At 33.0% G+C, this 144,179-nt stretch overlaps 5 protein-coding genes across 11 annotated transcripts; 1 reads left to right on the forward strand and 4 right to left on the reverse strand.

Moving 5' to 3' along the window:
• Nucleotides 1-7,999: 7,999 nt before the first annotated feature.
• LOC134690076 (uncharacterized) lies at nt 8,000-17,181 on the reverse strand. Its single transcript, XM_063550051.1, has 2 exons — nt 16,330-17,181; nt 8,000-8,068 (listed from the first exon to the last, which is right to left on the reverse strand). The coding sequence occupies exons 1-2, from the start codon at nt 17,179-17,181 to the stop codon at nt 8,000-8,002; spliced, it is 921 nt and encodes a 306-aa protein (XP_063406121.1).
• Nucleotides 17,182-45,159: 27,978 nt separating this feature from the next.
• On the forward strand, nt 45,160-60,111 carry LOC134691160 (oxygen-dependent choline dehydrogenase-like). The gene is made up of 12 exons (XM_063551454.1): nt 45,160-45,268; nt 47,140-47,281; nt 47,733-47,941; nt 48,479-48,668; nt 50,566-50,697; nt 51,374-51,495; nt 53,578-53,754; nt 56,503-56,653; nt 57,064-57,215; nt 57,944-58,118; nt 58,548-58,773; nt 59,816-60,111. The coding sequence occupies exons 2-12, from the start codon at nt 47,149-47,151 to the stop codon at nt 60,021-60,023; spliced, it is 1,875 nt and encodes a 624-aa protein (XP_063407524.1). The 5' UTR covers nt 45,160-45,268; nt 47,140-47,148; the 3' UTR covers nt 60,024-60,111.
• Nucleotides 60,112-63,253: 3,142 nt separating this feature from the next.
• On the reverse strand, nt 63,254-115,904 carry LOC134691161 (pumilio homolog 1-like). 7 transcript variants are annotated; one of them, XM_063551456.1, is made up of 21 exons: nt 115,802-115,904; nt 115,304-115,553; nt 111,627-111,686; nt 109,562-109,700; nt 109,044-109,153; nt 108,577-108,591; nt 106,953-107,176; nt 105,872-106,100; nt 91,840-91,918; nt 89,955-90,035; nt 89,216-89,428; nt 88,715-88,855; nt 86,834-86,950; nt 84,528-84,650; nt 83,662-83,838; nt 77,580-77,712; nt 76,831-76,965; nt 75,874-76,270; nt 74,751-74,998; nt 73,763-73,846; nt 63,254-72,095 (listed from the first exon to the last, which is right to left on the reverse strand). In XM_063551456.1, exons 2-21 carry the CDS (start codon nt 115,508-115,510, stop codon nt 71,852-71,854), a joined length of 3,156 nt encoding a protein of 1,051 aa, XP_063407526.1. In that variant the 5' UTR covers nt 115,511-115,553; nt 115,802-115,904; the 3' UTR covers nt 63,254-71,851. The 7 variants fall into 7 exon arrangements, with proteins under 7 accessions (XP_063407526.1, XP_063407525.1, XP_063407527.1 ...); XM_063551455.1 differs by having other exon boundaries at nt 89,192-89,428; XM_063551457.1 differs by lacking the exon at nt 89,955-90,035 and having other exon boundaries at nt 89,192-89,428.
• A 6,843-nt stretch (nt 115,905-122,747) lies between these two features.
• Nucleotides 122,748-128,208, reverse strand: LOC134690077 (serine-rich adhesin for platelets-like). The gene is made up of 4 exons (XM_063550052.1): nt 128,105-128,208; nt 127,353-127,504; nt 122,843-124,553; nt 122,748-122,796 (listed from the first exon to the last, which is right to left on the reverse strand). The coding sequence occupies exons 2-4, from the start codon at nt 127,495-127,497 to the stop codon at nt 122,748-122,750; spliced, it is 1,905 nt and encodes a 634-aa protein (XP_063406122.1). The 5' UTR covers nt 127,498-127,504; nt 128,105-128,208.
• A 5,288-nt stretch (nt 128,209-133,496) lies between these two features.
• Nucleotides 133,497-140,195, reverse strand: LOC134690398 (uncharacterized). Its single transcript, XM_063550370.1, has 5 exons — nt 140,111-140,195; nt 138,297-138,431; nt 137,097-137,183; nt 136,416-136,505; nt 133,497-133,664 (listed from the first exon to the last, which is right to left on the reverse strand). Exons 2-5 carry the CDS (start codon nt 138,418-138,420, stop codon nt 133,516-133,518), a joined length of 450 nt encoding a protein of 149 aa, XP_063406440.1. The 5' UTR covers nt 138,421-138,431; nt 140,111-140,195; the 3' UTR covers nt 133,497-133,515.
• Between the last annotated feature and the right edge of the window lie 3,984 nt (nt 140,196-144,179).

The raw sequence follows: 144,179 nt of genomic DNA on the forward strand, positions 1-144,179 counted from the left end.
CAGGTTTTATTTGACCATGACCTCAATTTCACGGTTCATTGTACAGTGTTAAGTTTTTGTGTTTTTGGTCTATTTTTCTTAAACTTTGAGTAAAAGGTCAACTATATTTGTTGTATGGAAGTATTGTTAGCTGTACATGTCTGCCTGTCATGGTTCATCTGACCTTGATCTCATTATCATGGTCCCTTGGTCTTTGTTTAGCTATCTTGGTTAATGTTAAGTTTATGTGACAGTTGTAATAAAACTTTATACTTAAAAGACTATCACCATAATATCAATGATAAGTAAAGAAGGTGAGACATTTCAGTGTGTGCACTCTTGTTGTCAAAAATGAAAGTGGCTGCATCCTTGTCCATCCTCAACCTTTATATATGTTTTGTATTATCAAATACAAATTACATTTCAATATTATGAATGAACACAAATGAGGCCACTTTCATTTTAGACGGAAACGGTCTGAAAATGAACTAAACTGCTAACATTTTGAATATTTCAGTAATTTAGCAGGACTTGATGATGCTAGAATGCAATATTTGTGCATTGTATTGTCAAAAACAGCTCATATTTATGTAGCAGAAGCATTTTACTTTCCAAAATATAGCTTCAAGATTATATTTTCACAATTTTCTAAAACTGATATATTTTGGGGCCAAAAAGGGGTCTTACTGACCCTATTCCTTTCCTCTTATGTGTGCTTACAGGAGAAAATACAATCTCATCATTGTTTTACTAGGTAACCGTTGCTGACCCCTTAATCCATACAGAACATCAGAAGGCTCAAAGAAAAAGTTCTAGGCCAAGAGATCATATTTCAGAAGAGAATGCCAACCATGCAGACACCATCAGAAAAATGGCTGAAAAAATATATAAACTAAGAGAAAGAATAATTCAGTTGGAGGCAGCAGCTTCTAGAAATGAGGTAATTTAAAGTGCAGTCAGAAAATAATGCAAACAAAATTGTTAATATAAAAAAGAAGATATAATTGCCAATGAGACAACTATCCACAAAAGACCAACAAAAATACAGTATAAGAAATAGATCATTAATCGTGATAATAGAATAAGTAGACAGCTCTCTCTCAGGCAAAAAACCCCTAACAACAAATATAAGGGCATAGATTAATTTTGCAACAACACATTCAGAGTTTGCTAGTACAGGTAATATATGGTCTTGAGGGGACATTGACATAATGGGGTTCTTTCATTCCTGCATCTTTCCTTCCTGTCTTATAAGCACTCTCTCACATGTATCTTTCTTGCCAGATTTTGACTTAACTCATATTATAGAAATAACAAAAACGATGAGTTTGAAAATCAATGTTAGTGAATTATTTTTTAATGGTCCCCTTTGGAAGCATAAGTTATATGGAAAATTTCATCGTTAGAGCTCTCATTTTTGCCTGACTTATATCAAAGGTTTATATTAACAATGTCTTGGACAAGTTTAAAATAAGTGACAATCAATTACTTATAAAAGAGGTCTGTTCCTTGAATACATATAAGAAAATTATATGGAAAATTGCATCAATAGATCTCTCAGGTGTACAATTTTTAACAGATTTTTATGTAACTTATATGATATATTGATATATAGACAATAATAGTGCATTGACTTGACATATCAACGATATAAGGATGAGGATTAGAAACAATGAAATGTGAGGCTATGCACTATTATTGTCTTTATACTGATATCTAGAAAAAAATATTTTCATTTGTTGTTTAATTTGTAAATGTTATTTATTTGATTTAAATATTGGAAAAAAAATCCCATTTAAAAAGGCCTCATTCTGGTATAAGGTGGAGAAATATAAAAAGCAATGAAATATACAATACCTGTTGAAACCCGCAATCGATGGTGAACGAATTGGTTTGAGTATGGACTAAAATATCAACAATAAGCATTAAAACATAATGATTTATATAGCTAGGTTTCAAACAAAAGATATTAACAGGAGAAATATGGTTTTTTTTCTCCAAAAATTGTAAAAGAAATAAGTTTGAGTCCTTCCATGCTTAGTTGAGTACAATGGGCAGCTTAAAGGGGTTGTATGCATAATTAAATATAGTTTCGCCAACTGCTATTTAAATATTGATCAGGAAAAGTGATATCGAGTCAGTGACTGTATATGACATAGAAATATTGATTCAAAGAATTTTGACTGCTCAAATAGAATGTATAAAAGTAATTTGAAGGAGAATTTTGAAAATCAGTGCCAAGTTATGCTCCTTGGAATTAATGATTGTATGAAAAATTGAATTTATATATTAACGTTACAGTAATTTTTGTTAATCCTCAAATTGTAGATTATCTTGACCTTTTTCATATTTTATATTACAATTCTTTACTCTTGTCTTTGTTTCAGTTAACAAAAGAGCAAATCAATTTTATAAAGATGGGAATGATATTACTTGATATTCTTACTGAGGTTTCATATACCTTATTGAAACAAGACAAACCAGGTACACGTCAGAAGAGTTTAAGCGACTTGTACAGCATGCACAGGGAACTTGACATTCATAAGCCAAGTAATTCGAGCCACCAAACATGTCCCCCTGGACCATGGGGAAAATCATTGAAAGATATTCTGGATACAGATATAACTGTGGGAGATGATATTGAGCGGATACGACATATTCGGAATAAACTAAGTCACTCTGTGGCATATCATCTAAACAATAATGAATTTGACTATTTATGCAAACTCATACGTCCACTTTTAAGTCGATTTGATCAACTCATCGGACCAACAAAGTCATACACAGTAAGGCTAGATGAAATTTTGAAAAAAAAATTCTGGTGGAGTGATTGAAAAGCAATTATAATATCATAAGATCTGGTGAGTATGTCATAGAGTGTTGTTTCTATTTAATCAAGGTGATCCATGAAAATTATGAGTGTTACAATGAAGGGCAAGTGTGTGCATTCTAATCACTTGTTGATCGTCTTATGTTGACCAATAATTTTTAAACTCCTCTGAAACAACTGTAGTCCATTTGGATTTGTTCTGGAGTTTTAGTTGTAATCTTGGAAATGTTTCCATAATGATGACCAAAACTACATGAAGTAAAAAGGGACTTTAGTTTTGCACTCTGTCCGTCTGTCTGACAATCTGTCAGTCCTGCAAATCAGTTTTCCAGACTTTTTTTTTCTTCATGATGGAAGATGTTGATTTGTTTGATATTTGATTTATTATTGTTTAATCGTGACAAGATACAGGTCAAGTTCGATTTTCAAGATTTTAGCTTTTCTCCTCGCTCAGTTAAAACCCTTTCCATAGAATTAATTTTCTTATGCAATGCTCATCAATTACTTAATTTTGATCAAAGGGAAATAACTCAATTTTTGTCGAGCCCGAGACTTTAATTGCAGAAAGCTTGACATAGGATAGCTTTATATTTTATATTGTTGGGTTGCTGCCCCTGAATTAGAAATTTAAGGAAATTTTGCTGGTTATTATTAGGGCCCCGCCTCAGGCTGGTCACCTTATAGTGATTAGTCTGTCCGTCTGTAACACTTTAACTTTGTGTCCGCTCTATATCTTGAGAACCATTATGATTTCAAAGTTTATACTTGACATCCATTTTAACCAACACCAGAGGGTGTGTCATGATGTATGTACAACTTCCTAGGTCAAAGGTCAAGGTCAAAAACTTTGGTTTCAGTTGACAACCCTGTGTCCTTTGGTGAAGACTGTGTCCGCTCTATATCTTGAGAACCGTTATGATTTCAAAGTTTATACTTGACATCCATTTTAACCACCACCAGAGGGCGTGTCATGATGTATGTACAACTTCCTAGGTCAAAGGTCAAGGTCAAAAAAACTTTGGTTTCGGTTGTCCCGTGCCTTGTGGTGAAGATCGTGTCCCCTCTATATCTTGAGAACCGTTATGATTTCAAAGTTTATACTTGACATCCATTTTAACCACCACCAGAGGGTGTGTCATGATGTATGTACAACTTCTTAGGTCAAAGGTCAAGGTAAAAAAAACTTTGGTTTCAGTTGACAACCCTGTGTCCTGTGGTGAAGATGGTGTCCGCTCTATATCTTGAGAACCGTTATGATTTCAAATATTATACTTGACACCCATTTTAACCAACACCAGAGGATGTGTCATGATGTATGTACAACTTCCTAGGTCAAAGGTCTGTCTGTCTGTTGGTCTGTCCATTGCTAACAAATTTGTTCCACACTATATTTTGAAAGGACAGCTGTTATTATTTCATACTTTATACCTGACAAACATTTTCAACTTAACATATATATTAACCAACACCAGAGAATGTGTCATAATGTATGCATCCTAGGTCAAAGGTCAGTCCGTCGGTCTGTCCATCTGTTCGTTGTTCTTGACAAATTGTGTCCGCTCTACCTCTCAAGAACCGTTAATATTTCATGCTTCATATCAGATTATCCATACAACTTATTTACCCCACGTTATTGACAGCGGGGCCCACAGAGATGGCTCCCATCTCAATAGTATCTAGTTTTGAATATTATTATAGATAGAGATAAACTGTAAACAGCAATAATGTTCAGCAAAGTAAGATTTACAAATAAGTCAACATGACTGAAATGGTCAGTTAACCCCTTTAGGAGTTTATTGCCCTTTATAGTCAATTTTCTAACTGTTTTTCGTAAATCTTAGTAATCTTTTACAAAAGTCTTCTCCTCTGAAACTACTAGCCAAATTCATTATAGATAAAGATAATTGTAAGCAGCAAGAATGTTCAGTAAAGTAAGATGTTCAAACACATCACCATCACTAAAACACAATTTTGTCATGAATCCATCTGTGTCCTTTGTTTAATATTCACATAGACCAAGGTGAGCGACACAGGCTCTTTAGAGCCTCTAGTTTAAAGTTTTTGCCCTTGGGAAATGGAATTTCCATTTTAAACTTTCTTTGGAGATTGATATTTTTGTTATTTACTATTTTTTTGTACAGTTGTTGGCTCCAGTTTACAATTTTAATTTTTTTGTTTAAAAAATTTATGGCAAAGCAATTACCGAATAACAAATATGACAGACATGAATAAAAAACAACTACTAAACTACAGGCTCCTCACTTGGAAGAGGTTCATTCCACCATGTTCTACATAAAAAGCCTGTTTGAAGTCAGGAATATGACAGTTGTTTTTATTTCCCCCCATCAACGCGCTTCATGTTATGTTTCATATTTATAATTTGATTCTGTTATACATAAATATAGTTCATATTTAATATGATGATTAAAATTGTTGTATGTTTCCAGGATTGAAGGCTTGGTAAATGTTTAAACGGATACAAAAGAAGTCAATAATTTTACAGTCAGCTATATAAGGAGGTGACATTTGTAGGTCTCATGAATAATACACCAAAGGGTAGCAATGACTTAGAATGGACCAGCTTATCTGGTGGGGAAAAAATTAAATTGTAAAAATATTTGCCAGAAAAATTGTCAAATTTAAATGTTCTGAGAAAAGATTGTAAAGGTATGGCAGGGTTTGTATGCCATTTATTTATTTGTATGTAGCAAAGAATGTGAAAATACCACTAGATTTGATATCTTTTGTAAAATTAAAAGTTGGATGGAACTGTTTTTGTCCATCGAGAGACAAGGTTATTTAAAATGAAATGTAACACGATATATGCACTGTCTTATCTATCATGTACCTTATTTTATATCAAAATTTGGTTCTTTGAAAAGTTTTTTCAACCAAGGTGTAGAGAAAAATAATTATGTAATTAAGACAATTCATCAGCGTTAATATTCAAAATGGGACAGACCCTTTGAGGCTTCGTAAGTCAGAAAAAGGTTAGAGTTTAATCATGCAGAAAATGTAGCTAGGCCTCAACAGCAATATGTGAAAAAATCAGAATGGTGGGAAAATAATATTTTCACTAGTAGACATGATAGAAGAAAGCAAATTGATGATGAATTTTTGGCTGCAGGTCATTTTGAAAATTGTAACACTGTATATGAGTTAGATATTGAGAATCTCAGTGATAATGATATTAAAGAATTGATTTTTAAGAAAAAGGGGGAAAAACAAGAGTTAGAAATAGAAAGAAACTTGTAGATATCTTGAAAAGTCTTAATTGATCAGTTGACTTATCATGTATTATTGATGATTGTGCCAACAGTTATGTCAGCATGTGTATTTTTATAAAGTTTTTGTAAATCTTTACCAGTTTGAAGAATTATACATCAATTTTTATAAATATTTGACCAAAAAAAATATTTTTGTTTAGATATATTTGTGTAAATATTATCTGTTTTAAATTTATTAAATGCACATTGGATGAAAACATATGTAATTCTCACAATTAAATATTGTAAAACAAGAATTGTTTTAATTGAAGATCTTTTTTTTAGAAATTTATACATACAATAAATGTATGGGATGTCATATACACATGTGAACATTAATATTGGCCCTTGCTTACTGAAAGACAGTTTTTTATATTATCATATGCTTTTTATATGTTTAATTCATTTTGAAATAGAGATTTATGTTTATGAAAGTTCAAAATGAACCCATTCTTAAGTTATGAAATGTATCTTATGTTGCTTTTTTATGTAAAAAAAAAGAGTATCTTATGTGATATTCATTTATAAAATCCAAAATAAATTTATATTGAACTTATTTAATTGTTGGTTTTTCAATTAGATTCAGAGATATTTGAAATAGAATCTTTTCATACGTATTGAAATAGGACAACAAAAAATTAGGATTTAACCACATAAAACTGACAATAAACATTTGTGAAGATGATCTTTATTGCCAGATTGGTTTATAAAAAGCAGAGGCAATGTTATGGCCGTTAACACATTACATATCCACTGGATATTAATGGTGATTTACAACAACTGTAAGTCATCCTTAACTTCCTTCATCAATGAGCAAAAACTTAACCACACAGCATACATTATTAGCTGTACATGAGGTCTTCCATTGACAAAATTAAAGCAATTCATTACTTTTGTGAAATGTGACGCCATGTTCCTTCAAGTCTTTAGAATCTATAACGTTTTAAAGAAAATTAATAAAAAATACAGTAAGGCAAACACATATGGGAGAATAACTAGTGTGAGAAAAAAAACTATCATTATCATGGATAAATATTCATTTGTTTATACTTGTGAGGTGGAAGACCTGGATGTTTCATACTTTGTATATGAATGCCTCATGTTACGAAGTTTCTGTCAGTCACATGTCCAAGGTCCTTAACCTCATTTTCATGGTTCAGTGACTACTTGAAAAAAAAAGTTCAGATTTTTGTTATGTTAAAATCTCTCTTATTATAAGTAATAGGATAACTATATTTGGTATGTAGGTACCTTCCCGATTGTCCCACTTTTTGAAATTACAGGTAAAAAGGTAATGAAATTTTGTGGGACAATCGGGAATATGTTTGTGGGACAATTGGGAAGTTTAAATGTGGGACAATTGGGAAGTTTAAATGTGGGACAATTGGGAACTGTTTTTATAATGATTAATTTGTGTTTATAGCGTGTTGCAGTTAATCAAAGATTACTAATCAATGTAACTTATAAAATATGAACAAAATAAGAACAAATAATAATATTTACATATTTTATTTTGCTCATAGTAATTGAAGTATCATATAATATAATATGAAGTCTTTTAAAAAAAAAAAATTTTTTTAGTCTAAGATGCATATTTTTTAAAATTATTTTTTATTGGCTTTGAACTCGCAGACAGTACTGTGAGTACTCTCAGATCTGTACTTAGTATCTTTGTTGTGGTGATGTCCCAGGCCAGGAGCCTGTAAGTTGGTGGTTGTCGTTTGTTGCCGTGTAACATATTTGTTTTTCGTTCATTATTTGTGCATGCCTTATGCCATTAGTTTTCTCGTTTTACATTAGTCATTTTGGGTCCTTTTGTAGCTTTGTGGTTTGGGATTTGCTCATTGTTGAAGGCCGTATGGTGACCTATAGTTGTTAATTTCTGCGTCATTTGGTCTCTTTGGGAGAGTTGTCTCATTGACAATCATACCACATCTTCTTGTTTGTTATGAAAGTCTGGCTCTTCTTTATAATTGGTGAAGAGTCCTGTTGACTGCAAAAACAATGGGAAAATTGGAAAAACAACCTTTAATAGTGATTCTTGGAAAGGCTGATCTGGAAAAATTCTAGACGGCAGCAAACTTTAGAGAAAATAGATGGGGGTACAAGAAATGATTTAACCAGAAGCATGTGCATCCATATAAAAAAAATCTTTCAAATTTCTCAAATATGTATTTTTTCTATCAATTATAACAAAGAAGTTGAAATAATATGATTTGTGTTCTAAAAAAAGAGTAAATTCCAAAATTGACAAATTGACAGAATGGTCAATTTGACACAAAAAAAGCAATAAGTTTTATAAAACTTTCTTATATTAACACCTACTTCTAGTTTTTTTTTTTTTTTAAGTTAGATCTATTCAGATTGGTCCACTCTATCTTTATTGAAAGTATGAAGAAGAAAAAAAGTTTAATCGTAAAACTGTGATTTTTTTTCATGATAATAGCCCAAAAATGTGGTTTTTAAAAAGTGGGACAATCGGGAATAAACCCCTTGGAAGGACATCCTGCCCATCAGACAGTTTACACTTGACCTCAACCTTATTTCATGGATCAGTGAACAATAAGGTTAAGTTTTGGTGGTTAAGTCCATATCTAAGATACTATGAGCAATAGGTCTAGTTTATTCCGTGTATGGAACCACTAAGGTGTACATGTCCAACTGGCAGGTGTCATCTGACCTTGACCTCATTTTCATGGTTAAGTGGTTATATATATAGTGAAGTTTTTGTGTTTTCAGTTTGTTTTTCTTCTACTGTATGCAATAGGTCTACTATATTTGGTGTATGGAATGATTGTAAGGTGTAAATGTCTGAGGTTAATTTGTGTACCATATCATATAGTTACTAAATTAAATTGTAATGAAAAAAAAATGTTTAAATTTTTGGTGTTTGTGTACCCTCTAGCCTTATCACTTTAGCTCGTAGTTTTTTTATTTTTAGTTTTACGAAGCCTCCTACCCTAATTTTTGCCAAAATAGGAAAAAAAATAAAATTAAAAATGTTGATTTTTATTTTTTTTTCTCCTCCAACCCAGTGTTTTTCATGCAAAAAAAAAAAAATTTAGTTCATACCTGCATGAAAGAATCTAAATTTATGCTCTTGGTGATTAAGTAAGTTGTTGCACATTGATTTTCAATTCAAACCTTGTCAAGAAAAAAAAAATAGTTGTTACACTAGTAGAAAATCTCCTGGTGAAATAAATAAAAAAAAAAATGATATTGACGGTTGGTATTAAAATAAAAATCAGCAGCAGCATTTTTTATTTTTTTTTTATCCATCCTCCTACCCATTGGTTTTTTCAAAAATTTTCGTAAAACTAAAAATATAATAACTATGGCCTTAGCAAGAAGTATTTCATTCCACAGGAATAAGTCTCCAAATTTACACAAACAAAAATTAACATCTTAAACTCCGGCATTGTTGCAATTTTATTTGTGGCGTTAATCACATGCAGCCCATGTTTTATTAGAATTAGAACATGGTGTTTGATAAAAAAAAAAAAAAAAAAGGACGTCATATTCGAAAGCCTGTTCTGATAAATAGACCAGTAGGCTTGTATAAAAATGCGCATCAATTAAAACTGGTACAACCACTCTTTTAAGCAACGCTTTTCAGTTTTTAACAGTCCGTTTGGCTGTTTCAAATCTGCTAACTGTTCAACATGTCAAAGAAATAAAAGAGCAAAGAGACCGAATTTAAGTAAATACGATTATTGTCAAAATATCTGCTCGCGTTTCTAACATGCAATTTTTCCTTAATTTCATGTATCTACAATAGTAATAAAAAGATTGAAATGTTCATAAACAAAGAAGAAAAAACAAAAACCGGTGTTAAAACTTGTTTCTGTTGTACAATTCATTTCTTTTAGAATTAGTATACAGAAATCTAAAAATAATCAAAATGAAGAGGTCGCATGGTGGTCTACCAAATTGAATATGCCACAGCATAAAATATGAATTTGTTATTTATATTTGATTTCACCTTGTTGAAATGCGTTTCTCTTTTCAATATACCATAATATTTCAATCAAATCTAATTTGAGTACATTTCAATGAGACAGCAACTCAACAATAAACATTTAACATATTTACACAAATTTTCCGGAGACCAAAGAGGAAATATAAATATTACTTGAATAATATTCGTATCAATTAGAATATTGATCGTTTTAGGAATTAACGCAAACTTCAACACTTCATCAACGAATCCGTGAAATTCGGAGATTTTTATGCCCCACCTACGATAGTAGAGGGGCATTATGTTTTCTGGTCTGTTCGTCCGTCTGTCTGTCTGTCCGTTCGTCCGTCTGTCCCGCTTCAGGTTAAAGTTTTTGGTCAAGGTAGTTTTTGATGAAGTTGAAGTCCAATCAACTTGAAACTTAGTACACATGTTCCTTATGATATGATCTTTCTAATTTTTAAACCAAATTAAACTTTTGACCCCAATTTCACGGTCCACTGAACATAGAAAATGAAAGTGCATGTTTCAGGTTAAAGTTTTTGGTCAAGGTAGTTTTTGATGAAGTTGAAATCCAATCAACTTGAAACTTAGTACCCATGTTCCTTATGATATTATCTTTCTAATTTTAATGCCTAATTATATTTTTTATCCAATTTCATGGTCCATTGAACATGGAAAATGATAGTGCGAGTGGGGCATTCGTGTACTTTGGACACATTCTTGGTTTTTTTTTTATATATCTGCAACAAGTGGCATTTAAATTACAAAAAAAATATCATTATAAATGATACATTCATTCCATACATTGCCATATATTTTATTTTTACGTTGCACATATCTGTATCGTCTTTATTCGGGTACATACCCAGTAAACATCGGTAAAGTCTTGTTGCTCATCAATTTTTTTTTAAATCAAACAGCAATATTTTACGAGTTGAATGAATGAACAAATTATGTGTGACAACACCAAACTCTGTCCCAATTTGCTTGATAATTGTCTCATAATCGATCTAAGTAACTGCAAAGGAGACTTACATTAAAGTCGACTAAATATATGTGATAAGAAAACATCTGACTTGAGACACATTGAATTAAATTGAAGAAGATATGATACTAGGTTTGAATGTGCGAGTGTATATGTTGTACTGTTGCATTTTCATGTTAGAGGAGGATTTGGCGCTAGCAAACATGTTCAACTTCGCCACATTTTATATGTGCCTGTCCCAGGTAAGGGACCTGTAAATTCAGGGGCTGTCGTTTGTTGCTGTATATCAATTTTTCCCCGTTTATTGCTAAGTTTTTGGAAAGATTAGAACTTTTTCTAAATCTTTACTTAGGCACTGGCCTCCCTAACAACAGGACAGGTTAGCTACTGTTACTAAATGTATTCACACTGAAATATAGTTCCCTATGGTTCTCATGTATGTGCACATAATACACATATAAACTGAAAAAAACTTGGTATAATATTGGAACAGTTCATTCAAGAATGTATGTCAATAAAGTGTGTTGATGTGCAGGCTTTTTAAAAAAAAAACATTAGGTAACTGGGTATTGATTCAACTAGTATGATTGACATTTGTAATTATCACTAAACAATCAGAGACAAGGTGGACCTTTAATTACAATGCCCAACCTCCTAAACTGCCAATCAAATTGACCACATTACCTATCAACCTCAGTCTTATATAATTTTACAGACCACTCAATATACATATAATTGTTAATACACAAGTATTTGACCTCAATTTAATTGAATTCTCAAATGTGTACATTAAATGTGTGATATTTATAAGGATGATAGATTTATTTATTGCCAATTACTTTTGATCTACATTACATATAGTGATTCTGTAAATTGTATCTGAAAGATAAATGATTAATGGATTAACAAGATCTTAAAAAAATGAAATATGAATATAAATATGAATACATTAAAGGTAAACAAGTAAGGCCTATAATTTACTTGATAAATTTCCAATAATCATCTGTAATTAATCAACAATTGAATTAGTACAATCTTTTTTTATCAGGAATTGGCTTGAAACAGTTGAAAAAAAAAAAATCTTTTAATTATAACAAACCATTGTTTATTAGTTTATTTCCCATCAATCATTATGTCGATTTTTGTCATTTGAATTTTTATTCAAAGTGAATATATATTTTTGCAATTAAGAAAGAATCCACATTTCAATAAGATAAGTTTTTTAATTTGTTTATGTTGAAAAAGTACATTTTCAATGCCCTGCGTTGAAAAATACTTTAAAAATTGATCAACAGGCACTCTAAAACTTGTAATCTTCAATGCCATATAACCTCTGTTTCAACTTACAAAATGCCCCAAAACTACATGTTTCAATTGTTTTGGTTGACACTTTAAAGTTTTAAGCTGATTTATGTCCTACAAGGATGGTTGGTAACATTTACTTAAAGAATTTTTGCATTTATTTTGTTTTTTTAAAACATGTTCAGAACCTGCAACATAATTTTGATAAGAAATGAATTACAGTTTAAATAGAATTGTGCAAATTAAGTGACCCATATTATTTAATTTGAGCTCATTTATCCTCATACTGGAAAAGCAAGACCTGCTGTAAATGCAAATAATTCAAACTACTCTTCTAATTTTTCCATGAGTGATTTCCATCACTTTGATTAAATCAGGCCGTTACTTTTCTCGTTTGAATTGTTTTACTTTATTTTATTTCGGGGCCTTTTATAGCTTACTGTGCGGTATCAATTTTGCTCATTGTTGAGAGCCGTACTGTGATCTATAATAGTTAAATTCTTTGGTAGAGAATTGTCTTGTCGGCAATCATACCCATATTTTTCCACTATCTAAAGAATTTCCGAAGCCTTGTTTTCCGAACGATCTAAGAACTATATATATACTGATCACAAGATTGTCAACACTGGGGTTGTAAATTCGATTAACCTTATTTACTTGGAAGTGTCGGTTTCCGGGCGAAGATCGCGGTTGCTTTCTCTATGCACTGCGGCTTCCGCTGCAAATAAAACAAATTTTGGACGCAATTATTTTGATTTTTTTCTGTTCAAGTGGTGTCTTAAATAATGTCTTTTATTGTGCATGTTAAATGCTCTTTGTGGGCCCATTGGATAAAAATAACATGCTTCTTCTTTAGTAGAGTGATAAAATTGCGTAAATCATCATCGCTCAATCAATTAATTTTCGGTTAAAGCGTGGGTCAAGTTAAACTTTCTCGTTCTTTCTTATATAGATAAGATCGTTTAAATGGTTTTACACTAGTAATTTTAGGGCCCTTTATAGCTTGTTAATTGGTGTGAGCCAAGGCTCCGTGTTGAAGACCTTACATTGACCTATAATGGTTTACTTTTTTAAATTGTTATTTGAGTGTAGATGTGTCTCATTGGCACTCACACCACATCTTCCTATATCTATTATCTATAAAAAGTGAAATCACAAAAATACTGAACTCCGGGAAAAATTCAAAACGAAAAATCAAATGGCAAAATCAAAAGTTAAGACACATCAAACGAACGGATAACAACCGTCATATTCCTGACTCGGTACAGACATTTTCTTATGTAGACAATTTTGAAAGAAATCTGATTTTATAGCTAGCTAAACCTGTAATTGTTCATATAATTAATGTTTATTAGTTTTGAAAACAAGAGATGTTTTTGTAATTTTCACATTCATTTACTATTTAAGGACAAAAACAAATAATGTTGCGTTTTGATCTATCACATGTTTTGTAAAGCTTATAATTTCAAGCAAATCGAGAAAAAAACACGATAAAATCACATTACGCTAAATTTGTTCTTTAATAACCAATAAAATAACAGGAACAATCCTTAAAAGTATATTATTCGTAAAAGTTTCAGTTCAAAACTTCATACTAGTCTTCCATTTAAGCTTTTCAAAACTTTACAAAACTATATAACAAATGAACTCTGAAAGTGATAAGTAAACTTTGGTGTGACGTACATTTTATCCATCATTATAGCTTCATGATAGTTCCACAATGCAAGAAAAACGTTCCTACTGCCTATAATTAACCATCCTCTCCAATGCTCTTATACATATATTTATAGGTTTTATAGTCCTGGCTTTCTCAATATACGAATAAATCGGTCAGCCATTGAAAAAATCATTAGGATTTTATGCAAAACTACATTTCGACGGCATTTACCAACCATGTGTTGAAAGACGCATAATATATATTTTTGTTTATTTGGTCATAATTTTACTTTTGTTATTTTTCAATATAACTTAGTTGGAATATAAAGCTAATTTTAGGATGAAAATCAATTTTGTGTGTATCATCAGAAATTGATAATTAACGGTTCACAACAAATACGATATATTACCCCCCCCCCCCCCCCCAAAAAAAAAAGAAAAAAAACTATGAGAGTTCTACTTCTATTGGTACCAATCTTGATTAAATCCCCTAACTTGAAATAGTCTCTGAATAATTTTTACATGAAATATATAACAACAAATCGTAGGCGACAAATCCTTATGTATGCATTTACTGAATATCCAGCATATTGTTTCGTTAATAGAACTAACTACGTATACCTAAAAATTTTGTTTGTCCTATACAGAGAACATGGTGTAAAACGGTCCGTGTAACACTTATCAATTCTAAGTTTTAAAAAGTTTTGAAATTTTAAATTTTTGGAATTTTGATCAAAGTTTTAAAATATCAAAATTCCAAATTGTGTAAAAGTTTTGAAATTTTGATATTTTAACCAAATAATTAAAATACCAAAACTCTAAATTTTGTTTAGAAATTTGATAGTTTAGAAATTTGATCAAACTTTTAAAATACTAAACTGAACGTTAAATTTTGATTATTTCACTTTTTGAAAGTTTGATAAATAGAAAAGGGGCGAAAAAAGGGGAACATGTTAACACGGCTCTGATTATAATCATTCTTAGTTAGGAATAAATAGCACAAAATATATCAAATCATTTTTAATTACAAAAATAAAAATTTAAAAGAATAAGTCGTTGTATTTCAATTAAACATATTTAAACATCACATGGGATAACAGTAATGAAGTTTAAAGATTGTGCATCCATTAAAAATTTTAAAACTTTGAATTGATAAGTGTTACACGGACGTAAAACCCTTTATCTCCTTTTATACACAAAAACATGTAAACCATTATCTCCTTTTATAGACAAAAACAATGTGTTTAAAGACTTTACTGTCCGTGAAGGCAATAACATATCACTTCAATAAAGTACACGATTTATACGACGTTACCAAAATTGACACTAATATCACGTATAACGTCAGGGCATTTGATTAACAAAAGTGTAAAATATGAGATTTAATAAATATATTCTAAGTATCTGCATTTGGAAATTTGAATACGGAAAATCTAAAATCCTTATTCCAGAACTAGACTATTTTGTGATGTTATGCTATTGTTTCAGAAAAAGGGAGAAGGTTTGGATCCATTAAAACGTTTAATCCCGCTGCAAATGTTTGCACCTGTCCTATTTCAGGAATCTGATGTACAGTAGTTGTCGTTTGTTTATGTAATATATACGTGTTTCTCGTTTCTCGTTTCTCGTTTTGTTTATATAGATTAGACCGTTGGTTTTCCCGTTTGAATGGTTTTACACTAGTAATTTTGGGGCCCTTTATAGCTTGTTGTTCGGTGTGAGCCAAGGCTCCGTGTTGAAGGCCGTACTTTAACCTATAATGGTTTACTTTTTAAATTGTTATTTGGATGGAGAGTTGTCTCATTGGCACTCACACCACATCTTCCTATATCTATTTGAACAAAACAGTTAAAAGTTTGAACCCCATTAGAGTTGTCAACAATGTTTTTACTTCTTTGTGATCTGATTGGTTTTCTGTGGTGAATCAAAGCCCACTGTTACGCACGCGCACGTATTAACAATTCAATAACATTTCTATCAAATCTTGCATGAAACTGGATCATGTGGAGTTACATTTAGAAAGATATAATCGTTTATTTTAGTTAGTGGTAGTTTGTTTTAATACGATGTTCTTATTAATGTTGTCAATTTAACCAGAAGTCCATTACTAGACATCGCGTAATGGACTTCTGATTGAACTCGTAGAGAAATGGCTATTGTCTACATTTTGATCAATTATGACATTTCTCCTGCAGAATATAATCACGATTTTCAACAAGAAACACTTGTTTTGCATAGTCTACGATATTCAATACACTAAATCATTATTGTTTATTTTCCTTAAATTTAAGTCTTTTAGTTGTTTGTGAAGTTTAGTTAAAATTTTATTTTGTTTCTGTTGTTTCTTTACATGTTTATTTGTAATGCGGCATCTTTTAAACATGGCTTCGGATCCTCTCTTTTTTATCCTTATTTTCATGTTACTGCTTATAGTTGTAAAATATGGAGCACATACAGTCAATCCACTAAATTGATTCCATGTCTCATTCTCAAGTAATTTGAAATTATAGAGATTATCCAATTTAGACATCCCTTCTCTAATGCCTGCCGAACCAGGGAGTGTCACCTGGTGGACAGTTGGCGACGTTTTCGTAATGTCAACCACATGACTACGTGGACGGTTCACAGCCTCTGATACGAGGTATGTGTCGACAAGTGGTCTTCCAATAACCAGATCAGGATAATCCTGAAGTGGATAAGATTTTCTCATTATAAAATAATCGATCCCCCAAGCATTATGTAGCTGTCCCCTGTCTATCACTGTTTCTTTCAGTCTGTCTAAATTGATTGCTTCGTCTGCACTGACATGCCGCACATCATAACGTTTTCCTATAAAAAGTAAGTCTTCGGCATCTCCGATATTTGATCGAATTACAGCTTTTATAGTATCGATTAAATCATTTGTAAAAAGAATGTCACCGTTTGCATATGCATAGAACTCAGAATCTTGCGCAGCAAAGCTGGCATAGAACAAATCCTTTAAAACGGGCACTCCTGTTGCGCCGACCTTTGTCACGGGAAGAACTTTCCAATTCATTGAAGAAACTCGGCGAGACAAATCAGAGTCGTTTGTAAATAAAATACTTGTGATATTTTCATGTAACCGATTCCAGTTGTTTATTGTATTGTTTCGACACAGATATTTTTCTTTGTCCGAATCCCAAGAAGTAAATAAAGTCAAAAAGGACTTTTCTTTTGACATTGCGGTTGTTTTTGCTTGTACCTTAAGCTGTATCTTATTAACGTTTGTCAGAATTTTTCCTACACTAAACAAATGAATGATTCTGTCGTTAGTTTGAAACGTCCGGAAGATAAAAATGATATGTAAAATCCCAACCACTACACAAATTGTCTTTATACTCCAGTCATTTTTTACCATTATGCCTTGTGTCTTTTTGAATTTTTCTAAAAGTGAAAAAAGGAAAGTAAATATAAAAACTTATTAATACATAGCACAACAAATTCTTGGGTAAAACTAAATTATTAATTAACTGATCGTTGTTTTTCCTAACGTCCATGTACAAATATGTCATTCATATTCAGGACGGGAGCAAATTGTTATTAAATTCAATATGTAATGTAAAATAGATCGCCCGGGAAGAATGAAGGCGGTAATGTCCACGACCACTGGCAAACGGGGTAAGTTCAATATAGCAGAAATGTGTACTAAAAAAACACATATGGACCCATCCAAACGTTGATACATGTACGTAGGTTTTCTCATGTATACAGAGCCAGCGTGACACTATTACAGCTAGAAGCGATTGCGTATTTGTACATCCCGTATATACACGAACGATGTCACTCTTTTACCACAGGTTTGACAACTAGATGAAACAAGTCCAGTGCTGACCAATATTTCTTATTTATAATCAAACAATGTGTTGTAAACCTAAATTTTGAAACAAACCAACAACACAACTTCCAAAATTCGTCATCTTTTGTAAATGGAAGTCATATACTATTTGACTGATCATCTAGTTCTATGATCCTGTGAATCGATTATCGTCGTTTGGCTTCCAAAATGTTGTATATGACTTTTTTGGCTAAAATAGTTTTTGACACAAATGGTCCGGGCGGGCGGAAATCTTTGGTATTACAAGAAAGCACACAGTTAGACCAATCAAAACATTTGAAATAAGACATATTACAAAATTGCTCATGTCAGTTGTTTGTAAAGTTTGCTTCCAAAATGTTGCATTTTAACTTAGAAATCGTTGTATAAAGGCTTTTGGAATAAAATATTTATACATTTCTTTATTTCTATGTAAATAGTTGAAGTTCTCGGATAATCAGAAATGCCAAACTTTTTATTTCACTGATATTTACAAAAATGTTCGAGTTCACATACGAGCATGCATTTTGTCAAAATTTTCAAATCCTGTTTGTGAGATATTTTTTTCTTGAAAAAAATGCCATTTACAACCTTTTGAAAGCCCAGCGACGTTTTGCTTTTCAAAAAGTTAATTATACATTGTACATCTCCAATTTAAGAAGTCGCGTGACAAACAACGGTTCAGCAAACAATGCAGAGATTGAGAAAATCCAAGCTTCACTAAAACTAGATATCGAACTCAGGGAGACATTACTTGTCCTGACTCTACATTGCACTGACATTTTACATGAAGCTTCCAATTATCAATCACAGTATTTTTATACTCCCGTTTTATATATATATATATAGTAATTTAGGGGATGCGTACGTCCGTCTGTTTCAAATTATACAAAACGATACATTACATATATATCCTTAACAGCAAGACTCACGTTTCAAATTTCAAACTCTCTTCAATTCAGAAATATCGTATTCTAATTATCGATGCAGTGCCGTTGTACGTTCTCGGAAGAGTTAAGTATAAAATAATGGATAAAAAAAGTGTTCGAATGAAGACATATGTTACAGATTTAAAATCAAGTTGATGCAGGACCAAACCAGTAATATTTAGTCAAATAAGTTATACCTGCTTGCTTATTAAAAAAACACGTATAAAACACGTAAAAACACAAATATAGTAAATATATTTACCCATTTGTAAATTATTTTTTTGGATTAAAAATTGCATTTAGCTCCATTGATAGTTATGTAAATAGTAAATAAAGTTATTACATGTTATACAACGTGCATTACCAAGGTCTTGATCTGCTAAACAGTTACATATGCATAATCTGTGTTTTCAAGAAAATAAACGACATAAAAGTACATTTTACCATAAAGAGATTGTATTTGTAAATTGGCGTTACAATAACAAAAAGTAAAATCACAAAATTATTGAACTCCGAGGAAAATTCAAAACAGAAAGTCACTTATCAAATGTAAAAAATCAAATGATAAAACTGATCAAACGAACGGACAACAACTGTCATATTCCCGACTCGGTGCAGGCATTTTCAAATGTAGAAAAGAACATAGTTTTAAAGCGCTAAACCTCTCACTTGTATAACAATTACATATATTTGAATAAAAGCTTCAGCTCATTTGAAATCAGGGAACGGGGACAAATTGCAATCAGGGTTATATCGTCAAAATTCTCTCCAGATTACACCACCGAATTTATCAGTTTTATCGTAAAAAATGGAAGCCATTGTAGTAATGACGCGCTGTCAATTTAGCCCTTGAAAACCAATAAATTTATCCACATAGCATGTATCATTACGATCCGTGTTTGGCAGTTGTATTTTAAAAGACAATTGTATCTACCAGCTATTTCGCCTCTACCATTCTAGTATTTTTTTCTTCAAATTGGCCAACAGGACAAGTGTATACCAATATGACCCGACAATTGTTCGTTCAAAATGCACATTTAGGATTTTTTTTATTTTTTTATAATATTTGCTATTTATTAATTATTCCGAGTCTTCATATGCGTTTTAGTAATTCATCAGTTTATTGTATTTTACGCTATTCAAAAGTTACTTGTATTTTACACTTAACTATAATAATCCTTTCATTCAGATTAATTATCAAACTTGAAAGATGTATATCCGTCTTCATGATAAAACGTGCTGTAACAAAGAATATAGATAAATTGACATAAGTGGTAACTACCGAAAGCCATTCTTGACAAACTTATAAGAAGCATGTTTTTAATCCTTTGACAAACGCGAATTAATATTATTTAATAAAAAGATATTTGATGGGTTCGTTTTCCCCATTTCAATCAGTCTTTTGAATTTGTACTTTATATATGTCTTTATGTTGTTAGGCAGTCATGTTTGAATGTTTGAAATATATGGATGTGAAATAAATATGAAATCTTTCCAGCGACTGGGACTTTATAAAAACTACCACTAGTATTCCCCCCGAAACTTATGAATATGACAGAGGCGACTGAACAACAACCCGGTCATGCCATAACGACCCGTTTACCGTCAATGACAAACAAGATCGATCTTTACTAAGATCGATCTTTTTAAGATAAAAGATAAAAGATCGATCATTGGTCCAGAGTAAACGGGTAAGATTGATCTTCAATCGGACTTAAAAAGTCTACCTCCAGTGGTGGTTTTAAAAAGATCGATCTTATGTGAATCGATCTTTTTTTTGTTGGAGTAAACGCTTACATCGATCGCGATCGATCTTTTTTCAGGTTTTTGTTATATTTAGATAGGAAATAAAGGTCAGATCGGTTCTTTTTATGTTGTAATGTAAACGCACTGTGCAAATGTAAACGCAAACTGGTCTTTTTAAGATCGATTCAAATAAAGATTGATTCAATTTCGTTGCCAGTGTAAACGGAGTCTTACTTGTCTGAATGGAATTTTTCACTCGTAACAAAAAAAATCTTTACTTAATTCGCATTTTATGTTGATTCAATGAACCAAATAAACAGAATTTGAATATATCTTTTACTATCCTTTTGGAAAATATGAATCATGAACAACTGCATCTTGACCCGAGGAGCTGCCGGATATTGTTGTCCTCTTACTTGTACGTGTTCTCAAGTCGAATCATAGTAAGAATAGTTTCAAATTTGGAATATGTGAGTTTTTTTCATATCCGATTACCGAATGGATATGCTCAACCCCCTGATGTGGATGATTTATTGATTTATACGGATACGTTCGAATTGTTGTTGATGCTGCTCTCTCTCTCTGAGGTTCAACTGTTTATGTCCTTCTGGATTTTCAGAAATTTCTATAGGTCGCTACGACGGAATCGAAATGACTTTCTCTCAGTTGTACATTTTGTTTTTTTGTTTTTTTTTGTATGGGTGGGAGGAGGTAATAACTATTTTTCTAGATGCTCCGATGTGCTCTGCGTCGTATTATGTTAGCTACTCAAGTGCCCAATATAGTGCCCGACTTATTTGTTACAATCAACAATAACAAATATCGTAGAAAATTTTCTAAAAAAAACATGTCTTTTTTATCATTACATATAAAATCAGCTAATCTGTTCATTGGAAAAATTATAATTGCTTCCAAAAAAATATTAAGGTAAAAGAGAGCTCGGAGAAGAAGGGGGAGTTAATTATATAAAACACTTACGTTCTACATACGAGTTACCACTGAAAGGAAAATTTTCCACTGGAACACAACATCACACACGAGTCGGATCGAAAAAACAGGTAATGCATTCAAATCCAAAATTGAGCACATTGCACTTTAAAACCCAAGATGTGAACACCCTCCAACCTTTTTCTTGTACAGATTTAACATCTTATTCACGAATATTTAACTTCATTACTCATGCATTTCTAATTAAATAATAACGGCTGGAATGACATACATATCATATCAACATATTTCTTGTAAGATTATTGCACGGGAGCAACGATTCGAAAATAATTCAGTATAAATGATAATCTGTAAAGTGTTCTATTTAACGGTTACGATCGATACAACATTAGATGTATAAATGATATGTTACACATATAAACACAAACGAGACAGGAAACATCCTATAAAAATAGGACAAGAACCCACAAACATAAACGGGACATGAACCATTCTACAAAAGTAGGACAGGAACCCACAAACATAAACGGGACATGAACCATTCTACAAAAGTAGGACAGGAACCCACAAACATAAACGGGACAGGAACCATCCAACAAAAATAGGACAGGAACCCATAAACATAAACGGGACAGGAACCCACAAACATAAACGGGACAGAAACCATCCTACAAAAATAGGACAGGAACCCACACACATAAACGGGACAGGAACCATTCTACAAAAGTAGGACAGGAACCCATAAACATAAACGGGACAAGAACCATCCTACAAAAATAGGACAGTGACCCACAAACATAAACGGAACAGGAACCCACAGGCATAAACAAGACAGTAACCCACAAACATAAAGGGGACATGAATCATCATACACAAACGAAACAATAACATACCTTCCCATACGAGACAAGATCCTACCTGCACAAACAAGACACCAACCATCATACACAAACGAAACGAGACAGACACCCACCAATGATCGAGACATCTACACAAACGAGACCCTATCCACCTTCATAAACGAAGGCAGGAACTTACCTACACAAACGAAATTTAAGTATTTAATATTTTTTTCAATTGATAACATGCTTAAACGTGTATATATCCAAATTATAAAAAAAGTTGGAAATTAAAAACTTCCAAGGCATGGGCTCGATAATATGTATCATAGTTTCGTGTGAATCATGCTGAAGCCCTCATTAGTTAAAGGGGAATAATTGAAGGTCATTTAATGACTAAGCAAATACAAATCCAACATCTCAAATAATTCTTGCCCGATTTACTTTTAGAACTTTTATAACTAATATATGGTTTTATTACACGAATAATATATAATATATCAGTCACCGTAATAGGCTGAAGTATAGTTTGTTGGTACTACAGTTCGATCGTGCATACAATCATTTATCATGATTGAAATAAATGTGCATAATTTTCCAAATCAACACACGTAATATTTCAAAGAAACATACCTTAAAATCCTAATGGAAAAACTGTTAACTATCATTTCTTTTTTTCTTCAAGAGAAATGAGAGGCTTTATATATAAGCCTTAACTGTATGTTTATGAACTTAACCCAATATAACAATAAATATTGTTCATGGTGCATGAGATCACAATTTTAACGCCATCTGTCTCCAATTAATTTGGGCTTACATTGTATTGTGATCGGAACAAACAACGTTATTAAACAGGAAGAACGATTGATGTAAATATGTTTATTTTGAACTATTTAGAAAGAGATTATCATAATTCTATGTTATTTTTTTTCAGTGGTGACGTCACATAAAATGTAATGGTTTTTTTTTCATTGACGTATGCATCGTCCCATGGATGTACACGCACCTAACATTATGTAGGACGTTCAAGATTATTTAATCTGATCATTGTAAATGTCGTAATACAAAAGTGCAGTTTTTTAAGCCTCTGCTTATTGTAGTATGATTTTTACAATGTTTTGTCTCTCTTGTAAAAAAAGTTGCATTTCAAGAGACACATTCCTGCTGCGGAGTAAACTATCTGTAAGAATGCCTCCCACTTTTAGAGATAGAAAACCTGAATGTTTCAAACCTTGTCAATAAAGATGGTTAGTTATGTAGTTTTTGTCTGTCACATGAACATTGTCCGTGACCTCATTTTCGTGGTTCTAAAAATCCTAATAATATTTGGAATTCTTGCAATGCAATGTTTGCGAGTATAGCCGACGGACGTTCATCGTTTCCACAAGGCCATACTCGCAAATGATGTCAAGGGAGAGCCGAAACTTCAGTCCCTAAAGTTTTCTCCCAGGAACCCTTGTGTTAGTAGTCTGATGCACTAACCACTACACCACGGCTCTCAAATTAGCTACTCTCTAATTTATTTTAAAAAACATAGTATGGTATTACGTTAATTCCAGCGGAGAAAACTTCTAGCACACAATATAAAACGTTTATAATTTCTAAAATTGATACATTTTGGTGAGAGGTACGCGCATTAACAATCCAATAACTTTACATTTCTCTCATATTTTGTTTTTAATCTTGCATGAAACTAGAATATGTGGAGTTACTTTCAGAAAGATATAATCGTTTATTTTAGTTGGCGTAGTTTGTAAATACGATGTTCTTATTAATGTTGTCAATTTACCCAGAAGTCCTTTACTATACATCTACTAATGGACTTCTGATTATACTCATAGAAAAATGGCTATGTCTTCATTTTGATCAAATATGATATTTCCCCTGCAGAATATGATCACGATTTTTCAACAAGGAACACTTGTTTTACATAGTCTACAATATTCAATACCATTAATCATAGTTGTTTCTTTTCCTTGAATTTAAGTCTTTCAGTTGTTTGCGAAGTTTAGTTAATACTTTATTGTGTTTCTGCTGTTTCTTGTCGTATTTATTTGTTATGCGGCATCTTTTAAACAGGCCTTCGGATCCTCTCTTTATAATCATAATTTTCATGTTACTGCTTAAAGTTGTAATATACGGAGCACATACAGTCAACCCACTAAATTGATTCCATGTCTCATTCTCAAGCACTTTGAAATTATAGAGATTATCCAATTTAGACATCCCTTCTCTAATGCCTACTGAACCAAGAAGCGTCACCTGGTGGACAGTTGGTGACGTTTTCGTAATGTCAACTACGTGACTACGTGGACGGTTCACAGCCTCTGATACGAGATATGTGTCGACAAGTGGTCTTCCGATCACCAGATCAGGATAATCCTGAAGTGGATAAGATTTTCTCATAATAAAATAATCCATCGCCCAAGCATTATGTAGCTGTCCCCTGTCTATCACTGTATCTTTCAGTCTGTCAAAATCTGTTGCCTCATCAGCACTGACATGCCGCACATCATAACGTTTTCCAATAAAAAGTAAGTCTTCGGCATCTCCGATATTTGACCGAATTACAGCTTTTATAGTGTCGATTAAATCATTTGTAAAAAGAATGTCACCGTTTGCATATGCATAGAACTCAGAATCTTGCGCAGCAAAGCTGGCATAGAATAAATCCTTTAAAACGGGCACTCCTGTTGCGCCGACCTTTGTCACGGGAAGAACTTTCCATTTCATTGAAGAAACTCGGCGAGACAAATCAGAGTCGTTTGTAAATAAAATACTTGTGATATTTTCATGTAACCGATTCCAGTTGTTTATTGTATTGTTTCGACACAGATATTTTTCTTTGTCCGAATCCCAAGAAGTAAATAAAGTCAAAAAGGACTTTTCTTTTGACATTGCGGTTGTTTTTGCTTGTACCTTAAGCTGTATCTTATTAACGTTTGTCAGAATTTTTCCTACACTAAACAAATGAATGATTCTGTCGTTAATTTGAAACGTCCGGAAGATAAAAATGATATGTAAAATCCCAACCACTACACAAATTGTCTTTACACTCCAGTCATTTTTTACCATTATACCTTGTGTCTTTTTGAATTTTTCTAAAAGTGAAAAATAGAAAGTAAATATAAAAACTTATTAATACATTGCACAAAAATTTCTTGGGTTAAACATAATTACTAATTAATTGATCGTTGTTTTTCCTAACGTCCAGGGACAAATATGTCATTCATAATCAGGACGGGAGCAAATTGTTATTAAATTGAATAGGTTCTGCAAAAAAGATCGCCCGGGAAGACTGAAGGCGGAAATGTCCACTACCACTGGTAAATGAAGGCAAGTTCAATATAGCAGTCCTGAGTTCTAGATATACTATATACAGACCCTCTAAATGTTGATACATGTACGTGGGTTATTTCATATACAGCGCGAGCGAGACACTACTACAACTAGAAGCGATTACGTATCTGTACATCCCGCAAATCTTAAATACCGATGTCAGTCTTTTACCACAGGACTGATGATTTATAGCTAGATGTAACAAACCAAGTGCTGTCCATATTTCTTTATATCATAATCAACCATTAGGTTGTAAATCAAATATTTACAACAAAACAACAACACAACTTCCAAATTCGTCGTCTTTTTTTTAAATTGAAGTCAAAATCATATGATATACTCTTTGCCTGGTCATCTAATTCTATGATCCTGTGAATCGATTATGCTTTTAAAAAGTTGATATATTGTACATCTTTAATGAAATATTAAAAGATGTAGCGTGACAAATAACGGTTCAGTATAAAACAATGCAGATATTCAGAAAATCAAAGCCCCACTAAAACTGACTCTACAATGCACTGACTTCTTCTATTTTACATGAAGCTACCAGTAACCAATCACAGTATGGTTATACTCCCGCTTTATATGGTAATTTATGGGATGCGTCCGTCCGTCTGTTTCAAAGTATACAAATAGTTACCAAAAGTACCAGGATTATAATTGTATACGCCAGACGCGCGTTTCGTCTACATAAGACTCATCAGTGACGCTCAGATCAAAATAGTTAAAAAGCCAAACAAATACAAAGTTGAAGAGCATTGAGGACCCAAAATTCCAAAAAGTTGTGCCAAATACGAATTTGACAAAACGATACATTACATAAAGATCATTAACAGCAAAACTCACGTTTTAAAATTCAACTCTCTTCAATTCAGAAATATCGTATTATAACTGTCGATGCAGTGCAGTGGTACTATCTTTAGTTTTTGAAAGAGTTAAGTATAAAGTAAAGGATAAAAAAGCGTTAGAATGAAGACATATGTTACAAATCAAGTTGATGCAGGACCAAACCAGTACTATTTAGTCAAATTAGTTATACCTGCTTGCTTATAAACTACACGTATATAGTATATATATATTTACCCATTTGTAAATTATTTTTTTGGATTAAAAATGTCATTAAGCTCAATTGATAGTTATGTAAATAGTAAATAATGTTATTACATGTTATACAACGTGCATTACCAAGGGGTTGATCTGCTAAACAGTTATATATGCATAATCTGTGTTTTCAAGAAAATAAACGACATAAAAGTACATTTTACCATATAGAGATTGTATTTGTAAATTGGTGTTACAATAACAAAAAGCAAAATCACAAAATTATTGAACTCCGAGGAAAATTTAGATCGGAAAGTCCCTTATCAAATGGCAAAAATCAAATGATAAAACAGATCAAACGAACGGACAACAACTGTCATATTCCCGACTTGGTGCAGGCATTTTCAAATGTAGAAAAGAACATAGTTTTAAAGCGCTTAACCTCTCATTTGTATGACAATTGCATGCAATTCTTGAATAAAAGCTCCAGCTCATTTGAAATCAGGGAGCAAGGACAAATTGCAGTCAGGGTTATACCGTCAAAATCATTGCAGTAACGCAACGGATACGTTCGAACTGTTGTTGTTGATGCTCTCTCTATGAGGTTCGTATTTCAACTGTTTATGTCCTTCAGGTTTTTCAGCAATTTCTATAGGTAGCCAAGACAGAATCGAAATGACTTACCCCTCGGTTTATCTATTTGTTATGTTGGTTTTTTGTTAGGTAATTACTTTTTTTTCTAGATGCTCCGATGTGTTCTACGCATTATGTTAGCTTTAAGTGCCCATTACGCGCGATTTATTTGTTACAATCAACAATAACAAATAACGTAGTAAGTTTTGTTCTAAAAATAAACTCTTTTTTATTATTGCATATAAAATCAGCTCATCTGTTCATTGGAACAATTGTTTCCCAAAAAAATTAAGGTAAGAGAGAGAGAGAAAAGTGGGGGAGTAAATTTTATAAACACTTACTTTCTACATACGAGTTACCACTGATAGGAATATTTTCCATTACAACACAACATCACTCACGAGTCGGATCGAAAAAAACAGTTAATGCATTCAAATCCAAAATTGAACACTTTGCACTTTAAAACCCAAGATGTGAACACCCTCCAACATTTTTCCTATACAGATTTAACATCTTATTCGCGAATATTTAACTTCACTACTCATGCATTTCTAATTAAATAATAACGGCTGGAAAGACATACATATCATATCAACATATTTCTTGTAAGATTATTGCACGAGAGCAACGATTCGAAAATAATTCAGTATAAATGATAATCTATACTAGTTTAACGGTTAGGGTCAATACAACATAAGATATCTAAATGATATGTTACATATATAATTACAAACGAGACAGGAACCATCCTATAAAAGTAGGACAGCAACCCACAAACACAAACGAGACAGGAACCATCCTATAAAAGTAGGACAGCAACCCACAAACACAAACGAGACAGGAACCATCCTGTAAAAGTAGGACAGCAACCCACAAACACAAACGAGACAGGAACCATCCTATAAAAGTCGGGCAGCAACCCAGAAACACAAACGAGACATGAACCGTCTTACACAAACGAAACAATAGCATACCTTCACAAACGAGAGAAAATCCCACCTGCACAAACGAGACAAGAACCATCCTACAAAAATAGGACCGGAACCCACAAACATAAACGGGACTGGAACCATCGTACACAAACGAAACAATAACATACCTTCAAAAAAAAAAAAAATCCGACCTGCACAAACGAGACACCAACCATCCTATACAACAGCAACTGAGACAACAACCCCAAATGGAAACGAGATAGAAACCCCAAACGGAATAATATCCCATCTTCATAAACGAGACAGGAACATACCTACACAAACGAAACGGGGGGCCACCAACTCAAGAACCTGTTTGCGCAAAGACACAAGACACGAGACAAGAACCCACCTTCACATCATGTTTACCGATTTCACTCAAATTCTCTTATTTGATTTATTACATACTAAAACGTGTATATATCCAAATTATAAAAAAAGTTTGAAATAAATTATTTACAAGGCAATAGTACTGGCTCGATAATGTGTATCATTGTTTCGTACGAATCATGCGGAATCCTTTATTAGTTAAAGGGGGAGAATTGAAGGCCACCAGAATACGAATTCAATGAGGCCAAATTATTCACTTGCAAATAAATAATCCATTATCGATGTTTCTAAGATTAATATTTTGACAAAATTGGTCCATAGTAACTTCTAAAGGCGAACGATTGTTTCACTATTTCACATTCAATAATGATTGAACAAGAACACATTTTGATAATCTATTTGTTTAATATATTTTGTAGCATTTGCCAAGATGCGAAAACAACGTTAATTTTATGATCGTAATGACCATTTATTGAATAAGCAAATACATATCAAACATCACGAATGATTCCTCTTGTCCGATTTACTTTCAGAACTTTTAAAACTATATCAGGTTTAATACATGAAAATTATAATAATATTCCAGTCACCGTAATAAGTTGAAGTACAGTTCGATGGTGCATACAATCATGTATTATGATAATTAAATACTTGTGCATAATTTTCCAAACGAACACACGTAATATTTCAAAGAAACATACCTTAAAATCCTAATGGAAAAACTGTTCACAGTCGTTTCTTTTTTACTTCAAGAGAAATGAGTGGTTTAAGTCTTAACTGTCTGTCTTTATGAACTAAACCCATTATAACAATAAATATTGTTCATGGTGCATGAGATTACAATTTTAACGCCATCTGTCTCCAATTAATTTGGGCTTACATTGTATTGTGATCGGAACAAACATCGTTATTAAACAGGAAGAACGATTGATGTAAATATGTTTATTTTGAACTATTTAGAAAGAGATTATCATCGGTCTATGTTATTTTTTTCAGAGGTGACGTAACACACAATATTATGTTTTTTTCATTGACGTATGTATTGTCCCATGGATGTACACGCACCTAACATTATGTATGACGTTCAATTAAGGAATGACTGTAATATTTTTTTGGTCTATGAAGAAATAACATAAAAATGTGGTGCATACTGAATAACGCGCGTAGCGGGTTATTTAACAGTGTGCACCACATTTTTTGTTTTGTTATTTCGAATAGACAGAAAAAATATTACGGTCATTTCTTATAATTTAATTCAAAATTCCATTTTAAACCGTAGAATACCATGAAAAACTTAATGACGTCACGGTCACATGACTTAATTATGTCTATGGGATCATAGCAAAATAACGTCAGCCAATCAGAAGACGCGTTACATCCAAAATTAAATTATGACTATTTAATCTGATCATTGTAAATGTCGTACTACAAAAGTGCATTTTTTTAAGCCTCTGCTTATTGTAGTATGATTTTTACAATTTTTTGTCTCTCTTGTAAAAAAAGATGCATTTTAAGAGAAACATTCCTGCTGCGGCGTAAACTATCTGTAATATTGCCTCACACTTTTAGAGATAGAAAAGCTGAATGTTTCAAACCTTGTTAATAAAGATGGTTTGTTATGTAGTTTTTGTCTGTCACATGAACATTGTCCGTGACCTCATTTTAGTGGTTCTAAAAATCATAATAATATTTGGGATTCTTGCAATGCAATGTTTGCGAGTATGGCCGACGGACTTTCATCGTTCCACAAGGCCATACTCGCAAATGGTGTCAAAGGAGAGCCGAAACTTCAGTCCCTAAAGTTTTCTCCCAGGAACCCTTGTGTTAGTAGTCTGATGCACTAACCACTACACCACTGCTCTCAAATTAGCTACTCTATAATCTATTTTAAAAAACAAAGTATGGCATCACGTTAATTCCAGCGGAGAAAACTTCTAGCACACAATATGAAACGTTTATAATTTCTAAAATTGATACATTTTGGTGAGAGGTACCATGGGTACGCGCATTAAAATTCCAATAACTTTACATTTCTCTCATATTTTTTTTTAATCTTGAAACTAGAACATGTGGAGTTACTTTCAGAAATATATAATCGTTTATTTTAGTTGACACTAGTTTGTAAATACGATGTTCTTATTTATGTTGTCAATTTAACCAGAAGTCCATTACTAGCCATCTACTAATGGACTTCTGATTATACTCATAGAAAAATGGCTATGTCTTCATTTTGATCAAATATGATATTTCCCCTGCAGAATATTATCACGATTTTTCAACAAGGAACACTTGTTTTACATAGTCTACAATATTCAACACCATTAATCATAGTTGTTTCTTTTCCTTGAATTTAAGTCTTTCAGTTGTTTGCGAAGTTTAGTTAATACTTTATTATGTTTCTGCTGTTTCTTGTCATGTTTATTTGTTATGCGGCATCTTTTAAAAATGCCTTCGGATCCTCTGTTTTTAATCATGATTTTCATGTTACTGCTTAAAGTTGTAATAAATGGAGCACATACAGTCAACCCACTAAATTGATTCCATGTCTCATTCTCAAGCACTTTGAAATTATAGAGATTATCCAATTTAGACATCCCTTCTCTAATGCCTGCTGAACCAGAAAGCGTCACCTGGTGGACAGTTGGTGACGTTTTCGTAATGTCAACCACGTGACTACGTGGACGGTTCACAGCCTCTGATACGAGATATGTGTCGACAAGCGGTCTTCCGATCACCAGATCAGGATAATCCTGAAGTGGATAAGATTTTCTCATAATAAAATAATCCATCGCCCAAGCATTATGTAGCTGTCCCCTGTCTATTACTGTATCTTTCAGTCTGTCAAAATCTGTTGCCTCATCAGCACTGACATGCCGCACATCATAACGTTTTCCTATAAAAAGTAAGTCTTCGGCATCTCCGATATTTGACCGATTTACAGCTTTTATAGTGTCGATTAAATCGTTTGTAAAAAGAATGTCACCGTTTGCATATGCATAGAACTCCGAATCATGGGCAGCAAAGCTGGCATAGAACATATCCTTTAAAACAGGCACTCCTTTTGCACCAACCTTTGTCACCGGTAGAACTTTCCAACCCATTGACGAAACTCGGCGAGACAAATCGAAGTCGTTTGTAAATAAAATACATGTAATATTTTCATGTAACCCATTCCAGTTATGTATTGTATTGTTTCGACAGAGGTATTTGTCTTTGTCTGGATCCCACGAAGTAAACAAAGTCAAAAAGGATTTTTCTTTTGACATTGCGGATGTTTTTTCTTGTTCTTGAAGCTGTAACTTATTAACGTTTGTTAAAATCTTTCCTTCACTAAACAAATGAATGAATCTGTCGTTAGTTTGAAATGTCCTGAAGATGAAAATGACATGTAAAATCCCAACCACTACACAAATTGTCTTTATACTCCAATATTTTCTTACCATTATGCCTTGTATCTTTTTGAATTGTTCTACAAATGAAAAATAAAAGTAGATTTAAAATCTTATAATACATTTTACGAAAAACAGGAAATCTGGGGTAAAACTTAATTATAACTGAATTGATCGCTGTTTTTTCTAACGTCCATTGGCAAATGTTTCATGTTTCTTTATTCTTCATTGGCTAGAGGTAAAGGGGAGGGTTGAGGCCGGTCTCATAAAACGAGTTAAACCCGCCACATTTTTGCGCCAACCACAAGCCAGGAGTATCTGGCCTTTTTTAGTCTTTTATGGTTTTTTTAAGTCATATACTATTTGACTGATCGTTTAATTCTATGATCCTGTGAATCGATTATGCTTTTTAAAAAGTAAATACATTGTACATCTTCATTAGAAAACAATGGTTCAGTAAACAATGCAGTGATTGAGAAAATCAAAGCCCCACTAAAACTAGATATCGAACTCAGGGATACATTACTTGTCCTGACTCTACATTGCACTGACTTCTCCTATTTTAAATGAAGCTTCCAGTTATCAATCACAGTATGTTTATACTCCCGTTTTATATAAAGTAATTTAGGGGATGCGTACGTCCGTCTGTTTCAAAAGTATACAAAACGATACATAAATACATAAATATCCTTCACAGCAAGACTCACGTTTCAAATTTCAATTTCTCTTCAATTCAGGAATATCGTATTCTAATTATCGGTGCAGTGCAGTGGTACAATCTATAGTTCTCGAAAGAGTTAAGTATAAAATAATGGATAAAACAAGTTGTTTTCTTTAAAAAAAGAAAAGCAATACATGAACCTAAGACCGCTGACTGCCGGGTCACCATAAATATTGTTGCTGAATTTTTGTTTGCTTTTGAATTGTAATAATTGACTGTGAATATAAGAAGCCAGTTGAAAGTATATTTTTACAGCTTCTATTTGAATCGTAATTTTAAAACTCGACTATTTTATTTTTCACTTAGTAATGTACATAATTTTTCCGATTATAACCCTTTGGCAAATCCTAATTTCTACTAACCGGATGACTTATGCAAATTGCACAAACCTACTCAGTTTGCTTTATAATGCGGAATTCTGGATGCATTTATTTTATCTATCATATCTTTATATTTTGTTTCCTACATGAATGCCTTTGTATTCTCAACTCGTATTTGAAGCTGTCTTTACACATGGTAGATGTTGTATGCGGTGAAACCTGTGACATGCAATTTATTGGAACCTCTTATGAAGAGACTTATTTTGGTCTCATAAAACATCTCAAATTTCAAAATAACCAATTTATATAAAAAGGTATGTAGATATAAAAAGATACCAAAATAAAAGTGATGTACGCCAGACAAGAGTTCAGTAGATACAAAAAAAGCAGCAGTGACGCTCGAATGAAAAAAGTTAAAAGGCTAAATACATTACAAATTTAAGGAATATATTCCTTGGGTAGATAATCCTTAGCTTTTCGAAAAGGTCAAAGTTAATAATAGGACAGTGACTCAAAAAGAAACAAAAGAGAAACAACTCGAGGTCAGAATACCGTTAGAAATGATGACCGTGCTTGAAAGTCACAGGTGAAGCTCTTTCTGCCGTGTCCTGAATTTGGATGACAAAAACGAAAATAATCTTTCACGAGTGCATTTAATAGTATTGCATGCAAGTAGTATCTTAGCACACGAAATAGTAAATAGAAATCATCTCACTGATACTCAGGAAAAGAATACGCATTTGCATCATCACATATCTTAATCTAATTGAATTCGAATGTCAAACGGCCTACATTAAATGTTGTGACTCCTGATTCATTGACATTTATCCGGAATTTTTTAGAACGCAAATCGATAGAGTGCTTTGGAAATGTGATCTAAAATGTAAGTAAATCAAGAGTTGTAGGATATATAGTTGGTCAACACCATGAATACAATTTTCATAACCGTACCATATAGTACAACTAGGTAGATGCTATACGGTTAAACTATTAAAACAAACAAACAAAAATTGAATTTAAATTTTATAAAAATCTAACGTACCTGTTAGTATATATTTTTTTTCAAATTCTTTTGAACATTAAAACATCAATAAACACGAACGTCAAGTATTTACGGATGGACAGTTTATTTATCGAATGCATCTACTATTACATTCTAACATTCCACTATTATATGTGAATATATTACTATACAAAATATAAGCAAAGACTTCTAAATCCATACTAAAACGCTATAAAATAATCAACATTATGTTTTTTATTTAATTTTGTTGAGATTGTTGTAAAGTTGTGAAATGCAAGGATTTAAAATCATGCTTTATGAATTGAAAACACACACACACGTGTTTTTATTCACGACTGTTTAAAATGTAAATATTTACTAAATCTATCTTACTTTCCGTTTTATGGATATATTACAATACACAAAAAAATAGTAATTACTTATAAAACCTAAATACTAAAATGGTATGAAATAGATTTCCAATTAATTCATAAACATTTTTTTTTGTAGGATGCAAGAATTTATTTAGATTTTAATTTTTATGTTTCCTTTACAAATGAATGTTTAAAAATACCAAAGCAGAGTATCTTGTAATATAAAATACTTATTTCTTAATTGCAATTCTGAAAATATTCTGATTTTAATCATTGTTAGTTTCTTCAGAAAAATAAATACAGTATATATTTTGTATATATTTCTTCAATTCCGATTGAATGAAATACTTTTGATAAGAATATTATCTCTCTGTTTCCCGATCTAATATCAATTTTTTTACCAGATTCTTCTCTCCCGTAAGTCTATAATGAAATACACACTCAGTATCCCGTGGTTAAATCTTCAAACATAATTAGTTCACATGTTATTGAAACAACATAAAATACCACGTTATAATTGACCCAGATACACACAGTGTACAGTGGTCGTTTTAAAACAAATATAATTGCGTCGTCAAGGGCCATCAAGGGATCAAGACGTAGCCAACAACCTGTTAAGACCTGTATGAATGACCGAAACTTTCGAGACGTTCCGAGAATTTTATTCTGACTTCTGGCCGAGAGATATCGGGGGTCCATAGACACATCCAAAAACTCGCCAATATATAAGCAAAGCATGAACCCCTCAGGGGTTCATGCAAAAAGTGTTAGAATGAAGACATGTGTTAACGATTTAAGATCAAGTCGATGCAAGACCAAACCAGTAATATTTAGTCAAATGTTATACCTACTTGCTTATTAAAAAAAAACGTATGTAGTATATATATTTACCCATTTGTAAATTATTTTTTGGATTAGAAATGGCAGTTAGCTCCATTGATAGTTATGTAAATAGTAAATAATGTTATTACGTGTTATACAACGTGCATTATCAACATGATCAAGGTCGTGATCTGCAGTTACATATGCATAATCTGTGTTTTCAAGAAAATAACGACATAAAAGTACATTTTACCATAAAGAGATTGTATTTGTAAATTGTTGATACAATAACAATGTATTCAATTGTTGAATACATGCTTCAGCTAGTATGAAATAAGTGTGCGGGGGGCAAATTGCAATCTGTGTCTCTATTCTGCCAATATAGGCACACCTCCGTTTTTGGAGGATTCTACTCGAAATTATTTCCCGATTCACTACCGAGTTTTTCCAGTTTAATCGTAAAAGATGGTAGCCATTGTAGTGATCAAGCGTTGTCAATTTAGCTCTTGAAAACAAATAAATTTATCCACATAGCATGCCTTTTAAAAGACAATTGTATCTACTAGCTATTTCGCATCATCTATAGGCTTTTACCATTCTAGTAATTTGGTTTCGTCCAATTGTCCAAAAGGACAAGTGCATACCATAACTTACTTGTCCGTATACAATTTTGAATATATTGACTTGATTCAATGAACCAAATAAACAGAATTTGATTATATCTTTTACTATCCTCTTTTAAAAATATAAATCAAGAACAACTATACATCTTGACCCGGGAAACTTCCGGATATGGATGTCCTCTTACTTGTAGGCGTTCTCAAGTCGAATCATATAGTAAGGATATAGTTTCAAATTTGGGATATGTGAAGTTTTTTTTTTATATCCGATAACCGAATCGATATGCTCAACCCCCTGATGTGGATGCTTCATATTTTCAGAAATTTATGCATAGGTCGCTACGACAAAATCGAAATGGCTTTCCCCTCAGTTTTTCATTTTGTAATGTTAGTTACTCAAATGTCTTTTACGCACAATTTATTTGTTACAATCAATGTCATCAATGTATTATATTGATCCATTGGCTTTTGACATTTTTAAGTGTCATTATATATAGTTCATGTATATTCCAGCCGTTTACACATATCGTCGTAAGTTCTTTCTAATCCTTATATATAAACACAGCTTATTTGAACATTAAAGAAATCTCAATTGGTTCCGAAAAATTTAAGATTAGAGAGAAGGAGAGAGAAAAGGGGGGAGTTAATTTTAAAAACACTTTCTTTCTACAAACGAATTACCTCTGAAAGGAAAATTTCCCACTAGAACACAACATAACAAACGAGTCGGTTCGAAAAAAACACTTTGCACTTTAACACCCTAGATGTGAACACCCTCCAACCTTTTTCATGTACAGATTTTACATCTTATTCACAAATATTTATATCACTACTCATGCATTTCTAATTAAATAATAACGGCAGGAATGACATACATATCATATCAACATATTTCTTGTAAGATTATTGCACGAGAGCAACGATTTGAAAATAATTCCGTATAAATGATAGTTTGCTAAGTGTTCTATTTAACGTTCAGGGTCTATACAACATAAAATATATAAATGATAGGTTACACAAATAAACACAAACGAGACAGGAACCCACAAACATAAACGGAACAGAAACCATCCTACAAAAGTAGAACAGGTACCCACAAACATAAACGGGACAGGAACCATCCTACAAAAAAAGACAGGAACCCACAAACATAAACGGGACAACAACCATCCTACAAAACGAGGACAGGAACTATCATACAAAAATAGGACAAGAACCTATAAACATAAACGGGACAGGAACCAGCCTACAAAAATAGGACAGGAACCCACCAACATAAACTGGTCAGGAACCATCTTACACAAACAAATCAATACCATTCCTTCACAAACGAGAGAAGATCCCACCTATGCAAACGAGACACCAACCATCCTACATAAACGAGACAACAACCCCAAACGGAAACGATACAGAAACCCATCAATGATCGAGACAACAACCCCAAACGAGACACTTTCCCATCTTCATAAACGAGACAGGAACATACCTACACAAACGAAACGAGAAGCCACCTACACAAGAACCTGTTTGCGCAAAAGACAAACGAGACAAGAACTCACCTTCACATCATGTTAACCCGTTTGACTCAAATTCTCTTATTTATTTTATAACTTACTAAAACGTGTTTATATCCAAATTATAAGAAAAGTTTGAAATAAATAATTTACACGTCATGGGCTCGATAATGTGTATCATCGTTTCGTGTGAATCATGCGGAATCCTTTATTAGTTAGAGGGGAAGAATTGAAGGACACCTGAATACGAATCCAATGAGGCCAATTATTCACTTGCAAGTGAATAATTCATTATCAACGTTTCTAACCTTTATATTTTGATAAAATTGGTCCATAGTAACTGCTAAAAGCGAACGATTATTTCACTATTTCACATTCAATACTGATTGAACAAAAACACATTCTGATAATCTATTTTTTAATATATCTGGTAGCATTTACCCGTTCAAAATGCGAAAACAACATAAATTTTATGATCGTAATGACCATTTAATGAATATTTAATAAGCAAATACAAATCCAACATCTATAATGATTCCTCTTGTCCGATTTACTTTCAGAACTTTTAGAACTATATCAGGTTTAATACATGAATAATATTATATAAATAACACATAGCTGAGAGGGTGATAGAGCAGATTCTAACATGACGTCCTTCAAACGCTTTGAGTACACACCCGTGGTAAAATATGAATATATTTCATGAGCTGTTCCAATTGTACCCAAACGTCATATGTTTTTTAATATCTTTATTGCAAAATTACACCCATGAGGGTCAAGCAATACAATGAAACAATAATTTTATACTATACAATGCAATACAATGAAATACAAAATAATACAATACAATATATGGAAAAATAGAACATTAGAGTTCAATTATAAATGTATGTAAAAAAACACCATCATACCCTTGCCTGACACGGGTCTGACTCCCTCAGTTCTAAAGACTGTTTAATGAAGACTCCAATATGACAAACAAGTTCAGGGATGGGGTTTAGAATGTGTTTAAGTTTATTGAATGCATCAAGATGCTGAAATAATGGTATATAGTCTTTTAGATAAACAAAAAGATTAGAACGCAAAGATATGTTAATGTCACAATACAAAAAGAAATGATATTCGTCATCTAAGACTTCACATTTTTTACATAATCTGTGTGCTCTTGGAATGTTTCTGTACCTTCCTAATTCAATGCCTAGGGAATGATCACTTAGTCTAAATTTTGAGAGTAATTGCCTATGTATAAAATCATTGCAATTTAAATTTTCCTCAGACTGACAATGAATGAGGAACCCGACGTCATAGAACAATGACGTAAGAATATAAGCATTTTACGGGAAAATTCACGCTTGTGAATAAAAAAATCATCACAACAAGGAAACGTAAACAAACGATGCTAAAATGTGTTATAAGCCAATTTTTTAATACATGTTAGACATATAAGTACATTATCATTTAAATTCATCCAAAACTATCTAAATACGTTATTTTAAATAGTTAAAACATTTTACTAATTCAGTTTGCTCCGAGCTTTTACGTCAATTTAATAGTACGTTAATTTATGAGAACGGCAAATATTTGCCTCCACCTTGAGCGCTTTGACCCAAAAGAACTGCCGTATTTGTCCTATTAGAATCGAAATAATTTATGGGGGCTTGAATATATCTAGATTTTACCACGGGTTGTCCCTTTATGCCGATATTATACCTCTCGCTAACGCTCAGGGTAAAATATTTGTCATAAAGGGCCAACCCGTGGTAAAATCTAGATATATTCAAGCCCCCATGAATTATTTCTTAATTGGTACCCCGATAAAACATTGTCAACCGCGGCGAAGCCAAGGTTGACAATGCCTTTTCGAGGGGTATCAATCTGCTCTATCACCCTCTCAGCTATGTGATATTTAATTTATTATACTGAATGTCCTATCATTATTGTTTTTTTACAGATTATTTTATTTTAAAAGTATTTTCAATGACGTCACGTTCATAACAACGTTACGGACATTAGAAAAAACAACAAAAGTCAAGCAAGATGTTTTATTTTATTTATTTTAAAAGTCGATAATAAAATCTGAGCCAAAACGTAGAACTTAAGCATTGTATTTAATTCCTTGATGTAAATTCAATTCATTGTTCCTTGAATTATCGATTTCTGATTGGTCTAGACGAGAGGGTAACATTATAAAAAATTGTCATCCGCTCAGCCATATGATAGAGTAAATTGACACCCTCGTCTTAGCCAATCAAAATATGGCATTTTAACGTGAAGTAGAATAAAATGATATACCAGTCACCGTAATACGTTGAAGTATAGTTTTTGGTACTACAGTTCGATCGTGTGTACCATCATTTATAATTGTGCATAATTTTCCAAATGGACACACGTAATATTTCAAAGAAACATACCTTCAAATCCTAAAGGAAAACTTCTTTTTTTTTCTTCAAGAAAAACGGGTGGGTCTATATATAAGTCTTAACTGTTTGTCTCTATGAACTAAACCCAATATAACAATAAATATGGTTCATGGTGCATGACATTACAATTTAAACGCCATCTGTCTCAAATTAATTAGGGCTTACATTTATATTGTGATCAGAACAAACAACGTTATTAAACAGGAAGAACGATTGATGTAAATATGATTATTTTACATTATTTAGAAAGGGATTATCATAGCTCTATGTTATTTATTTTTCAAAGTTTATTCCTGTCAATCATCCCGGAATCCTTGAGGTGAAAGACCTTAAATGACTCAAGATCCATGTGCATTTGAACTCTATAATTAGACGGAGAACAGCTTAATGTCCGGAATATCTGGCATACTGTAAAACATGGTATGGTACGATGGTATGGTATGTGTTATGGTATGATGGTATGGTACGAATACCATCATACCATGGTATGCATGAATGGTACCATGGTATGGTATGATGGTATGGTACAAATTACTATACCATGGTACGAATTACTATACCATGGTACAAATTATTATATCATGGTATAACTTGATGGTATGAAGCATGGTATGGTTTTTTGAAGTAGGAAATTGAGAAAAATCTAAAATATGATATTTTTTTTTGACATTATGTACATATAATCAGGTAACTATTAAGTTAAGGTAAGATAGATACTTATAACATCCCGTTCTGATAGGTTGAAATGGCTGTCAATTATTCTTAGATTTTTGAGAAGTACTGCATATCTTATGATTATAATCTAGATATTATGCAGTTAAAGTTTGATGGCATAACCTTCTGTCAATGGTCAACTTTTATATTATTTGAAATATGACACTTGCATATTCTGTCTAAATCTATGGCCAATAAATCCAACTAAAAATGTGAATTAAAGGTGAATGCATCTCCTTTGTGGATTAGAAAACACCATACTTTCAAATTAAACTGTCACTAATATAATTCCATGCTATGTTAGTTGATACATGGATAGATAGCACATGTTGTAGAGTGTATTTTGTTTTCTTCATTTATATATAAAAACAATGTGCATGAAGGAAGTGAATACACAATATCAACCAAGGAATGTGTCTTTTATATTATATGAAATTTTAATAAACAACTTTATTTCTTTTTTTTAAAAATAATTGCAAAATTTGAATATTTTGTATACTATATGTAATAATAATAATATAATCATATCCAGTTATGTCTTGAAAGTCAGGATAAACAACAACAAAGAAAATTGTGTTATTATAAATCACCCATGCAACAACCATCCATAGGATCCAACACTAATTAAGCTTGAGATGGTCATTTTAAGATGCATTATTCTAATATAATCAAATATGAAAATGATTTATGTGTATATTGATATATTGATATTTCAATTCTCCATCAACAGTTCTAGTTATTATTTTTATTAATTTGTTATGGTCACTTGTGTTGCTAATTTGCTGTATTGCTCCAGATTGCTTCACCTTTAATAATACTCGAAATGCATGCTGTGAGTGACAGCTTTTTCTGTGCAGATATAGATAATAGGTTTCTTTAAAATGTATTTCAAGGTCAATAATGCCATGTATTGTAAATCTTTTTAATTACATCAACATCTCAGAACAACATTTTTTCGTTTGAGATTTCTTTGTTGAGACTTTAATAAAGGGTTATAATCATATGCTAATATGCTAGACGAAAAAAATGTATAATTTCATCTGATGTTCCATCAAATATTATGAATACAGAATGTCCCTATATCTGCCATGATAGAATATTTTTTTATTCAGACTTGCTCAATTAGTTTATGCATAGATGTAATAACATCTATGGTTCATGGAAATTAGGGTTAAAATTTTATTTTTTTATTTTTTTCATAGTTTTCATTTAGTACGACCGGCGAATATTTTTGTTTGTTATATGGACCCCCCCCCCCCCCCCCCCCCTATGTGTTTAAAATGTCTCAAACAAAACCCTTAGAATGATTTTATTGACATTTTCAGAAGTGACACAATTTGCTGGCAATGCCATGGTGGTCGAGTAACATAAAACTTTCAGGTCAGGTCTGGTACATTGAAATAACGGACATTTATTAACGACCAATAATCCAATGCTGTCTAGTCATGTTGTTCCAAAAAAATATCCAAGTAAATTGACTAATCTAGTATGGATTAATAACATACTATACAGGTTATAAAATGTACATTCAAAGATTCATCGGTACATCACTTTCACACATCACAAATGGATTTCTTTACATTCCGAATCAAAATAAGCAACAGTGTCCAATACTGTGCAAACACAAAAACCATGCATAGAGTCCAATAATATGTGTGGACAAAACCATGCAACAGTCTGAGCGGACAAAAATACCAAAACTAAATACAGTTGAATGGTAATGTAACACAACTTCTATGAATCTACAAGTTCTCCCAAGATATGCTAAAATCTGTCCAGAACAACAAAATCCTTTTTAAAGTTTCATATTGTTACGTATGGGTCTTTTTTCGCCTTCAATTCTCCTTAACACTTAAATAGAGGGCTCTTATATACCTTTATCTCCAAATATTCTCCAACTGACCTTAATAATCTCCAAATATTCTCCAACTCTTTGTTTACAAAAATAAAACATATAAATCATATAAAATTGTTTACAACATGACCTACAGAACATGCTATGTTAATCTTATAGCAGAACAGCCATTTGACTTAATGACTTTAACAGACGATAACCAAAATGTTAAATATGACAAAATTAATTACAGTGGACAAAATAACACTAGTACAGCAATAAAAATATAGCAATAAAAAAGTCCTTTAATTGAACAAAAGTTTTAGTCACGGCAGATTATATTCTTCCTTACTACAACTAATCACCTGCAACCACACTGTTTTTCTTCAACATGATAGCTTTTCTATGTGGCAAGGAGAAGACAAGAATAAATCAAGATTTCCACAATTTTAACTTTTGCTTACAACTTTATGAAGTTCATAACTTGCTTAACGTATGTCAATATCCTAACTTAAAAGAACTAACCCCGCTTTTGAATGTGTGTGGGCAATTCTTTTCTAAATTAATTGTTTTGATTCTAATTGTCCTGAAAAAATTGAACCAATGGATATTTTGTTTACATTTTATTTTTTCAACAAATACTCTTGTTCCTGTTTCTTATTGAATAAAAAAAAGGTTTGTTTTGCATAGGTCAAAAAAGAAAGATAAGAAAACAGATAATTAATAAAATCCTGTTTAAGAATAGGTTTATAGACTTTTTTAAATTTCCTACTTCGAAAAACCAAACCATGCTTCATACCATTAAGTTATACCATGGTATAAAAATTTGTACCATGGTATAGTAATTTGTACCATACCATCATACCATACCATGGTACCATTCATGCATACCATGGTATGATGATATTCGTACCATGCCACCATACCATACCACATACCATACCATCGTACCATACCATGTTTTACAGTATGCCGGAATATCTCTTTCATACTATGCACGTGCCTATCGAAATACTAATTAAATAGTGATATATCAAAGTTTTGACTGACCGCAAAAGTAAAGACATCTGTAGAGAACATAATATGTGTGTGAGTTGAACTGTAAAACAAGTAAATATTTAGATCATTGATAAAAACCGTGAAAGTAATAAATATGTCTCATTGGCGATTTGTGGTCAATGTCACCCAGTGGAAAATCAAGTACTTCTAAACATAAAATTGAGAATACAGACTACCAAATTTTATTCAATAGATTTACATAAGTTTATGATTATACAATTATTTTTTGGCCCTTGGGAATCATCTCAGCTGTGTATAAATTTTGACCGGTCCCTGCCTAAAAAGTTTATTAGCATTCATGAGAAGCAAACTTCCAAGGCAGTGACACACCCGTCAGTTCGAAGGAACACAGCATGGCTCCCTAATGCTTTGACAGCGCATCATGGCTGCCGAACGAGTTGAACTGACGGTGGTGATGAGACAACTGAATTCTTGGGGGAATAAATGAAATTTGGTTTATAGATCCAGACAATAAAATTTCATTAATATCCAGTAGCTAAAATAATTCCCTGATCATTGATATATTGAAAGCGTGTGAGGTGGAGAAGGCGGCGGTTAACGAAAAATTTTGCTTCACAATATAAAATAACGTCCTTCTATCCAAACAGAATAACAAAGATGAGTTCTACCACGTGTATCCCTTCTAAATAAGGAACAACCAATAAGAGTAGCACATGCAGACACGAGCTTCTTATCACGAATAAACCACGCCTAAATAATATGTAAGCTAACATTGACGTCACACAAAATGTAATGTTTTTTTTCATTGACGTGTATCGTCCCTTGGACGTTCACGCACCAAACATGATGTATGACGTTCAAGATTAACTAATCAAACTTAAATCATTGTAAATGTTGTAATAGAAAAATGCAGTTTTTTTACTCATAGAATTAATAAGTTAATTTAACCAACTATGTTATATATAATACTATTATTAAACTGTTTTATTCTTTTGTCAATGGACGTTTTCTCACACCGCTCAAGACATGTAAATCATGGAAAAACATTGATGACGTCACGGTCACATGACAAAATTATTTCAGTGATCTGATAGACAAATCACTGTCAGCCAAGCAGAAGACGCGTAACATTAAAAAATAAATTATCAAATGATCAACTTGAAATGACCTAATATTCTTATTTTCTAAAAAAAATTGCATCCGCGTAATTTATTAAAGGGGAGGGGGGGTATATTTCTAAATCCAGATTCCAAGTCTTAAAAAAAATATGTATAATACTAGACATATAAAAGCGAGAAAACATTTATTATGAAAAGTTTGTTAAAAGTAACTTGTTGAAAAAATAATCTGCTTTTCCGGGATAAAATCCGGAAAAAAACCCAAAGTATTTCCTTTTCATTAACTTAGTTGGTGCAATAAATTACTTACTTAGTGACTTGATATTTTTAATATAGTCACCTTTCATAGTTCAGATCTATAACTTTCAAAACGTATGATATACAATTATTATCTCCATCTATGCCTGACACATTTATCAATTAGCGTGGGGACATTTTTGAGACAACATTTTTAAACATGCTTAAGAAAAATAAACATTTGCATTGATATTTTTTTTTAATTGTTCTATAAACAAACTTAAAAAAGATTTAACTTAAATAACGTCCATTTCTTGATAAACTTATTTTATAGTTTATTTATTTCAGTGTATTTTTCCATTATCCAACATAACTTTAATGAAGATTTATGTGTAAGTATTATCTGTAAGTATCATGCATTGTTGCATCATTATATATAAATTTTATCCTTGACCTCAGGAGGGAACAGTATGTCAAAATATATATATGTTCCTGACCTCAGTTGGTAATCGATTCTTAACCATTGGTTTCAAAACTTGTAGCAGGACTGAAGGAGATTGCGATAGAATCATGTAAGTATATATTTCATAGTATGCATAGACCATAGTAATTGCTTAAAATCAAAATAAATCCTTTTATTTCAAATGCACATTACTTGAAAAAAAAATGCAATGTATACGTCTCTCCTCAGAACTGTGTTATTTATAGGGTAAACAATAAATAGGTCAACCGTCCTCGAAATGAATTACGTCTGTTGTTTTCATTTATGTAGAATAAAAAATTCATTATTGGGTGTAAATACATTTATATAAAAATTATGTCAAATGTAGATATTATTTTTGTTTCATCATATTCATTCTTGTTAATGTGTTTTATTGTAAATTAAGTGTCTATTTAGGCTGGGTACTGATCTTTGTTTTAACTGTTTTGTGTATTGAACTTGTATATTTATTTACAACCAATTTAGACCAATAAGTGACACTTTAACATGTTTACGAAATAACCATTATCTTCATCTACATGATCTATAATTATATAAAACGAAATATTTTGTAAGAAAATTATAACATCGCGGTGGTGAGGTACTAACGATGCACCTGACAATTGTATTTTTAGAATGGGTGTTGTTATAAATACAAAAGCTGCTTGCTGTTATGACAACGAAGTTTCTTATAATGATATACGAATGCATGTGGGTTAATTACGAACGACGCACACAAAGGATGAAGGTTAACATGGTTAACATGGTTAATGTATGTTATGTATAATAATGAAATAACTCTTTCTGAGACAAATGCCTGTGGATCAAACTCAAAGTTTAAATCTGAACTCAATTCTGCTTGAAATCGAAGTTTAGCTCGAACAGTAAACCGAATTCATTTTTTGAACTATAACTTGATGGATGGGCACTCACCCGAGACAAATAAAACATGGAAATTGGTTTTAAAAATACCCGAGACAAATAAAACATGGAAATTGGTTTTAAAAATATAACAAGGTTTGTTTCCCCAAATGGTCACGCTTTTTACCTCATCAGGTAATATGATAAGCGCATCAACAAATGACAGAACCACATCAATTACTGGAACGCACACATTATGTAGTGTAAAATTGTCAAATAATAAAAAAAATCATTATGTAACATTAGAGCCCTTTCAAGATTAGAAAATCATCATTACGAAATAACAAAATCACATTAGGTAACGAAACATTCATGTGCAGTATGGGTGTGTTCCATTCAGCTGACAGTCCCTAGATTCTCGGCTCTGACATGCTGATCCTGATCAGCTCTATTAATATTTTCAACCTCATATAATTTCAAAATTTTTAAAAGTTCGATAACCGGGAATAAACTAATAAGACAGCAACCAAACGACAGTCTAAGATATCCTGTTACAATTTAAATCTTTTTGAAGCACTGTCGATTGTAACACAGGACTACTGTGCTCATCATTTCTTATAGGATATTAAATCGAAGGTCATGTACAAATTATGATGGCCGGTTAATGTTATTTCGCGTTTTCGCCTTTCATATTCTATAGGGCGAAAACGCGAAATCGCGAAAAGGCGAAAAGGCGAAATCGCGAAATAGCCTTTACCGGCCACCATAACAAATGATAAATAACGTCTGATTCTGAGAGAGGGAATGGAGTGACTAAGTAACAGAAATTATGTCCAGATAACCACACACATTGGTGAATATTACAAGGAAACTTCGTTTTATATTACACTTCTTTTACTGTGAACAGTTATTGAAAAAAAAAATGTTTCCCTACCTTTAATTGCCATGTTAGTTTCCATGAAAGAAGAACAAATATCAATAAACAGACAAACAAACAAATAAAACAGGAATTTTCTTCGAAATATATAGAAATCATGTTTTGATTAATCGCAAATACTGTTCTTTAGCATCGTATATCTGCTGTACTCTTTTTTATTTCAGAAAAAAAACATGTTTCTCGGCCATTCTTTATTAAGTTATGCATCCATCATAAATTTCTTAAACACTGTTGCGCCACCTGGACCACGTGACCCGCCAGGAGTATTCGACAAACCACTGGAACAATATTATGATTACATAGTAGGTAAGTGCATTTGTACAAGAGTAAAAAAAAAACGACAATCCTGCGATATGTCATTTCGAGACAGTTTTATTGTGATAACATTTACGGACAAACATTATTATAGACGAATGAGGTTGTTCTAACAAGGCTTTTTTTTTTTTTTTTTTTTTTTGTATCTTATTATATTTTCATCTTTCTTAAACTTTCGGCCCCTAAACTACCTAAAGCATGAAGATAATTCACGAAAGACGTGCGAGCTGAATTATATTATAGCTATGTGGCTTGATCGATTAAAACGACCTTATCTTCTTTACCGTTTTGGCCAGCTTTCAGAATACTCTAGGACGACGCCTGGTGACTTTATCTTCCCTAGAGTTTTGATCAGCTTTCAGAATACACCAGGACGACCGAACAGATAATAGTACACATAGACCATTAGAAAATGATGTTAGTATTTAATTTTCCATTTTAGTTGGTTCTGGTTCTGCAGGTGGAATTATTGCCACCCGTCTGACAGAGGATCCTGCGGTATCTGTACTTCTCCTAGAGGCAGGAGGATCGGATTTAGAGAATGAACAAACTCAAATTCCGTTGACAGCTGGCAATCTTCTTCGAAGTAAATATGATTGGAATTTTAAGACCGTACCACAGAAGCACTCCCACAAGGCTCTCAATAATAGAGTAAGTAAATTACTTGTGCGACATTGTTTAGATGTGATCAAGGTTTTTAAAAAGAAAGGGGGGGGGGCTAGCAAATCAACGTTTAAATTGAAACTTTAAAAACGTTTTGTATCTATTACACATGACGCTCAATAAGAGGAGGGAGGGGAGTCTAAGTCTACCTTTGCTGTTTGGTTAATTTAATTTGGCTTATTGACAGGAGTGATCCGCCAAAGACGCAAATTGGCCATGAAAAGTTGTTGACGAACGCTTTTGCATTCGAATCAAACTGCAAAAAGACGCTAAAAATTATTTCTTACGTCAAGCATCTAATGCGCAAGGTTGTACAGTCTATACCCATTCGGTATTATACTTGTATTTATATGCATGTATATATATGTATTTTATTTTAACTAGGGGGCAAGCGCCGGCAGGGTAGTGATACATGCGTCACTTTATAAACAACATTATATGAATTTGTAATAAAAAATTGTACAAGATACTCGCAAATATTCAAAAGTTTCAAGTTACATGGTTGCTCCTTTGTACATCTTATAGGAGAACTATTATCCCCGTGGTAAAATGTTAGGAGGGTCAAGCAGTATCAACGGAATGTTATACATGAGAGGGAGTCGACATGACTATGATGAGTGGGAAAGACAGGGATGCAAGGGGTGGGGATACAGTGGGGTGTTGCCCTACTTCAAAAAGATGGAAAATGTTACTGTACCGGAACTGAAAGACTCACGTAAGATAAGACATCATGTAAATCGTTTTTAATTTCAAAAATGATAAAACTTCTATAAGTATCTTGCACACAATACTATATAGGATTTCAAATGCACGTGTTCTATTGATTAAGGGTCATTTCATTTGTCTGATGGCTCAACTATCAAAAGGTGATTTAAACACGACTTTATCTTTAAAGAACATCGTAATTCTTCAACTTTAAGCACATGAATGATTCAGTACATTTTGTGAAAAAAATATAAGGAGATATAAGTGTGTCAACAAGACAGCAACCCAAATGAAACAAATAATATAAACATAAGAAAGTATAAATATTGACACCTTCAATTATTTTCATTTTTGCAACCTTGGGTTATAACATGCAGCATAGCACAATTTGTTATATGAGGGATCAACTTTAATGTATACACATTTTTATGTGTTTTCTTCTTTTACTTTTGTAGCAGTATAAAAATGGTTCATGTAATAATTTCGAAAAGCAAGTGTCCAAAATAATCTTAAAAGCGGAAACGCTTTATTCAAAAAATGTACGCATTGTCAACACTTTTACAACCATACCGGGTACTTCTTTTTGCTAGGAACATGACGACACGGTTTCTATCAAGTTTTTCTTTTATTTACCCGACTTTTTTGTGCGCTTCGTTGTGGAAACTCGTTATAAATGTTACAATTAATTTTAAAATGACGCGAGATTGCTGTTAGCCCAATCAAAATAACGTATTATAATGAAACATACAAGTAGATTGTAAATATGTAAGGATTATGTACCCTTGTGTTGATTCAATGCTAAACATACGGAAATTTTATAGAAAATCCACAGCCTTTATCCTTGTACTCTTATAATTGGCAATTTGATGACTGATAGGTATAGGATTACTGCATGCAGTGCTAGCACTGATTTCCTTAAAACAAGTTTATTAATGTAGTTATTGGTTAAAACAAATAAATATATGGACCAAATCAAGTACACCTTTAAGGGTGCAATCGACTTTACTTACGCAGCACTCATTTGATGAAATCATAATCTTTCAGTCAGTTTAATTGAAGTCTGGAGCTGGCATGTCAGTTAACTGCTAGTAGTCTGTTGTTATTTGTGTATTATTGTCATTTTGTTTATTTTATTTGGTTACATCTTCTGACATCAGACTATGACTTCTCTTCAACTGAATTTTAATGTGCATATCGTTATGCGTTTACCTTTACATTGGCTAGAGGTAAAGGGGGAGGGTTGAGAGCTCACAAACATGTTTAACCCCGCCGCATATTTGCGCCTTTCCCAAGTCAGGAGCCTCTGACCCTTGTTAGTCTTGTATTATTTTAATTTTGGTTTCTTGTGTACAATTTGGAAATTAGTGTGGCGTTCATTGTCACTGAACTACTGTATATTTGTTTGGGGGCCAGCTGAGGGACGACTCCGGTTGCGGGAGTTTCTCGCTGCATTGAAGACCTGTTGGTGACCTACTGCTGTTGTTGGTTTTTTTCTATGGTCGTGTTGTTGTCTCTTTGACACATTCCTCGTTTCCATTCTCAATTTTATCCAAATTTTGTACCAAAAATCTCTGTTTTAAAGTCTGTGGATTTTCTATAAATCTTATTTTTTTTTCAACAAAGTACTCTTTTTCTATTAAACGTCATTGAAACAGTAAATAATAATGCTTTGAATCAAGTTTCCCCTTGGTATATGTTCAAAATGGCATATTTTCAGTATTCATTTATATCTTTAGTTTTTATACAATTGAAGTTTGAAAAATTCGTACAAAAATGGCTACAGAAGGGGTCATAAACCTTAATCATGATAGTTAGTTATTTATTAACTTAAAGGCCTAATGAAGTGGTCTTTTTAATTTTTTTTAACTTTAAATACTCAATAAACGTAATTTAACAATTTATGATAGCTTACAGGAGTTCAGGCGGTCCTATAACAATAGCACATGAAAAGTTATGTGATTTAGAATTATTTCATCAGCAAGCAGCAGCTGAAATTGGCTATCAAACATACGATTGCAACGGTGGAGATAATCAAACAGGTACAAATGTATGCATATTCATATTGAAATAATTCATATGAATATTCATTTTCATTTTATTGCAATTTAATCGGGAATGTAAACAGCAATACTCAAAACAATTTTCTGTGAACGAAATTTCGAAAAATAACAATTTTAAGCGAAAAAATCGATTCTTTTTAGTTATTGCATTTATTGATAATATTTACTAATTTTTATTGATTATCTCATTCACCAAAATTTTAAAAATAAGTGAAGGAATTCAAAATTTCATAAATCTGAAAAACTGCAAAATAACAAAATTCCTCGGTGTCTCCCCTTATCTTTAAAAAAGAGGAAGATGTGGTATAATTGCCAATGAGACATTATCCACGAGAGTTCAAATGAAGTGGATGTTAGCAATTATAGGCAATCGTTCGGTTTGAAATTTAAATTCTATTATTTTAAATTGTGTTTAAAATATGTTAGGCATGCAGGACCTTGGCAAATTACCGAAGGCAACACCATTATTGGATATGGTATCGGTCGAACCGGAGTTTGCCTAAATCATTTTGCTTGATTTCCCTGAATATATTTCTTGGTCGTGTAGCGCATTATGTAATGCTTTAAAATATACCTGTATCGTTTGTCCATATACGACATGCAATCAAAATGTTCCCGAATAATAGCTGTAACTCTATTACATTTCATATTCAAGGATTTTGCCAAACACAAGCAAATATTAAGGATGGACAACGTTGTAGCACAGCATCCTGCTATCTCAGACCAAACATGCATCGAAAAAATTTACAGATAAGTCTTAACAGTCACGTGACAAGGGTAAGTAATAATTGAAATTCTGTCTTTTTTTATGTCGGCTCTTCTTTTCATGCAAACCCATTCGTCGATCGGTCCTGTACCTCTTTACTGAACATCGTAAAGAAACTGGCCAATGATTGAATTACTCAATCGTATTATCTGAAATTACAATTTTGGACCAACTTTCGACATTTAAATCGGGATAAGAGAAGTTAGACCCAGTTCTCATGACCCAGTGGTTCGCGCTCACCTCCACCTTTCGAGAAGAAAGTCTGCGATTGTGCTGATTATGTTAAATACGCAATCTGTTTATAAGAAGCGTGTCACGTCCCATACTGTCGTGTCGAATATAATAGAATTTTATGCGACTGTCGTACAAGTGAGAGGTTTAGCTAGCTATGGAACCATTTCTTCATAAGATAATACCTGTACCATGTCAGAAATATGACAGTTGTTATCCATTCGTTTGAGTTTTTGATTTTGCCTTTTGACTGCGGACTTTCCGTTTTGAATTTTCCTCGGATTTCAGTATTTTTGTTATTTTACTTTCAGATGTCGCTTTGTTTATGGGATCAGTTTCTTATTTCCCATTTTTTTCTAAGTGTTGCATCTTTACTTTAATCACTTTTCTTGTGTTTGATGTAGGTCAAGAATCTTGTTGTTGGTGAAAAAAATGTCTTCTATATATTTCACAAAGGCTTGTCTTGATTTTCTTTTAGCTGTTTAATTATTTGATCTCAGTAGCATGATTTGATATCTTTCTTTTTGTTGGCCTGTTCCTTTCGCTTCAGAAGTATATTGATTTTCTATTGATTAGATTTTGCCCTTTTTATTGCAAACTAGTATTTGGAAGGTATATATGCTGATTTGTACTGATTTTCATGCCTTCCTTGTAACTATTACAGATTATTTTTTTATAAATGTTCAGTCTTTCTTGTGAAATTTAATATATAGCAAATTGATAACTTCTTTCAAATTGTCCCAGTTATTTCTCTTATATATTTGGATTTTTCTTGGCTTTTAGTTGTTTGTCATTGGATTGATGTTCATTTCTGAAGAATTTATTTGTACTAATTGAGTTAATCCATTGTCATTAAGAATATCGGAAAGCTGGTAGTGGTTCTCTGTATGTTTTGTTCCTTGAAATTAGATTTGTCCAATTCCATCCTGTTATATTGAAGTGTCCCCCGATCAGTAAGCACTCAATAGTGTGTGATATCTTTACATTTCATGTTCATTTTTATACTCTCTATGTCATCTTCCTCGACTCGATTTTGCCAATTAACGATTCCGTGGCGAAAAACCTTCAATATAAAAAAAGAAGATGGTGTATGATTGTAAATGAAACAAATCCCCACAAGAGACCAAAAAAATCTGATAATCTGTAGTCCTGTTTTTATTTCTAATATGATCAATCTATTGTCGTTTAAGTTATTTTCAGGTCAAGTAAAAATGTATTTGTGTATATTCAGATTATAACTTAACCTTCCTGTCAATTATTACGACAAGGCATTCCAACAAAATTTAAAAGATATTCCAAATACATTATTTTGTTCCTTTACACAGATTTTGAATACCATAAAAGCATCCAATTTTTTTCATTTCTGCTGCATTTTATATTTAGATACCAGAATTGAAATTTTGTATTTCACGTCAGACGCGCGTTTCGTCTACAAAAAGACTCATCATTGACTCTCGAATAAAATAAAAGCTTAAAATGACTAAATAAAGTACGGTGTAACATAGTGAACAACAACAATATTAGTTAAACATGTAATATTTACCAATTATGATCTAAATTATCACACTTTGTCCACTTTAAACAACTAAAACTGACTGGTCGCCTCAACCCGTCTAAACCTACGTTGACAACACTTATTAGACTGTTTTAATATCATTCAACATTAACCTGAACGTTGCTTCTCTTAGCAGGCTTCATACAATACAATGTAGGAAAACTCTCAAAATGTTAAACAAATGCATTCGCATAGATAAAAAGATTGGATACAATTTTCTATTGTAATGTACAAATTGCCGAAATTGTGTCCAAATGAACAACACATAGTAAGACTTATCTTAATTCAATTTCATTGTATTCAATAGGTTCTGATAAAAGATAAGCGAGCAGAAGGGGTTGAACTTATTAAAGGAACAGACAACCCAACAAAACACAAAGTCTTTGCTCGCCATGAAGTTATTTTGTCTGCTGGGAGTTTATCGTCACCACAAATTCTGCTTTTATCAGGGATTGGTCCAAAGAAACAGTTAGAAAAATTAAATGTAAGTACACACCAGTATTGACGCAAAATAAAAAAAACAAAATATAAGAAATATGAGAAACAAAGTATTCTATATTTTTCGCTTCATGTTAAACAGTTCATCAATCAGTCTTACAAAGGGTCAACTGAAAAATGTTTTCTGTAAGTCGAAACCTACAATTTCCATAGGCCACTTGGTTAAATCAACATAGATATTTCTTATAAAATTGAGAATTGAAATGAGGAATATGTCAAAGCGACAACAACTCGACCATATAGCAGACAACAGCCGAAGGCCACCAATAGGTCTCCAATGTAGCGAGAAACTCCCGCATCCGGATGCGTCCTTCATCTGGCCCCTTAACAAATATGTATACTTGTGATAATGAACGTCATACTGAACTCCGAATTATATACTGCATATTTTTGGAGATATTATTTTGTGATAGAATGATACTCCGTCCTTTAAATACAAGTTATTGTAACATTATACTTCGATTTGTCGATATCAGTTATTTTGACATTTTTTTTTGTTCTTTAGATACCAGTTATTGTCACATGATAATCTTTTCTTAAGATACCAGTTATTGCCATACGATATCCTGATATGCGCATAGACCAGTCACTTGCAGATGAAACTATGCTTTGTTGATACCAGTTATGCTCAAATAAGATTCTGTGTTGTAGCTACGTACCATAATTGGCACATGATAATCTGTTCTGTAGCTATCAGTTATTGGCACATGATAATTTGTTCTGTAGATACAAGTTATTGGCACATGATAATCTGTTCTGTAGACATGGTAGATACCAGTTATTGGCACATGATAATCTGGTCTGTAGATACAAGTTATTGGCACATGATAATCTGGTCTGTAGATACCAGTTATTGGCACATGATAATCTGTTCTGTAGATACAAGTTATTGGCACATGATAATCTGTTCTGTAGACATGGTAGATACCAGTTATTGGCACATGATAATCTGTTCTGTAGATACAAGTTATTGGCACATGATAATCTGTTCTGTAGACATGGTAGATACCAGTTATTGGCACATGATAATCTGTTCTGTAGATACAAGTTATTGGCACATGATAATCTGTTCTGTAGCTACCAGTTATTGGCACATGATAATCTGTTCTGTAGATACAAGTTATTGGCACATGATAATCTGGTCTGTAGATACCAGTTATTGGCACATGATAATCTGTTCTGTAGATACAAGTTATTGGCACATGATAATCTGTTCTGTAGACATGGTAGATACCAGTTATTGGCACATGATAATCTGGTCTGTAGATACAAGTTATTGGCACATGATAATCTGTTCTGTTTATATACCTATATGGAGTTATTTTCTTTCAGAACGACAGGTCATTCTTTTTCAGAATCAACCCGGACAATACCATGTTTCAATGATATATGCTCCAAGGCATAAAATAATGACCTATGTGAGGTCATTATTTTCCTTCATAAACATGCAATCTATAATGTACTTCAAAACTTTATGCGTCTAATAGTTTTTTGTTGCCGATTTGGAAATTAATTTTTTAAAGTTCAATCGATGATAGGTGTAAAAGAAACCGTCATTTAAGTCCCGCATTTTGATTTTAGAAACAAATAACGTGAAGGACGTAAAGTTTTGTTAATGTATCGCTACAATAAAGAAACATTTTCATATATGTCAGATGAATTTTAATGTAGACTTTCATAAAATAAATCCAGATTTAACATATTCGTGTGTAAGATTTTGAAAATCTTATTGAGTCAAATGAATAGGTTGATTGCTTGCGTAACATCCAGTGGCAAATATTTCATGCATGTTCAGAACGATACACACTGAATAGGAAATCATACTGTGACCTACGTGTATTTATATTCGTCTTCGTGTCAGTTTTAAATTTAACTTTTTAAAATTTATGTATACATTTTACTCTATCAAACGATCAACTAATAAGATAATCTTATATTCTATTGAATAACATTAACGCAACTCACGAAAGGGTCGGGTACGGATGGTATATAATTATATCCTGATTATCTTTAATAAAATGTATTGCTTGTCAAAAGACAATATTTTAGAATTTTTCTTTCGATTCAAGTAAAACTGTTAAAAAATAACCACTTTTCCGCGATAGAAATAACATAAAAAAATAGAGAAAAAACTTAACCCTCCCCCTTTTCCATTAGCTAAGTGGGAAGACACAAATGTATTGTTACCATCCGATAACGGTGTATGACATATATAAGACACATTGTAAATAATTTATTGTACCACTTAGCTTATATTTTTATTGTGTATGGATTAATTTTTAAAAAGTTTATATCTAAATTATTTAGTGAGTTTTATTCCACATTCTAAATGAGCCGAAAGGCGTATTAAAACCTGAGCGCATTAGAAAGGAATATCCAACTTAAGTTTCGTCGGTAAAAAAGGATACTAAATTTTACAAATCTTTATAAAATTAATACTTTTTTGACGGTATATAAGTCAGATAATGCTATTTTAAGGTTTTTCTTGTCGTAGAACACACCTCGGAATGTTAGGATTTTTCAAAGAAAGACCTTTCTCCGGTCGGTCTTTCATTTGATCAATCCTGTCACCCCTCGGTGTGTTCTACGACCAGAAAAACCTTAAAATACGCATTATCTATAACAGATACAAGTTATTGGCACATGATATTCTGATTTGTAGATAATAGCTATTGTCACATGATATTCTGTTTTGTCAATACTAGTTTTTGCCATATGATATTCTGATTTGTAGATACCTGTTCATGCCGATCTTCCTGTTGGAGAATACTTAGACGAACACGCGATGCTTTTTCTTTCATTTTCTATTAATTCAACTTTAAACCTGAACAGTGATAAATTTTCTGATCCAGGGACCATTGTCGATTATGTGTTAAACAAGAAAGGTTCGTTTCATGTTTTACCTAACCTAGAAAAAAGTAAAATCACAAAAGTACTGATTTTCGAGGAAAATTAAAAAAGGAAAGTCCATAATCAAAAGGCAATATCAAAAGCTCAAACACACCAAACGAATGGATAGCAGTTGTCATATTCCACACTTGCTAGAATAGATTTATATGTTTAATTTTGTCCGTCATTCAAACACTGTCCATATCTGATTCATTTTAAAATTCACATGACAGAAATTCAGGTAATATGCGATTTCTGCAAATATTATAGTATCATTAGTTTGGTCTGATATGAATGTCTGTTTGGATCAAATCGTTCTTATCTATTCATTACTAACCCATGTATTGATGATCTTAGTCAGTTTATGCACAACGTTTTGGAATATACAGTAAGATTATAATTTTAGGTTACTTAAAACGGTCCAGTGTAGATGGTAATCTTTTTGCCAGAATTGAGCCTCATTCTGAACTGGAACATCCCAATGTACAAGCTATATTTGTAGACGTAGCCTTTGAGAAGCCGGGTATTGAAAATGGTTATGTACCCTATAACGACGAGGTAAAGGAAGTTTTTTGGTTTTGGGGGATAGACTTCCATGTAATTATGTAATCAAGGCAATGCTAAACGCACTGACTGTCAAATCTTATCTCATCAGAAAAAAGTTAACCTTAAACGTTCTTCCTTCAATTTCTTATTTGGGCCTTTTGATTGTATGCTCGTTAAAAGTAAAATAACAGAATATTGTTCTCCAAGGCAAAATCAAAACGGAAAGTCCCTTATTAAATCAGTGGAATGAAGACACTACTTACCAATATAACTTTGTTATACAGTAATCATCACACACAATGTATATGTGGGGACATAGTTGTCATAATAGTTAGAGTAGCTAAAATGTTGCTCAAGGGAAGGAAGCATCAGATGCACTTAATCAAACAAATATTTTATATATAAAAAAGAAGATGTGGTATGATTGCCAATGAGACATCTGTCCACAGAAACCAGAATGACACAGAAATTAACAACTATAGGTCACCGTATGGCCTTCAATCATGAGCAAAAATGAAAGATTTTCCATATGGTGGTTACAGAAAAGAGAATTATTGGAAAACAAAATTAAGAAAAGTGAAAATGGAAAAAAATAAAGAATAGAGAATAATGTGCAATAAATATAATTGATGGAAAAAATGGTCTGATAACAATTTATTTATAACATACAAAAAAAAAATCAGTCAAATGTCATTTATATACACTTATCGTGCGTTTGATTTATCTTTTTCATTTGAAAGGTAAAGGAAGAATTATTGAAAAGAACAACAACATCTTCGTTTGATGTGTATGTGCACATATTACATACAAGAAGTAAGGGGACCATACAACTGGCAACTAATAAACCTTCAGATAGACCTATTATTGATCCAAAATGTTTTTCCAATGATCATGACGTGGAAAAAATGCTACAAGGTATGTTTTCTAATTATTTATAGATACTGCGAGTGCTACAAAGAGGATACAGAACACATAAAGAATTTAACTCTTTTAAAATCAGCTGCACGTCTTAACCACATAATATTAGTAAAGAGAAATCAAACTTCTCGATGATCACAGTAAGTGTTTGTCAAATTTGTCAAACAGATATATATCCAATGAAATTATTCCTGAAATTTTATGCGATTCAAATCCATGTGCACCAACAAACAGAAAAGGATGGTGTTCACCAAATCACTTGTTTAACATGTTAAAAAAGGATGGGGACCGGATTGGTTGATATAGTTGATCATTTAATTTGTTTCAGGAATAATGGATTTTCCCCTTTTTATATCAACCTTGTAGTTAGAAACACTTTTTGATACTTCATTTCTTTTTTTCATTACATGAATCATCTTGTTTTAGCTATTCGTTTGACGCAAAAAATGATAAATACAACAGCATGGAGAAGTATTGGTGCCAAATATATTAGATTAGACTTCACTGGCTATTGTGGAGACGTTACGTACGACACCGATGACTACTGGAAATGCATGATTCGTAACTTCGCCGTTGCAGCCAATCACCAGACGAGCACATGCAGGATGGGTTCACCTACAGATCCAACTGCTGTTGTTGACCCAACGTTGAAGTGAGTTGATAACATCATATTGGATATATTTTGAGTCAATAATAATAAACGGAGCCTATTTTTACAACGTTTGAGGCCATACAATTTATGGTACATATTTTAATGATCTGAGAGATAAACATACATTCAAAAAAAAAACAATTGTCCCCTCGGTTATATAATTACCAACTTATAAGGGAACGTCAAAATGTAGACACTAAAAAAAAATGACAAAAGTGGAGTTACAAATTTGCCATAAGCAGAAACAAATTTGTATTTTGTATGATCATTTTTTCCACCTAAACTGATAGAGGGATCTTCACTGCCTCTGTAAATACCTTAAATCTGACACTGGCAAGTCATAAAAAATCATTATCTTATTATTTCAATACATATTTTTACCAACGTTAATGATATTGAGAAGAAGAAAATGCATCAACTAAGTTTAAGACAATGCGGGTCTTTTCTCATCTTGGTTTGTTCCTCACAATATGGTGTTTTTTTTGTGGTAAAAAAGTCGAAAATAAAAACAAAAGTTAACTCTATTTCTGTCCCATAGTCATCCCTTGTAGTTATCTTGGTTGGTTTTTTTAAGGCAAACCTCCGCTAAAAAGTCGTTCTCGGTGATGTCATACAAAGGCTGACAAAAATTATATGGTGACTGCGTTAAGTGGAATATTTATGTCATAACGGTCAAAACAAACAATTATTGCGTCCATATTGCGAATGTTATACGTGAAGCAGAATCTGTGTACACTTCCTAAGCATCTGCGATCACCCCCAGTTTTTGGTGGGGTTCGTATTGCTTAGTCTATTTTTTCTTTGTGTGTCTTGCTTTCAATTTTATTTCTTTGTTAGCCATGGTATTGTCAGTTTGTTTTCGATCAATGACATTGATTATCCCTCTTGTATCGTTCGCCCCTCTTTTATTCGAAAACTATAAGACAAAAATATAATGAGTACAAGTTAATACGTATAAGTTGAAAAAAATAGGTTGGTTCGGAAGAATATTATCCCTATATAATGAATCATCCTCATATAATTATTATACATATAATTTCAGGGTAATCGGAATAAGCAACTTAAGAGTAGCTGATGCTTCCGTCATGAGAAATGTGCCATCTGGTAATACAAATGGTCCAAGTATGATGATTGGCGAAAAGGCCGCTGATATCATTAAAAAGTACCGTCAAAGTGCAAACAATGGAGGCGTTACGAAAATATCTTATTATATGATGATTTTAGTATGCATCCATATTTTAATGCGTTAGCCAAAGACGACTTTAAAATAATATTCCATAACACTTTAATAGACATTTTATAATGTCAAGTATTCGGACTGACATATGTAGTTTATGTTTTGTATGTATTGCAAGTTTATGCACCAATAAAAGTATATATTAATAATATTGATATCTATATTTATATGATTTGGGTGCTCGACAATAGGGTCCAATCAAAGTATAGCAAAATTTGTATAAGGAATTAAAGCTTTACCATGTTTACAGAGGGATATTCGCTATTTAAAATCCCTTAAATTCATTTTTTTAAACAACAAATACCATTGAAACAGTAATTGTATTTACCTGTCATTATCGATGTTTTGGTTTTGGCTTGACATAGGGACGTAAATAACTAACTTGCATTGAGTAAGTACTGCTCTGATATTTCATAAATATGTTATATCATAAAGTCTTGTGAGCTTCTTCTGTAAAAAAAACCCAAGAGAGATGGAAGACACCAAAGGGTAAAAAAACCCATCACAAGTCGAAATTTAGGAGTGAATAACAAAAGCATAGCAAAAACGAAAAAAAAACCGGCGAAAAGACAAAAGACTTTAAATCACAATTTAAGAGACTTAAACAGGGACTTAGCTGTACCGATTTGACTCAAATCATCAAGTTTAATTTATAACAGTTAGGTATTTGTGTACTCAATACTATATATCAGAAGTTGGTGCGTATTTTAGTCTAGACGTCATCTTAGTTACTATCGAGATGACCTCCAAATACTGCCGATGCACACATAACCCAATATAAGCCCGCAAAATATATAACGAAATTGCGACCTCGTGCTTTTGGATATGTATAGACTGATTGCTTTCATTTAATAGGTTAAAAATAGGTCATTTACTTTTTAACCTGTATAAGAATGATTTGTTTGTAGAAACAAACAGTCCACGAAATGGTTTACCTTGTTTACGTTCAACATTGACATTATTTTCTTTTTAATGATTGATCACCACTAATACATGCGTTACCAATCTGTACCTAATGTGTCAAATTGAAAATGAAGTTCACATGAATACGGATTTAATGAGGTCGAATTATAATTCTTCGGTAAGTTTTCTTTGCTTTTATCAATGATGGATCAAAACTAAATTATATTCTACTTTTTCATAACTCGTAAATAATGCCCCTTTGAGACTGGCGAATATGAACTCCACCAAATAAACCAGCTGTAGATTATATGTAGATTTTTTTTTCTTGAGATACTTAATTGACTCTTATAAATGAAACGTTTCTCTTTTCTCATAATGTTGATGTTGAGTATTTCAATTTCGTCAACAGAACATAGAATCTGATCTTCACTGTGTCCCCTATCGTTAAGTTTGTAGCTAATTGTCTCTGTGTATGCATAAAGATTCGCGTTACGGTTGATATGTAAAAATCTACAACATCGTCTCAAAGAAAAAATCCACAATGCATTCAACATAAATATGGGATACCATTCGGCTTATTTTGTTAATAGTGAACAAAAAGGTAAAACATGCTTAAAAGATGAACAACTGAACAATATGGGGGAATATTGAAAACATATTTGTTAAATTTTGACGTAGACTTTTTGTCAGCATTCCTATGGGAATAAACTGTGCGCATCCCTTGTAGATTTATTTTTATTTTCATATGAATAGGAGTTCCTGCAGACGCTGACGTGTCAAAAACAAGATCAAAGAAGCCAGCTCATCTAATTTAACAATAATATATATTATGTAGAGAGTCTTATAACAACAACACTTTAGGGACTGCTGCAGAAATTTATTGATCGACATGTTTCGGTGCCTAGGGCACCGTCATCAGGATCAGACAATGAACTTTCACTTTCAGTACGTTGCTATTAATAACGTTACTTACCATTGTAACATTGTGAAGTTTAAATTTCAACAACCCGATTTTGTACTTCAACATGATTTTATGTATTGTTTTTATCCCGATGACGGTGCCCTAGGCACCGAAACATGTCGATCAATAAATTTCTGCAGCAGTCCCTAAAGTGTTGTTGTTTTAAGACTCTCTACATTTTATGTTTTTTTTTATCATAACGACCCTGCATACCCTCGGGTATCCACTTTATGGACTCTACCTTACTACAGACTCACCAGGCGTTGGTTCACTTTCGTTTGTAATTGGAATAATATATATTGATGTTTTTCTTTCCATTAAAATCACAAGAAATTAAAGAAAACAACAAACACTGCTTTGTCAGCCTCGTTTAAGACTTACAACGGTCAGAACCAGTATCTATAAAGAGACGATTTTAATTTTGAAAATATCAATTTCCCCAAACATATTCGCTATTCAAGAGTTTGCAGCTGCTATTCAAGACTTTTTAAGGTCACCAGTGTCTTGAGTAAAAATTTGATGCTTCAGGGGTATGACAAAACATCGCTTTCAAAATAAGTTCATCAGAAGGCACCAAGACTGTGTTGATAAATATTCCGTATCAAATTCACAAATACAAGATTGTCTTGCTGTATAAGATTCTGGGTACTGACCTTGCTTATTATCTTAATAACGTGTTGTAATAGTCTTTTATGTCTTTATGATAAGTTTATAGTACTTTTACTTTTTGGTCTGCTTTGATTATATCAATTTGACGTGGCTCTGTACTTTTAACATTCCGTCAGTGTGTTATGGTGGTAAATATTCTTGTTTTTCAGTTGTGCTAATGTGCCTGTGTGTATACGAGTTTTGTGTCTCTTTGTTATATTTGACATGGCTTTGTACGAAGATATCTGGTCATGTTGTTAGTATGCTATGGTAAATTCTAGTATTCTTGTCTTTCATTTTTACTAATGAGCTTTTAAAAAAAAATGATATGCCCCTACGTTTTATATTTGTTACTTATTTCTTTGTTTTTAAATTTTACAAGTTACAATGTAGATTGCTGTTCCCCAATTTTTGACATTTTTACCTATTATGTTGTTACTTTTTTCACCCAGCATTGATAATATAATAGAATTTAAGTGACTGTCAAACAAGTGAGAGGTTTAGCTAGCTATAAAACTAGGTTTAATCAACCATTTTCTACATGAGAAAATGTTTGTACCAAGTCAGAAATATGACAGTTGTTTATGTGTATGATATAAAAAGTTATCATGATTTCGATTTCTAATTGACTGCAATGCATTGATGTCTGGATGCCATTAAATCAACATAAAATGTTCCAACTTCTGTGTTAATCATGCCATCTGAACTGTCAATAAAGCTCAACTACCCAATTTATTTAGACTTTTTTATTCATTTAATTGCAAAACACAAGGTTTTAGTAGATGATGAAAATTCATGAGTTTTTTTAGCAATGATTTCTGTACATGATTTACAGACAAAAGCATGAACCTCAACTACATGACTACAAAACAAGCGTACAAAGTAGCATACTGTACAATGTATACAAAATAACCCGAATACAACTTAATGGGAGAACTAGTAAGTATATAATACATCAAATCTTATGTATCTTGTTGAATATGACCAAAACAGAAATTATCACAAATATCAACTGTATTCTATTTACTGGTAATGTGCATTTTGAATTAGTACTGTTTATATCATTATTAACAATGTGATATTTTGTAATTGAATTGAAAGAATATCTTTAATCGAAAAGTCCCCAAGAAATAGGCGATTAGTCTCAAGTATCTTCCCTTAAATTAATGGTCTATTTTCGATCAAATTGAAAACAATAGTTAAGTTTAGATAGCTTAATACAAGGAGACCCGAGCGATGTTCCAAATAAAACTGATATGTAGGAAAATATTCACATATTTACAAACTTATGAATGGAGAATCAACAAAGATTTTATCAAAAGGAAGAAAATATACACAATGAAAACTATTTTGTAACCTTGTTTTGCCAGTCAGTATAAAAGATCTTTACACAAATCTACAAAAATTCTGTACAATGTACAAAATGGGTAAACGCCCGGTTTTCCCCACTGGGTTCATATACAATATTGACAAAAATGAAAGCACTGACATAGTTGTTCCACTTCACTGAATGTACATAATAATGATGGCTTATAGACATATATATAATTCTCTGACTACTATTTTTACAATATAAAATATACTGAGCTATACATTGCAAATGTTTGTACACTGATGGCTAAATATACAAGATATATATATATATGTGTGTACTATGCTACCCTGATAAGCAAAGAATGAGAGAAAAGGTTTCCTTTGAATGTATGTACCCCAATAAGCATAAGTATTACCTCAACAAAAATTTCATATTTCTGAAATACCAAAATTTATACCCTGATGTAAAATTGCCTATTATAAGCATTTTCAAATGTTCTGATATTAACATTTGTTGTTCTTTATTTAAATGAAAATTTCTCCAGATACAAAATCAATCCCTATATAAACAGCTCGGATACTTAAAACTAAGGAGACCACATTCCATATTTGTCCCTCTATTATCCAAAACTAATTACATTTCAATGGACTCAAAATCCCATAAGTGTAATTTGTATTTGTAGACAATATCTAAAAATATCAATATTCCTCTAGACCAGAAAATAAAGAGGAATATATATGAATAAAGAAAAAAAAAGCAAATGGCAAAATATACAACATCCTAAAATACTACACATCTACTGTACAATATAAAGTTAACATTCCATGTACTAAATTACTTATTGGACCCATTAATTTGTTGACAACTAAAGTGATGATAACAATGATATCTGGCAAAAAACATGAAAATATATACAAAAACTTGCAATGTGAAACAAACTTTGAAATACCATCTAGAAAACTTGGGAGTAGACTTTTAACCTACAATGAGTTTTTAATTTGTATAGACACTCCCAAGAAAATCATACAAGTCAATAAAACAAAAGGTGAATAGACCAAAAAGATATATTTGGAAACTACTCGATACCTATCATTCACCACTCCAATAACTGAAAATAGATGTGGGACTGCTTAACTTTAAGATATCATTACTTACAATGATTATCAAAGACCTGATTCTAATGAAATGTCACCCAATTTCATTATTTGAAAACTGATCTTCTCTCTTTAACCCTTCTGATGGTGAGACAACTTTGTGTCGGGGCTACAACAGAGTCTATTTCACATTGCAAGTAATGTGTACCAAACATGAGATAAAATATAACAACAAAATCCCTAACTTGGTGAACATGCAACCAATTATTTTTAAGAGATAAAAAAAAAATTCTGATATAAAATATATTATATTTTATATCTAATATATCTATGGGTACCGAATCTTCAGCCTTTTTTTAATTGACCATTTTAAAGTCTAAAGAATAGTTGGTTACGTCATTCTGCATACTTATATAATAATACGCTTCTATTAGTTATGTTCTGAAAATCACTCATCTGTTTATTAAATCAACTGCTCAAGATCAAACAAGAATATTAATTATAACCTGTTTGAAATGATTCTATCCACCCCGTCCCCTGGTATAAACTAGAAATTAATATAAGGCTAAAACAAGCAATGAATCATATCAATTAATATTTATATCTTATTCCACAATGAATAAGAATGGTCTGTTTAAATAAGCACGACTTGTACAACTAAGCAGTATTAGTGTATATACTTGCAAGCCCTTGAATTGTTTATATAAAAAATTTGGAAGATAACTCTTCTCCTTCTCTTCATAAAAAAGATTGTCAATTGTTACAATCAGTCGATAATATTGTCAACAGGCAGTTTTAAATTCAATTTTTTTTCAACTTCTCAAGCCCATCATTTATCTCTTTGATGATTTGCGTTAGAATATTACTGAGCGAAGATTGTTTTTAATCAAATTTGCAAAGTCTTATGTAATCGCCTCTAATGAGGTCAGGTTCATATAAAAGTAATGTAATCGCCTCTAATGAGGTCAGGTTCATATAAAAGTAGTCTACCTTTCTATCGTCCTCCCTCTGTTAGTCAAAAAGACAGTCCCCCCTTTTAAGTCGCAATTAACAAAATTCATACATTTTGTTGAAACTATTTTTCTGTTCATATTGTAAAACTTCTATGGTCCTTATAGGAATGAAGGCACATTAGAACTGTAGTAATAGGGGTTTGAAATTGGATTATCTAAGATCTGTTGCCAAATCAAAGAATATGACAATTTTCAAATACTACAAAAATAATTAAACAAGACTTTCTCAAAACCTTGGACCTCTAGTTGCATTCTATCTTAATTGTTCCATGAAGATAAATTCCAAAGAAAAAAAATGTTTCTTAATATTTTCAAAGTTAATTCCCTTGCACAAGTATATGTAATTGTAAATTAAGATAAAATATGAAAAACGAAATATTTCCAGTGCAAGTAAAATTTATTAGAATAAAATATAAGATCAGATAATCCAACAATGAATCCCTATTAATCAACATCTTATGTTTCCTTGTAAGTTTTTATTGGGTGCCATTACGATTCTGATCAGACACAATGAAAGATGAATTGTTGAATGAAGAACTAAATATACAAAAACAGAACTACTTACAATCTCTGTACAAACTTCTTATATTACAGGTTTGGTCCTAAATGGTTTGTTTACATGATAATTCTGTACATTATAATGATATTTTAATTACAGGCTACAATGAAGCAAATGTACATCACAATTTTGATATCTAGTCATCAATTTCTGCCTTAAAAACAACCCTCCTATTTATAATAAATATCATTAATCCCCCGCCCTTTCCTTACTTATGCCTTTTTATCATTAATCCCCCCGCCCTTTCCCTACTTATGCCTTTAGTAATTTCTTGTTGAGTCCCTACCAATTAAGTATCTTAAGCATACTGTAATCACAAATTAAACATGGTCTCCATCTGTTTATAAAATTCCCTCAATTTTTTTGTAAGTCTTGTTTGTATATCAACAGTTAATAATAGAGTTTTGAAAACCAGTATCCATTATCAGTTGCCATATTAAAATCTGTTAATGTTATTGTGCATAAATCTACACTCAATTAAAGACCAGCAACCTAGAACCATGATGTACACTAGCTTCAACTGCAACCAAAATCGTAGAAAATACTGTTGAAAACAGTCATTTTTTGACAGCTATGAGTTATATATTACAAAACTTTGTACAAACTATCTGTAGATGACAATGTTTCACATGTATATGTAGCACTCTTGGTAACTTTGTACAAGGCAGCAGGATTAAACTCTGTAACCTATAGACAATACTCTGGTTGTTTCATGTTCGACAATAAGATCCAGTAACAAATTATGCCTTCATCAAATCTTTTACACAGATACTTTAAGCTTAACTTTTGGGAAACTACAAATTAAATAATTCATTAATTTGGGGGAAAAAATGCTAAATCAAGGTTTATAAAGGAAAATAAATTAAAATTAGTGTAGAAAGATCCTTTGCTAAATTTATGTATTAAATAAAACCAATAATTCTTGAAGGTAAAACACCATTTTCAACTCTTTTCATGAAAGAAAAATTTCCCACTTGAGCAAACCCATTTATAATAGTTATAACAACTTCACAGCCTTTCTAGTACAACAAACAGTAACAACCAGCAGTACTGCTATAATGTTCTATACACAACCAATATCTACACAAATTCATTCATTATGGTAATTAGGAATGCTTTTAAAATGATACCCAACTCTTACATCATTCTGTTTTGAATACTGAAATGTTCAATTGTCAAAGTTTCTTCTCTTCTGTCTCTATCCAATCTATCTATAATTTTTTTTCTAAATTGAATTTCAAAGTATTTGAAGATAAACAGAACAAAAAATTTGAAATATTTCTTTTGAAAGTATAGATATTTTTAATATCAATCACAAAACTCAATTTTTTGTATGCCAATAAATATTAAGTAATATGCTATCTTACCACATCTTTATGTTTTTATATTATATAGTGAAAATTATAGTTTTACCATTGACAAATAGGGAAATTAACTGTTTTGTCAGGTGTCAGATTTTCCAAATCTCTCTTCTCATATCTACTTACTATTATGTTCTAGAAGTCTTCATATAATTATGTTTTTTTGTTTTCTACATAAGAAACTCTGACAACTCACCATTTCAGCCATCACCGGTGGGAATAAATTTAATTTTTAGCCCTGAAGTCAACATTTGTGTATAGTAATATATAATGCATGTCTTAATATATGATCTACTATTTAGTTTAGTAATCCTTATTTTAATTTTTCTATTATAACAAATAAATTCAATATTTAATTACAGCATTAAAACCTTTTTGAGACATACCCTCACTTCTGTTAAAACTGGTTACCAATATAACTGAACAAAGGGGACCAGTAAGCACCATTGATTTCCTTTTCTGTACAATGACTATATCTTTACAGTATTCTCATATATTACACCTTTTGTCAAATATTGACAAAGAAATAGGAATGATTTTGTTTTAAAATCCTACAAGTAATTGAATCTTGAGAAATATACATTTTCCATTATCATAACTCTTTCTATTTTACATTGAAATGAACATACATTATGCAAGTATTTATGATAATTATTTCCTCTTATCAAATAATATACACTACTTCAATTGGTCTGGAAATCCCACCTTAAAAGAAACACAGTTGGGAATTAACCAAATTTTATAATAAAAATTTATTGTTATTTTGTTATTATATATTTTTCAAATTTTTTCAAAACAAATAAAAAATATATAAAAATTCCGACATTTTTTCAGGAATATAATCACAAAATCAGAAATATATTAATATCTAAAATATAAATAGCAATTAAATGAAATGACTTCAAATGGAATCAATAGTATAATATAATGGTCATAGAAAATCATCAAACCAAACAGAAAGTAACGGACACTATTTGATAAGGGGAGATAACCCTTAATGATAGGCACTTGTATTATTTACATAGGAAATATGATACCCTTCTGTATCTTTACAGCTATGTTACATTTGTAATAAAAAAACTTTATTTATAAAGAAATATATCTGAGGAAATTCTTGCAATAAAAGTTTGCATATTTCTTCCAATCTGATGATACACATTTTGAAAACCTCACTAAAAGTGAACACAGTATTTATTTACAAAAGTAGCAACTCATTTCATGTTAGGGGAGAGTATTTTATTCAGACTAACTCACTATTACAACCAGGAATATTTACAGTTCATCTTTTTTTCCTTTTCCATGACATAGGGGTATTTATATAAAGTATCTAAGCAGTTAAAGGCTAAAAATCTTCTTTATATTTTCTCTCTCTGGAACTGTGTGTTTATATATGACATATATATTTGTTGACTTTGGACTCCCAACTTGGGATTCTGTAAGACCCTGGCTATTTATGAACTTATCAGCAACACAATTTCAATACCATGAACTAACAAAAACCAAGGTATTCATTAGAGTATATGCAACCCTTATTCTTAGGCAGCAATATGTATCTTAGATTCAGTTCATAACATATTAAACAATTCTATCACCAGATTAGAAGAAATACACAAACATTATTCCCATTGCAATTTGGAATGAATGCTGCTTTTAATGGAAGATATTTACACTGATTACATTGCACGTTTTGTTTATCTAAAAATTTTGTACAAAACTTTTTTCAAATTTACAAAGTTGACTTGACTTTTATTATACATTCTTTTAGAGTTACTAAAATTTACACGGTTCCAGTGAAAATATTTACATATATACCTACAAAAATGTTCACAACTGAAAGACTTTTAGTTTTCTTATTTTGATACAAATTTTTGTACAGACTATAAACTTTTTTACAGTGCCTATATAGAGAGATATCAAATTTGTACATTGCTTTGCCATATCGAATTCTATTGTTTATGAAAAATATGATAAAAACACTGCTTACAACATTTTTCTTATATCTACATAATCAGCTATAGAAAGTCATAGAATTAACATATATCAATAACATTTAGTTAATTGGATTTGCAGATCAGACTTTTTGATTGACTGCAAAGTCCAGTTTGGGGGAGTCAAACAAAAAAAAGTTATTGTCTTAACTTTGATTAACTAATTTTTGTTAACCAATGCTGTGATCAATCAACAGACTAGACTCTCTGGTTTCCCGTCTAGACGGTCGAAAGTTTGTTGACCATCGATTATTCATTTTCATTTAAACAAACTCTTTTGATTATGGATACTATGTGACTTTACCAATTGCAAATATTTCATGCCCTCAAAAAAGAGGCTTTAGTACTTTCCAAATATTAACATTAAAATAATTTAATTCAATGCCAGTCAAGGTTGTTAAAAACTTGCATCATCATCAAATGATCCTCAACTTTTTGGGATTTGAAAAGAACGTCATTCAAAGAAATGCAAATCAATAGCATGGAAGACATCCTTTGGAATGCAGCCAAAAAATAGAATGCACCGAAATTATCTGCAGAAGATGCCAATTCTAAGCTCTTATAAGAATGGATATATTTTTTTAAATGAAGTTAAAAAATGAATACAAATTCTTTTAAGGATTACAACTGCAAGTTCATATGAAACAGGTAAATTATGATCATTATCATTTTATCCCATAACAATTTCCCCAACTTCGAATACCAATGCATCTTTAAAAGAAGATTTTAACCATAAATCATTCTCAAAATCTAATAATGCACACAGTCAACTATCTGATGAAGCCTTTAAACATAACTATGTTCATCAAAGAAATATAGAATTAATATTTGTACAGGATAGAATACTACATTTGATTTATCTGTGAGATCGAGACTAGTATTAAAAAGCCATTTCATACAGAAGTATTATACAATGAGACATATTATAAAATACCATTTAAATTTACTCATCTAAACACAGATTACTACATGTGAATGATTTTTATCAACATAAAACAAACTAATTAACTGTTTTTGAGAGCGAAAAAACAATCAAGTGTATCATTTTGATAAAAAATTTAATGGTTTTATTACAGGCGTTTGTAAAAACGCAGACCATTTCTTTACGTAGATTTAGCATTGTATGTTGTTTCAATATAATGAATTCGTTCTTGCTTGTGAATAAATTTTCACATTCATATGAAAACTTGCAAGAAACATATTTTGTTTATCTAAATTGTAAGGCAGTGTATTCCTGTTTAAGACACAATATTCTATAAAGTGTTATCTTCAATTGGTGTTAAGGTTATTTAGTTTCAACAAGGTAATTTTTTAAAACTAAATTCAAAAGTTTCTGTTAGATGTCAGCAGTTATAAACATAATCAAAGACTTTTAATGTAACATTTCTAAGCTATCCATGATATGTTTTTTCTTTCTTCACATTAGGAGTAACTACCTATCTTTAACATCTCATTGGAAAATCAATATAATCTTTATCTGATAGAATCTCATTTAAAACTATATTAAACCAAAGTATGTATCACTGATACTATTACATGCACAAAAAGTTTACGCCAAATAATAAAAATCTTCCAATTTATTTCTATTTACATGCACCATATTAAAACACACTTAGATTGAAACTGAAGAAAAAACAGAAAAAGAAATCTTCAGAATATTCAACTAAATGCAAAAGAAATGAAAAAAAAAATCTTCAACAGAAACAAACATCATTATGAGAAATCAACAAAATAAGACATAAACAAAAATAAAATACAGAAACTACCAAAAATGTAATTCTGATCTTCAAAAAAACAACACTTTTCAAAAAAGTTAACAAAAGTATTTTACATTAATGCTTGACTTCATCACTTTGACCACATAATTATACTCGAAAGAAAAATTAATTTTCAATTAAACCACTTCTTCAATGTGACGTTCAAATGGTCATTACAACAGAACTTTACATTAAACTTCTAACTTCCAATCAATGGGGTAGGTACCAGGATCTACGTCTAGTCACGGAAGAGTGCCGTTAGGGGGCATACCAATGGGTCCCAAATCAGAGTTATTCTTCATAAAGAACTTTTCCAGCTTGGCCAAGATATGTTTTCCATATGTATATTTTCTCAGTGTGGCAATGTGTGGCCTTATCTTGTGCATCAGGATTTTCCTTTGTTGGGGTTCTGCCACATCTATCATTTTCTGTACCACATAGTTAGCAAACTGGTCCTTCATCATGGTGTACAAGGCACTGTGTGGACTGTAAATAGAAAAAAAAGATTGAATATTGGGTGTTTAAACATTACAAGAGTTGCTTCTTTTTAGTATCAGTAATGACATACAGATTTTCAGTTTCTTAATAAAACATATTTGCATGGTATATAGTACAGTCAGGGATACTACTTGTACAAGTGTATTTTATTTACTTGAAGAAGTAAAAAAAAATATACACATATAAGTAAATTTGTAGGATACTTATACAAGTGAATTTTATTTACTTGTATAGGTAAAACAAATGGCTTAGTTATGTCCCTTAGGCATTCAGAATTTTCTTACTTGTATAAGTAAAAAAATCATCCTTTCTTCTTTTCTTGAATTCTTAAGATTTCTTTGCTCTAATAGAATTTTAAATTGTGTACCCTTTACAGATGTCTTTACTAATCATTTAAGTGTAATTTCATGGACAATGAAAGTCCCATTTGTATGTTATCTTCTTAACACTGCTCATTTACAAGCCCCAAAGGAGCAATTTTTGAAGGCCTTACGCAAATATACAAGATCTTTGCTCAATCAATTTCTTTGATGAATTAATGAGATGAAACATTGAACTTTAATGAAAAATTTGAGTAAACCTGGGAAAATTTTTTAAAGGCATGATTTTACATCTCAAAACTTGAGGATTTTTGTTGGATTGTAAGAAAAATTTACTTATACAAGTAAATTTTCAGAAAGTTAAGGGGAGATTATTCAAACATTACTTATTTACTTATATGTGTATATTTTTTTTTCACTTCTTTAAGTAAATAAAATACACTTGTACAAGTAGTACCCCTGACTGTAGTAATATTATTCATTATCATATCATCATTTTCTATATATATTTTGTTTTTCTTTGTTGACATACTGTACAGTGGGTTATTTTTGCAGATGTGAATTTTCGTGATTTTCACTGAATAAGGTATACGAAATATTTTGGTGGATTCAAAACTTTGATCAATTTCTTTGCATGAGCACCATTAAATTGGCGATTTTGTTCTATGCGCTAAAAATAAGGGATATTAACAAACAGTGAAAATAACCTCCTATACAGGTAGTATTTCGTTTTATTAAAGATTAAAATTATAACAAAATATTTACTACTGTAACATTATTTTGACATTTTTACCTATAATTTCCTTGTTTGTCCACACATTGTTGTTTATACAATGGAATTTTATAAAACTGTCATTCAAGTAGCTAACTATAAAATCAGGTTTAATCCTCAATTTCTACACAAGGAAAGGCCAGTACCAAGTCAGGAATATGACAGTTGTTATTCACTCATTTAATGTGTTTAAGAGTTTTATTTTGCCATTTGATAAGGGACTGTTCATTTTGATTTTTGCTACAAGATCAGGATTTTTTTTTTTTACTTTACTTACAATTGCAATAGCTTGCTGTATAAAATAACTAAATGTTGGTATACAAAAACAGATCTCACTATAAAGAAATAATCATTAAGAATGAGAAATTTTAGTTTGACTCCTGCATATGTATAGTCCTTTTAAGTCATTTTCTCAAAGCTAAAAGATCATTTCCATCTTTCTTATTTTTTTTGGTGTCATATGAAATTTTTGGGTGTTTATCACAGAGACAACCTAAATATCAATATTCATTGAACTGTGTTGGGATAGTTATAACTTCTTTTTACACAGTAAAAGAACTCACCCATCATTCAGAGAACAAACTTCTTCAATCAGGAAGGCCTTCTCTGTTCGAGATGAATGAGAAACACACTTCTCTACAACATTGCTACAAAACAAATAACTTAAAACTATTAGTTACACTCAATTGAAGGTAAACATTTTAATTGGAATTATATTACCAAAAAATTTCCATCAAATAAAATTTCAAAATTATCAATAGAATAACTAATCGAAGAATTCATATAGAGAAAAATATTCAACAAGTGACTGAACAACACATTAATTGAAGAATGCGTGTAGTGCATGTGTTAATTATCAGTGTTGTTAGGTTACGAGAAGAAAATTTTTTGATATTTGAATTCTTTAACTAGTCATTCTTTTTATTACATTGGCAAATGGCTTTTTTTAATGAAAGTAGAAAACATGGGGATCTATTATCTTTTTCATTCACAATGTGTTATGATCTGACATAATTGACATCTTGACGATGCCTATTGTTGTATGACATCCGAGGAGTGAAATAACCATGAATATTTCACACGGTAAAAGCTGACTTATATATCCTTGTAGTGTAGTTCTTTTAGAAAAATGTGACAAAAACTTTCAACTTGACTATCGTGTAAAATCATACAAGTGTTCAGTAAACAGGAAGTTGTTCAGTGATGAATGTGAAAAGCCATCACACAGTATGGCAGACTTAAAAAACCCTGAAACCAAATTTCAGAAATCCTTTTGTTGTAGTTCCTGAGAAAAATGTGATGAAAAATATTTATGGGACGGACAGACAAAGGTAAAACAGTTTAAAGCGGTTTATTTTAAAGCAGGGGTTTAATTATCGGTTTTTATTTCACTGGGAAACCAATGTAATCATTGCAACCAATGTAATAAACTATTTGATTTGATTATGAAGAATAAATCTTCTGGTTTAAATCTCAATCTCAGATCTGTTTAATATTAAGGTTTGGTCAGCATTCATTAATTTCCCTTTTTTTCATCAATGAGTTAATTACCTTGCAAATTTGTGCTGACTAAGGGGAACAACTTTGCCCCTCATCTCATTAACAATCCTACTTTTATCTTCAGGAGCTCCGTGTTCCAGCACGTGTTGTATGACGTAGTTCCCATACTGGTCTTGTACCAGTCTGTCAGTATATTGATGGAGCTCATCCAGGATAGGTTTGGTCTGTTCTTGAATACAGTGTTCTAAGATCCTCTGGATCACTCTACACCCATATGGATGTGTTGACAAGGCTAGCACCTACATGTAGAAATTATCAAGGATTAACTTCAAGACCAACAAGCTATGCTGGATTGTAACATACTAATTCACAAGAAACAGTAAAGTGTGTCTTTGCTCTTATAACATGTCTACCTTCTTTCAATGTTATAATAAATTAGTAAAAACAAGAATGTGTCCTCAGTACAGGAATGCCCCACTCGCATAATCATTTTTTATGTTCAGTGGACCGTGAAATTGGGGTAAAATCTCTAATTTGGCATTAAAATTAGAAAGATCATATCATAGGCAACATGTGTACTAAGTTTGAAGTCGATTGGACTTCAACTTCATCAAAAACTACCTTGACCAAAAACTTTAACCTGGGGCAGGACAGACGGACGAACGCACAGACCAGAAAACATAATGCCCCTCAACTATCGTAGGTGGGGCATAAAAACAAATTTCAGTGATTTATGATTTAAAATATTCCCTTAATCTAATGACAAATAGGAAATTAAGTTGATAAACTCCAGAACACTGAAGAACGTAAATGCAGGTCTTGTGTACAGTATTTCCAAAGTTGAGTTGGCTGTTTCTTTGTCCCAGGTTTAATCAACAGTGCTGAAACTACACTTGCTCAGACTCTTCTTCGTAGCATTGTTTTGAAATTGAGAAAAAATGTTTATCATAGCTATATATAGGAAATAGATAAGATTGTATTAGACAAAGAAAGGGGTTGATACCAACGACCTGTACTCAAATATTTTGATGTGACATCAAAAGCAGTGGATTTTGAAACAACAAATGAAATACATTTTCCAATTTCTTGGCATAGTTACATCCTGCATTGTGAAAAGGGCGTATAATACCATCATAGTTGAAAGAAATCTGCTTCAGTAAAAATCTGTACATACCTGTCCCTTGAATGCATCAATTATAAACTGTAAATGACCTGGTTTGACACACTCAATACATTTCTGTACAACATGATTACCATTCTGGTCCTTTACACACTTGAGAACATGGCCATCTAACTCCTTCACGATTTCCACTTGTAAGTCTTTAGGTATTGTCTCCAAGGCTTTCTGTATGACACGACAACCATACATTTGAAGGGCCAGTGGTAGAACATGCCCACGTAATCTCTGGGCTAATGTCTGTCTCTGATCATTGTCACCAAACTCAAAGAATTTCTGAATAACATAATTTCCAAACACATCAGTCATAAGGTGATAAGCAGCAGCCAGAATTTCATTAAACACCATTGATTTTTCTTGTGATGTAGCCCTCTCCAGCTTCTGTTGAATAAACCTGTAAAATCAAACCAGATTTCAATACCTAATTCATACATGGTACATCAAACATTAAAGAATTTAAAGAATTGCTGGTTCAAAAACCAACTAATTTGAATGATGAAATATTAAGTGAAAGAGATGGGAAAACTTTTGTCAAACATCTGATCCTACACCTTGCTGTTAAATAGTACCAAATGTTCATGTGGTTAAGAGGTAAGATAAATCTATTTCTCAATCTAAATATATCCAGATATTTTCCATTGTTCTAAAATGGTTAACAAAATTTTCTCCCATTCAGCAAATTTTCCTTTCTATAAAGATTCTATATGAAATTTTTTTCAAGGACCAATACAAAAATTAGAGAATAGATAGTTATCAAAGGTACCAGGATTATAATTTAATATGCCAGACGCGCGTAGATTAAGATTAAAACTTTCTATTATTTTTTAGTAATCAAACCTGATTTATTATCCAACATTTGATGCAGAACTAGGGTCCTAGTGTTCTTTAGAGCATTTTTTACAACATCAAGATGTAAATTGTGTAATGTACATCATGAAACTCTAAGATTGTTACCTTGATCCATGTTGATCTTGTGAGAATTCTACAACATGATTTGTGAGATCTTTAAGTTGAAGATTTGGAATTCTGTTATTTCTGAAATCTTCCAACAACCGACTCCTTCCTGTTACCTCTTTGGACATACTTGCGCTGAAAAATAATAGAACGAAATATATAAACAAAATATAATGTATGCAAAAACTTGGGATGTACATAAATTTCTTCTGAATATACTATTGGTGTTTGGCTGTGGCCTTGACATCTAATCAACATCTTTCATGCAGAGTAAAATCAAGTCTTTTAGAGCACTAAAGGTTAAATATTCAATTCGTTTTTCAGTGAACACAAAATCCTAAATTGCAAGAAGCACTAGAATTATGTATGTCAAAACATGTATAAAGAAAGATAACTCCAATTTTTAATTTAATTTTGCCATGCTGTGTAATTTTCTTTAAAGTATGGTTATGCACATACACATCATTTGTAACATGAATATCTGAATAGTTCATTATTTTAGTCCTTATAGTGTAGATCACTACAAGTCTTCATTGTTGGAAACATTTTACATCCTTGGCTTTTACATATTCCACTTTGAGCGATCCTGATGAAGGAAAATCCAGAAAGCACTGATGCATGAAGTTATTCAAGGTGTTGTTCTGGTTTTTTTTCATCTGTCACCTGAACCGAAACACACATTCAAAAATTGACATTTTATAAACAAATACTTTGTAACCTCAAAGTGAATACACATTAAATATATATACCTTCTATTGGCTATTGTTCTGTTTGGGAAAAGAGAACTTGTGAAAATACCATTCGCAGATCCAATGGATCCATTTCTGTAACGTGTCTCAGCACCAGGGGCAGCGTTATACAGTCTTGGTCCATTAGCCATACCTGGAAACATGAAGATAATGCAACATAATTAAATATTTCTCATTCAATATATTCTGTAAGGTCTGAGTACAGTGTCTTCATTTATAGGAAAAGGTACTACATAAAATAATTTCTAGAAAGCTTGCAATACTCATGATACTAAGCTAGACAATTTGAGGTCAAGTTTTAGAAGACTTTTTTCATTACTTACTTTAAAACTTTTTTTACAGAATATAAAATTATTTGACAGTATAATCAGGCTAACAGTCTGTAATTTGGGATAAAAATTAATGGGATTTTTGGCAATTCAATCATGTATACAAAACATATATAACAGTTATCTATTTTGTTTACCCAAATTGCGTTAATAGTACCATACTTATCATGGATCCACAAACAACATTCACTTACCCAGATCAAGGTTTGATGATGAGCCTGATAGAGAATGGTGGTGGTGTCATACTGTCCTGGTTGGACCAGACCCACGGGACCAGCAGGAGACCCCATACTTGTCATGGACCCACAAACAACATACACTCACCCAGAGCAAGGTTTGATGAGCCCGATAGAGATGGTGGTGGTGTCATGGACTGTCTTGGTTGGACCAGACCCACGGGACCAGCAGGAGACCCCATACTTGTCATGGACCCACAAACAACATACACTCACCCAGAGCAAGGTTTGATGATGAGCCCGATAGAGATGGTGGTGGTGTCATGGACTGTCTTGGTTGGACCAGACCCATGGGACCAGCAGGAGACCCCATACTTGTCATGGACCCACAAACAACATACACTTACCCAGAGCAAGGTTTGATGATGAGCCCGATAGAGATGGTGGTGGTGTCATGGACTGTCTTGGTTGGACCAGACCCATGGGATCAGCAGGAGACCCCATACTTATCATGGACCCACAAACAACATACACTTACCCAGAGCAAGGTTTGATGATGAGCCTGATCGAGATGGTGGTGGTGTCATGGACTGTCTTGGTTGGACCAGACCCATGGGATCAGCAGGAGACCCCATACTTGTCATGGACCCACAAACAACATACACTTACCCAGAGCAAGGTTTGATGATGAGCCTGCTAGAGATGGTGGTGGTGTCATACTGTCCTGGTTGGACCAAACCCATGGGACCAGCTGGAGATCCCATACTTGACATGGACACACAAACAACATTCACTTACCCAGAGCAAGGTTTGATGATGGGCCCGATAGAGATGGTGGTGGTGTCATAGACTGTCCTGGTTGGACCAAACCCATGGGACCAGAAGGAGACCCTATACTTGTCATGGACCCACAAACAACATACACTCACCCAGAGCAAGGTTTGATGATGAGCCCGATAGAGATGGTGGTGGTGTCATAGACTGTCCTGGTTGGACCAGACCTATGGGACCAGCAGGAGACCCTATACTTGTCATGGACCCACAAACAACATACACTTACCCAGAGCAAGGTTTGATGATGAGCCTGATAGAGATGGTGGTGGTGTCATAGACTGTCCTGGTTGGACCAAACCCATGGGACCAGAAGGAGACCCTATACTTGTCATGGACCCACAAACAACATACACTTACCCAGAGAAAGGTTTGATGATGAGCCCGATAGAGATGGTGGTGGTGTCATAGACTGTCCTGGTTGGACCAGACCTATGGGACCAGCAGGAGACCCTATACTTGTCATGGACCCACAAACACAGGGGTTAAAAAATTTTGTTACAGCTAACTAGCCCAGGACTTTTTGGCAGGAGGATTTTACTAGCCCTGTTTCAAGAACTGCTAGCCCATCAAAACCAACCTGCTAGCCCAAGTATCACTTACAAATCACTCAGGGTGTGCTGCATAAGACGCTGGGAATGTGTATCATGTTTTGAAAGGGCATTTGTACACTATAATTTAATAAAATAAATCAAATGAGGTTTATGTTTGATTTTTTAATTATAACAAGGATATAAACAGATATCTCATTTTGGTTTTTTCTTTGTCAGATAATTTCACTAAAGCTTTAAAAATATGCTTTTCGACAGGAGTCACTTTTTTTCTATAAACTAGTTCGTTTTTATCTGTTGTAGTACTTTGCCGAGCCGTTAAATATTTTCTTGCACAGAAAACATGTTCATTTGTTTTATCATGGTAAAAAAGTGGATCAATTCTTATGTTTGATGTCCCCACATACAAGGCGTATTTTTTATTTGCATACTCGAGAAAACACCGACAGTATTCACAGTACATAGTCTCGGGCTTTTCATCCTTAACAACCGACCTTGCCCACGGTAATCTTTCATTCCATGTCGCTATGAACGTTCTTTTTCGCTTGTCCCGATCGTACTTTCTAAAAAAATTTTAGATGTATCAGTCTCATTAGAATCCCCTTCATTTGCCGATTTTCGCTTTGAACTTGAAGTTGATGAAGTTTCTGCGCTTGCCGTAGTAAAATATGTTGATATATTTTGTTGCATTGACATAGTTTCATGCTCCCTGCTTAAACAGTTGTCCGACAAGAGTCTAGACGAATCAATACCTATCAATACATTATACCTCCCCCCCCCCCCCCCCCGGTAACGTTAATTGAAAAACTCGACAGAACCAATGAAAAATATCCCCGTTATAACATATAACGAGAAATCGATATTGAAAGTACAATAACTGCGATCAATACATGATACCGGGCCACCCGGAGTTATTTGTTCTATTTTTAAAACTGTTACTGTGTTATGTTCCGTTATGTTACTGTGCATGAGGTGAGGACCTGTACAAACCAGTTCAAATTCATGGAATCCCGGATGACGTAATTGAATCTGATTGGCTAAGACAGAAAAGTGATGAAGGGATTTTCCACTTTCTATTTTAGACACGCCAAGAATTTTTTGTTACTAGTCCGTTGGGCATACTGGGTTATAAGTTTTGGTTGCCCGAGACGTAAATGTCTAGTCCCGGGCGTCGGGCTAGTGGATTTTTTAACCCCTGAAACAACATACACTTACCCAGAGCAAGGTTTGATGATGAGCCCGATAGAGATGGTGGTGGTGTCATGGACTGTCTTGGTTGGACCAGACCCATGGGATCAGCAGGAGACCCCATACTTGTCATGGACCCACAAACAACATACACTTACCCAGAGCAAGGTTTGATGATGAGCCTGCTAGAGATGGTGGTGGTGTCATACTGTCTTGGTTGGACCAGACCCATGGGACCAGCAGGAGACCCCATACTTGTCATGGACCCACAAACAACATACACTTACCCAGAGCAAGGTTTGATGATGAGCCCGATAGAGATGGTGGTGGTGTCATGGGCTGTCTTGGTTGGACCAGACCCATGGGACCAGCAGGAGACCCCATACTTGTCATGGACCCACAAACAACATACACTTACCCATAGCAAGGTTTGATGATGAGCCCAATAGAGATGGTGGTGGTGTCATGGGCTGTCTTGGTTGGACCAGACCCATGGGACCAGCAGGAGACCCCATACTTGTCATGGACCCACAAACAACATACACTTACCCAGAGCAAGGTTTGATGATGAGCCCGATAGAGATGGTGGTGGTGTCATAGACTGTCTTGGTTGGACCAGACCCATGGGACCAGCAGGAGACCCTATACTTGTCATGGACCCACAAACAACATACACTTACCCAGAGAAAGGTTTGATGATGAGCCCGATAGAGATGGTGGTGGTGTCATAGACTGTCCTGGTTGGACCAGACCTATGGGACCAGCAGGAGACCCTATACTTGTCATGGACCCACAAACACAGGGGTTAAAATTTTTTGTTACAGCTAACTAGCCCAGGACTTTTTGGCAGGAGGATTTTACTAGCCCTGTTTCAAGAACTGCTAGCCCATCAAAACCAACCTGCTAGCCCAAGTATCACTTACAAATCACTCAGGGTGTGCTGCATAAGACGCTGGGAATGTGTATCATGTTTTGAAAGGGCATTTGTACACTATAATTTAATAAAATAAATCAAATGAGGTTTATGTTTGATTTTTTAATTATAACAAGGATATAAACAGATATCTCATTTTGGTTTTTTCTTTGTCAGATAATTTCACTAAAGCTTTAAAAATATGCTTTTCGACAGGAGTCACTTTTTTTCTATAAACTAGTTCGTTTTTATCTGTTGTAGTACTTTGCCGAGCCGTTAAATATTTTCTTGCACAGAAAACATGTTCATTTGTTTTATCATGGTAAAAAAGTGGATCAATTCTTATGTTTGATGTCCCCACATACAAGGCGTATTTTTTATTTGCATACTCGAGAAAACACCGACAGTATTCACAGTACATAGTCTCGGGCTTTTCATCCTTAACAACCGACCTTGCCCACGGTAATCTTTCATTCCATGTCGCTATGAACGTTCTTTTTCGCTTGTCCCGATCGTACTTTCTAAAAAAATTTTAGATGTATCAGTCTCATTAGAATCCCCTTCATTTGCCGATTTTCGCTTTGAACTTGAAGTTGATGAAGTTTCTGCGCTTGCCGTAGTAAAATATGTTGATATATTTTGTTGCATTGACATAGTTTCATGCTCCCTGCTTAAACAGTTGTCCGACAAGAGTCTAGACGAATCAATACCTATCAATACATTATACCTCCCCCCCCCCCCCCCCCCCGGTAACGTTAATTGAAAAACTCGACAGAACCAATGAAAAATATCCCCGTTATAACATATAACGAGAAATCGATATTGAAAGTACAATAACTGCGATCAATACATGATACCGGGCCACCCGGAGTTATTTGTTCTATTTTTAAAACTGTTACTGTGTTATGTTCCGTTATGTTACTGTGCATGAGGTGAGGACCTGTACAAACCAGTTCAAATTCATGGAATCCCGGATGACGTAATTGAATCTGATTGGCTAAGACAGAAAAGTGATGAAGGGATTTTCCACTTTCTATTTTAGACACGCCAAGAATTTTTTGTTACTAGTCCGTCGGGCATACTGGGTTATAAGTTTTGGTTGCCCGAGACGTAAATGTCTAGTCCCGGGCGTCGGGCTAGTGGATTTTTTAACCCCTGTAAACAACATACACTTACCCAGAGCAAGGTTTGATGATGAGACCGATAGAGATGGTGGTGGTGTCATGGACTGTCTTGGTTGGACCAGACCCATGGGATCAGCAGGAGACCCCATACTTGTCATGGACCCACAAACAACATACACTTACCCATAGCAAGGTTTGATGATGAGCCCGATAGAGATGGTCATGGGTGTCATGGACTGTCTTGGTTGGACCAGACCCATGGGACCAGCAGGAGACCCCATACTTGTCATGGACCCACAAACAACATACACTTACCCAGAGCAAGGTTTGATGATGAGCCCGATAGAGATGGTGGTGGTGTCATGGGCTGTCTTGGTTGGACCAGACCCATGGGACCAGCAGGAGACCCCATACTTGTCATGGACCCACAAACAACATACACTTACCCATAGCAAGGTTTGATGATGAGCCCAATAGAGATGGTGGTGGTGTCATGGGCTGTCTTGGTTGGACCAGACCCATGGGACCAGCAGGAGACCCCATACTTGTCATGGACCCACAAACAACATACACTTACCCAGAGCAAGGTTTGATGATGAGCCCGATAGAGATGGTGGTGGTGTCATAGACTGTCTTGGTTGGACCAGACCCATGGGACCAGCAGGAGACCCTATACTTGTCATGGACCCACAAACAACATACACTTACCCATAGCAAGGTTTGATGATGAGCCCGATAGAGATGGTGGTGTTGTCATGGACTGTCTTGGTTGGACCAGACCCATGGGACCAGCAGGAGACCCCATACTTGTCATGGACCCACAAACAACATACACTTACCCAGAGCAAGGTTTGATGATGAGCCCGATAGAGATGGTGGTGGTGTCATAGACTGTCTTGGTTGGACCAGACCCATGGGACCAGCAGGAGACTTCATACTTGACATGGACCCACAAACAACATACACTTACCCAGAGCAAGGTTTGATGATGAGCCTGATAGAGATGGTGGTGGTGTCATAGACTGTCCTGGTTGGACCAGACCCATGGGACCAGCAGGTGACCCCATACTTGTCATGGACCCATAGAACTGGTTCAGCTGTGGTAACTGTTGCCTCTGTTTGTATTCTAACGAGTCTCTCCTTTGACCTACAAACCAAATGTTACCGCTATTGGAATTCAGAAAAATGTTGTTAAAACATGAACATACTAAGAAATAATTTCAGAAAAACAAGAAGTAAAAGTACTATAATTGTTAAATTTTGGAAGTGTTAGTAATATGTTAAAAGGAGAATAAATAAAGAAATTAAAAGAACCTTGTATGTTTTATGATAAGCCATTACTGGGTGTATTATCTTTTAATTTTTTGGCAAATAATTTCTATACTGTAAACTAGTCAAACTGTTTTAAAAATGAAACGAAAAGTTTCAGACTCAATACTTGAATATAAATGTTCAAGTCTTGCATATCTTACTGAAGAACTTTTGGAGAAATACTGTAATTTATAACATACAAGGTCCTTTATAAAATATTTCTGAACTAGAAACTTCGACAAATTCAACACCAATTTTCATATAAATAAATCTACAATGGTATAAAATTCTGCTTTTTCTGCCTTCTTTACAAACGCTGGCTTTCCTAAATGTATCCAACTTTTATTTTCCTTTCACAAAAATAGTTCATTAAATATTTTTTCTGTTGCAAGATAGAATCAACACACATAAAAAACAAATGATTGCATCACAATCTTGTGGTATAGTTGGACACATTTATAAAGCATCTGAACTTGATGAAAACTTATAAAATTTTTAAATCATGACAAAAAATTGTTCACCAACCAGAGCCGATAGTTCCCGGAGAAGGCATGTTGTTAAGGCCTGTGTTGCCATAGTTACTTGGCTGAGGTGTGAACAGACTGGACGTGCCCTGTGTGAAACCAAGACTACTGCTCGGTGTGTAGCCTAAAACAGACGCAGAGTTTTCTTCATTATCAAATTATTCAAAAATATCTTAAGAGAAAATCTCACACAGGCAAACCACCTTAAAGGATTCAGAATAGAATTTGTGTTTTACTTTTAAAGTTCCTCAGAAATTTTGTTAAAAGACCAAATCTTTTTCTTTCAAAATTTTCACATTTATATTGATTTAACGAAAAAGATCCATGATATCTGCTCATCAACGTTAGGAGATTGTATAGGGCCCAGGGGTTTTAATTTTTTTTAAACTTCAATGATCAGTAGCCAATATTTCAGAAGTCTGACAAGAACTAACAAACTGTGTTATCGCATCAGTAAATAAAGACTCCATTTCAATAATACTTTAAACATTATTATGCTTACTAACAATGCCACAAGATTCTTCCAGGCAAACTTGAGCATCCCATGTCATAATGAAAATTATACATGTCAGACAGTTTGTCCAAATTTTATGATATTTAATAAATGCAGTTATTATACAAAATGAAGTTATGCAACTCTCTGCACCAAAATCTTTTCCAACTTCTAGTTCAATGAAAACTATTCAGACATTTTCTTAATGTGTCTAAACAGATTTTTGCAAAATTTAGCTAGTCTGGGGCATTAGACTAGTAGTGGCTAAAGGAACAGGCTGTCATTCCTTAAATGTAAAACTCGTATCGAGAAACTCAAAAGTATTCTAGTCTTTATAATACCCTTTTAACAATGAAGCAACAAAATGATTCTGTTGGAAAAAATCAAAGCCTACAACTAGTATATCTATAATGGTTATGAATGTACTGTTGACTAACATAATGAATTTTAAAACAAACTTTGTAGCAGTTATGAATATTTCGTAATGATGCGATTAAAAAAGAAATAAGCTTAGGTTCTAAGAAATCTAAACTCAATCTGCTATTCTGAATCCTTTATTTAAATGCAGCAAATTTTTTTAACCCTTTTGTGACCTTTTTGAAATCACCCAATGAAAAGAAAGCAGAAAAGTCTGCATGCATATTAAATCTCCAAACAAACTAATACACCAGTATTAAGTAACCCCATCACCAGAAACCTCTCCCTCAAATATTAACAATTCCTGCAGTAACAACATGTAACAAAAGTGTCTCGTTGGTATAAAGCTGCTCTAATTTCAAAGTTCAAGAACAAAATTATCAGAGAAATAGATTGCAAGGCATCAGGAATCCTAAATTTGGTGAATTCATTACTTTTTGAGCTGTAACAATTTTAGTGGATTTTATTGATATAGGCCAAGGTGAACCACAAATTAAAATTGTGAACTATGAATGAATTTTCTATAGGCTTGTATACAGACTATTGTAAAACCATGTGATCAAAGATCAATGAAATTACTATTTTTCTCCATGTAAATTGGTAGCCAGTGAAAAGAAACAAGTCCACAGTATGGTGGATAATAAATGGTTGAGTGAAAGTTTTAAAAGGTTAATTATTTGCATATATATAGCTATTTATAGAACAGATATTTTCTAGCCGCAAAACATTTACCAGGGTAAGGATAATTTGAAATTTGTCAATGTTATTACTATCAGAATATTGTTGATAATACACCATGCTATGTGTTAACTTAGCAGGGAATAATTTATTTCCTGAAATCAAGCTTCAAGCACGCCTGAAGTATGATCTATGTACAAGCTGTTTAAAGAATCACACGTTAAAAACAGCTTGCATAATGAGGTTATAACCATGCCTAAATCTTGCTTCCTAAAATGAAACTGAAATTTAAGATCTAAAATATGCTATCAACTCAAGATTATTTGTATTTGTAATATTTAGCAAGAATAAAATTACTGGAAATATCACACGGCCAGAACACTCACTACTGATAACAAATTTAAAACATCCTGTTTGGAAGGTTTAATTTCAAAATGATTACTCAAATATTTTAATCTTTGCAGATGTTTACTATCAATATTATAATAATTGATGTCTATTGCTAAAAAAAACTGGTCATAAACTTCAATACTAAGTCTTTGAGCTTCATAGTCCAAAGAATTTCTACTATTTGCTATGGATTCTCTTAAAAAAGAATTTATAAAAAGCATTAAGATGCAAGCTCTTCTTGAATTTGAACAGAAATGAAGCAGCATTCATGTGGAAGTTTGAGTTGACAAACATTGGATAAAGCAATGCAGCATACACGCCGGTCTTACCCAAAGAATTTTGTGTTGATGAACTGGAGCTGGAATAGACGACAGGCGGAGTTGTCTGATGTTGTTGTGCTTGGGTGGTCAGAAGTCTCAACGGATTGCTGCCTAATGCAGCACCACCTGAAATCATTAGTAGGTTAAAGTTCAAAGATCATGCAAATCAACAAATAGGTTAAAGATATTTATTCCATTCAAATGTAAACATTGTAAGTCTTGTGATTCAGAGAGATAATACAAATCATGTTTTGAGAATTAGATACTGAACTAGAACAAAAGTATTTAATGAAATAAAGTTGCAAAACAAACCCTGTACATGGCCAGATTCAGTTAGAACTTGTTTAGACTTAAAACAGAAATAGAATCTTCCTAGGTTATGCCAAGGGAAAAGAGGCAGTACTTAAAAAGACCTATCACATTCAAATGGAATAACGTGTGAGAAAATTGAATAAATGTGCAAAAACTTAAAATACCATATCCCCAGGCATTGTATAAACATAAGTTATAATAAGTCATCTGATTTGTGTTTTTATATAGAATACTTCATTAAAAGCGCTTTAGTACCATAATCTGTTATTGTGTACAAATATAACCAACCTACAAGCATTTCATAAACTTCTCTCTGAGGAGTTATCTCCCTTTGTGTGACAGTTTTACATGTAAGGTAACTTTATTTCTATACATAACATTCAAGTTATAGAATACTTGCATTGGAAATCAGAAATGAAATAACCTAATTCCTTTTAAAAATGCCAAAAATTACAAGCAAGTTGAAAATGTCAGCATAAAAGAGAAGCAAAATCTATAGTAACAATACTGTTATATCTTTGTTTTCTTTTTATAACTAATATATGGTCAGTTTCAGTGAAATATATGAAGTCTTTAATGCTCATGTTCAATTTATTTGTTCACTTTCAAATCTTTTTGTTTTAGGTTTTGAAAACATACAATATCTAAATGACATAAGGGATTTTCCAGAATTAATTGTATAGGGGGTTTCAATTAAAATCTGATGAAAAAATTTAAAGAGAATATCTATTTAAAATTCATGCAGGAGGGGTCAATAAAAGTGCCTTCCAACCCATTGAATACTAAATTTTCTTGGATAAATTTCTGTAAAATGTGTTAGTTCCAGTTCTCTTAATAGATCTTGAATCCGATTATGATGTATAATTTTTAATATTTCAATGTACCTTGCTTGAATTTTCAAAGCAACTATTCTGGAGATCCAAAAACCTAGCAACAGAAAAATATTAACATTTTCCATGTACTAAACCCCAATATTAAAACGTGTCCTGATTTCCAATTTTTTTCTGTGGAAGTGAGTTTTATATATCAGAAATGCAAATCTTCAAAACCAAATTTCTTGCAATTTTAACCTGTATTAATTTGACCTTGAAAAATAATTTCCAATGCCATACCAATGTTTGTCAACACTCCCCTAAGGTCCTGGATGGATCACTGGACAATTGGTCTAGTGGTTATTTATTACTTACAAATCTGAATTAAAATTCTACGGATTATCAATAGTTTTTAAACATTTAAATTCTACCTTTCTTACCAGTTTTTTTTATACTGGGATCTCTGTTGAAATGATGCCCTACATTCAATGTATTTATCAATAATACATTTCCTCATAAATTCCTAAAAACGATTACCCATAACCTTTATTGATTAAAGACAAATATAAAACTCTTCTAATTTCAAATGTTCTTGTAACTTGATCCTGCCTGTATTAATTTGACCTTGACTAATAATTTCAAATGCCATACCAATGGTTGTCAACTCATTTTTTTGTACTTACCAATAATACATTTCCTCATAAAATTCCTAAAAGTGATTACCCATAACCTTTTTGATTAAACACAAATATAAACCTGTTTTTACCTTGTTGGTTTCCAGATGCACTGACTAGAACTGGCGCTGGTGGTACTAAACGAACAGGAGTTCCCAGACCACGAGGGTTACCCATCACCAACTGTCCATTCTGATCGTAATAAGCTGGGGCAAGTATCTGGTACTGTGATACTACAAAGTTAGACAAAATATTATTTATACTTTATAATCCATAAATAATTTCAAAGAAACAAACTTCTAATTATTTCGTTGAAACCTGAAATGTGTTCCCTGGCTGTCCAATTAATTATATAATGTTCATAAGAATTCAGAAAAAAGTGATTTTAAATTTATATATACATGATATATACATGTATATATGTATTATGTCTGCATTTTCAAGTACAGACCTTGCTTTTCAGTCTGCTTTCTAGTAAGTGACATTCCACTGTATTATTGCGTCTTATTTGTTAAATACTTATTCTTAGGAAAGTTACGTCCATTTACAGGGATATTTCAATGATTTACCAGAAGTCATATCTTTAAACTCACTAGGAGCATTTGGAGTTAATGGCTGTGATGAATCATTCTGTTGTGACGGGGTCAGCGGTCGTCCTGTTTGGTTTCTCATCATCTGTTGCTGTTGTTGTTGCTGTGATGACATACCCTGCGGTGTTTGTTGCCCTTGTTGTTGAATGAGATTTGCAGGGTAGATCCCCCAGGGTGCCTGCACTCCATAATACTGGGGATGTAATACAGTTGGTCCTGTCAATATGAAACTTGTCAAAAAAGATGTTACGACACACCCCCTGAGTGGAAAATATTGTCCTCTTTTTTTTTATACATAGAACTTGAATGTCCATATTCATTTCATTTTAACAAATTTAGATTCCACAACTTTAATTTGAACAATGTAATGTTCTGAAGACAATTTTTTCCACTTTAGGTAAACAGTAACAACATGGTCTTTACAACACTTGTTAGTTTTCAACTAAATTTAATAGAAGCAAAATATATAAAACTGGAAGATTATAAATAATTACTGGTTAGTTTAAAATGGAGAATGCAAAACTAAAAATCAAAATAAAACTTTCATATAATAATATTTCCATTCAAAAACGGCATATTAAAAAAAATAAAGCTTCCAAGTAGTGTAAAAGTTGAACGTGTTAACAAGTTTCACATTTCTACTACATTTATAAGAGCAATATACAACAATGACAGAAGATTAATAAAATGTAAAAAGGAGAAAAACTTGGAAGCCACTAATGAAATATAGAAAATATTGTACCTGCAAGTGGAATGCCCACGGCGTAAGGATCCTGTGCGCTCAGGACGTAGGGTGTTGGTGTTATGCCATTGGGGGCCAGGCCTACGTAAAGAGCACACACCAAATAAGCCATGCCATCAAATAACATGCACATGTTCACATTTATTTACATTGAAAGACCAGGTTTCTCATTAACATATTTGGAGAAAACATATTCTTTAAGATCAGAATTTACAATTTTGCTTATACAGACTTGGTCCCAAAATTTGCAACTTTGCACTTTTTTTGAAATTTTTTTATCAATTTCTTTCCCACACATATTTCAAATACGTGTATATTTTGATTTTGAATGATTCAGGCAGTATATTAAAACTGCTATAATAAAAACTTAATACATAAACAACTGAATAAATTGATTTGTTCTTAATAGGACAACCAACCAAAATGAGTGGAAAAACAATTAGCCAATTACAATCAGACTAAAGATTTCAGCGATTATTGATATCAATAATAACAGCATTTCAATTCAATAAGTGTGAACATGTCTCAACATCAATTTGTTACAATAAAAAAAAAAAGTTTGCCACAAATTTATCCGTTTTCAATTTGCCAGATATTGCATAAACGAACAAGCATTATTTTTAAATTCCCCATGGCCCCAACCCAACAGGCTCAATGTAAATGTATTTGAAATCATGTAGAAATCCTTAAAATGTCCACTAAATCTGATTCCCCAAAGCAATTGACCTTAAAACTTTCATAAAATTGTATTAAAGGTCCAACTCCCTACAATAAAGCAAATTAAGACACCCCCACTACAAATGTTTCCTCTCCATCTTAATAAATATATACATTGTTTAGAGAAAACTTAAACAGACTTAAAACTTCATGTAGTATTGGGATTAAGTGAATCTTCTAGTCGAAGTAAATATCTGTGATTAAACAAATACGGGAAAGATTTTCTAAAATCATTGCCCTTTTTAATTACTGGGAACAGCTGTGGTAGAAAATGTGTGGAACAAACTTTTTTTTAAGATTATAACTTTTGTATAATAAAAATACACATGCCGATTGTACGTAACACAATATAAATCAAAATAATAATAATAATAATAAAATTACGAAATAAATGGTAAAGCAATTTAAAAAGGTAACAAAAATACATTCACATTTAAACAGTTATTCAATGATTGTCATTAATTGTTCAGTACTGTTAAACTAAGCATGACCAAGTGTAAAAAAAACTTCAATCACAAAAATACTGAACTTAGAGGAAACTCAATTCGGAAAGTCCATAATCACATGGCAAAATCAAATAATAAAACGCATCAAAAACGAATGGACAAGAAGTGCCTAGAACTGTTCAACAAAACATGACCAAATTCAAAACGTATACAGTTTTAGTAAAAAATAACCTATCTTTGTAGGACTTTTTCAGTGTTTTTTTAATATTATATTTACTACAAGATTTTTCAGTATTATTCGTATCCACATTAACTTTGAAAAACTTCATGCCTATCATCAAATTTTTGCATTGTTGAACAGTACTGAACATTCGGAAAATTGCTTGGTTACCAAGCTTTCCTCAATACAAAATTATATCAAAGAAGCCACAGACAAGTAATAATTATTAACACAATTATGTGTGTGTGTTTTATATAATAAATGATAAGACTCGTTCAAGTTGTGTAGTGTGTCATAATATTTTGGATAGTTTTTTTGCTCAAAGATTCACATTATTTTTTTTAAGAATATGGGTTCTTCAATATCATGAACATTCAGAAAAAGAAGTAGCAAATGCTCCTCTATAATAAATCTTTTGAAGTCTTTACACAAACTGTTGATAACAATAGATTGTATTTTTTAATAAACATTTTTCAAACGTCTTTTTTTTTCCAATACCCACCTAGTTGTTGCTGTTGAGTAGCAAGGGCATACTGTTGTTGTGTCAGCACTGCAATGGGCTGTTGTTGTCTTTGTAATAACTGAAAATATACAAATAAACTTATGCCTTGAAAATCTAAATTAGTTGTTCATCTCTACCCATGTAAATCAAAAATTAGTACCCAACAATGAATCATTTGTACTGACAGAAATGCACTTAGCTATGCTCTGTATACATTAGCTGTACACAAATGTATACTTTACTTATTGGTTTCACTTTGTAGAAATGTTACGTAGTTGACACTCCCAGTCATCTACAGACAAGAGGACAAGATTGTGTCAACTAAGATTTTAATGTATGCACCGTATGTCACTTCACAGTGGTGATAAACTGTCAAGTCGGCTTAATTAATGCAATGGCAGTTTTTTAGGCGAATTTAACTTTTCACAACAGTTTAGATAACAACCTTCAATATAGTTTGCAGACACCTGTTAACTACTGTGGATTCATTTATAATTATAGGTTCTAATTTTGGTGGGATTTTAGGGTTTTACAAAAGTTTGCATATAACATGTGTATAAGAAATATTTCCTTCCTTGAACAATTTAATTTGTTTTTCATCTTTTCCAAGAAAATTTGTACCGAACAATGAATCCACAGTATTTCCTTTCACACAAATGTCAAGTGTTGTATCTATGGAGTTATATTTGATTTGGAAATGTTACAAAGTTGACACTCCCAGTCATCTACTTAAGAGGACAAGATTATATCAACTAAGATTTTAATGTATGCACCGTATGTCACTTCACAGTGGTAATTAACTGTCAAGTCGGCTTAATTAATGCAATGACAGTTAGGTTTTAAATTGTCACTAAACAAATTCAGATTAATTTGTTCTATTAAATTATACATCACATAGATTGAACCTTAAAAGACACAATTACTATCATAGAGATATTTCATTGTTAGCCCCTTATACATAAAACAAAAATATGATTATCTGGTAACCAGTAAAGGAAAAATTTAAAGTTCAGGGATGATATTTAGTGTTTGACATATTGGTAGAAGATATTTCCTTGGTGACCAGAAACTGTCTATAACTTAAATTGTAGGACAGACAGACTGACGCACAGACCATAATATCAATATGACATTCTACAATCACAACAGGTCATACCAATTTATATAAGGCAAATCACAACCTTTATTATAGTTTTGAGATATAGCAAGAAGATTACTAGAATGCAGACACCTGTAAACTTCTGTGGATTCATTTATAATTGTAGGTTCTAATTTTTGTGGGATTTCATGGTTTTACAAAAGTTTGCATATAACATCTGTATAAGAAATATTTACTTCCTTCAACAATCCAATTTGTTGTTTATCTTTTCCCACAAAATTGATACTAAAACAATGAATCCACAAGAATGTGTTTTTTATACAAATGTCAAGTGTTGTATGGAGTTACATATGTATATTTGATTTGAAAATGTTACAAAGTTGACACTCCCAGTCATCTACACATAAGAGGACAAGATTGTGTCAACTAAGATTTTAATATATGCACCGTATGTCACTTCACAGTGGTGATTCAACTGTCAAGTCGGCTTAATTAATGCAATGGCAGTTGGGTTTTTTATTGTCACAAAAGAAATTCAGATTTGTTCTATAAAATAATACATCACATAAATCGAACCATTGCAAGTGCTTATTACTTTCATAAAGATTCTTGTAGTGACCGCTCCTTTAAAAGTTCAGGTGATATTTTATTGTTTAACATAATGGGAGAAGATATTTTCTTGTCAAGTAGAAAGTATCTAAAACCAAATCTTTGACTTACATTGGTGGACAGACAGCACTGGCAGACCTATTTGGAAAATCACCGCGATTTTTGTAAAATATTCGGTGTTTTTTGGCCAATCTCCGCGGAACGGATAATAAATAGAGGTTCATCGTAGATTTTCCGTTTTACAGAATATTTTGCGGTTCTCCGGAGATTTTCCGTGTCTCAGGGAATTATCCGTTTGTCCGATAAAACGGGTGTGTATTGAGTCATTGATAGAACCAGTGATGCGTGAGCGACGGTTATTAAAAGGTCGGTTGTATAATCCGTTATGCGTGAGCGACGTTCAATCATTAATTGATCGTTGTATTATCCGTTAAGTGTGAGGGACGGTTGTATTGAGGTACAGATTGTAATATATGTAGAAGTTTACAGAACTATCAATAATCGATTGAGATATACGGAATTTTCAAAAATTTATCACATAATGTTTCTGTAAATTTAGAGAGAAACAGATTATATATTTCTCGGGGTTAAAGGTTTACTTTTATGATTGAAAAATACATGTGTATGTCTGAGGCCGAAGATCATTTAAACTTCATTGGCAAATAGGAATTTTTAAAACGATCTTGATCACCTGCTATTCCATTAATCTTTCAGAATGAAATGCACATTTATACCTCTTGGGGTTGAAGGCATATATTAGCAACATTAACAATATGCTACGATGAGATAATGACAAGTTGCGAATTTTAGTCCGAATGTGTATGTATATGATCATATGGACATACATTCATCTTTATAATAAATCTGTTCATCTGTCATTTGTTTTATTAAATTACTTTTCAATTGTGGTATAAATACAATTTTATCATTGTGTAAGACGATTTGAGAATAATGCTTTCATCGTAAATACTTCAGAAATTATAATTGATTCAAGAACCGTTTATTGGAACAAAAATAAAATGAACGGCCTATAGGAATTTCTAACCTTAGTTGATATCAGGGGTCAATTGGTATAGCAGTATGTAACGTAATACAACGATCGTCGATGCATAATATGCATATGTATGTATATAGTATGCATGCAACTGGATTTCGACAACTCGTGGGTTGTCTTTTAGACAAAGAAGTTCCATTTTAAAGATATGAAAGTACGTCAATGCACGTCTTGTAAACTAATCTGTTACTTTTTGAAATATAAATAAGTTATATTTAAAAGATTGGATGGTTATTTCACACGTATTAAAGTTCTTCTGTCATCATTACTGTTTTTCAATTATTTTTTGAGAGTTCGATCTTAAAACTTAGTTCGTCCTGACATTTATGGAATATTTGCCACTGGAAGTTAAACAACCAACAATCAATCATCTTATTACAAAATTTAAAATATGCCTGAGCGATAATATTCTTTAAAATTTTAATGTGAAAGACAGTTTCTCCATTTATAAGAAGGCACTTCCATGTCTAATTTTACGTGTATCTACATTCCGGGACTGAGATTTATTTACTATACTAGCAAAAAAAAAAGAAAAGAAAAGAAATGATGATACGTTTTTTTTTTAATAATTAAATAATTAACGTTTAAAATATATGTAATTAACTTGATCTAAAACTTGACCTCGCTCATGATAGAGAATGTTAAAAATCAATTGTGTCGACTGCACGGGATTTTCCAACGGCGGGAAATACCCTGTAACTATAAACACAGGTGATGTTATATACTGACCGATTGTGGAATGTCAATTCAGGGTTAAAGTGATGTGTAATGATTGACATTATTGTCCGCTTGAAAGTTGAGGCTCTAGTAGGTTCATTTCAATTGATAATCGAAAATCTAAAATCATTTTTTTTTCAAATCAACGATGAAGTTTTGGATATTATGGAAGGGATTTTTTTAAGGACAACGGAGGTACCTTAAAAGTCTATAGGAAAATATACAAATAAAATAATATAAAACAATTTCGAAGGTCACAACTTGTATCTTATCAATGATAAAGCGACTTCATCAGTATTAACAGTTATAAGATTGCAATCAGATGACTTTTAATTTTGTTTGTCACGGTTTCAGGACTGGGAGTGTATAAGATTACCTTATATTACATTGTATTTACAAATGTTTGTTTATATTGCTTGACCCTTATGGGTGTAATTTTGCAATAAAGATTAAAAATATATACTTAGGATGTTCCATTCTCAGCATTGTTTCTGGTCTGTCTGTTCGTTTGTTCGTTCGTCCGTCTGTCCCGCGTCAGGTTGAAGTTTTTGGTCGAGGTAGTGTTTGATGAAGTTGATATACAATCAATTTAAAACTTAGTACACATGTTCACAATGATATGATCTTTCTAAATTTAATGCCAAATTAGAATTACCTCATTCCGTCAGTCCACTCAGGGACTTTCTATACTACGTAAAGAAAGTCCCTGGTCTGTTAAACATAGAAAATGTTAGTGCGGATTGGGCATCCGTGTATACTAGTGACACATTCTTTTTTTTAATTTATTAAACTTGTTCTCAGTGGCAGATCCAGATTTTTTTATATATAAGGAGAGGGGAGACTAACTGATAATGTCATGAGAGGACCAGCTCCAATCATTCTCAAGTGATTCCCTACATAGTCAATATTTATTTTTCAACAAAGGGGGCGGACACCGTGTCATTCCCCCTTTATAGCCGACTGAGAAACTCAAAGGGCTGTTTAGGCAGTCAATGTCGTCAAAAACTTCTATGTGTTGTATAGCCAGTCATTGTGTCAGTGTAAAACTTCCATGTATATCAATCAATCAAATCAAGACTATTAAAAACTCCTATCAACGCCATTCCCCACTAAATCCGGCTCTGGTTCTATTAATTTCATTATTTCTTCAGCATACTAGTATCGGTAGCATGTGAGTATGGTAGCACTCCGTAGATAGGTCTGTAGTTTTGCATGTATGACACTAACAGTTGGCCTAACGTATTAGAAGGCCAGGTTTGAAGGTCATTCAACATTCTGTGGCTCAATTGCAACTATATTTTCTGTGAAGTGCTACCTAAGCCGTGGCCAGGTGAACCCTACCCATTTTTTTCAAAGGATTTTCCAATAGCACATCGAAACACTTCCAGCATTCTATATTTTTTTCACCAAAAAATTGTACCTCAGCATAATACAGGTCAAGAGGTACATTTGTTTGAGGAGGGGGTTTCAATTACTGTTCTTAAGTTTAATTTCCTGTTACTACGAATTTTCGGGATTTTTTTTTTATCAGATTTGCCCTGTTGTCTTTTTTTTTTAACTCCGTGTAAACCCTCACACGCGATGTTTACAAAATTATTTAATTGTTTCAAAAATTAAATTTGTTGTATTACCTCTTTTAACAAAATAATATTTAGTTAGCTTTATTTGCGCCTTTTCAAAGTCCAAGCATTGAACATTGCAAACACATATAGATATTTTCAAATGAATTAGAAAATATCTTCTCAAATCGACAGAACGTACACAGAGATATTTGCCACTGGTCTTTACCCAGTTAACGATTCACTCTTAAATGCATTTCTCAAAAAACGATGGGGAAACAGAAAAAACACAGACTATATCTTTTGGATAAACAGCCAGGGACATTTCCAGACATGAATATAACTGCATGGACCATCGCTTACAAGTTTTGTGACAGAACAGACTTACAACTTTACTATAGTACATGTACAGTGCTTAGAACTGTCTCATAATTTTACTCCAGTTTACATAGTGCATTCTTTTATGTTTTATGATAACAGAACTGTGTTTTATCAAGGTTTATCATAACTTGTATGGTTTTATGATAACTGATTTCTGAGGAATATGTTTAATAATGCAAACTTTATTTAAAGATACGTTTTTTTCCAATTGGCGCTAAAGAAAAGCACCATATGAATATTCATGAACCTACAACGATTGCTCAAAATCGTTATTTAAAAATCCTGTTTGTGAGATGTAGATTCATTTCAATACCGAAATTTCGTCTATATATTAAGTTTCACAAGTGTATAACACGGACAAGCTATCAGAAGAATAAGATGATGATGGTAGAAAGAACTATGGGCGTCATGTGGCAAATATTACATGCATATCGGACCATGAGTTGTCAATCTGTATGAAAAGATTTCCAATACAACCATATTATTGAGATGGAATGTTTACATGCTATTCTCTCGTACTAGTATTACAGAGTTCTTGTGTTGTTCACCTTAGACAGACATCTTTTTAACGATGTTTAAAAAAAGACAGAACCAATTTAATGTCATATATCCCTATTTTTTAATATAACTATAAAATACCCCTATTTAGCGGACAAGCAGTTTATTCTTTTTTCTGTTATTGAATATTGAATACCAAGAAGGAAAATAAATCCCGAAATTAATTTGAAACTTTGATACTCAATAGTTTTCCAGCAAAATATTCACATCCCTTGGGGATAATTAGTGTTTGTCCAGTGGCATATATAACATGCATGTCGGAACAGGAAATTTGGCATAATGTACTTTCAGAACCATGTTCACATCATTGTACATTAGGCAGCAACCATTTGATTTTCGGGGGGGGGGCTATGGGTTTTTTTTCTGTACAAACTTTTTTTTTCGCCTGTGGCGAAAAACAAACTATTTTTTTCGCGGCAAGTCAAAAACAATTTTTTTCTTTCAATTTTAGCATTACATATAGTGGCAGCTGAGGGTGTAACAAGCAATTTATATAATTTTGAATTGCAACTATCTATAGTTCCGTAACTTTCTATCAAGGCGTATAAAAGAATGGTCGATAAGTGCGTATATTTTTGTTAAATCAATATTTCTTGTATGTTTCAAACTGTCCTTCACTTTTGAGAACGAGTACTTACATTTCCCCAAATTTACCCTTGGAAAAAATGTGAAAACAGATTTTTATTTTATCAAATCTTTTTTTTTTGGAATTATTTAGATTTTTATAAATAATATTCTTTACACCAGAAATGTAATTTATAAACAAGCTTATGCGTTTAGTAATGACTAGTATATTGGACACGCAAGACAGAGATTTATACTATACACCTGATAGTTCAAAATGGAAAGTTTCAAGTTATCGGTCGTATACACTGATCAATACCCTTAGAAGTGAAGCGATGCATGAACTTACAAGTCCGACAGGAAATCGCTTGAATACCTGAACGTGTCACCTCACAATACATTTGGGAGTAATACCTTTAGCCATGCTGGTGATCAGACAAGGGAAGGTACGAATTTTATTACATAAAAGAATTATGAACAAATTAGATTTTCGAAAACAATTTTCACGGAACACTTATTTATGCTCATTTATGACTTTGAACTATGACTTTTTCACCAATTCCCATATAAACAGTTAAAAACGACAGACCTTGGTTACCACGGTATAGCTGACTTATATTAAACCAAATTTCAGAAATCCTTGTATTGTAGTTCCTGAGAAAAATTTTCAACTTGGCTATCATGTGTAAAATCAATCAAGTGTTCGGTAAACAGGAAGTTGTTGAGTGATTTATCTGAAAATGCGCATCAAGTTCCAAGTATAGCTGACTTATATCAAGCCTGAAACCAAATTTCAGAAATCCTGGTAGTGTAGTTCCTGACAAAAAATGTGACGAAAAATATTCATGGGACGGACGGACGGACTGAGTGACTGACAGACTGACGGACGGATGGACTGACGGAAGGACAGACAGAGGTAAAACAGTATACCCCCTTTTTTTCAAAGCGGGGGTATAATTAAATATCTTACAATGCAAAGCTAGTTATTTGCGATGTGCGATGATGCGTAGCTGCATGGTAGATTACTACGTGAATTAGATCATTTTGATTATCTTTGAATTTTCACTAACACGTGGCTGTTGACACATTACACACAATATACTTAAAATACCTTGGGCAATTTACACTTCTGGTTTATTGTCCCTTTAACCAGCCAGTGTATCTGTGTATGATGTATTTATCTACTGTGCAAGGGTTGTGTAGCCAGTCAAGGTCGTTAAATGTATCTCTAGCTCCATTGACAGACTCCCATAATATATTCGAAAGCGGATCCCGAATTTTGAAAAAAAAAGAATGTGAAAGGACGTAAAGACAACATTACAAATTGGACTTGTGTACATGCAACATTCAATCTATTTCTTGTTTGACAGTTTACTGACTGTCAAACCCGTGTTCAATTTATTATTATGATATGGTTCCATCATTCGAAAATAAGTTATTAAAATCTCAGTAGGCTAAAAAAAAACTACTGGATTTTACCCACAGAGTGCAACAAACACAGGTCACGGAAATGGTCTCTACTACTTCAAACTTTGGCAATCTAAAATAAAATCTTATCAGTCAATTTCATCGTATCACAATTTCATGTAACAGCAGAAGATAGTGCCTTGAAGATAGCTGAGTAAAATAAATATTTTTTTAAACAAGATATATGTAGGGAGCTCTATTTTAACCAACCCGCGCATGAACAGATTCATTTTTTCTTGTATTTACTTCCTAAATGACACGACTCTAGAAATGTTTGCCACTGGACATCAATTTAAAAATTAAATAGAATCAGACAGTCATGCTCGAGCAAATAACATTGAGAACGGAACTTTATAGCAAGATATATACTATAGTGTATACAGATTGTATTTGAACACACACGAGGGTCTTGAATATTGTCTTATAGTTGTAAGTAATTTTTCTGTAGTCTTCATATTTTCCCCCATTATTCTATATTCTTTGTTTTCTTGGTGTCTATTTTATTTACTTTTTTGGCCCTTTGTTGTGCACTTTTTGTCCATATATATTCTCTCTTCTTCTATATAAATCCTATTCAAACCCTTATAAACATACACCATCAAAATGTTCAACTCAAAACCCCAGTTGACTTGTCATCCATGGAGTTTTTCTCAACCGTTGAGAATATAACAAATGCTAAATGAGTCCGTTTAAAAAAAAAGATGTGGTGTGATTGCCAATGAGAAAAGTCTGGATAAGAGACCATATGCCACAGAAATTAACAACTATACATGTAGGTCACCGTACGGCCTTCAACAATGAGCACAGCCCATACTGCATAGTCGTCTATAAAAGGAGAAAAAGTCTAGGAGTCCATTACTGATATTACATATATATATGATTAATGTATCACGTATACGTCTGATGCTTAATTGTTGACTCTGCTGGAAGGCAAAATATTTAGCTCTTTACTGACTAGTATTTAACAACTGAAACTAGATAAGTTATGAAAATCAAGGAATCTATACATGATATAACAGCAAATTTGAACGGAACCAAAACGCAAATTAGTAAAATAATAAGTATACAACTTGCATTTCAGCATTTTAATATTAGTAATTATTAATGATGTAATGCGTAAATAAGTTATCCTACATAGTGGAACAAATGGGAAGCCAAAGTACGTTAATGTCTGGATTAATCTTCTGCAAAAACAATGTCATTTTGTTTATTTTATCTGGTTAAATCTTCTGACATCAGACTCGGACTTCTTTAGAACTGAATTTTAAATGTGTGTATTGTTATGCGTTTACTTTTCTACATTGGCTAGAGGTAAAAGGGGGGGGGGTTGAGATCTCATAAACATGTTTAACCCCGCCGCATTTTCCCGCCTGTCCCAAGTCAGGAGCCTCTGGCCTTTGTTAGTCTTGTATTATTTTAATTTTAGTCTCTTGTGTACAATTTGGAAATTAGTATGGCGTTCATTATCACTGAACTAGTATATATTTGTTTAGGGGCCAGCTGAAGGACGCCTTCGGGTGCGGGAGTTTCTCGCTACATTGAAGACCCGTTGGTGACCTTCTGCTGCTGTTTTTCTATGGTCGGGTTGCTATCTCTTTGACACATTCCCCATTTCCATTTTCAATTTTATTTCAATAAACTGACTTAAATAAAATTTAAGCAAGTTAAACTGTAAGCTTGCCGCCGTTGATACCCCTGCCGAAATATTTCGGTTCACATGAAGTTGTTGAGAAATGAATCTGAAAACGCACCACACGGTACAACCCTGTAACCAAATTGATAGATACAAAAAAGATAGATACACAAACAAATTTACTTAAATAAATGTTTAATTTACATGTAATGTATGACGTACTTAAAATCATCTTTGTGTAAAGAAACGTTTGAATTGGCTGATCTTTTTGTAAAGCATGCTATTTTGACGGTTACGGATTCAGACTCATTAAAGATGCATTTCTTTCTAACACAAACCAGAGACATATATACACAAAAATTTACGCAAATGTTCCATAAATAATTTTATTTTAGGTCAATCGACAATTAAACATTATAATTAAATTAAAACAGATATAAATTCAGTTTCTCACGAGACAAAATTCGGCCACAAAATTCTACTGGCTACATATTTTTTATATATGACCAGAGACATATAATGTCTCTGATATGACAAAGTTGCCTCATTTCTTTTTTTGACATGTTTAAGACTCTTTTTGTTTTCCTGATTGAATATACACTATAGTATTGCCGAGTGCTTCTGTTAAAATAAAGTTCTGGTCATGGTTAAAATAGTATGTCAGAATTTGTTAATCTTTAAAAAACAATTGCCAAGTTATTATTTAGAATTCACCTCCGGTAATATTCAGGTGATCGGAGGGCAATAAATTGCGTAATCGCACACCTGTGAATTATCAATCACAACTCTATTAAGGACCTAATTACCGGAAAATCGGACACACACAATTTCACTGTGTAATTAAACAAACTATTGCAAAGATATATGCCGTACAGAAAATTTTCTTGTAATAACAATTGAGCATAACCAGATTTGAAATTTTAATTATGAAATGCATATCATATAACAATATTTTTCTCAATAAATGCTGAAAGATAAATATAACATTCAAGTATTTTTTATTAGAAAAGAAATTATAATATGATCTGATATAATTTTCCCATTGCTTTTCTTGATTATCTATCGAGGTTATTCATCCCCGACTTGATTGCATGTTCTAAATTTTATCGACGAGAATCTCATTCTGGGCCGCGATCTTTAACGGGATTTCACGGAGTTGCCAATCTCTGTGTATATATGTCTCTGCACAAACGATGCAAACGGCTAAGCTCGCACATGTTTTGATCATTTCTTTCAAACATACGTTTGCAAAGTTTACATAAACTTTGACAAACTATGCAAACGCTAAAAATGCTTCTGCAGTTTGTCGTTTGTTAGTACAAACGCTCCATTTGTTTCTAACTTCAACCTGATTAAACGAAGTTGTTTCTACGTTTGTAAAAAAGTCTGATTACCAACAACATGTACATGCATTATTGAAAATTCAAACAGGGTCATTACAGATTTATCAAACGATGTATTTGTTTCTACTCGTGTATCGTTTAGAAAACAGTAACGCACGCGACACAACGTTTACAAAATTCTTGTTAGAAAGAAATGCGGCCTAAGAAAAATCTTATTAGAATCACAAGAAGTTCTGATAGGTCGTAAAATAAACTTCCCATCACTTTATTCTTTTCACATGTCAATTTAAAAAAAAAAAATTCGCAACGATGTCATAATTGAAAGCACGAGGAAGGCTGACCAAAATGTTCAACTTGCGGCTAGTGATTGACAGGTATGATTATATCTTGGGGCTCTTGTGGGGAGCGTGGTGTCGGACGGAAAAAAAGATTTCCAGTATTCATATATATATAAATGTCGATCTGATGTGGAAAATTGGGAGTTTTTTTTATAGCACAAAGAAAAAGACGTTAGAAAAGTAACAATGTGTAACTATAAACTAATTACTCGTTTATAATCTACGAGACTGATCAGATCGAAGTTTGATAAAAAAAAAAAAAAAAAATAGCATTCAATATCAAACCTTGGAATAAACATGTTCAATGTATACCTGCAAATATGTCTGAATAAATTATATTGTGTATTTAAATTATCTCCATTGAATACAATACAATTTATTAAATGTATCTATGATATCCTCCATAAATAAATATCTGTACAGGTAAAGTTAAATTCGGATCAACAGATTGATTTATGACCTTCCGCTTGTCCATGTTGTATTGCAAGAATATCACAACAGGTGTTACTCACACTAGAGAAGTGTCAAATCAGTATGACATTATGTCGGATTACGGCATCTGCAGTAATTAAGACCCTGTTTTTACTGTTTTTACAGGAACTGATTTATCTTAACATGACAAATAAAGAAGAATTTTGTAAGGTGAACATATTAATTTGTAGTATTGCAAAGTAACCACGTGCATTTTCCTGTTCATTGGTCACATTTAAATAGATTATTCTTTATTGAACTAAATTCGATATTTAAATTGCAAGTAACTTTAATATCAAAACCACCGATTTTTATTTCTCGACTGAAAAGGGTAATAAGACGGTTATTTTTATCTGACTGTAAACAGTGTATATAATCACAACGATCTATTAATAACCGCTGCTCACAGATAACGGATTATACAACGATCTATTAATAACCGTCGCTCACGCATCACTGGTTCTATCACTGACTCAATACACACCTGTTTAATCGGACAAACGGATAATTCCCTGAGACACGGAAAATCTCCGGAGAACCGCAAAATATTCTGTAAAACGGAAAATTTACGATAAACCTCTATTTTTTATCCGTTCCGCGGAGATTTGCCAAAAATCGCGGTCATTTGCCAAATAGGTCTACCAGTGCAGACTGACACTTAGATTATAAAATTAAAATGCCCTTCTACTTTATGTATATACCACAACAGGACATAACACATGGCAAATCACAACCTTAATTATACTTTTTCTTGAGATTTCAAGGTTTTACAAAAGTTTGTATACAAGCCTACAAAAAATATGTACCTCCTTAATAATATTTTAATTATTTTTTTTGTTGTTCATCGTCCAGGAAAATTGGTTCCCAACAATGAATACACAGTATTTTACACAAATTAATGCCAAGAGCTGTATGGTGTTGTATTTGATTTAAAAGTGTTACAAAGTTGACACTCCCAGTCATCTTTATATAAGAAGACAAGATTGTGTCAACTAAGATTTTAATATATGCACCGTATGTCACTTCACAGAGGTGATAAACTGTCAAGTCGGCTTAATTAATGCATTGAAAGTTTCTTTTAGTGTTGAAAGGGGTTGTTTTATGAAAATAAACCTCACATGACATGAATGATTGAACCATGGAAGTGTCTTTATTATTATTGATGGGTGTTGTATTAAGTATTTAGTAACAAGAATGTGTTCATTGTACTGTCCCATCCACACTAGCAATTTTTACATTCAGTGGACCTTGAAATGGGGGTCCAAACTCTAATTTAGCATTAAAATTAGAAGAACATATGATAGAAGACATGTGTACTAAGTTTCAAGCTGATTGGACTTCAATTCCATCAAAAACTACTTTGACAGCTTACAAACTTTTCATAGTTTTACAAAAGTTTTGTACAGGCCTATGAGAAATACATCTATCAACTTCCTTGAACATTTCAATTTACTGTTCAGCTTTAACACAGAAATTGGTACCTAACAATGAATCTACAGTATGTGTTTTCACACAAATGTCAAGAGTTGTATGGTGTATTTAAATCTTAAACTTAAATGGGTGGACAAACAGACAGACATTAAAATCATCTTTACCACGAAAATTGGTACCCAACAAGAATCCACAGTATTTTCTTTTACATAAATGTCAAGTGTTGTACATGTATTTGATTTGGAAATGTTACTAAATTGACACTTCATGTCATCTACACATAAGAGAACAAGATTGTGTCAACTAAGATTTTAATGTATGCACCGTATGTCACTTCACAGTGGTGATTCAACTGTCAAGTCGGCTTAATTAATGCAATAGCTACTGCTCTTTGATGACTAAAATCCACAATAAATATTGGACCAAATAAAGACATTTGATTTTCAATTTCACAAGCAGATAGTTGTCATGGCTCAATGTAAAATATTCTACATGTTCTATATTTGCCATTATTTGCCATTATTTAAATACCAACATAAAAAATTTGATAAGCACTAGTTGACAAGTTCTCAAGTTATTGCTTGGAGACAAAAGTTTAGCTAACGTTTGGTGTGAGCCAAGGCTCAAGTGTTAAAGGCTTGTACTTTTGGCACATTGTGTTTTGGATGGAGAGTTGCCTCATTGGCACTCATACCACATCTTCTTATTTTTTTTTGGCATGAGGCATCACAAATAACTGATATAAAAAAAAATATTTTGTCTTCCAAGTTATTTTGATAATGAATGCAAATTATTGAAATCACAATACCTGAGCATAGTCCATATTAAAGTTTGGACTATCCATTGATGGCATCATCTGATTGTTGTAGTCAAAGTGGCCAGGGTCCAGACCCATGGGTTCAAATGGAGGTGGGTCCAACTGGAAACCAGGCTGCTGGAACTGGTTCTGGTTGTCAAAGAAATCATTGTCTTTGTTTGGTCCACCCATTTGATTCATCTTATTTTCATCTATAGGACTGTTCTGTCGGCTGCTCCTCCTGCATGTAGAAATACCCAAGATGTATAGATGTTTGTCAGAAATTACACATGATCTTAAATTTCAGTTACTATAGATTCATTAATTTTCAAGGGTACCAAATGCAATTTTCAAGGTTTAGGTAAACAAGCATATATAAAGTTTGCACCTCATTGCACATTTCAATTTGTGGTTTAATTTCCAATAACCACAAAATCTATGAAATTATTTTCCTACAATTAATACAAAATCCATCATATGCTGCAATATTAACTCCTATAGATATGTTATATTTTAAATGCTCTACTTCTCTCAAATATATATCTAGGTCACTATTAAACTTGGGATTTCTGAACAGTGAAATTATTAACAAAAACAAACTTGAACTTACAACATTAGTTACACAAAATCGTTGTATAATGTATCAAGTTTACACTGTTGACAACCCTGGTTAGGATGCCATAACTGTATAAACTATGAATTTAATGTATGCACCGTATGTCACTTCACAGTGGTGATTAACTGTCAAGTCGGCTTAATTAATGCAAATATACAGAAAATCACAAAGCTTTTGAGATTCTTAATGCTCCAGGAATCCCAAATTTGGTATTCAAATACATGGAAATTTACAAAACTAACAGTTTTGGTATTAAACTTGCAGTACAGATTTCTGCCTATAATCTATTTTTGCTAAAATTTGTGAAACTATTTATTTACTTTCAAATATATTATTTTTTAACACCCATTAATTTCACGAGAACTTCTTCCCCAATAAAAAGATGGAGGGTTATTAAAGAGTATTAGTTTTGTTTTTATGAATACTTCACACGTTCTCTTTTAGAGCAATGTTAATTTTAGAAAATATTAAACCTACCTAAATACATTCTCTTCATCGAGCCCATTCTGCATAAGTCCATTATTCTGAATATTTTGCATATTTTGCATATTCTGAATGTTCTGCAAGTTTTCTTTATTCTCATCGCTTCGGTCTCCATCTCTGCCTTCAAATGGTGATGGAGTTTTACTTTTCTTGTCCTGACCTACATCCCCCATACTTCCATCTTGCTGCTGGACCTGGGAATAGTACCCCGTTGGAACCTAAAGTTTTTTTTCATATTATTTATTTTCATGCCAGCATGCAATCTAATGTTTTTTGTAAAATTATAATCCAAATGATACAGCAAAAATTCAATTAAGTTTAACAAGTGTAGCAAGTAATGCCTGTTCAAAGACAGGAATCATATTGAAGTCTCATTCTTTTAACCATATTATCATTGTTTTGGTATTTAGCTACAAGTCAAATTTTTAGTCTCGCTGTCTGATTCATATATATCGTCTTTCGAGCTCTTCTTAAACCCTGTTTGCTTGAAAGTTTTGTGAGCATAAAACCAAGTGAGGTTATGTTAATTGGTCAAATATTTGGAAAAGAATGAGGTGGACAAAGGGTAAACATTCATCATGCTCAACTAGGACAAGAATTTTTCAATCTGATTAGATTAGACTGTTGGTTTAAATTTCCACAGGTTGATTGGTTTTACACTAGTAATTTTGGGGCCCTTTATAGCTTGTGTTTTGAAGGTGTACTCTTGACCTATAATGGTTTATTTTCTACTATTTGTGATTTGGATGGAGAGTTGTCTCATTGGCACTCATATCACATCTTAATTTTATCTATATGTATATAATGCATGTCCACATTTCACTTGCAAGTTGACAATTAATGTTCCAATCTGCTTTCCATTTTGAGGTCTTTTTTTACTATCAATAGATATAGGAAGATGTGGTGTGAGTGCCAATGAGACAACTCTCCATCCAAATAACAATTTAAACAGTAAACCATTATAGGTTAAAGAACGGCCTTCAACACGGAGCCTTGGCTCACACCGAACAACAAGCTATAAAGGGCCCCGAAATTACTAGTGTAAAACCATTCAAACGGGAAAACCAACGGTCTAATCTATATAAACAAAACGAGAAACACGTATATATATTACATAAACAAACAACAACTACTGTACATCAGATTCCTGACTTAAGTTTGTTACAGTAATAGCCCCTTTAATGTTCATTGAGTAGATATTTCATTGGTTCACATAACAAGGCCACAATTGAAAATAGTTTGGTTTGCCCAAACCCTACCCAAAGGTTGAGACAGTGGGAAGGTAGGTAGGCATTTTCTTTTCTTTTTTTCAAAAAGAGAAATTGAAGTATCAGGTGTTTATTAGTCTTCATGCCTATCTGATTAAAAAAAAAACTTCTTCAAATCAGGACAATAAAAGAATTTGAGTAGGCAGCTTTTTTCTGGGTAGGTAGCATTTGGGCAAAAAAAACCAATTCTTTTTTATGGCCCAAGAGAAAATAATTAATTGGTTGACATTCTGAGAACAGACAATTTATCAGTTGACAGAACAGTAATCAGAACAAAAATTTGACCAAAATGTTATTATATTACAATCAAATTCACTATTCTTTTATTTTGTTACATGTGCAGTACTTACCTTAAATTTTCTCATCTGAAAAGGAAAATATATAATGGGTTATAAGGTCAAATTAGTTTAAAGTTCATGGTTCTAACATTTAAACTGGCCAACAGAATTTCATTTCATACTACAAATTAAAGTCCGACTTAACCCAAATAAAAATATATGTGTGGTTCCAGTTACATTCCAAACCAGAAGTTCACCGCTTTACATACATGTGTTTGTTTGGAAAATAAAGTCTGTTACGTTTTCAGTTCATTTTAATGCATTCTGATATGAATTGTTCCATTTAAGCCTGATAGCAGGTACTTCTGATGGAAGTTCAGATATTTGAAATCTATGAATTTAATCAATCAAATTCACAATCTTCAAAATTTGACCATTTAAAAATTATTTTTCAGAAAAGTTTTCATGTTTAAATACATTTATTATATTTTGTGCTTTTCATACAGAGTTCTCATCTTTAGCTTAGAATTGTTACTCACAAACTGATTAGGTGGTCCTTTCATCCTCATCCTAGCATCTAACTCCTTGCCTGTTGGGGAACCCCCACTTAATACATACTCCACCATATCTACACCAAGTCCTCCAGGCTCTGAAACCATGAAGGATTGTCATATTACAGATGCATTAAATTCTGGTCTTTGAAATTAATTGAATTTTCAACTCTGCTTTTTTATGATTTTAATCACACTGTTTGCCGTTTGCCTCAAAGCAAGTAAGATAATCATTAGGAAATCAAGAATAACTACAATTTTCTTATTTTTGAAGCAGATTTTCCATGAACTAATCAATCAGGCTATGGAAATCAAAATTTAAAATAAAATATTCTATTCAACCATGCAACTAGAGGCTGAGTCGCTCACATAATATTTGTATTTACAATTGATGCATGAAATAATGCAACCGTTAAAGAATACCCCTTTCTTGACAAAGTAATATTTGGTCACATTTATTTTCAAAAAAATAAAGTTCAAAATATATCACAATGATCTGTACTTACCCATATTTCCCGGGTTCCCCCATGAATCATCTCTAGGGGCCATCCATGGGTTACCTGGTGGAAACATCTGTTTACCTGGCTCTCCAGGCTTGGGCCCATCCCCCATATCACCCCACAACTTTTTTGCAGAATTCTGCATCTGTTATAAAAATGTGAATACTTTGGTTTATAAAGAATATTTATATACAAACAGACCTAGCAAAGTGGAGAAAGGATTTTCATGGCAAGTTTATCCTTACCACTACATCATACAATGTATGCTCATTTCACAGTGACAAGACTGGACTACTTGTCATACTGTGGATTCATATTCGTTGGATACCAATTTTCTTGGTATTCGTGGGTACTGGTGAACCACGAATTCAAATGTACAACGAATAGCATATTTTGAATAGGCTTTGTATACAGTGATTGATAAAACCACGAAATCAAATATCCACAAATATGCAAGTTTTCAGCAATCCACGAAAATTGATATCCACGAAAATAAATGAATCCACAGTAAATATATCAGCAAGTCGACTTGTGGAGATAATTAATTCAACGAGTCGACTTAGTTTGCATCAAGTCGCCTTCATTACATCTTTTGTCAACTTGCCAAGATATTCACAACAAGATGATTAACATTATTTTTAATCTATAATATGAAATTAAAGACATAGAAAAATCCAATTACACATGTTCACATCACTTATATGACCATCAGAAGGATTCATAGGTCAACAAGACAGCAGTGATCTGGAAGGTTTTTTTCACTATGGGCCCAGGGCCCCTCAAAAATAAATTCAATGGGCCATTTAAAAAAATAATGGGCCATTTTAAAAAATAATGGGCCATGTTGTCAAATGAGTGGGCCATTTGAATTGACTTCTGTAAAAAAATAAAAAGTATCATTATTTTCCCATGTTTTGGAAAAGAGGTGTTGGTACAAATTTACCTAAAAATTATGATTTTAAATAATATTGTTCCTGTGATTCTGTAATTTCAATGAATATACAATAACTTCTTCCAAAAAGGACAATATTAAAGATAAACCTTTATTTACAATGTTTAAACTGTTACTGTTGACTTGTTTTCATGTTCATGTTTTTTTTAACATTAAATTTGGGTCTTCGTCGATACCATACTCATTCCAGACGTTCCGTATTAGAGGACATTTCAGGAACCTCCTGTGCACTTCTTGTATTATTATTATTGCTTCATCAAGATGCCAAGAATAACAGTAGAGAGTACCATTAATTGATAGAACAAAATAATAATTCGCTGAAGTCATGTTTACAAAATGTCAAAACGAGCCAAAGACCAAAAAATGACAAGGACATTTAAGCGCCTATAATGGAGACAAAAACTATATTCATAAAATGGCTTCAGGGGTTTTCAATCGAAATAATAGCAAGCTAAACTAAATCAAAAGATTATATATTAGAGTTAAATCTCGTCTGTAATAGCCAAATTTCACAAATGTAAAGTTGTTTATAAAAAATTATATCATGAATGATGGTTAATTGCGTTTTTTGGGTTATCAGTTAAACCGCATGGTTCTATTATAACCATAGGAAAACACCCGAGACGTTAAACCGCATGGTTCTATTACCATAGGAAAACACCCGAGACGTCCTAAAAATATATAGGTGCTCCAATGATTGGAGGAACATTTTACAGTTGTTTCCACACACATGTGGCACGGAACACGATCGGAAATCTATTTGACGATATCGAAACGATGTGAAAAATATCGTGCGCCACGTGGGCGCTTACATTTGTCACTCTATGCGCCATTTCTGGTGAATATGCGCTATAGGCGCAGGGCGCACGTCCTTCCCGATCACTGAGACAGTAAATTAGATGGTGTCAACTGTCATTACTAAAATAAACATGAAACGAAGCTACATGAACATATTATCGAACCCATGCCCTGCAAATAGTTTATTTTAGACTTTAAAATTTGGTTAAATGTTTTATATGGTTTTTAATCAAATATTAAAATTAGAGTGTAATCGTTGAACAGGACTTTGGACAGCTAGTGCCCCTTTAAACCTTTTTCTCTCAAATTTACTTTACTTACATCTCTGCCTCCAACAGCAAGGTTCTGTAAATCTCTTTCCAAATCCTGCACATTTCTAGCCTGAAAAAAGTGTTTTGCTTTAGTTATAATACACAATTTTTCAATTTAATAATTTTCAGGGAAAAGTTAATTTCACTTTAATAAATATCTAAACAACACAATGTACAGTACAGGTAGGGACTTATTTTTATGGAAGCCTTAATCCGTCTAGATGTCAGACTGGTCGGACAGTTGTCCCAGAGTAATAAACACCTGCTGTGCAATATCCAAGTGGAAGGTCGTAAATCAATCTGTACCAGCTTGATAAGAATTAAATGTTACCTGTACAGATATATTTGTATTTATGGAGAATAGATAAATGTAAAATATTGTTTTGTATTCAAAGAGAAAGAATTGAAATTAAAATTAAATATAAGAATTTAAATTAAAAATTGAATATTTAGAATTAAAATTAAAATTGAATATCATGAATGTGGGAATTTTTTTTTTTATAATTTGAAAATGAAATAAAGACGATTTTTAACAATATATTGTGTTGCCAATTATTATAATAGTTTTGTGCCAATAAACTATTTTGTATTTGCATTTGCATTTGTAAACCGAAAATATTTCATCTAATTCAAAATAAGAAGCCTAATAACAACCAAGACTGTTTTCAATCGAAGTTGAAATCAAATTGTTGAGACATCAATCCCGTAAATTATACGAGTTTTCATTGATGGTTATATTATTTCCCCCTTTTAAGGTCCTGTTCCTTTATATGTTATTATTAGAAACACATGTAAGTATAAGGCCAACATATCGTATTTATAAAATATGTATAGGCATTGTGAATATTAAAGTTATTTTCCTTTTGATACAACTTTCCCCGTCGGAGCCTCTACATCAATTCATACCTGTCAATCATTTCTCGCAAGTAAAACATTTTGGTCAGACAGATCACTCGTGCTTTCTATTTTGACATATTTCCCGTTAATCTCTTTGAAAGTCAAACAATTGGTTTCTTTAAATACAATATTTATAACGCCGTGATCATATTTCGATTCCTATTTTTTATTTAACAAAAAATTGTTGACAATCGAAATATTGCCTTTCTATTTTCATGTCTCAGTCGACTCTTTTTATATGAAAATCGCCGGTGTTTTTATTATAAATATATTTTACGAATCGATACACGAAAATCAAAATTTAACCTTATATGGTTTATTGAATAAATGCACATTTATACCCCAATGGGGTTGAAGGTTAATCGTACTATTCATGATCAGCTGTCTTTACTTTTTCGTCGTACTTCTAGTCATTCTATAGCTCGCGCAGTCCGTAAGAATTTTTAAATTGATGTTGTCCGAAGTTTAAAGGAGTTCTCCAAAGTAGAATATTTAAATGGGAATCCGGGAAATGACTGATAAAAATAAAACAAAAAATAGTTAAAGAAGACTAAATCTTGTTTTGATTTTACATGTATGTAAATCGATTAAATTTCTATTCTGGTCAATCGATCAAGAGCCTCAAAACTAACGCACAATACTGTCAATCATTCCACATCAAATTTAATCATGAATGGATTTTCCCACGGTCGTTCAGTAAGGTCACCTGAGTTTACTGTTACGACATTTCCCGCCATATAAGAATCTCGTGCAGTGGACAAAATCGATCTTTAACATCTTTTATTAGCATTCAATAATATTGTGAGTGGAGTCAAGTTAAAGTTCAACCACGTGCACACGCTGTTGATCACTAATATGTGTATCATGCAATTATCTTTTCACGGCAAAATTTTCTTAACAAATTGCTGTTAAAAATATATAACATACAAGTTTCCTTTTTACATGGATTGTGCGTAAATTAATATTACGCAATTAATTTAAGTTCGAGATTTCGGGATTAACACTTCGGGATCTGGGAATTCTTTTTTTCGCGATGTCGGGATTTTGATTTATTTAAATTCGGGACCTTGGGACTTCGTGTTTTTAAGCCCAGGATTTCGAGATCCGGACCCTAATTACCCCCTACCCCCAAATGCAGATCAATTATATAAATTTAACATAATGAACAAACACGGAAATCTTAAAATAAACTTATGTCCGGGAAGAATCAATATCTTCTTCTAGTGTTATTATTTGCGTTATATTTTATTGATACATCTCCAACTTTGAAGTTTCGGACAATAAATTGTTTACAGTAAAAAGTAAAAACTACAAAGAATCAGCAATCTACTAAATAATATACAAGTATTGCTCACTGTAATTATTTTTTATATCTCGGAACTGACCCAACACAGACTGAATTGAATATGAAATACATATTATAGAAATATTTTGCATGTGGCAGCGTCAAACTAACCCTGGAGACAGCATTCTGCTAATGGAATTACGAGTAAAACAAAAATAAACGTAAGCTTCCAGAAATAGAATACATGTAAAAATATTAATGTTTGAAATTTTATGCAAACAAATAAGAAACAGATACACAAAAAAAAACAAAAATAAACAACAAAGAACATAGAACAAAAATAATTTTGAGGAACAAATTAGAAAATAAATAGCAGTTGAAATATAAAAACCATAATTAAAAAAATAGGCTATTTTTATTAAAACAAAGTTTTCTCCAGTACTTCACCTGTAAAAATATTTTATGTCAAAAACGATGTAATCAATAAAGTGACTGAGAGGTTAAAATTACAGGTAACCTGATTCTGAAATCAGTGAACCGTAATTCCAGCAGCGTAATTCCAGCAGCACGGATTAAGATGAAAGGACAAATATATTGCCAATCACACCTGGATTTGTTGATTGATGGCCATACTACCTACCATAAAAATGTCCGATTATTGATATCCGACTAGACGGATTAAGACATCCATAAAAATAAGTCCCTACCCGTACTGTATGATGTGACCCTCTCAATTTGAATGACCCCTGTCATCAAGAAAGTTAATTTATAAAGAGATCTGTCTGATAAATCATTTTGTTTAAATATGCAATGTATCACTTTCGATTTTGTCCGTCACTGAAAAAAACTTGTCAAGTATGTAGCCTTTATGACGTCATTTGACAGATAAAGGGGATCGCCTGTATCACTGCACTATTAACGTTCATCAAGCATCTTAGTGATTGTCATTGTGCAGGATAAACTAGAAATAATTTAAGTTAGGTTAAAAGGTACTTAAATCACAATCCCTAATGACAACTCTGCTGAAATACAATTATGAAAATTTAAAGTCACAAATAATTCACGCAATATAGCTTTATAGTTTTCCAACACTCACTTAACATTAAAATGGAAGTGACAATGCCCCTAAACGCATGAATAATGTTGAAACTAAAACCAAAGATTTTGACGAAAATGCATTGAACTCGAAAGTTGTTTATTAACTCTATAATATGCTTGTGTATAGTAACATTAAAAACTAGATAGACATTATCATGTCAACTGTAAACAAACTTAACATTTAGAAACTATGAGGAACCTGGTATGGGGGAAACCCAAAATATATAAATGTATAAGCTGAAACATAAGAACAGACAATGTTGAAAATTAATGCAGCTTCAGCATTTAGTACTAAAAATAACCAAGTCATTGACTTATATTCCCCAACTGTAATGTTATTGAACAGATCAATGTAAATGGGTTGTTTTCTTTGTCATAACTCCAAACTTGAATGAAAATAACAATACCTGCTCAATGACACTGTCGTCACCAATAGCCCAGCGCTTCCCTGGGTAGTTACTGTTCATTTCAGCATCTGGCTGAGGTCGCTGAAAAAAGTAGCCTACAGTTGCATCGTCTTGAGAGCGACTGGAGAAGTTTTGTTGACGAATCCCCGCCATCTCAGGGCCGTTCATCATTCTGGCACTCTGGTTATCCCACGACACTTCATTCATCGTTAATTTTAATAATTTCAAAGCATTCTATGTTCTAATCATTCTGTAAGATAAATGTGCATGTGTGTATTGAGCTGTCATCGACGTAAACGCATGGGAAAATACAAAATACACTAAATAAATGATCAATAATAAATAATATGGCGGGAGAGTCTACAGGAAGCTCACCAGTCGGAGCGATTTCCCCATTTTATTGCTTTTGTTTTGCAAAAATAATGAATGCAACAGTAACTTAGATGGTTTAATAACTTATATGATAATTAAACAATGACCGATGATTTTATTTCTTACCGTGATGACTTCAGATTCCCGTGACCCTGTAACTAGTTTCTCATAACATGGCGATCGACATTGTTTAGAAATATGAATTGCATGTCGGGTACCATGTGTCCATGACGTCATTAAGAGGGAAATTGAAAGTAAAAAATGAAACTAGATTTTGGTCGAGGCGGAAATATAAATTTGATATCGAAAAAAAATGTGATGCATTGTTAACTATTTCATTTAATAAGATGAAATCAGAAATAAATTAGGCCAAGAGATTTTGTTAATATCCTACAAAACTACGGTAACCTAGCTGTCACCTATATGTATTTTTCATTTCCTATCGTTAATTATAAATCCGTTTTTAGATGGTGACGTTCCCTTGTCACCATCTTACGGTGTTTATATATCTCAACTTGTACGATTCGCTCGTGTTTGTAACAATGTTTTAGATTTTAACGAGAGAAATTTATGTATTACACCAGGGTTTTCGATATCACAAACTAGTCAAAACTTTTACTAAATTTTATCATCGGTATAAAGACATCATTCGTAAATATAGCTCAACATGCAGACTTTTTATACGTTCAGGTATTTCACATCCAATTTTTTATGGAAATATTCTTTATAAAGCACAAAGGTGTCAGTATTCACCTCAGAAACTTACAAAACCTTTAAACAGACTGATTAAGAAGGGATATAATTACGATACTGTTGTCAAGTCATTAAAGATTGCATATTTTGGCGTTAATATTGAGTCACTGATAAGGTCTTTGCGTCGGAACTAAAGACATTTATTCTAAAAACAGTTGTTGGCATGACACGGGTTATGTTCTTCTCATATATGTTATGATGGCATGATACTAAACCCCTAACGGGAAGGATTGTGCCTGATGTTCATATGATGAAATCATAATCTTTCAGTCAGTTAAATTGAAGTCTGGAGCTGGCATGTCAGTTAACTGCTATAGTAGTCTGTTGTTATTTATGTATTATTGTCATTTTGTTTATTTTCTTTGGTTACATCTTCTGACATCAGACTCGGACTTCTCTTGAACTGAATTTTAATGTGCGTATTGTTATGCGTTTATTTTTCTACATTGGTTAGAGGTATAGGGGGAGGGTTGAGATCTCACAAACATGTTTAACCCCGCCGCATTTTTGCGCCTGTCCCAAGTCAGGAGCCTCTGGCCTTTGTTAGTCTTGTATTATTTTTATATTAGTTTCTTGTGTACAATTTGGAAATTAGTATGGCGTTCATTATCACTGAACTAGTATATATTTGTTTAGGGGCCAGCTGAAGGACGCCTCCAGGTGCGGGAATTTCTCGCTACATTGAAGACCTGTTGGTGACCTTCTGCTGTTGTTTTTTACTTGGTCGGGTTGTTGTCTCTTTGACACATTCCCCATTTCCATTCTCAATTTTATAGTTGGACTAGGAGCTGATTTCTGTGTCATTTTGGTCTCTTGACCTTCTTTATTTCTAATGATTTATATGGATTTTTTAACTAACCAGCAACTTTCCAAATAGTCCGAGATAACTCTGACGTCCAACGGCTGTTTTGCAAGACAAGCTGGGGCCGTGTGATGCCGTGGTCATACAGCTAAATAAATATTGTGATGGTTTTTTTTATAAAAAAAAGGGAAAAGTCCCTCTTACCCAGGAAAAAAAGTATATGTCCCCATTCAAAACATTTAGTGACAACTGAACATGTCGATATAGGGCACATTTCTTGATTTTTTGCGGTGTAAATTCGAATCGGGGAAAACTATGAACATATACACCCTAGAGAAAAGTACCATTATTTTTTGTCAAAGATTACTGAACTTCGTTAATCAACAGAAAAGAAGGGAGAAATATTAGGCCTACTTCTATTTCAAAAGATATCATCGGACATTTGTACCATTAAAGGCCATGGTAACAGAGAACGTATGATTAAACAACTGAATTAATAATGGATATGCTAATATTACCCGTTATGATTTCAAGTTGAACTGTTTCGTTCAAATATGTGTTGATATGAAGAAAAAAATAGGGAGGGGAGTACAAGTGTAGCCTGGACATTTATCTTTAGACTTTAGTAGTATAGAGAACAAGTTGATTTGATGAATTTTCAATCAAACCCAGATGGTCAGATTTTTTTTAATGTTCGAGTAATCTAAATGTTTCAGTACATGTAACAGGTGCAAATTCAAGAAAAACAGGAGACAGTGCAATAGTCTGTCGATGCCATGTATAGTTACTACTACATACGAGCATCACTGAAGAGACATTTATTGTCGAAATGCGCATCTGGTGCAACAAAATTGGTACCGTTGATTTTATTACTTCCACTGGGTCGATGCCTCTGCTGATGGACTATTAGTCCCCGAGGGTATCACCAGCCCAGTAGCCAGTACTTCGGTACTGGCATGAAAATACGGATTTTTTGTGTTATTAAAATTTGCTGTTACAAAATATTAGAAATTATTATAAATTAAGGAATGTATCTCCCTCATGCAAAGCTCTGATTCCTTTCACGAATTTGGCTATACTTTTTGGACCTTTTGGATTATAGCTCTTCATCTTTTATATATGCTTTGGATTTCAAATATTTTGGCCACGAGCATCACTGAAGAGACATTTATTGTCGAAATGCGCATCTGGTGCAACAAAATTGGTACCGTTGATTTTATTGTTATAATAAATGATTTAAAAACAAATTTCTATCATGTTTTCATATTTTATAAAGTATTATTTTATGAGTTTTAATATAAATAACATCTTTTATTAGATGACATTTTAAACTTCAGTTCTCCGATAATTTTATTATACAACAAAAGTTTTTTTTTTTAAATGAATAAATGTCTTTTATTTACTTAAATTTATATAAGCTTAATCCCTGCACAAATTTTTCAGGATTTAAGCAATGCCTAACAGCATTTAGGCAATAGACATAATGACTAGGCGTTAGCTTATTGCCTAGGATTTAAGCTTAATGCCTAATTTCACTTATTGCCGCTAACATATACATGGCTGTGTCACCGTCGAAGGCAATATAAGTTCAAGGCAAAATAAGTTCATGAAACCAACGCCTAAATGATTAATAACATTAATGGTCAACCAGTTCTGTTGGGCATGTTTTTATGCCCCACCTACGATAGTAGAGTGACATTATGTTTTCTGGTCTGATCGTCCCTTCGTCCCTTCGTCCACCTGTCCGCCCTTTCGTTCGTCCGTCTGTTCGGCTTCATAGGCTTCATATTAAAGCCTGCACCTATTTTTTTTTTCATCAAAATTTATCACTTAAACATGATAAATAAAATAAAGATGCAAAAGTTTATGGTATTTTGCAACTTTATCCATGTAGTACCATTTCGGTTTGTCAAAGCATAATTTTATCAATTTTTTACACCAATATAGTTAGTACTAGACTGCCATACAGGTAGTTTAGTCATAAATGTTGTTTTCCTCTGGTGATTGATGATTGAAAACGGTAAGAAACTGGCTTTTCTCAATTTTTACAATTTTTCTCTACTTTTGCATTTTTTAACCTTATTTTTGAAAAAAATAAAATAGACACCAAAAAATTTTATTTTCATTATTTTTTACATTTACATAGTACTACACTTCCATACAGGTTGTTTAGTCATAAATTTTGTTTTCTTGTGGTGATGGATGATTGAAAACAGTTAGAAATTAAACTGCTTTTTCTCAATTTTTACAATTTGTAATTGTCTATAGCAACAGCTCGTTTATGCATTCCTATCATCAATATTCTTTTGGCCTGATTCAGATTTTTATTGCTCCGTCTCGGCATACTTACATTGTATTATCGGGGCCTTTTACAGCTGACTATGCGGTATGGGCTTTGCTCATTGTTGAAGGCCGTACGGTGACCTAAAGGTGTTAATGCTTGTGTCATTTTGGTCTTTTGTGGATAGTTGTCTCATTGGCAATCATACCACATATTCTTTTTTTATATTTGATGTTTTATGATACGTTTTCCAATGGTTTTGTTTGTGAAATGTATCTTGTGTATATGTTTATATTATTTGTCACAAACTTTAATATTGTTCAAAGTTTATATGACAATAAATATTTGAATTGAATTGAACCTGAACTTGAATTATTGAAATCTAACATTTATTACTGATAGTGTGGGTATGGTTTGAAAAAAATGTTTCATGAAGAAATAAAAATGTAAATGGGTTTTCACAAATTCACGAATTCGCGCGACTGAAATAACCACAGGTTAGCTATTGATTTTTCTAAACAGAAACAAGATTACAATTAAGCATGAATAGTATTTATACATGTATGCCCTTTATAGCTTGTTGTTCGGTGCGAGCCAAGGATCCGTGTTGAAGGCCGTACATTGACCTATAATGGTTTACTTTTTTTAAATTGTTATTTGGATGGAGAGTTGTCTCATTAGCACTCACACCACATCTTCCTATATAATAAGCATGGATGATCAATCATGATTTGGTAAACAAAAAAATCACCACAATGTATGCTGTGATTAATATATATATATTTTAGCTTAAATGGCCAATACAGTCTAAATGAACTATTGCTACATGTGTTTTAATCACTATTGCTATTTTATTCCATCAGTTTGATGAGTCTGTTTGGCACCACGATCACTCCCTGCTCTTTGGTTTATAACGTTTTTTTTTATAAAGATTATATCGTTTTCCTGTTTTAATGGTTTTAAACATTCAAATTAGTCATTTTGGGTCCCTAAAATAGCTTGCTGTTCGGTGTGAGACAATGCTCCGTGTTGTAGGACGTACTGTAATCTATAATGATTATTTTTTTTTACTAATTGTAACTTTGACAAAGACTATCTTATTATGGTATACTATTCACTAAGCACGGGTTGTACTGTTATACCACTGTCCCAGGTTAGGGGGAGGGTTTTACCATGTTTAACCCGCCACAATATTTATGTATGTGCCTGTCCCAAGTCAGGAGCCTGTAATTCAGTGTTTGTCGTTTGTTTATGTGTTACATATTTGTTTTTCGTTCATTTTTTTAACATAAATAAGGCCGTTAGTTTTCTCGTTTGAATTGTTTTACATTGTCTTAACGGGGTCTTTTATAGCTGACTATGAGGTATGGGTTTTGCTCATTGTTGAAGCCCGTACAGTCACCTATAGTTGTAAATGTATGTGTCATTTTGGTCTTTTGTGGATATTTGTCTCATTGGCAATCATACCACATCTTCTTTTTTTTTTATAATATAATGGAAGTGTGGGTTGCTAGTCATACCAATAAAAATGATATTCCTTTATCTAGTAGACAGAAAAGATTGATTGGTTGATTATTGCTTGTTAAACGTCCAGTGGCAATTATTTAAGATTTAGAACGAAGAAATAATAACAATTAATTACAAAAGATAAGTTCTGCAATGTGGGACGACATGCATGGAGGTCAGGGTCCTTGACATGTCACTGGATAATTAACATCTAGGAGTTGTTACATGGATACTGAAAAATGTAAAAACCACCTCATTTTCTACACGTTGCACAGATTGCAATGTCCAATTTCTGACCGAACTTATTAATAAACTAGCCTTTTGGCGACTCAAGTAAGATAACAAAATAAAAAAGAAACAGAGTTAATTAAATGAAAAACATTTATTACAAAGCAATTACAACATCGCTTTTCTGTCCTTTTAAGTTAAAACATGACAGTGAACGGAAGAATGCAACGATTCTTGATCCAACTGACTTCTTATAATCGGTTTTCTTGAACTCTTTCGTTGTTTCTTTTTTCTTTTCATATTTTTGTCCCTCTTTGTCATAATCTGTGGATTTTTTGTTCTTTTTTGTGTCATCTTTACCCTTCTTTGTTTCTTTTTTATTCATTTCTGTAAATGTAAAGAATAAAGCATGTTGACATCTTCTACTTTATCATACAGACTCATTAAGCAATTATATAGAAATTTTTTATATGAATATAAGGCTGTTAGTTTTCTCGTTTGATTTTTTTTAACATTGTCATATCGGGCCCTTTTATAGCTTAATATGCGATATGGTCTTTGTTCATTGTTTAAGGCCGTACGGTGAACTACAAACGTATAGTTGCTAATGTCTGTGTCATTTGGTCTCTTGTGGACAGTTGTCTTCTTGGCAATCATACCACATCTTCTTTTTTATATTTACACATAATTATGGCCAATGTGTGTTTCAGCCTCGTGAAATAAATTGCGGTCTGTCGTGGTGATTAGTTGGAAATCATTTGTATAATGCCTAACGAAATATGTGCTTTCAAGGATATTATGACAAAAGTAAGTTTACACAATCAGAAGAAGAAATATGATTTTTAATCTGGGATGTATGTTTTCTTCAAATAGAAGCGGTTCAAACACAAACTTAAATGTTAAGCATATGATTGAAAACATCAGAAAGCAACATTGTTTGTTACGCAAGTATTTTGTTTCTATCAGTGACAGTGTTTCTATCTTTGGAGGACACAAAAGATTTCTCAAAACTGTGATTTAAATGGATCAACAGACAATCTATAAAAAAACAAAAAAAAACAAAAATAAACCGAACACGATAAAAATAAAAAAAAAGGATTTTTTTATTATTATCAAATTGCAAAAAACAAAAACTCAAACACATCTGTCGAATAGAAATAACTATCATAATTCTGACTAGTTAAGGACATTTCTCTTATGTAAAAATGGTGGATTCAACCTGTTTTGAAGTTTGCTTCTATAATTGAATGACCTTCCGACATCATAATAAAAACAAATTTAAAGTAGAGTACATAATGGTTATGTTTAAAACAAATGGTGATTTTTAAATTCTATTTTTTGATTCAATGTATGTGTACCTTTATCTTTCATTACAGTTTCATCTCTATAAGTTGCATCTGACTGAGTTGCATCTAACTGAGTTGCATCTAACTGAGTTGCATCTGACTGAGTTGCATCTAACGGAGTTGCATCTGACTGAGTTGCATCTGACTGAGTTGCATCTAACTGAGTTGCATCTGATTGAGTTGCATCTGACTGAGTTGCATCCAACTGAGTTGCATTTGACTGAGTTGCATCTGATTGAGTTGCATCTGACTGAGTTGCATCTGACTGAGTTGCATCTGATTGAGTTGCATCTGACTGAGTTGCATCTAACTGAGTTGCATCTGACTGAGTTGCATCTAACTGAGTTGCATCTGATTGAGTTGTATCTGACTGAGTTGCATCTGACTGAGTTGCATCTAACTGAGTTGCATCTGACTGAGTTGCATCTGACTGAGTTGCATCTAACTGAGTTGCATCTGACTGAGTTGCATCTAACGGAGTTGAATCTGACTGAGTTGCATCTGACTGAGTTGCATCTAACTGAGTTGCATCTGATTGAGTTGTATCTGACTGAGTTGCATCTGACTGAGTTGCATCTGATTGAGTTGCATCTGACTGAGTTGCATCTAACTGAGTTGCATCTGACTGAGTTGCATCTGACTGAGTTGCATCTAACGGAGTTGCATCTGACTGAGTTGCATCTGACTGAGTTGCATCTAACTGAGTTGCATCTGATTGAGTTGTATCTGACTGAGTTGCATCTGACTGAGTTGCATCTGATTGAGTTGCATCTGACTGAGTTGCATCTAACTGAGTTGCATCTGACTGAGTTGCATCTAACTGAGTTGCATCTGATTGAGTTGTATCTGACTGAGTTGCATCTGACTGAGTTGCATCTGATTGAGTTGCATTTGACTGAGTTGCATCTGATTGAGTTGCATCTGACTGAGTTGAATCTGACTGAGTTGCATCTGACTGAGTTGTATCTGACTGAGTTGCATCTGACTGAGTTGCATCTAACTGAGTTGCATCTGACTGAGTTGCATCGGACTGAGTTACATCTGATTGAGTTGTATCTGATTGAGTTGCATCTAACTGGGTTGCATCTGACTGAGTTGCATCTAACGGAGTTGCATCTGATTGAGTTACATCTGATTGAGTTAAATCTGACTGAGTTACATCTGATTGAGTTGTATCTGACTGAGTTACATCTGATTGAGTTACATCTGATTGAGTTACATCTGATTGAGTTAAATCTGACTGAGTTTCATCTGACTGAGTTAAATCTGACTGAGTTACATCTAACTGAGTTGCATCTGACTGAGTTGCATCTAACTGAGTTGCATCTGACTGAGTTGCATCTAACTGAGTTGCATCTGATTGAGTTGTATCTGACTGAGTTGCATCTGACTGAGTTGTATCTGACTGAGTTGCATCTGACTGAGTTACATCTGACTGAGTTGTATATGATTGAGTTGTATCTGATTGAGTTGCATCTAACTGGGTTGTATCTGACTGAGTTGTATCTGACTGAGTTGCATCTAACTGAGTTGCATCTGATTGAGTTGTATCTGACTGAGTTACATCTGACTGAGTTGTATCTGATTGAGTTGTATCTGATTGAGTTGCATCTAACTGAGTTACATCTGACTGAGTTGCATCTGACTGAGTTGTATCTGACTGAGTTGCATCTGATTGAGTTACATCTGATTGAGTTAAATCTGACTGAGTTACATCTGACTGAGTTACATCTGACTGAGTTGTATCTGACTGAGTTACATCTGATTGAGTTGCATCTGACTGAGTTTCATCTGACTGAGTTGCATCTGACTGAGTTGCATCTAACTGGGTTGCATCTGACTGAGTTGCATCTGATTGAGTTGCATCAAACTGAGTTACATTTGCTCCTTTAGTTCCAACTCCCTCGGTTTCATTGTCTTTGAGATTGTCCTCTGCATGTTTCATCTGCTTTTTTATTTTATCTGGAAAAGTGTTTATCAAAAGTAAGAGACCATTATTACAGCTAAATAAACATAGATGGATCTTCAATGGACAAACTTTTAAAAGCAAACTATATTTTGTGTATTTGTGACATATAGGTGTTAAGATATTCGAATCTCTAAAGGAAGACAATGCATATAAAAAGGAGATATGATACGATTGCCAACTTAACAATTATCCACAATAGTTCAAATGAAGATGATGTAAGCAAATAAAGGCAACTGAAAGAACTAACGACTTAATTCATAAAATAGTTATTTATGGAAAAAACATACTCGTCAATATCGCCTAGTTTTATGATCTTTTATGGATACCCGAATAGTTGTACAGTTGTTAAAATAATAGATCCCTCCTTTAACAATTGACGAAAAATGAGATTCGTCCTCTATTGCATTTATACAATTGTTACACAGTATATAATATAAATACTAGTAGTTCTTAAAATCATAGTGTGCATAAACCAATCATGTGTAATTGATCTACAGTATTAAAACCATACAATGATCATTCCTCTCTCATACACGCAGGGGCTTTATTTTCCTTCTTTTATTTAAAGAGGTCTAGGATTTAATTTAGGGTTAGGCTTGGGTTTTTTACATGTTAGATTTATGATGAGGCTATGGCTTTTTTCTATGATAAATTTAGAGTTTGCTTTTTTCTATGTTAAATATAGGGTGGGGATATGGCTTTTTTTATAAGTGTAAGGTACGGGCAAGGGTCAGGGTAAGGTACGGGCAAGGGTCAGGGTAAGGTACGGGCATTAGAGAGGTGAGGATAAGTGTAAGTGTTATGTACAGACAAGAGTAAGTGTTAGGTACGGGCAGGGATAAGAGTAAGTGTTAGGTACGGGCAATGGTAAGGGTAAGGTGTAGGTAAGGATAAGCGTAAGTGTTAGGTACAGACAAGTGTAAGTGTTAGGTACGGACAAGAGTAAGTGTTAGGTACGGGCAAGTGTAAGGTACAGGTAAGGGTAAGAGTAAGTGTTATAGGTACGAGCAATGATAAGAGTAAGTGTTAGTTAAGGGCAGGGATAAGGGTAAGGTATAGGTAAGGATAAGCGTATGTGCTAGGTACGGACAAGGGTAAGACTAAGTGTTAGGTACGGACAAGGATGAGAGTACGTGTTATAGGTACGGGCAGGGATAAGGGTAAGGTATAGGTAAGGATAAGCGTACGTGTTAGGTACGAACAAGGATAAGAGTAAGTGTTAGGTACGGGCAGGGATAAGGTAAAGGTAAGGATAAGCGTAAGTGTTAGGTTCGGACAAGGGTAAGAGTAAGTGTTAGGTACGGCCAAGGGTAAGGGTAAGGTATAGGTAAGGATAAGAGTAAGTGTTAGGTACGGGCAAGGGTAAGGGTAAGGTATAGGTAAGGATAGCGTAAGTGTTAGGTACGGACAAGGGTAAGAGTAGGTGTTAGGTATGTGCAATGATAAGGGTAAGGTACAGGTAAGGATAAGCGTAAGTGTTAGGTACGGACAATGGTAAGAGTAAGTGTTAGGTACGGGCAAGGGTAAGGGTAAGGTATAGGTAAAGATAAGAGTAAGTATTAGGTACGGGCAGGGATAAGAGTAAGTGTTAGGTACCGGCAGGGATAAGGGTAAGGTATAGGTAAGGATAAGCGTAAGTGTTAGGTGCGGACAAGGGTAAGAGTAAGTGTTAGCCAGGGCAAGGATAAGGGTAAGGTATAGGTAAGGATAAGAGTAAGTGTTAGGTACGGTCAGGGATAAGGGTAGGTATAGGTAAGGATAAGCGTAAGTGTTAGGTACGGACAAGGGTAAGTGTAAGTGTTAGGTACAGGCAGGGGTAAGGGTAAGGTATAGGTAAGGATAAGAGTAAGTGTTAGGTACGGGCAGGGATACGGGTAAGGTATAGGTAAGGATAGCGTAAGTGTTAGGTACGGACAAGGGTAAGAGTAAGTGTTAGGTATGGGCAATGATAAGGGTAAGGTACAGGTAAGGATAAGAGTAAGTGTTATAGGTACTGACAGGGATAAGGATAAGGTACATGTAAGGATAAGAGTAAGTGTTAGGTACGGGCAAGGGTAGTTGTTATAGGTACGGGCAATGATAAGGATAAGATACATGTAAGGGTAAGAGTAAGTGTTAGGTACGGACAAGAGTAAATATATAAGGGTGAGAGTAAGTGTTAGGTACGGACAAGAGTAATTATATAAGGATAAGGTAAGGGTGAGAGTAAGTGTAAGGTACGGGCAAGGGTAAGAGTGAGAAGGTAAGTGTCAGGTACGATCAAAATTAAGAGTAAGTATTGGGTACGGGTAAGGGTAAGATTTAGGTTATTTAAGATATAGCTTTACTGTAGTACAGAATAGAATAGAATAGAATAATTATTTTTATTTCCCAAATTACAGGGTCCATAAAGGGCATAAAATCAGATACAATTGATTTACATAATTGGTAACAACAACAATAATAGAGGCATATACATTTATACATTTGGAGTATATAAGCATTGGTCAGAATCAAGCTCAAAACCACATATATATTGTGAATATAAAAGAATGATAAAAATACATTATACATGTATATATATGTATTTATTCTCAAATTATTTACTTGACTTAGTGTCAGTGTTCATACCTGATCTCCTTAATTCAAAACAGTCACAAATAAAAAAAAACAGTTTTTCCATAAGAGTAACATTTTCCTGGGTCAAGAGCCATAAAAATTTAGAAGATTTATTTAAATTTATAAAATTATAACAATACGTGGGTAACACTTAAGTAATACAGTTCTTTAAAAAAAAAATCTAGTTTACATACCCAGTTTCTTTTTTAAAGTGGCTTCACGTGCCTCCATGACATGTACATATGCCTCAGCTTTTTCCCATTCAAATTGTGACGAAGCTACGTTGAGAAGAACATCACCATACTTAGACACAGCCAGCTGTTTCGCTGTCCTCTCCATACTAAACCTATAAACAAACGAGATTTTGATTAACAAATGTTGAAATTAAATGTCTTCGAGACTTATTCCGTTTATAAATTTATAAATTATTTAGAAACTAAGGTTTCAGTTCCCTCAGGCAAAGTTGGGTTTATATGAATTTGGCTATTTAGTTAAGGTATTTTTGACATATACTAGTAGCTCTTCAACGGTTTCGGTATTTATATATCTTCGGATTTCAAATGTTTGGCTTTAAGCGTTCATGATAAAGGTAAATCCAGAAAAGCGCATCGGACGTAAGAAATTATTAAACGTATTGTTTTCAATTTTTTTTTATTGATAAGTATCGATTTTCGTTGTTATTTTTACTTTGTAACTTTTTCTCGTCTGGTCAAGTACCAAGAAAAAATTTAAGGGCTGACTCATAAAATATATTATCATCTGCCACAGTTCGGTTATTACTCCCCCCCTGAAAATGAATAGTCGTTGATGGTAGATCGTTGGTAATCTTTTCTCAAATTTCTCTGAACGTTTCAAGATTGTACATTCACTTTTCTTGCGGGAGTAAATTTTACAGATTTTTTCATTTTCTTTCATATTTAAGAAAGCAATAACAAAAACAACTTACCAGACGAACTTTTCCGTTACTCCAATTTCTAAAAAGATGCACAAAAAAGAATATTCGATAGTAAAAAAAAAATCCTGCTGAGGTGAATCGACGATACTTCGACGATAACGTTGTCATCGGTGATGTTTATGACGTCGATTAGTGCATTCTGTTATCGGTGATTTTTATGACATGCATTTTCACTGCAATGTATGGGAAAAAATGCAGTTGCTAACAGTTATTTATGATCCATGATATCTTATGACTGAACAACATAGATCAATTTTTAATTCTTGATTCGAAGATGCAAATACTCGTAGTTGGTATATAAACGTTTGGCTGTACCCTTAGTTATATGCTCCAAGACCACAATGGTCGTCCCTAAATTTTCGATTTTCGAATTGTCGTCCCTTGATTTTCGATTTTCGTTGTTCACAAACATAGTCCCTAGTGTTGACAGTGGGTTATAGTCCCTAGTGTTGACAGTGGGTTATAGTTCCTAGTGTTGACAGTGGATTACTTGCCATTAATTTTTATACCCTTTCCAAATTTATTTCTCCATGTTTAATGCCTTAAATTGCAAGTAGGGGGTGAAATTACACTAAAAATTTGGGTCCAGAATTTTTCAGCTGAAAAAGGTTGAAAATTAGTACTTCGGAAGCTGTCACAAGTTTAAGACGCTCTAAACATAAATTTGTCCATATTTTGAATTAGAGACAATGAAGTGTTCTATAATTTTGATATAATTTGTCCCAAAGGTAGTACAACACACTGTGAAAGTTTCTTTGAGAAAGCGCAGGTTGGATTTTTTTTTATTTTCATTTATGTTCTAAAAGAAATGCACTACGAAATCATTGTGGTCTCGGACCACATGTAGCTGATTCAACACGGTATAATTACAAAAACCGGTGTAATTACAAAAACCTTTCAGACGAGATATCCCATCATCATGCTTAGGGAGATGTTGTTTATAGAGCTAATAAACTTAAGTTCAATCCAAGTCTTTACACAGTATCCGTTTGGTGTGTTCTAAATGATATATTAGTCATGGCAAATATTTCATATTATCAGTATACATCGGATTTTAACTAGACTCTTAAATTCTGCTAGTACTCTTTGGTCCGTTTTTTTTTAGTATTTTTTCCATCATTGTCAATTTCTAGATGCAAGTCAAGATATAAGGTATGCTTTTAAGGGCATATCCAACAGTTTATTTCTGACGGTGAGAATTTTTTCACTTTAAGATATTTTATTCTTCAATTGACAGAGAATGAAATTTTGCCAAAAAAAATATATGTTGTCGATTTCGTTTTTGCAAAAAATGCTGCTGAAAATTGAACATTTTTGCAATTTTGGAGTAAAAAACGTTTTTTATTTAAAAAAATTGATTATGATTTTTTAATCAACAAAAACTTATATAATTGGGCTCAAATTGAAGCTAAATAATTTAAGATGGTAAGAAAAATCTAACTTTACCATTTAAAGCATTAATTCTTACTCAAATAAAGTCAAAAACGTCATGGTGAACCCAAACAACGGCAAAAAATGACCATTTGAAATGCACATTTTTGATTTTTATTAATATTTCTAACGGTGTTGATTTGGCCAAAGTAAGATATGTTATTCTTTGAAAAAAATGGAACGTCATAACGTTTTGAAAAATATTTGTCACCATACTCGTTTTTGAGGGAAATTGAGAAATATAATATTGTTTACTCAATCCCTCCCGTAAGCCTCACAAATTGCGCCAAAAATTAAGACGTTTTCCGAAAATAACGTTAGATTTCCCCGCTAATTTTTCAAAGGCAGTGCGACGGTGTGGCAGACAAATGTATTTACACTGTGACTTTGTTGGGTATTTGTCTCGATAGCACTCATATCGCATCTACTTATTTATAATGAACCAGTATCTGGACGAGATAACAATTCAAATAGTTTTACTATTGTGTTCGTCAAAATTGTGAAATCCGGGTGTGATACAAACCGTGGAATTACAGACTATTGAAATAGTCCCTCTTTTAAAAACAAAAGTATTACAACCATTAGAATTCCGTTACTGTGTCTCGGTCTATAGTACCAACTCAGGGTTAATTTTCATATTATATTTCCATTTGATTTTTTTATCTGAATATTCATTTAGTATGCCACTTGACGTCTGTCTTCCATAATCATTATTTATTTTACCGTTACTTTACAATGAATCGTTTTGCTTGTATCGAAATTAACGAAGAGCACGTGAAATTGCAACCAAACACTTGTCTAAAAACTCACTGACTCCGTATTATTTATTCATTTTGCAGTTTCGGGCTTTTTATTCTTTTTAGGCTTCAAGCAATAACAAAAATCTGCATGTTGACTCTTAGTGTTTTGAATTATATGGGTCGTTTGGTTGCTGTCGTATAAATGTATACCTTTAAATCTTTTTCAAAATAAAAGGATTGATTTTGGTATGGAAATATTCACATCAGTCTGGACTTCTCCCGTCCGACAGTATATCTTTGCTAAAACTGGGTGCGGCCGTTAAGCTGCTCGGATATATAAATTTGCAGCTTCGTTTAGTCGAAATAAAAATGTCGTATATCCGATGCATAGGGCAGTGAGAGTTTCGTGCTATCTATACGTTAAACAAACATCTAAATACATGGTTGAAAGGATATATACGAACATCGAATAAAATCTCTAAAGAACAACAAAGGTTATATGAATCTTCAAATAAGTCACACTGCTGATTTTAACACCTATGCTGCGCCTTTTCCAGTTTTAGATATAAAAAAAAACTTTATTTAACAAAAGAGATCAGTAAATCAATAAATTGAGAATAATCGAAAGGACCGAAAATCGAGCATGAATGTCGTTGTTTTACGCTTCAATATATGAGTTATTGCATACACAATGGAGATAGTTTCTGTTCTACTGCCCTCCACCTAGTTTGGCTGCATACAATGTAGCTACTGATGTTGACTTCGTTTAAAAATAAAATATAAATAAAAACAAAATACCAAAACTGAAAAAAACTGTTTGAGACAATTGTCAGTTGAGAACTAATGATTATGCATCACTATATGAAACTGATAAATTGATTTCTCCCGTGCTCCAGTGGCAAATATATCACGCATATTTACGACGAGGCGAAAGTGGGTCTGTAGTAAATCATTGATACATTATTGTGTTAAAGAGTTTGCAAGCGGTAAAACGTATGCCGTACTAGAATAAAGTTGAACAAGATCAAAATCTTGAGTTAATCTATTAGCCCCCCTCCCCCTCTCCAATTTTGAATTATGGTATTTCGATGGCTGCTTTTTCCCCCTATCCTATTAAGGATCCGCTGATTTTGTGAGGGCGTGTCTAATTAGTCCGTAAAAAAGAAACTACACCGCTTTTATTTTGCTAAATTATATTTGTTTCCTCATACACCTAAACACCAAAATCGTCAGTTATTTTCTAATTGTATGTCAGTGTATATATAACAATGTTTTCTATTTTTTTTTTTTTTTAAATTATTACATAAATTGTCATTTTTTGTTTTACATTGTTAACGAGTTAAAGGTCGTATTCATTTAAAAAGCTACTGTACATTAACAGAGGGGGTAGGACCTTTATTGATTTCGGGATTGATCCATTCGGGATCCGGGAATTCTGTTTTTCGAATCTCGGGATGTCGGGATTTAAGTAACTGCATATATTGTATCCTTTACCTCAAGTTTGTTGAGAGATAGTTGCGTTCATTTTAGTCACTAAAAGAGAGAACATCGTCTTTATAGCGGAAAGTAAAGCCTCAGTCACACCTTAACGGATAGCTCGAATGAATGCTTAACGGATAACCCCTTTTCAATCCTTTCATGTCCGTTAGACGTCCGTTCTTATTCCCGAGACGTTCGTCCATATGGGACAATATCCTTAATGCGCCTTGAAATGGGGGAAAAGTCACGTGTAAACAAAAAATCTCTGTGTAGTGATATTTGACACATTTCTATGATAAACAAATGACTGAGCTGAACCATTTGTGTCAATTTAGAAAGTAGGGGGACACAGAATAAATGTGTAAAAACTATGGAGCTTTTAAATGTGTTCTAAGTATTAAATTTTCAAAGAACTTATTGTGTTAAAAATGGGATTTTTTACCATGAGGAGATACATCGCAAAAGGATACTCGGGGTTTGCTAATTTACGCGAAAATGAATCACACTTCGTATCCCGAAAATTTAACCACATATGTAAAAATGTCTCAGCTTCGAAACAAGACATCAAACAAATACAAGTTTACGATATGGGCTGAGCAACTTATCCGTCGACGTCCGTTCTGTCTGGTGTAAAATATTGAGCATGTTCAAAACTTTGAACGGACGTCCAACGGATGAAATGTGTGTTGATCGGCCGATAGGCGTCCGTTTAGTACGGTACTCGTCCGTCTCGTTTTCGTGTTGTATCCGTTACGTGTCCGTTATACGTCCGTTGGAGGTCTGGCAGATAAATTCACAAACGGACAAAACGGATGTTGAACGAATGCGCAACGGACTTTTACCGGAAATATAACGGATAAAACGGATGATGAGCAGATCTGAAACTGATAAATGCCAATTGAAAATTTCGCGTCAGAAATGCTAATAGATTTATTAAGGTTTTTCAATCTTATTATTCATAATAAGGGCACGTATTATTGTTGTCGCCATTAATTTTTCCGTATATATCCGTTTAATCCTTAAGCGACCGTTTTGTTTAGTCAGTACATCAACGGACTCCCAACGGATAACAATTTTGTCAACGGACAACTTTTATTTTCATCCGTTAGGCGTCCGTTCGTCTTATCCGGTAAGGTGTGACCGAGGCTTAAAGTCAAAGGATACTGCTAACTTCTTTTCTGACTTCATAAGAAATTCTTGTTTTATGATAGCCTCATAAGGTCAAGGTCAGATAAACTTGTACAACTTAAAGTCATTCAATAAGCCAAATACGGTTAGGCTACTGCTTATTGTATATAAAAACTGGACACAACTTCGAAAAACTAACAGTGACCAATGAATTTGGAATATGAGGTCATGGCCAGATGAGCCGTGCCCAAGGACATATCCACTTATTGTAGATACTAAATAAAGATGACCACCACTTTAGTATTCCAGAAACGTACATAATCACAAAAAAAAAACCTGAACATTTGACCAACGAACCAAATGGTCGAAGTCAATGTATTATTTCTATATAAGATGAACCAATACCTCTCTGAGAAGTGAGTAGACCGATTTTGCATACGCATATTGTTTTAGCTTGCCGGGATTGAATGAAGAATGTATCAAATTTTAAAAAAAAACGGAAAGTTGTAAAACAAAATTATCCCACCCCTTCAATTTTAGTTGCGATGGCATATAAAAAATGATATACACATGAGCATTAAAAAGGTATTATCTTAAAGTTTTATTTTAAGCAGTTGATATATTTTAACACATATTTCTGATACAGTTTACTACACATGTTTCTACTGATTGACTGCAGGCATTGTTACATTGTGCCATACATGCAATGGATCTTTTCCTTCTCCACCAACTACTCCCACCTCCGCTGAACGATTTAGACACGGATATGCCACCTATAATAATAATTCGAGATAGAAAAATAATAGTGTTAGAATGTAGATTGCCATGGTCAGTTAGTTTTCATAGAGTTATCGTTCTTTGTATAGTTTCTTTAATATTATGTTCCGTATATTGTTTTGTAATTAGAATTTAGAGATTAGAATAGAATGTTGATGAGAAACGTTTGTTTTTATATGTGCCTCAGCCTACCCAGAAAATGTGAGCTAGCTTCCCTAGATGCGAGAGGTACCGGGATCGGTGCCCGGGTCCTCCACCATCTAGGGAAGCTAGCTCACATTTTCTGGGTAGGCTGAGGCACATATAAAAACAAACGTTTCTCATCAACATTATATTCTAATCTCTAAATTCTAATTACAAAACAATATACGGAACATAATATTAAAGAAACTATAAAAAAATGTGAGCTAGCTTCCCTAGAATAGTACAATCCTGTTTCAATTTTCGCTAAATGTGAAAAACAAATTTATCCATCATTGTGGAAGTTCTAAAATTGTGCTGCACTATGTAAAAAGTAAAAATTACTTGAAAAGTAAACAAGTGAAAAGGTTGCACTGCCAACTGATGTTCCACTCACTGTACATGTATAGGGAGGATCAAAGTTCAAGGGTTAAAGAATGCTAGTATACTTGGATGTATACTTATATCAAATGTTTTAAAGAGGTGAGATTCTGATAAATTATTTGTTGTTGTTTTTGTTGGAAGACCGAAATAAACAAGTAAAAAATCAACATGGTTCTTTCTTTTTTTAAACCTCTCATCGATGCTAGTTGCATATTCATACCAAACAAACGAACCTAAATTAACTACCAGAAAACCATTATCCCATTTGTTTTTAATCTTAAATGACAATGACCTTGCCCTTTGATCTATTGAACACAATCAATAGATATATTTGCCCATTATATATCGTCAATTTATATAAGTTTCAAAAGAAAATGACCATTTTCAATTTTCTGTTACTATTTTTAGCAACTTTTTTTTTTTACCTTTGTTAAGTTAATAGTTAGGCGGATTGACGGACGGACAAACCAATTTTTAAACGACTACTATAAATATATCCCAGTAATTGAACATTCTACTGAATGTTAATATATATATATATTTCAAAACTTTACTTGTTTGTCTATATTTAAAGTCATAGAAACGAATGACTGTTATTCAATTCTTAAACCATGCAATGCATGTATACACCAGGGTTTTCGATATCACACACTGGTCAAAACATTTACTAAATTTTATCACCGGTATAAGGAAATAATTCGTAAATATAACTCAACATGCAGACATCTTATACGTTCAGGTATTTCACATCCAATTTTTTTATGGAAATATTCTTTATAAAGCACAACAATGTCAGTATTCTCCTCATAAACTAACAAAACCTTTAAATAGACTTATTAAAAAGGGATATAGTTACGATACTGTTGTCAGGTCATTAAAGATTGCATATTTTGGCTTTAATATTGATTCACTTATAGGGTCTTTGCATCGGAACTAAACACATTTATTTCTAAAAAAACAGTTGTTGACATGACACGGGTTATGTTCTTCTCATATAATTTATGATAGTATGATACTAAACCCCTAACGGGAGGGATTGTGCCTGATATTCATATGATGAAGACATAATCTTTCAATCAGTTTAATTGAGGTCTGGAGCTGGCATGTCAGTTAACTGCTAGTAGTCTGTTGTTATTTATGTATTATTGTCATTTTATTTATTTTCTTTTGTTACATCTTTTGACATCGGAATCGGACTTCTCTTGAACTGAATTTTAATGTGCGTATTGTTATGCGTTTACTTTTCTGCATTGGCTAGAGGTATAGGGGGAGGGTTGAGATCTCATAAACATGTTAAACCGCGCCGCAATTTTGCTCCTGTCCCAAGTCAGGAGCCTCTGGCCTTTGTTAGTCTTGTATGATTTTTAATGTTTAGTTTCTTGTGTATAATTTGGAGTTTAGTATGACGTCCATTATCACTGTACCAGTATGCATATTTTTTTAGGGGCCAGCTGAAGGACACCTACGGGTGCGGGAATTCTCGCTACATTGAAGACCCATTGGTGGCCTTCGGTTGTTGTTTTTGCTCTATGGTCGGGTGGTTGTCGCTTTGACACATTCACCATTTCCTTTCTCAATTTTATATATCATAAACTTTCTCTTTTGTGCACGATTTTATCCTTTCTTACGCAAACATATCGTATAATCGTCATTTTTTTTTTGTCTCTGTCTGTAATGTTGTGAAAATATGGCTAATTGTCGCCGTGTTTTGAAGCCGTAGTTTACCGATATTCACCTCTTAGTAAACAATCAACAAAGAATCATGAATATTTAGCACGTGTATAACATGTATGCGACAAACGGGAGCTAGGTTAGGTATAGCATGTACAATCAGATAATAGTTTATTTCAATGACAGATCCATGCATATTGTGATCATCGGTTTTTTTACGAGGATGATCACGCTAAGATCACTTGCATATGGAAAATATTTCGGCGAATTGTTTCCTGAAAGAAAGCAATTAAAAAAAAGTAAACTACTTCTAAATGTGGACAAATTAAAGAATTTTCTTCAGAAAAAAGTATATGTACATAAGTTTTATAATGAAAACTATCCATTTAGTTATAAAAAAAAACCATATGCATCAATTTCTTTTAATTTGTGGTTTTAACAGGACACACGCGGTGAAGTTTATTTTGGTGTAACTGAGTGCATGCAACTAATTAAGTATTTATTATTCATACCACCAACTCCACCTTTAGAGCCCACTCCTTTGTTTAATTCCCCTGTCACTTCCCATCCTCCTATCTTTGTCTTTCCGTGAATTCCAACTTCTTCAATATCATGATAAATGCAATAAAATACAATATTGATACAACCAATTAAAATGCAACTATTTAAGTTTACTTTTGAGATATGAATTCATCTTTATAGCTAAAGAGCACCGTTAACCTCAGCATATATTATATGTTAAAACGACTGATAAAAAATAATTGAAAATTTCCATAGATTAAGATAGATTCTGTCATATGCTTCCAAGCTTGAAGCAGGAATTTAAGTCACCTATTGCTTGCGGCTTAATTTCAACAACATTACTAGACCATGCCCCCAGTTATTTTTTTTCAGTTATGATGAGTTTCCAAAAAAAAATTGTCAAAAGTGCAAAATAAATTTGATTTGGAAAATCCTGGAACCAAGTGTGATCACCTTTGTTTTTAATCTGAACCACTCTACGACAAGCTTCTGTGATCTTTGGTCGGGTTGTGTTTTCTTTGACACAACCCCCTGACCATTCGTAATAAAAGTATCCAAAGGAAATCAAATCTATCATCAAAGTAAGACAAACATTATCCGTGAGGGATGTCGATTACTTTTTATTTATTTTTATTTACCCTTCTTGTCACCATATGTACTATGAAACCTACCATTTCCTTTTACATGAGCTCCAACTTGTTTGCCATTGTCTCCAGTATACGAGATACCAACCTTTCCGTCATTGTAATATGGACCAACTAAAAAAAAAAAGTAATTAGGATGGAACGAAAATTTAATTTATTCTTTTAATAATTTTGAAGTACCAAAGTTATTACAGATTTAATAAAGTGAATGGTCTACCTTTTTTTACCTTTGAATTATCACAATGATTACAAATTTAATGAGGTGAGCATTGATAACCTATACTGCTGGTGGAGTTTTAATCCTGATGGTATCACGAACCCAGTTCCAGCAGTTCAGTGCTGACATGAATTATCATTGATATGGTCATATTTATGAATTAACTGTTTACCAAAATTGAGAATTTTTGAAATATCATGTCCTTTCTACCTCAGGAATAGATAACCTTAACTGTATTTGACGAATCTTTATGCATTTTGGTCCTAAGTGCTCTTCAATTCGAACTTTATTTTGCCTTTTCTACTTTTTAGGATTCGAACGTCACTGATACGAAACGCTCGTCTGGCGTAAATATAAAATTTAATCCCACTATCTATGATGAGTTTATATACTATTTGAAGTTGAAATCAAAGTGAAAAATATTCTACAAGGTCTTGTGCAATATATTCTAATTTCTCATAATTTATAACTTTATGAATACTATTTATATAATTTCTTAATTTCATTTGTTAACGCGTACTTTAACGGTTATACATATATTTGTGTGTTGTGGTAAATTTTTTTATTTTTTCTTTTCTTTTTAGCTTATGTGCTTTGTCTATATGTCTTTATGTTTGTTCTTAACAATGATTAAGATTATACTAGGAATACAATGTTGTCTGCTATACCCCTATTTTGACATTTTTACCTTTTATGTTAGTTGTTTTGTTCACATATCGTTGTCAATATAATGGATTTTTATGCGACTGTCATACAAGTGAGAGATTTAGCTAGCTTAAACCCAGATTTAATCAACCATTTACCACATAAGAAATTACTTGTACTAAGTCAGGAATATGACAGTTGCTATACATTGTGTTTGAGTTTTCGACATGCAATTTGCTTAAATACTTAGAATTTCCCTCGCAGTCTGTTTTGTGTTATTTTTTTAACTCTTTTTGTATAAATGATTAAGATATTGAAAAATATTGTCAGAAATTCTAATATTTGTCATGAACGAACACACTTACTGTTTTTTGGAATGCCTAGTTTCTCCTTGAATATAGATATAAGTTTTTCTTCCTCCTCTGACAAGGATCTTTGCATATTCAATGTTAAAATAAGACAGACGATCCACAATAAGCTTCTCAACATTGCGTAATAGTCTGTAAATATATTTATCGCTATTTTGTGCATTTTTCTTTTGATCTTTTTTTGTGATAATTTTCATATCATGCTTCTCGCTTGAGATGGAAAATTATCACTAGAAACTAAGCAGGCACGTGGCGTTGCTAACGAAATTGACATGAAATTGACAACGTCGTCATAGGTAAAATAGCGATAAATAGATTATCATTGGTCATCTCAACTCGATTGCTTTTCTCACTTTCGCTGTACCAGCTCAAGCGAGAAAATCAATCTCGTTGAGATGATCAACGATAATCTATAAATATCCAATGGCATCACAATTATCTGGTAGATATGACTCATGATGATACTTTATTTTTGTACATTCTTACTGTTTCGATATTTCACAACTTCATAACTGTAATATTTTCGTATAATGAGCAAATAAGCTCGTTATTGACAACTGAGATGTATGAATTAAAAAAAAAACACGACTTGACCATACATCGGTAAGCTATGTTATTATGTTTTAGATGACCTGACGATATGTACGACCAAGACAAATCGTCTCTTTTCATTGTGTAATATGTGCATCGTGTCCCAACAATGTTCCCGAACAATATGAACCGAAAATTAACGTAAACATATTAAGTAAAAACGTTTATATACCGATTAAACAATGTATTTATAAAAAAGAAATATGTGGCATGAGTGCCAATGAGACAACACAAAAGATAACCTTCTAGGTATAGTACATGTGCATGTGAACTCACTTCTGTTAAACTGCAAATGCAAATAGGAGCAAATATAGAATCGGTGCAAATGAAAGAACGCAACTGCCCCATAAGAAACTACAGACAATTGATACATCATAAACCTTGATAAAAACGTTTTACCTAACAAAGCATAAGAATATTTTTTATTTTATTTTTAGGTTATTTTGTAAACGGGAAATATGTAAAGTAATCATTCAATTTTGAATGTAAAGCGTCTTCTGATTGGCTGACGTTTTTTGTTTATCAGCTCTTAGACATAATTTTGTCATGTGACCGTAACATAATCAACGTTTTGTCGTGGTTTACTACGGTTTAAAATGGAATTTAGAATTATAAGAAATGACTGAAATATTTTTCTGTCTGTTCGAACTAACATAAAAAATGTGGTGCACACTTTAAAATAACCCGCTACGCGTGTTATTCAGTGTGCACCACATTTTTTTATGTAACTTCTTCATAGACAGAAAATAATATTACAGTCATTCCTTAAATAACATTTTTTTTATTTATCATTTTGAAGCTTCTACGTATGTTTGATTTTTTTTATTTAGGTTCGATTTTGTGCAACATACGACTTCACATTTTCAAATGTTTTCTTTAAGATATTCATTCTATGACACAAGAAAGATATGATATGCTATTAAATAATTATCATAGTTATCACAAAAAATTTATCTAGTGAACACAAATTGAGGTATGTTGTACCATTTTGAACGATTTAGGGATCCAAAACTGACAAGTATTAAAACAGATTTTACAGAAACTATTTATAATATTTTAGGTGATGGTAATTGCATTTCAGGAATTATAGGGTGCATTTCTACATACATAAAGTAGATATAAGAACGTGAGGTATGATTGTAATGACGCAAGACTTCATTAGAAACCAAAATGACATAGAAGTTTAGCAACTATAGTATAATATATGCATGTATACTTACGGTGCAGGCTGTAGCAATGAACCGAATCAATTAATATTTTATACTACTCATTTCACTTTTATACATATAGCATGATTGATCTTTACCGGATCACTTTACACGAAAGCAGCCACATACTGTTCGAGGAATTTGAGTATATATATATTAGTAATTGCACATCATCGATTCTTAAAAATCTCGAGGTTTTACAAGAATTACATAATTTCAGTTTTCACTGAAAGTTCTGGAATTGAATTGTGTTTGGAGATATTTATCTGCATATTCATAACATATTTATATAAAAAAATCACAAAAATAAAAAACAAAAAATCCGAGGAAATTTCTTTTCAAATGACAAAATCAAAAGCTCAAACACATCAATGATATGGATAACAACTGTCATATTTATAAGACTTCGATCTTCATTTGAAGCCCCATATATTGTTTAAAAAAACATCCAATGGGGAGGTTAAATTTATCATGGGTGAGTGACTTTGAAATTTGCAAAGTGTTTCTTTTTAAGGTTTAGCAGATAGTTCGAGGATATTTAAATCGATACGAAAATGGAATTTTGCTATATAATATCATATTATGAGAGAGGTTTTTGGAACATTACTGAAAAATGTTCACTATAAACAAATTGCAGTATGCTGGTGAAACTGTATACCAACGAATGTATCTTTGACATATTTGAAACATTTTTTTCTGAGACTGATACTCAGAAGTTGGTGATAATGCACCCATCTCAAAACTTTTGATTGTGCATGTCATGTTTGAGAAATTTTTCGCAGGCGAGAAAAAATAAAACAAATAAAACAAATGAAAACAATCGTTGTTGATAAAAGCCGTAAATAAGTATTGCACTTTAACACATATCTGTCATTCCGGGAAACAGCTGACTCATAAAGTTACCTTCAGTGATTCTTTCATTACAAAAATGTAACATGTTCAATTGATTCGGGTGATTCTTGGAAAACATCCAATTTTGAAATCATCTGCTCTAAAATTACAAAAAATGACGCGACCGTTATGTGACCATCGGTTATTAAATTAAATACAAGATATTGATCGTTAGAATCTATTATTATAGTCACTTGTGTTTTAACAAATAAATTAAGAGTCAGTTTAGTTGTACTGCTAGTTTTGGTAATAACCAATATGTACAACTGAAAACAACTTGTACACATCGTTTATATTTATTTCAAATCATATTTTCATTCCTTATTAAATTAACACAAGGTTATGAGTCTTTACTCCTGGTAAAAAACAATCTAACTGTTTTATGCGCATATAATTAAGATAACATACCGGGACCAGAGTATTTGGCCGTATATGTTTTGCTTCTTATTAAAGGCTTGACTACATAACTTTTATTATTTTCACTTTTGTCTTTTAGTCGATGTATTTGGTTACAATGAATTTACATATGAGGACTTCAAAGGAGCATGAAAAGTATCCCGTTTTAGGAGTGTTCTTTTCAAATGGCTGTATTAGAGATGGGTAAACGTATCAAAGAGGTGCCCAATCACTCAAACTTAATCATTGACTCCTCCACACTCAGTCCTTTATTTATTAATATATTTTATTTATAATATGAAATATATATTTTAGCTAAAGAATGTTAATCACTAAAACTAATGTGATAAACTATAAATGGGGTTAATGATACTATGAATAGATTATCTTATTTTACTTATTTTATTAGATTTACTTATGTAGACGACACGCGAGTCTGGCGTATACAATTATAATCCTGGTACTTTTGATAACTAATTATCTCAACAATATGGTAAAAACTCTTTTAGGGCAACGATTAGTTACACAAGAATAAGAAGATGTTGATACTCTCTCCGCCAATGTATTGTATTGATTGTCACATGTATTAATCTGTATTATCTCCCTTACTCCATGTGTCATGATTATACATGTATGATTGATAGGTTATTTCCCTTTACTGTTACCGCCTCATGATCATTATTAAATGTGCCTTTCTAACGATCACATGTGTTATGTTTTCTCTGCTTACTGGCGTGGCGGCAGCGGTTTAAGAAACCCACATCTCAAATAACTCAACAATTTGAACATTATTCCACTCTAAAAGTAAAAGGTGAGCAGGAAAATTTGTCATTTATTCTGACTAACACGACAACATTTTCTATTGTTGGACTTAACTGATCTTTACAAAATGGCAGGCACACGTGCTCCAAAACAATGGTCACTCTCAAAACTTGAAACAATAACATCGTTTGAAGCATGGAGACAAAACTTACAATATACCTTGTCCCTTGATCAAAACTTCGCAGCGTTCCTTGTAGATGGATTTACCTGGCTGAAGAAAACCAACGCCAATCCTTTACGTGGCATTGTTGACGATGGCGAGGCGGTTGCCGAAGCTAACCGACGAACAGCAGCCCAAAAGTGCACACATTTGGACCTTATGCTTGGGCAAATAGCAAATTACTGTCCGATTATTTCAAGAAACACTATAATTAAAAATTCGACATCCATTAATTCTATTTGGCAGTCAATTCGTCTACACTACGGATTTCAGTCTACTGGTGGACACTTTCTTGACTTTAATAGCATCTTTTTGGAACCAGACGAGCGTCCTGAGGACTTATTTCAGCGATTGGCTAGTTTTATTGAAGACAATATGCTTCGTGTCGGTGGCAATATTCATCACCACGGAGAGGTACCTGAAGCCGACGAAGAACTATCGCCTTCTTTGGAAAACCTGATTGTACTAACTTGGTTAAGACTTATTAATCGTGACTTGCCCAACCTAGTGAAGCAGCGATATGGAACTGAGTTACGGTCAAAAACATTAGCTTCTTTGAAACCTGAAATTTCACAGGCACTTGATAGTTTACTTGACGAAATTCATTCAGCCACTGATGCCAAGGTTTTACGGGCGTCAATAAAAGACAAACATTTTGACAGAAGTGCAAAAAAGACAGGTAGTATAAGAACTGGTCGTCAAATAAAGTGTTGTATTTTATGTAAGCAAGCAGGTCGTCCATCCCAACATTTTTTAAGTACTTATAAATATTTACCTGATGAAGACAAACAATATATGTCCAGAGTAAGGCAATCTCATTGTACAGAAGTAGGTGATAGTGAGTCTGAGGACAATGTTGATAATGAACAAGTCTCATTTTTAAATGATAATGTAGGTCCTAGTACGCTTAGAGTTGTATCTGCTTTAAGACGGGTGAGCACTAAACAGTCCCCTTACTTTAAGGCATTTTATAAACATTTCCCGCTTGAGCTAACACTAGATACGGGCGCTGAGGTGAGTATGATAAAAGCTTCTTCCGCGGATTACATCGGCGTAACAATCAAGAAGAGCAACCATTCCGCTTTACAAGCTGACGGTGTTACCCCGTTAAATATAGTTGGTGAATGTCATTTCACACTTTCTAGAGACGGAATCGAGTTACAGTTAGAGGCCCTAGTAGTGAACGACTTGGACGTTGATATACTCGCCGGTATTCCTTTCATGTCATCGAACGATATCGCGATTTTCCCTAGCAAACATAAAATCGTAATACGCGACAAGGTAACTGTTATGTATGGTAGCCCAAACGAGGAACTTAACTCTAGTAATACTCGTGTACGTAGAACACAGGCCTTTCTTATCCGGGCTCCATCAGCAAGTTCAGTAGTTTGGCCAGGATGTTACGGCGAATACGACATCCCATCGGAAATAGAAGCGGATTGCATTCTCGCGGTCGAGCCTCACACTGACGCTTCTCGTACGAAAGATTGGCCCAGTCCCCAAATTGCTCAGTCCGTCGCAGGCAAAATACGCATCGTGAATAACACGTCGGTACCGCAGTTCATACAACGAAATGAACATTTCTGTCGAGTACGACTTACGACTACCATAGACAACGCACCAGAGGCTCCGGACAATATCCGTGACATAAAAACAGCAAACTACATAGACTCCAAACATACTTCCCAATTTTTCAAACAAGTCTCTGTAGACCCAGATAATTTACTTAGTCCAGATCTCCAAACCCAGTTCAATGAACTTCTTCGAAAGTTCAGTGAAGTTTTTAGTCCCAACTTTGAAGGTTATAATGGG

The sequence above is a fragment of the Mytilus trossulus genome, chromosome 11 (assembly GCF_036588685.1).
Source record: "Mytilus trossulus isolate FHL-02 chromosome 11, PNRI_Mtr1.1.1.hap1, whole genome shotgun sequence".
Lineage (NCBI taxonomy): Eukaryota > Metazoa > Mollusca > Bivalvia > Mytilida > Mytilidae > Mytilus > Mytilus trossulus.

Coding starts and splice junctions, on each gene's coding strand:
- LOC134690076 (XM_063550051.1), bottom strand. CDS start 17,181: ATGTCAAAAGAAAAGTCCTTTTTGACTTTATTTACTTCTTGGGATTCG. Junction 8,069..16,329: donor GCCGCATTACAAATAAACAT/GTAAAGAAACAA, acceptor TTGTTTTTGCAG/TCAACAGGACTCTTCACCAA.
- LOC134690398 (XM_063550370.1), bottom strand. CDS start 138,420: ATGTTGAGAAGCTTATTGTGGATCGTCTGTCTTATTTTAACATTGAAT. Junction 137,184..138,296: donor ACTAGGCATTCCAAAAAACA/GTAAGTGTGTTC, acceptor TTTTTTTTTTAG/TTGGTCCATATTACAATGAC. Junction 133,665..136,415: donor CTCTAAAGGTGGAGTTGGTG/GTATGAATAATA, acceptor TTATTATTATAG/GTGGCATATCCGTGTCTAAA.
- LOC134690077 (XM_063550052.1), bottom strand. CDS start 127,497: ATGGAGAGGACAGCGAAACAGCTGGCTGTGTCTAAGTATGGTGATGTT. Junction 124,554..127,352: donor CACTTTAAAAAAGAAACTGG/GTATGTAAACTA, acceptor ACACTTTTCCAG/ATAAAATAAAAAAGCAGATG. Junction 122,797..122,842: donor ACTCAGTCAGATGCAACTCA/GTCAGATGCAAC, acceptor AATGCAACTCAG/TTGGATGCAACTCAGTCAGA.
- LOC134691160 (XM_063551454.1), top strand. CDS start 47,149: ATGTTTCTCGGCCATTCTTTATTAAGTTATGCATCCATCATAAATTTC. Junction 47,282..47,732: donor ATATTATGATTACATAGTAG/GTAAGTGCATTT, acceptor TTTCCATTTTAG/TTGGTTCTGGTTCTGCAGGT. Junction 57,216..57,943: donor ATGTACCCTATAACGACGAG/GTAAAGGAAGTT, acceptor TTCATTTGAAAG/GTAAAGGAAGAATTATTGAA.
- LOC134691161 (XM_063551455.1), bottom strand. CDS start 115,510: ATGAATGAAGTGTCGTGGGATAACCAGAGTGCCAGAATGATGAACGGC. Junction 90,036..91,839: donor TACTCAACAGCAACAACTAG/GTGGGTATTGGA, acceptor CTCTTTACGTAG/GCCTGGCCCCCAATGGCATA. Junction 73,847..74,750: donor AGTCAGCACAAATTTGCAAG/GTAATTAACTCA, acceptor TTTGTTTTGTAG/CAATGTTGTAGAGAAGTGTG.